Genomic DNA, 129,639 nt, shown 5'->3' with positions numbered 1-129,639 from the left:
TTAAAACATTCCATTGCGTTTCCTTAGGTTTATTTATTATTTTACATAAACATTTTTGTGAACTGAGGACGTATATTAATGAAGCTTCCTTGTATTAAATATTCAGCCACTTCATTAAACTCAATAAATGTTTATTTCTGAAATGCTTTTTTTAATGACAATTGTTTTACGGAAATGTTTCGTTTTTGTTACATTGGCTAAACTATAATTAATTTTTCTCAGAAATACTGAGATGGACGAAGTTCTAGATGCCATATTTCCAGGTCTTGGAGAAGAGACCAAAATTAAGATTTTGGAACGATTTGAAACACTGGGTGTAAAACAACAGTCAGACTTGCAGTATATTCTGGAAGATGATGTCAAAGATATTATGAAGCCAATTGAGACACGCAAATTCCTAATTGTTTGTAAAGGTAGAAAGACAACACCGCTTATCTTTTGTACTCTCAAGTTTAAATCTATTTTCTATCTTTAACATTAATATCATTTATTATAGCTCAAACTGAAACACTTGATGCTCCAGTTGTGCCTGATAAACCTACTGGCTGTACTCCGAGACACAATACCAACTCGTCTGGCGATAATGAACCTCTAATGAACATGACATCAGCTACTAATTTTGGCTTTTCACCGACCAATTTTATGGCCTATCACCTTGATACTTCCACCCTTCCAGCTGAGGTGGAAGATGCCTTGCTAGAAAATAAAAGACTAACACCACCACAGAGGATTGAACTTGTTCGACGAGTGGTTGCAGATTCTTTCAAATTAAGCACATGGCCACGAAAAGCGGATATGGATATTCTGGCCAGGAAAATTGTTCTTCAGTATCCAAATAGCTTACAAGACAAGATTGGAAGTGAGATAGTTGGAAACGGCTACTCGTCTCTTTTGAACCAGTTGGTGGCCAAAGTTGATAATGTAGTAAGAAACCAGCCCATCAGAGTGCGTAAACCCAAGAAGCCCAAAAACATTACTGGCCCGGAAAATACTGATAACTCAACCTCAGAAAATGTCGATAATCTAGACGCAGCTAATAACCAGAAACCAAAAGCAGCTAGAGTTCTGATTCAGGATAGCTATGGTTGTGTTAAATTTTCACCGTCAGTGACTCCAAGGCAGCATTTAGAAATGCAAGGCAAAGCAATCCAACTAAAGAGACTTTTTAGGGAAGACCGTTTTGACACAGAAACCATGAATTTATTTCTTGAAACATACAATTTACAAAGACTCTTGATAAATGAAGGGAAAATGACCGTGTTGGAAATTCAAGTGGAATTTCCCCTGTTGTTTAATGAGAAAGGCTTCTTGGCTCATGCTGAAGAATTAATGGGTTTTAATATGAAAGAAAAAATGGTTTCAAGTTTGGAAGATGAATCCCCAAGAATCTACTGTTTCTTCAAAAAACAAGCCAAGAAATCTCGTTTTTTGGAAGAAGCGTTGGATGAGATTTCTTCTATAGAAGATTCAAAACCTGCCGAGGTTCAAGCCTTATTTTTCATGCTCGCCGACTATTTCCACGAGAAGCTAGAGTATTTTTTTCAATTAAAACCTGTAAGTTGTTACAATTGTTTTTGGAGGTTTGAGAGAAAACTAAATTATATTTATCGATAAAAATGACAGACACGATTTCTAGTCTAGAAGAATCTAAAACACTTCCTTCAACCCCAGTTATCGTAGCTTTTGGTTTGTATTATCTATTTATGGTCGTTTTATCTCTATGGTCTTGAACTTTTAATGCTATTTTATTTGAATTATTAATAGGGACTTCGAGATTTCTTGAAGCTGAATTCGTGATCGCAATTGATGGAAAGGTGGTCATCAAAGATATCAGTAACTTCGTGTCAGCGGTTACAATTTGGTTTGCTTCTTTTTATGTTTTGAACATACAATACCCAGATAATTGTATGCTGACGCTGGAATACATTCAAAGGTATAGCGACTGCTGTGCGTTTATTTATTTGCTATTTAGTATTTAAATTAAATTACCTTTAAATGTTCAAAGATGTCTAATGAAAATAAATCCGTCAACTGGCAGTAAGGGAAAGAGGCGTGGCATGAATAGAAGAGTTCTGGGTCTTGTTAACAAAATAGCTATGCAAACATCTGATGTTTCAGGCTAGTTGGTCAGCTTCAAACTTATTGTTGTTATTTTTTTTTGGTCTTATTATTTTACTTTAATTTGAAATAGTTCAAATTTTTGAAGATATATAGCAAAATACTGCTTTTTTTGTTTCAAAATTTCATTGCAAAAATAAATCAGTTTTGAAGCTAAATTTCTAATGTTGATTGTTTAATATGGGTACAACAGTAACGTTTCTGTTAAACTAACTATACTATACTTGCACATATATCAGGTTTTTAATTGCAAGCTTTACGTGAAAAATAACGTCGTTGTTTTTTACCGTCATTTTATTTGAAAATAATAGTAGAAATCAGGTACAATTTACTGTTGACACCACAGTAACGTTTCTGTTAAACTAACTATACTATACTTGCACATATATCAGGTTTTTAATTGCAAGCTTTACGTGAAAAATAACGTCGTTGTTTTTTACCGTCATTTTATTTGAAAATAATAGTAGCAATCAGGTACAATTTACTGTTGACACCACAGTAACGTTTCTGTTAAACTAACTATACTATACTTGCACATATATCAGGTTTTTAATTGCAAGCTTTACGTGAAAAATTACGTCGTTGTTTTTTACCGTCATTTTATTTGAAAATAATAGTAGCAATCAGGTACAATTTACTGTTGACACCACAGTAACGTTTCTGTTAAACTAACTATACTATACTTGCACATATATCAGGTTTTTAATTGCAAGCTTTACGTGAAAAATAACGTCGTTGTTTTTTACCGTCATTTTATTTGAAAATAATAGTAGCAATCAGGTACAATTTACTGTTGACACCACAGTAACGTTTCTGTTAAACTAACTATACTATACTTGCACATATATCACGTTTTTAATTGTAAGTTTCACGTTAAAATTAATGTTGATGTTAACGGTAAAAAAAACCTGTAATCTAACGGTAACTTTCCTGGTAATTTTCTGCCAGTAAAATTACCGTAATTTCAACAGTTATTTTTTACAGTGTAGAAATCTCGAATGCGCGATTAGTGTTCCCTTTAAGAATATCGAAAAACAATTTCTCTTTCCCAACCTTTTGAAATCAATTGACGCTTATGAAACTTATTGTGAAGGTTTTGGGACACAAAAACCCAAACTGAGTATAAATACTTCAAAAATTTCAGCCAATCTATTTTTATGAACAAATGTTTGACTTTCTTGGTCAAATAAATGCCAAACATCAAGAACTCAAAGCCTTCTTAGTATTTTCTTTTTCCTCTCTTTCAGAGAGTTGTATTTGATATTCCAAGTAATCATAGAGGCCATCTCGAATAGAAGTACAGACTGTTAAAGAAGTCTTTGCGCGTTGCGTTTTTCGCACATATTTTACTATATTTCAAAAACTATTAGAGCTAGCGCTCTGGAATAAAGTGCGTTATAAAAGTTTTGCATCCCTCTTTCATATTTTACCCGTTCCACAGTTGTCCTTTGCATAGTTATACCGGAAACCGGAAATGTCAAAATTATCAACTTTGAAAATATTGGATTCTCGAGGATATAAATGCGATTTTCGGATTCCTTGGGGTCGATTCATATTGGAAAAGTTTTCACCAAATTCAATTCGGATGAATAGGTCACGAGTAATCAGCCTTTATTCAAAATCTGGGAAACTTGGTTAGATTGGCGATAATTCATAATCGAGTATCGAACCTTTGTCGTAATAATGCTTGTTAGATGTTATGGCACTTTATGCGTATATATATGATTGGTCTTGTTGTGCGCAATACTTTCAAACAAATCAGACGTTCATTAAAGGGATGGTGAAGTGGAAAATAAAATAATTTTTCATTGACTTTTCCATAAGACAGTGAAACAACCAAGAAATAACACCGAACGATTTTTAAACTACGATTAGTTTGAAATTTCATGAATAATTTTAAATAAGGACCTCCGACCAATCGCGTAGCGCCCTACCTTTTTATCAACAATTTTCTTTCGGCACGCTCCGTGTAGAATAAATTTATCGCGAGATTTGAAAATATTTGCGCGATGTGACAATTGTGGCGCGAGACATGGAGCGTGCCACGAGAGTTTTGTTAACAAAAAGGCACGGCGTTACGCGATTAGTCGGATTTCCTTATTTAAAACTATTCTTAAAATCTTACCCTAATTTGAATATTAAAATCAATGGGAGGTATTTATGAATTTTTCATTGTGCAGACTGGTCTTATAATTAGTAGAATAATCCATAAAAAAAACACTTCGATTTCCACTTCCCGCTCCCATTAAAAGAAAACTCGCGTCTTTGGAAGAGGAGAAGCGGTTTAAAAATATTGTTATTTGGGCCATGATATCATAATATTTAGAATTCACATTAATTACGTTTGGGTCTTCAGCCCGATTCATTGCAGCCTAGTGAAAATCTCATTCATGATTGGATATGCGCTTCACGAGATCCCTTCAAATAGACATATTCGACTATTCCATAAAAGAAACAACTTCAGAGGAGATGGCTTCTATGCTAGGAACGTTCGCTACGCGATTGAGCTTCGCTAAACGGAGCCTGGGGTTGTCCATAGCCTCCCGCGTTTAGCGCAAATGTGAGGCCATTGAAAGAATTTTATTTTAGAAGCAGAAATAGGGAGCAGAGTAATCTGGGCGCGCGTCAAAGTCCCGGACCCACTTCCTCGGGACGGTGGGATATGAAAGAAAAGGCTGGTCATAGCGACAAAAGTAAAAAGGAATTACTTATTTTTCGCCGTCCCAGTAAGCAACGTCATAAAAAACTATTTTAAATGAGCCAATCTGAAATTTTAAATTTTTTATTACGTGTTGGAAGGAGGGGCTCTATACTGGGCTATGAGTCGGACTGAATTAAACGCAAAACCGTTCTCTATTCCTACCTCTAAAATTAAATCTATCTCTGTTGAGGCTTAATAATAAAGCCGACCGCAACCAAAGCATGGGTAAATGCATATTTCACAACTGACGTTCAAATGGAAAAGCCTAAAAATTAAATGAAAAAAAAGAATGCCGGAAAGAATTATCACAACCGAAAATAACAGCTAACAGCTAAAACGAACCCGAAGTTGAAGTTGGTCTCTCTGCGCTGCTGGTCTGCTACTCCTTTCGTTTATTTTCTATGGCAAAATTAATAGCTTTGGGAGGTATTGGGATATTAGGCCATTTTGTGTTTTAAGACTTTTATTGTGTAGGAAAGAAAACGACCCTGTTTAACGAAACTTTGGATTATTTTTAATATTTAGTTAAAAGTTGAAATTTATTTATAAAATTTGGACGAAAATTGTAATAAAAAGACTTTCTTTGAGTTTCAAATTGAAGAATGTTCATGTGCTTTATTGAACTATTTTTACAAAAAAGACGGTCACTTTCAGTTTCAATTGTTGTTTCATACTTTATTGGACATCCCCTAGCCGTTAAAGGAAGGATGAAGAGGAAAATAAAGTGAATTTTTTGATCGATTTTTCTTATTGTAAGAGCATTATTTGCACAGTGAAACATTCAGGAAATACAGTCTCCGAATGATTTTAAAATTCAAATTAGGTTCAGATTTTAAAGATAATTTGAAATAAGCACCACTGACTAATAGCTTAACGCCCTGCCTTCCTGTTAACAAAATTTCCGTTGCACGCTCTATATCTCGAGCCACGATAGTCACATCGCGAGCAACTTTTATTAAATCTCGCGATAAATTTCATTCGGCATGAAGCGTGCACGATAATTTTGTCAATAGGAAGGCAGTGCGTTACGCGATGGGTCGGAGGTCATTATTTCAAATTATCCATAAAATCTGAACCTAATTGGAATTTCAAAATCATTCGGAGATATTTTTCTGGATGTTTCACTATGCAGAATGGTCTTATAATTAGTAGAAGAGTCGATAAAAAATTATTTGACTTTAATTTCACACTCCCATTAAACACATTCTCAATCGTATTCTAAAAGACAGACATAAACTCTAATGAAATTAGGAGGTAAAGCATTGTAATATAAAAAATAGAGATCCGCCCTGTTCGCTGGTATTTTTTTTCTCCGTATGAGTAACCAGCCCTCGTCGTGACCGGTATTAATATTAATAACCTGATAATTATTCTTGTCTAACTTAAAACATTGTTTTAGTGTATGGTTTCAGGCTCAGCAGGACAATTGCCCAGCCCATACGTCCCGACTCGTTGCAAGATTTCTGGAGAACGAAGGAATTGAAGCTTTGGATTGACCCGCTCTCTCGCCCGACTTGAACCCGATTTAGCGTTTACGCCTGTCATTTAAGAAAAGATTAAAAATGTGTTTAAGGGCTAAGGGAGGTTAAGTAAAATACAATTGAAACTGAAAGTGACAGTCTTGTTTGTAATAAATTGATCAAGAACGCAGACGGTATTTCCTGGATGTTTCACTATGCAAAATGGTCTTAAAATTAGAAGAAAAATCGATAAAAAAAATCACTTTATTTTCCTCTTCATCCTCCCTTTAAGGGCTAGGGTATGTCCAATAAAATATCAAGCAACAATTCAAGCTGAAAGTGACTGTCTTGTTTGTATAAAATAGTTCAATAAAGCACACGAGCATTCTTCAATTTGAAACTCGAAGGACGTCTTGTTATTTGAAAATTTTCCTCCAAATTTTATAAATATTTTTCAACTTTTAACTAGTTATCAATAATGATATTAATAGTTATCCAAAATTTCTTTAAAAAGGAGAGTTTTCTTTCCTACACCATAAAAGTCTTAAAACACAAAATGGCCTAATATCCCAATACCTCCCAAAGTTAGTATTTTTGCCATAGAAAATAAACGAAAGGAGTAGCAGACCAGCAGCGCAGAGAGACCAACTTCAAGTGTTTACCGTTCGGGTTCGTTTTAGCGGTTATCTGTTATTGTCAGTTGTGATCATTGTTACCGGCATTAATTTTTTTTCATTTAATTGTTAGACTTTTCCATCGGTAGCTTTGAACGTTAGTTGTGAGATACGCCTTTGCCCATGCTTTGGTTGCGATCGGCTTTATTATTAAGCCTCAATAGAGATAGATTTAATTTTAGAAGTAGGATTGGAAAACGGTTAGTGTTTAATTCAGTCCGACTCATAGCCCAGTATAGAGCTCTCCCTCTAACGAGTGATGAAAAGTTTAAATTTTCTGATTGCTCACTTAAACTACGTTTTGCTGACGTTGCTGACGGGATCGGCGAAAAATACGTTATTCCTTTTTACCTTTGTTGCTTTGACACGCCTCTTCTATCATACCCTTCCTTTCCGTGGAATTCTCTCCCCACTTCTAAAATAAAATTCTTTCAATGGCCTCACATTTGCGCTAAACGCGGGAGGCTATGGACAACCCCAGGCTCCGTTTAGTGAAGGTCAATCGCGTAGCGAACGTTCCTAGCATAGAAGCCATCTCCTCTGAAGTTGTTTCTTTTATGGAATAGTCGAATATGTCTATTTGAAGGGATCTCGTGAAGCGCATATCCAATCATGAATATGATTTTCACTATAGTCTGTCAAACGAAAGAAGAGCCCTGAGAAATTTGTCCAAATTGGTGTCGCCACCATCGACCCCATAGTACTTTATCGACTTGTTTTGTTTTGTCAATAGTCGTCTGTAATATATTCTGCTATAAACAGATAGGCTTAATCGCAATAGAACCAATAAATTTTGCTATATATATTTAATATGTTTATGTTTCATGATTTTTTACGATCATCGAGTATTAAAGAATAAAAAACAAAATTAACGACAAGACACCAGTTTTATCTTTGTTGAACTAGCATTGCAATATATTTTAATGACATAAGTTAAAGTACTTGTCCATAAGTAGTTCAGCATCAAAGCGTCTTCAGTCCACGTCTTCATCAGAGTCTTCTTGCATATTAATTTTAAGAGGTTCAATTGTGGTTTCGATGATGGGATCTTTTTCCCAATACTCGTGCATTATATTCTCGACGTGCTCTATTGCCTTACGCCAATTCTCTGGTGTCACACGTTCAATGACCCTCAATGTTGCATCTTTGACCGTCGAGAGTTTGAAACCAGAATTCTGCTTCGCTACGTCGTTCTTCACTTGTGCCCATATTAGTTCAATCGGGTTAAACTGGCAATGGTACGGTGTAATCCTCACTACCGTGTGACCTCTACTTTTAGCAACCCCGTCAATTTCGTACTTCAGGGTACTGGACTTGTGACGCTTTATTATTTCATAAAGTTCACGTCGAGAATATAATGCATGAGTATTGGGAAAAAGATTCCATCATCGAAACCACAATTGAACCTCTTAAAATTAATATGCAAGAAGACAGCGAAGACTCTGATGAAGACGTGGACTGAAGACGCTTTGATGCTGAACTACTTAGACTTGTGGTTATGGACAAGTACTTTAACTTATGTCATTAAAATATATTGCAAAGCTAGTTCAACAAAGATAAAACTGGTGTCTTGTCGTTAATTTTGTTTTATATTCTTTAATACTCGATGATCGTAAAAAATCATGAAACATAAACATATTAAATATATATAGCAAAATTTATTGGTTCTATTGCGATTAAGCCTATCTGTTTATAGCAGACTATATTACAGACGACTATTGACAAAACAAAACAAGCTGATAAAGTACTATGGGGTCGATGGTGGCGACACCAATTTGGACAAATTTCTCAGGGCTCTTCTTTCGTTTGACAGACTATAGGCTGCAATGAATCGGGCTGAAGACCCAAACGTAATTAATGTGAATTCTAAATATTATGATATCATGGCCCAAATAACAATATTTTTAAACCGCTTCTCCTCTTCCAAAGACGCGAGTTTTCTTTTAATGGGAGCGGGAAGTGGAAATCGAAGTGTTTTTTTATGGATTATACTACTAATTATAAGACCAGTCTGCACAATGAAAAATTCATAAATACCTCCCATTGATTTTAATATTCAAATTAGGCTAAGATTTTAAGAATAGTTTTAAATAAGGAAATCCGACCAATCGCGTAACGCCGTGCCTTTTTGTTAACAAAACTTTCGTGGCACGCTCCATGTCTGGCGCCACAATTGTCACATCGCGCCAATATTTTCAAATCTCGCGATAAATTTATTCTACACGGAGCGTGCCGAAAGAAAATTGTTGATAAAAAGGTAGGGCGCTACGCGATTGGTCGGAGGTCCTTATTTAAAATTATTCATGAAATTTCAAACTAATCGTAGTTTAAAAATCGTTCGGTGTTATTTCTTGGTTGTTTCACTGTCTTATGGAAAAGTCAATGAAAAATTATTTTATTTTCCACTTCACCATCCCTTTAATGAACGTCTGATTTGTTTGAAAGTATTGCGCACAACAAGACCAATCATATATATACGCATAAAGTGCCATAACATCTAACAAGCATTATTACGACAAAGGTTCGATACTCGATTATGAATTATCGCCAATCTAACCAAGTTTGCCAGATTTTGAATAAAGGCTGATTACTCGTGACCTATTCATCCGAATTGAATTTGGTGAAAACTTTTCCCATATGAATCGACCCCAAGGAATCCGAAAATCGCATTTATATATCCTCGAGAATCCAATATTTTCAAAGTTGATAATTTTGACATTTCCGGTTTCCGGTATAACTATGCAAAGGACAACTGTGGAACGGGTAAAATATGAAAGAGGGATGCAAAACTTTTATAACGCACTTTATTCCAGAGCGCTAGCTCTAATAGTTTTTGAAATATAGTAAAATATGTGCGAAAAACGCAACGCGCAAAGACTTCTTTAACAGCCTGTACTCTATTATTATAATTATTGAAAAATCCACTGGATTTTTCAACGTGGTTTAAACCGGTTTAATCCAGGTGGATAAAACCGGACTGGATACCAGCGTGCCAACCCTGATTCTGCAGAAAAGTTAAGCTCCTTCTTCTGCCCATGGCTCGCTGGCTGGACCGTCAACCATTGCCCTTGGCCTTCTAATTGGCTACGTCTACCGATGACGTTCCTTGCCTTGGCTCAGTGATTGGAAGTTCAACCGGCAAAAATAAGCCTTTGAATTCAGTTCAGTTTGAGTTTCAAGTTGAACCAAATTTCGGTGTAAGGTCAGTGTACAGTGTAAATTTGTCGCCAAAGGTCAGTGTTGCAACCTTTCACCCGAAACGTTTAAGCTATTAACGCCACCTATCGTATGAACTGAATAGTAATTTCGTGCCGTCTGCTCTTTTTTAATTTTAAATGACGTCATCGTATTTGAGACAGCCGCTTGTTAAGGTAACATCGTTTAATGTTGAGTAAGTTATATATTTTCACGTAAATAATGTGCTTGACATATTTGTATAAAAATTAAAAACCAATTTTAATTGCTGAATTAAGTATTAAACGTCAAATCTTTCCCTGTTTCCATGTTTTTACTTTGATAACATCAAACCACAACTACCTAAGCGTAATGAAGGCATAACGTGAAGGGCACACAGATTTTTGTGTCAGTAGTTTTATTGGTATTGTGAAACAGTAATTTTTTCATTCCTGTGTAGTTTAACTTCAACTTTTGAAGTTGTAATTACATGTATAATTGAATGTTCTAACATTGGTAAGATTTATTTGTAGTTATTGTATTGAATTATACATAGTAATGAAACATGTTTAAAAAACTGAAAAAGGCGCCGCATTACCTCTATAAGTTGAAGGTTGGACCCTTGTTGGTCATCAGTGACTTAGGTAACACGCCCAAGTGAGGACAAAGATGTGATAACATATCACAAAGCAGGTAAATGATGTCCACCGCCAACAGAGAACCCTTTCCCGAGGTGACAATGAAAGTCATTCCTCAACAATATTCCACTTGTTAAAGAAGAACGTGAAGCTCTGCGTATTGCAAATTTGGTAAGTTCTCGTAATGTATTAACCATGTTATTAGCATTATTTTTTGTTGCAGGTGGGTGCAAGCTTCTTGAATAGCCTTCCTCCAGTTTTTGCTGAAGATTCCTCAAAGAGCCTTCTGCTTTCCATGAACATGGTGCTCATCCAATTGCCACTGAAGAACACAGAAATGGTCATAAGAATGGTTTCTATTCGACGTAGGGTATAATAGTCCACCTTCTGAAAATTTCATTTGGACATTTTTTTGAGACAGAGGGTTGCTGCAAAGTCAGTTAACCATTAAGAGTTACTAAGGTGTCCTTTTAATTTTATTCTTCACTTCAACATTTCATAGTTCTTTTTTCCATCATTCCTTGCTATTGTTTCTGCATGCATGGCCTTCCTTTATTGTTTCATTTATAAATTGGCTTAACTTTCTTATAGCTTAGTCGCTGCCTAGTAAGAAAAGCAAGAAACGCTCATAGCTTCCGCTAATGCATGTTTGCGTCTGTTTGGCAAATAATGACTGAAAATGAAAGGGCTAGGAATGAATAAGAAAAGCTAAGGTTTGAAAATAAAAGGTTTAGACTGGAAACCGAGAGTATTCAAGCCAACATCATGACCGAAGTGAAAAATTGCAGCCTGAAAATAATGACTAGTTTTGTTTTTTGAAGACATGCTCAAGCGAAGCATGTTCTACTTTACTGTAGATAATATTATAAATGCCATGATAGGTTGTTTGAATAACGTCTCCCTGTATTTCGATTATTTTCAATGCTCAATTTGGCATGCACTTTCTTCATGATGGCATGAACTCTCTCTGATTATTGTATTCTCCTTTGTGATTTTATAGTACTCATTGTAGATATTCTATTAATTCATTTTCAGCTAAGTTTCTTTAATTTCCAATTTGACACGTACTTTCATTCTCTCATTATAAATAGTTATTTTTTCGCGTTTAATCCATTTAATATTTTAATTTATTACACGCGATATTTGCGTGTATTTTATGATTTATTTCTCGCATACGTGTTAGCTTACTGTTAACTTATATTGTAATTTAGTAGAAGCTTCATTTAATAAGCCAATTAAATTTATTGCATGGGTTATATGCACGCATTGAATAATTTATTAGATAGACTTCATAACATTTTTTAAATTATTTGGAGTTTTGTTATCATTGACTGTTATTAAAAGAGGTTGTGAGCCTGTGTGGATAGCGCTTGTCATCCTCATAGAGCTAAGTGGAGCCGGGGAGGGGTTTAATAAAAGAAGAAAAAGTCTGTTACCGCCTTTAATGCTTTAAAACCGTTAATGGCATGTTTTTAATCTGTTCACATTATGATTATGAGGATGATGTCTAGCCTTTACTCAAGATGACATTATTTATAACCAGCATGCCAGCACCCAATCAATCCCGATACGCTCTCAAACCCAAAAATTCAGCAATTTATTTTCCACGTGTATTAAACTTTACATATTTCTGACTGTCAAGAGTTCATTGCTCTTTTCTGTTGCATGATTGCAATTTACATCCTCCGAAGTCTTCATGACCACATACCTATTTTAAATATAACTTAACTATTCTATTGTCAGAGCCAATAGTGGCTTAGACTGATGAAGACCCTCGGGTCGAAAGCTTTCCGCTTGTTATATTTATTAGAAACATTTTACTTCTAATAAAGTATTAAATCATTACCATGAGTTTTTCTTCGCAAAATTAGTCTTTCTCTATTCTATTGTCATTCATTAGACCTACTTCAGATTTACCATATTCATATTTAGAGAAACAAAGGGGTGATTATACCAATTGCTGCATACTGAAATGCTTACTTTTCAAGTAACTGTTCATTGGGAAGGTGTAAATATGGTTACTGGTTATGTTTTATAAGTTATGTCGATTTGCAGTTGTAAAGCGCTAAGCGGGTGATCCGCGACTTCCAGTGTTAGTTGCGAGGCGCAAATGACTTGACACTCAGTGTCTGGATAAGCTTGTTCGTCAGCAGTTGGAAGATATACCTCGTCTGAGAGAGGAAAGGATAAATATTGATTAAAGGTTAAGGGTGTATCTAGCTCATCAACACACCATTCCACGAGAATATGAAAAGTGCGAAATTGTTAGTGCCACAAGAGCATGAATGAATCATGGAGTTGCTCTTGCGATTTTGGTCATGCTAAGTGCTCAAATAAGGCTTTAACCATTCAGTTACCACGGGCGATCAGCCCTCTCTCCTTTTTACTGCAGTGACTTCTATACTGCGATTGACAGTTGCCACACAATCTGAACAAGTAATAAATCATAAAAGAAATAAATTAAATGGTGTGTTTTTATTTAAATCGGATTTTTAAGGGGGAAAATTAAAGAGTTTAGTTGAATACTTCATAAATTAATTAATCCTTCATAAATTACACTCACCACTTTACTCGACACGTTGATCAACGTCGGGAGGTTGATTAAAGGGTTGAAATGCCGTCTGCTGTAAAGTGCGTTCAGCACATAGTGTTACCGAAGCAACCATTAAAACCGGTGTTTAACCGGTAACTCATTTGTCAGTTTTTGAAAAAACATTTTGAATTTGGTGTATAATTTGATAGTTTACATCTGAGTCTGCGCGGAATTGCACCAATCACTGAGCCAAGGCATGTAACGTCATCGGTAGACGTAGCCAATTAAAAGACCAAGGGCAATGGTTGACGGTCCAACCAGCGAGCCAAGGGCAGAAGGAGGAGCTTAACTTTTCTGCAGAATACGGCCGCTACGGCCGTTTGTTCACGTGACCATGTCGTCTACTTTAAAAATACCTTTTGTACTCCAACGGTGAATCCTGAGATGTTTTATATTCTTATTACGAATAAAACAAGAGGATAAAAAAGGTCTGTCCTCTCGTAATTTTTTAAGCTTTTATCGTGATTACTATATACAACAGTAACAAGGAGTATAAACCCATTTAGGGAAACATTATTTTTTTTTCCGAAACAATCTCGCTTTTGTTTATTCTCTCTAGACTTCGCTAAAAACGTATTACTCCTACGTAAAATATTAATAGACAGGCAAGGATTCATACCATTAAAGAAGGAGCGCAATATTATGCATATTTTCATTTCATATACAAAGAAAAGAAATTATTGTTAGCGATTTCCACTGACTGCTCCAAAGAGTGCTATCAGGGTTAGGATGACGTAACTGCCCTCAGCGAGATTAGGAGAGTATAGTTTCGTCAGTAGAACACAATCGAGAGGTCCGAGCGCGCTCTGAATAATCAAAATTGGCGCCGGAGACGAAATTGTAAAAAAGTGTGTATATCTTGACGCAAATGGGCTGAAACCAATTAATAGAATTAACATTTCAATTAATTTACAAAAAATCTATTTTGAGTAATGATTGACAACGCCTCTGATATAATTATTGGTTTTAGGACGAGGCGTATTATCATTAAAGTAATAAACCTCGTATTCTTCATCTTCAGAACTTTTGAGAAGATGATTCCAGAAATGCATAAGCATAAGCGAGTGCCTGTCTTCTATGAGATACCGCGTGGTCCGCCATTTTAATTTTATTACGTCATACTCGAGCACCGTCGCTCCATCAAATTTTTCGGAGCACGAAAGAGCAATTCTCGGGCAGTTTTTGAGGTCAGGGGAAAACGCGATTCTGGGCGAGTGTTGCACTCGTGTTCCCAGTGGCGGACGAAAACGCGCCGAGAGTGCACTTAGAGTGCTCTAATGCAGTCAGTGGAAATCGCTATATGTTTCTGAGATGAGCTTCCCATTTTGTTGTTGTTTTGAGAAATATATCGCAATGCACGGGCCTTGATAGATATAGGAGGAAATGAATGAAATATATCACAATGCACTGGCCTTGGTAGATATAGGAGGCAATGATTTAATCTCTCTCTTTGCACGAGAGGTTTATCTTTAATATGTAAATAAATATAATTATTTTTAATTTTTTTAATCTTCAATTATTAACATTAATAATAGTTAAATCGTTTAAAATAAAGTTATACCTATTATCATCTCAAACTTTGCTAATATTGACGTTTAAAGTGAAGGGTACCCCTCTTGCCCGCTTTCCTCAGATTTTGGGGTATACGATTCGTTTCCATTATAATAGTAATAAGAGGTCTACTACTACAAAGTTATTTACCTAGATATGGAATTATTTCTCTTTTTTGAAGTAAATATTTACGAAATATTGAAGCAGTATTCCAAGCATAGAGAATATACAGTAAAGCTGACGACATTTTACATCCAATAAAAATAAATCTTGGACACATGGAAATCAGTCAATGGCAAAAAGAACAGGAAATGAAGTCTACGCTTCACCTGTTTACCCTATATTCTGATAGCTACATTCACAACTGGTTAGCAGTGTAAACACTACCGTCTCGTCTCACCTCAACAATATTCTTAGTTTGCCAACATGAGTGTTAACGTTAAATAATGCCAAAGCTAAATTGTAGCTAGACGCACTGATAGTCAATGCGCACCATAAAGAGAATAAAAACTCTGTAGCTTAGCCCTACTAATCTAACTGCCACCATGATCTTTTCTTCTATTATAAAATCTTACCCTGATTATTTAAGAGTGTATTTAACTTTCGGCTCACTCTGAACCGTTGATGTCTCTTCATTTCAGACACGAAAATCAAAACCCAAAGTTTACTTCACCTCAGGCCTCAATTATATTATATACTCTATATTTCACTAAGCTTATTGCAAGTAATACTAGATATACCCGCCGGAGTCTAGATCTTAGCTTTCTTCATGAAATTACTAAACGAAGGATTATTCTATATACAGATGTAGTATAGCTTAAGTAATATATAAACAGCCATTTCAAATAATAATATTAAAAAAAATCTTTGGAATATCAAAATGAAACAGAGCTTTAAAGCTACAAAAGTACTAAATGCATCATAATTACGAAAAATATTTCATCATATTCACTTTATATTAAGGATAAAGGGAATGTTATGGTTCTGTAGGATTTCTTTACACATCAAAACAAAACGAACTTCTAACGCAGCGCACTGCGGCAGCAGCGGCACTAGTGTAATAACGGACGGACACACACAGACAATAACATAGACTGCTTTTTAACTCTTTCCGTATTAATTTTGAATTGAGAAACAAGATTATCTTAAATATTAAAATAAATATAATTAATATTTAATATTTTCTTCGTTAGTTATTCGCCTTATTGAACGTTACATCGTTTTAAAAAAGAACAATTAAACATTCTTGAGAGACTTGACTAATATTGGCGTTTGAAATGAAGCATACGCCGGTTGCTTCGCTTTACTCAAATAGGTAGTATATAAGGGTGTCGAACTACAGCTAAAAGCAAGAACAACCGCAATTGCGAAAACCTATCGTGGACAACCCACCCTAGGGAGGCCGGACGTTTCTCGTAACCCTGGCCGATCGCCGCGTATGTCTTAACCTTAAGGATGATGATGGAGTAGAAGCCAGGTGTGCAGACTGGTGTCCATGTGGGATGGACAAAAACAATGACCAGAAGATGGTGGTGTGTAGAAACCAGTGTGTACAGACTGGTGTCCACGTGGGATGGACAAAGACTAGAAGATGGTGGAGATTAGAAGCCAGTGTTTACAGACTGGTGTTCCATGTGGGATGGATAAAGACCAGAAGATGGTGGTGTGTAGAAGCCAGTGTGTAGAGACTGGTGTCCATGTGGGATGGACAAAGAGCAGATGAAGGTGGATTATAGAAGTCAGTAAGATGGACAAATGGCCTGAGGATAGTGGTGTTAGATAGGCAATGGATAATAGCCATTGTAAGTGGAATACAATTTTCCAAATTTCCGGGAACTGTAAATGCGGTCCGGAATTTGGGAAAACGTTTGCTTCGATTTGAAAACTGCGAACGCGGTCCCCTGGGGTGTAAGTCAATAACAACAGACTGACACACAGACAGATACGTCGAAATTAGAACCTCTCCGTGACATACGTCACTCGGAGAGGTAAAAGGTGTGACGGAGCGTGAACGACAGATAAATATTCTACAATATCATTTATTTAAATTTTTAAAACTCAAATAAAACACCCCTTCTTTGTAATATACTACAGGGTTGTCCCAGATTATTCTAATTATAACAAGTTGGGAAAACCAAAATATTACCTCTCCGTGTCGAGAAGATTATATAAACTTAAGTATCCAATGAAAACGTCGACCATTTTGCCCTCATCCTCTCCCGCGCTTTGCGATTCCGCATTTCATCCTTACTCTCAACATTATCTTCCTCCATTTTACATACAAAAATCAAATACTCACAAAAAGAAGCGGCAAAAACCTGCTGGCTCTTTACAACCACTTAATTTGACTTAATATCCAATTACCAACAACAATAATATACCGGTAGTTTAATTGACAACCTACTAGCATCGAAATTCTCATTAAGAATGGCTCCCGCGGATAAAAAAGGGCAATTTTCAACTAGGTGGGCGTTATCTCATTAGATTTGAAAAATATCATTTGTTTTTTTTACCAATGCCTAACCGTTTGGATTTTTTAAAGCAATCTTAGCACCAAAAAATATTTTTTGATACAAAATAAATGTTTTATATTCTTATTAAGAATAAAACAAGAGGATAAAAAAGGTCTGTCCTCTCGTAATTTTTTAAGCTTTTATCATGATTACTCTATACAACAGTAACAAGGAGTATAAACCCATTAGTGGAAACAGTATTTTTTTTCCGAAACAATCTCCCTTATGTTTATCCTCTCTAGACTTCGCTAAAAACGTATTACTCCTACGTAAAATATTAATAGACAGGCAAGGATTCATACCATTATCCATATTTTCATTTCATATACAGAGATAAGAAATTATTATGTTTCTGAGAGGAGCTTCCCATTTTGGTTGTTGTTTTGAAAAATATATCGCAATGCACGGGCCTTGATAGATATAGGAGGCAATGAATGAAATATATCACAATGCACGCGCCTTGATAGATATAGGAGGCGATTATTGAAATAAATCACAATGCACGGGCCTTGGTAGATATAGGTGGCAATGAAGGAAATATATCGCATGCACGGGCCTTGGTAGATATAGGAGGCAATGATAATCTCTCTCTTTGCACGAGAGGTTTATCTTTAATATTTAAATAAATATAATTATTTTTAATTATTTTAATCTCTAATAATTAACATTAATAATAGTTAAATCGTTTAAAATACAGTTATACCTATTATCATCTCAAACTTTGCTAATATTGATGTTTAAAGTGAAGGGTACCTCTCTTGCCCGCTTTCTCAAATTTTGGGGTATATATACGATTCGTTTCCATTATAATAGTAAGGAAAAAGCGCAATTGCGAAAACCTTTGGTGGCGATCCCACCTTAGGGAGGCTAGACGTTTCTCGTAACCCTAGCTGATCGCCGCGTATATCCTAAAACCGAACGATGATAATGGAGTAGAAGCCAATGATACAGATTGGTGTCTATGTGGTATAGACGGAAGACCAGTGGATGGTGGTGTTAGAAGCCAGTGTAGTGCAGACTGGTGGCAATGTGGGATTGACAAAGACCAGAAGATGGTGGTGATTAGAAGCCAGTAAAAACAGACTGGTGTCCGTGTGGGATGGACAAAGACCAGAAGATGGTGGTGATTAGAAGCCAGTAAGAACAGACTGGTGTCCGTGTGGGATGGACAAAGACCAGAAGTTGGTGGTGTGAGAACTCAAGTAGAAAGCCATTTCCGTGACTGTGAAAGCAGTTCGGAAATGGCGAACACGTTTGCTCCGATACGCAAACTGCGAACGCGGTCACGTGGGTGTAACAACGGACAGACAGACAGACAGACACACAGACAGACAGACAGACAGACAGACACGGCCGTTACAGAACCTCTCCTGGACTACGTCACACGGAGAGGTAAAAAGTCCCTGACCGTTTAAAATAATATTATTTTTTCCCGATTTATAGGATTACATAGTCAAATGTGATCTCGATAAAAGAGCAAAATTTTGATAAATTTGATTCTTAACTATACGAAAACTTGGACATAGTCAAAAACATAAAATATTATAGGACCTTTCATGAAATTATAGGATAATATAGGACAGGTTCAAAAATATAGGATTGTTTTTTAGTAATTTTCGGACCGCTGGGCTCCCTGACTGACGTTTGTCACAATTTTAAAATCCGCTAACTTTACTATTATTTTCAGGCACTGCATCTAGTTGAGTAAATACAAAACTGTAGCAGCATTAATTGTCAATAGAGGACACGTGTTGTCCTTAACACTCCATTGATTTAGAGTCCCCCTCCTTTAGAAGGAAATTATTAAAATAGACAAGGAAGGCTTCGTAAAACTTTAAGACAGGGCTTTAAATACGAACGAGGCTGAGAGAATTAATCAGGCCATCAAGATCTGGCGGTGTTTTCTTTGAAACAAAAGCACCTAAGAGCTATAGTCCTTCCGTTCTAATAATTATATTAAAGACTCGAGATTCAATTAAGATCACGTTCCAAAAGTGACTGCATTTAAAGAACGCGTTCCAAAACATCTTCAACTAATAGGTCACGTGTCTTTAATATAATATTTACTTTATTTGCAGATAATACCATAGATAAATTTAATTGATGTTTCGCGTTTCAATTTCGATCAGTCGAAGTGTTTCTGCCCGTACAAAAATTTTAAGCTGTAATTCATCTACATACGCGCTTTTTTATCGCTACCACGCTGTAATATGTATACATTAAGGCTACATTTTCTTCAGCTCGAAAAACGCGAAAATTTCACAACAATTCCAGAACTGCAAATTGTCTGCCGTTTCCACATTTTCTGTTTATTAACTGTTAATTGTCTGTACTGGCAGAAATATGCAGCGCGATTCTGCAAACGCGATGCAAAAGTAGAAATAACAGCTGCTAGTTTAAAACTGTAATTTGACCACAGTTATAGACATGTTACAGATCTGCAAAAGTGATGGAAAAGTAGAAATCCAGCTGCCAATTTAAAACTGCAATTTGACTATATTTATTGACCTAATACAGGAATGCAAAAGTGATGAGAAAGTAGAAATACCAGCTGCTAGTTTAAAACTGCAACTTGACCACATTTATAGACATATTACAGACCTGCAAATGTGACGGAAAAGTAGAAATCCAGCTGCAATTTAAAACTGTAATTAGACCATATTTATAGACATGTTACAGGTCTGCAAAACTTATGGAAAAGTAGAAATACCAAATGCTAGTTTAAAACTGTAATTTGACTATATTTATAGACATGTTACAAGTCTGAAAAAGTGATGCAAAAGTAGAATTCCAGCTGCCAATTTAAAAATGTAATTTGACAATTTTTATAGACATGTTAAAGGTCTGCAAAAGTATCTGAAACGCGCCTGCAATGATCCTGAAAAGTATCTGAAAAGCACCTGCAATTTTCCTACAAAGTAAATGAGAAGCGCCTGCAATTATCCTGAAAAGTATCTGAAATGCGACTGCAATAATAATAAAAACTATCTGAAACGCGCCAGTAATGAACCTGAAGTGTATCTGAAACGCGCCTGCAATTTCAATTATCCTACAAAGTATATGAAAAGCGCCTGCAATTTCAATTATCCTACAAAGTATATGAAAAGCGCCTGCAATTATCCTACAAAGTATCTGAAACGCGCCTGCAATTATCCTACAAAGTATCTGAAACGCGCCTGCAATGATCCTGAAAAGTATCTGAAACACGCCTGCAATTTTCCTACAAAGTATCTCAAACGAGCCAGTAATGATCCTGAAGTGTATCTGAAACGCGCCGGCAATTGCAATTATCCTACAAAGTATATGAAAAGCGCCTGCAATTATCCTACAAAGTATCTGAAACGCGCCTGCAATGATCCTGAAAAGTATCTGAAACGCGCCTGCAATTTTCCTACAAAGTATCTGAAACTCGCCTGCAATGATCCTGAAAAGTATCTGAAACGCGCCTGTAATTATCCTAAAAAGTATCTGAAACGCGCCTGCAATTTTCCTACAAAGTATATGAAAAGCGCCTGCAACTATCCTAAAAATTATCTAAAAAGCACCTGCAATTATCCTACAATGTATCTAAACGCGCCCGTAATTAGTGTACAAAGTATCTGAAACGCGCCTGCAATGATCCTGAAAAGTATCTGATACGCGCCTGCAATGATCCAAAAAAGTATCTGAAACGCGCCTGCAATTTTACTACAAAGTATATGAAAAGCGCCTGCAACTATCCTAAAAATTATCTAAAAAGCACCTGCAATTATCCTACAATGTATCTGAAACGCGCCCGTAATTATTGTACAAAGTATCTGAAACGCGCCTGCAATGATCCTGAAAAGTATCTGATACGCGCCTGCAATGATCCTAAAAAGTATCTGAAAAGCACCTGCAATTTTCCTACAAAGTAAATGAAAAGCGCCTGCAATTATCCTGAAAAGTATCTGAAATGCGACTGCAATAATAATAAAAACTATCTGAAACGCGCCAGTAATGAACCTGAAGTGTATCTGAAACGCGCCTGCAATTTCAATTATCCTACAAAGTATATGAAAAGCGCCTGCAATTATCCTACAAAGTATCTGAAACGCGCCTGCAATATTCCTACAAAGTATCTGAAACGCGCCAGTAATGATCCTGAAGTGTATATGAAACGCGCCGGCAATTGCAATTATCCTACAAAGTATATGAAAAGCGCCTGCAATTATCCTACAAAGTATCTGAAACGCGCCTGCAATGATCCTGAAAAGTATCTGAAACGCGCCTGCAATTTTCCTACAAAGTATCTGAAACGCGCCTGCAATGATCCTGAAAAGTATCTGAAACGCACCTGTAATTATCCTAAAAAGTATCTGAAACGCGCCTGCAATTTTCCTACAAAGTATATGAAAAGCGCCTGCAACTATCCTAAAAATTATCTAAAAAGCACCTGCAATTATCCTACAATGTATCTGAAACGCGCCCGTAATTATTGTACAAAGTATCTGAAACGCGCCTGCAATGATCCTGAAAAGTATCTGATACGCGCCTGCAATGATCCTAAAAAGTATCTGAAAAGCACCTGCAATATTCCTACAAAGTAAATGAAAAGTGCCTGCAATTATCCTACAAAGTATCTGAAACGCGCCTGCAATATTCCTACAAAGTATCTGAAACGCGCCAGTAATGATCCTGAAGTGTATCTGAAACGCGCCGGCAATTGCAATTATCCTACAAAGTATATGAAAAGCGCCTGCAATTATCCTACAAAGTATCTGAAACGCGCCTGCAATTATCCTACAAAGTATCTGAAACGCGCCTGCAATTTTCCTACAAAGTATCTGAAACGCGCCTGCAATGATCCTGAAAAGTATCTGAAACGCACCTGTAATTATCCTAAAAAGTATCTGAAACGCGCCTGCAATTTTCCTACAAAGTATATGAAAAGCGCCTGCAACTATCCTAAAAATTATCTAAAAAGCACCTGCAATTATCCTACAATGTATCTAAACGCGACCGTAATTAGTGTACAAAGTATCTGAAACGCGCCTGCAATGATCCTGAAAAGTATCTGATACGCGCCTGCAATGATCCAAAAAAGTATCTGAAACGCGCCTGCAATTTTACTACAAAGTATATGAAAAGCGCCTGCAACTATCCTAAAAATTATCTAAAAAGCACCTGCAATTATCTTACAATGTATCTGAAACGCGCCCGTAATTATTGTACAAAGTATCTGAAACGCGCCTGCAATGATCCTGGAAAGTATCTGATACGCGCCTGCAATGATCCAAAAAAGTATCTGAAACGCGCCTGCAATTTTCCTAGAAATTATCTGAAACGCACCTGCAATGATCCTACAAAGTATCTGAAACGCGCCTGCAATGATCCTACAAAGTATCTGAAACGCGCCTGCAATGATCCCGAAAAGTATATGAAACGCGCCTGTAATGGTCCTGAAAATTATATGAAACGCGCCTGTAATGGTCCTGAAAATTATATGAAACGCGCCTGCAATTATCCTACAAATTTTCTGAAACGCGCCTGCAATTATCCTACAAATTTTCTGAAACGCGCCTGTGATGTTCCTGAAAAGTATATGAAACGCGCCTGCAATTATCCAAAAAAGTATCCGAAACACGCCTGCAATTATCCTACAAACTTAGCAATTTCCGACTGTAACATGCATACAAAATATCTGGAAGGTACCTGTATTGAGCCTACAAACATCCATATTTCTTATGGGAGTTACTATTTCCCCTCTTTTTTCTTATAAGGTAGCTCTTTTATGACTCTAGAGTAGCTAAATTTTGTATACTACTGTACTGAGTTTTCCAACGGAAGATATTTTTTCTGCTAAACGTATAAAATGTTCTGCATTGCTCTCTGGAATGCATCTTAGTTTTGTCTGAAGTTGAACCTTTTTCAGGTTTGTTCCAGTATTATTCCAGAACATTCCAGTTTAATTGCAATATATTGCAGATTCGAAAAAAATCTACTTAACAGCAAAATGCAACCGTAAATTTTTGTAGGGGTGAATTTATACGTGTTAAGTCCTTTGAAAATTAAACTTCTGAAAACCTTCTTCTTTCTAGAGCGCTATGAAGTTCCTAGACACGTTTTCGGTCTATTACTCTTGGGTTTTTTCAAATAACTTTAATTATTAACGTTTTCCATCTATTCTACAGGGCCGGTAGGCCCTTGTAGATATGACTTGATACTCTTTTGTAACGTTAAAGCAAAATTCACATGCTTTTACCAATTTTCCTATGGAGATTAACATGGGGTTTTTCGTGATATTTAGCCACCTCTAACTGAAAAACTAGAGCGAAGTTACTTTTCGGAATACTCTTAATTTAACAATTATGTATTCAAGATGTGCTATCGGCTAGTTTAATTTAAATCAATTAACTCTAAGTATGTTAATTTTAGTTAATTCTGAAATTACGTCAAAAAATTACTTTTGGGTCAGACTGTCTAGCAGTAGACGCTGACAAATTACTTTACTATTTCATCCGAGCTTGAGCACCTTTATATGTATTTTCTAATTAACTGTAGCACCCTTAATAAGAAATAAGTCGTTATCAGGTCGAATTTTCGTCTAGAAAAGTAATTCAGGTAAATAATTACAGTTAACAGAGGTTTTTATATCATTTAAAGTAAGTTTTTGAACGTTCTTTACGGCCAAGGCTTCAGTTGTATTTTAGTTTGTCTATGTAATATAGTATTTATTATAGTCTTTCGCCTTTCAAGATAAAAAAGCTCATTTCCAGCTCTGTATTCCAAAAATACGCAGTCTGCTTCGTTTCCTGCTACAAACAAATATATGAGGTATACGGGGTTTCATTATTTGTTAATCTCACTAAAATGCTACTAATTGTGAAGGTGTGTGATATAATTCCTGAAACTAAACCAATGTAGAGGACTAAATTATTCGTTAAAACAATTTTGATCCTATTGAATCAGTCATACTGTGATGTTACGTTATCATTTTATAAACTATTTGTTACCAACAGTGGATTGTTTAATTCATAAGTAACAGTGGTGCTGGTTAATCCAGAAGGACAGTGTCGTTATACAATTTAATTAGTCAAATAATTTTTATGTTTACATCACAGATTCTCTCAACGTAACCACGTTAGAAACGGAGGGTTACGTTGTTTGCTATTTCCACAGTCCACATTGCTGTTTGTTTATTGGTTTAAATTGCTATGAATTGTAAAGGTATTTGATTTAATTACTGATATTAAAGCTAAACTATAGAATAACATCATTCATTAACATATTGTATAGATAACCTTTACCTTACCACAAACCTAGCACAGGATATGATAAAAATTGAACGCAATGTGTTGGAAATAATCAAAAACTCCTCTAAACATTAGAATTAAGTTGAATTAATTGTTGAAAGTCATTTTATAAGCTTAATGAGCACTGACGACAAGTTAATGTCAACGTAATTAAGTGTAATTAACGTGAAATTAAACCCCGAATGTACATTTTTTTTGGATGAAAACTCAGAGAACTCTTAAATGATGTCCTTGATTAAGATTGTATCTTACCAAGCCGTTGGTAAAGCCCATTGTTTTCTCTTTCACACTTAAGCTAATTTAAATTATCTCCAAAGTACCTTAATAGGCGCGAAATTCAAAAGTTTAGGGTAAAATAAGAATCGAAAACTCCACTAAAAATTGCAATTAAGGTGAAGTATACATTTAAACTCATTTTATAGCCTAAATGTACACTGCCAAAACACAATCCTACGTTAATTTTAACTCAATTAAATATAATTAACGTGAAATTAAACCAAAATATACATTTTGGATAAAAGCTCAAATAACTTTTAAATAAAGTCTTTAAACTACCCGAAAGTTTAGGGTACCATAATGATGAATATATGGCAAAAATATTAAGCTGCACTAAACATTGCAATTAGGGTAAAAAATTCAAATAAATTTTAAGCTTAAGCCACTCTCACGAACCACGCTCAAATTAAGATTAAAACATCACAAATTTTTCGTACAGCCACAGTAGTTTCCTGTTTCACTTTCAAATTAATCTAAATGATCATTAAAATACATCAAAAGCGCATACATTAAAATTTTAGGGTAATTGCAATTTAAGTTAATATTTTATTGAAACTTTTATTATAAACTAAATCCACACAAGATAAACAAGATAAGCCGTTAAATTAAAATCAATCAAGTATAATTAATGTGAAAGATTCGTGTTTTGGGTAAATTCATGGATACCTTATAATTAAACTAACAAATCTTTCACCCAGCCTCCATTTTCCTGTTTAATTCTTACGATTAATTAAATTGTCATTTAAAAACAAGCTCAATTTATAAGCTAAATCAATACTGCCAAACCACAATGCTTCATTAATTTCAACTCAATTAAGTATAATTAGGGTGAATTTAAACATAATATATACATATTTTGGATAAAAACTCGAATAACTTTTAAATGAACTACTTAATTAATATTAAAACTGTATAGCTGTTGATAAAGCCCCATATTTCTATTTCACACTTAAGTTAATTTCAATTATCTTCAAAGTACATTAATAGGCAGATTAGGCTCGAAATTCAAAAGTTTATAGTAAAATAAGAATCAAAAATTCCACTAAAAATGCTATTAAGATGAATTATTTATTGACATTCATTTTAGAGCCTAATCAAGATAAACCTTTAAATTAAGCTTAATCAAGCTATACCTTTAAATTAAACTTAATCAAGATATACCTTTTAAATTAAACTTAATCAAGATATACCTTTAAATTAAACTTAATCAAGATATGCCTTTAAATTAAACTTAATCAAGATATGCCTTTAAATTGAACTTAATCAAGATATACCTTTAAATTAAGCTTAATCAAGCTATACCTTTAAATTAAACTTAATCAAGATATACCTTTTAAATTAAACTTAATCAAGATATACCTTTAAATTGAACTTAATCAAGATATACCTTTAAATTGAACTTAATCAAGATATACCTTTAAATTAAACTTAATCAAGATATACCTTTTAAATTATACTTAATCAAGATATACCTTTAAATTAAACTTAATCAAGATATACCTTTAAATTAAACTTAATCAAGATATACCTTTAAATTGAACTTAATCAAGATATACCTTTAAATTGAACTTATTCAAAATATACCTTTAAATTGAACTTAATCAAGATATACCTTTAAATTAAACTTAATCAAGATATACCTTTAAATTGAACTTAATCAAGATATACCTTTAAATTGAACTTAATCAAGATATACCTTTAAATTAAACTTAATCAAGATATAAATTTAAATTGAACTTAATCAAGATATACCTTTAAATTAAACTTAATCAAGATATACCTTTTAAATTATACTTAATCAAGATATACCTTTAAATTGAACTTAATCAAGATATACCTTTAAATTAAACTTAATCAAGATATACCTTTAAATTAAACTTAATCAAGATATACCTTTAAATTAAACTTAATCAAGATATACCTTTAAATTGAACTTAATCAAGATATACCTTTAAATTGAACTTAATCAAGATATACCTTTAAATTAAACTTAATCAAGATATACCTTTAAATTAAACTTAATCAAGATATACCTTTAAATTAAACTTAATCAAGATATACCTTTAAATTGAACTTAATCAAGATATACCTTTAAATTAAACTTAATCAAGATATACCTTTAAATTAAAATTAATCAAGATATACCTTTTAAATTATACTTAATCAAGATATACCTTTAAATTAAATTTAATCAAGATATACCTTTTAAATTAAACTTAATCAAGATATACCTTTTAAATTATACTTAATCAAGATATACCTTTAAATTGAACTTAATCAAGATATACCTTTAAATTGAACTTAATCAAGATATACCTTTAAATTGAACTTAATCAAGATATACCTTTAAATTAAACTTAATCAAGATATACCTTTAAATTAAACTTAATCAAGATATACCTTTAAATTGAACCTTATCAAGATATACCTTTAAATTGAACTTAATCAAGATATACCTTTAAATTAAACTTAATCAAGATATACCTTTAAATTAAACTTAATCAAGATATACCTTTAAATTGAACTTAATCAAGATATACCTTTAAATTGAACTTAATCAAGATATACCTTTTAAATTAAACTTAATCAAGATATAAATTTAAATTCAACTTAATCAAGATATACCTTTAAATTAAACTTAATCAAGATATACCTTTTAAATTATACTTAATCAAGATATACCTTTAAATTAAACTTAATCAAGATATACCTTTAAATTAAACTTAATCAAGATATACCTTTAAATTAAACTTAATCAAGATATACCTTTAAATTGAACTTAATCAAGATATACCTTTAAATTAAACTTAATCAAGATATACCTTTAAATTAAAATTAATCAAGATATACCTTTTAAATTAAACTTAATCAAGATATACCTTTTAAATTATACTTAATCAAGATATACCTTTAAATTGAACTTAATCAAGATATACCTTTAAATTGAACTTAATCAAGATATACCTTTAAATTGAACTTAATCAAGATATACCTTTAAATTAAACTTAATCAAGATATACCTTTAAATTAAACTTAATCAAGATATACCTTTAAATTAAACTTAATCAAGATATACCTTTTAAATTATACTTAATCAAGATATACCTTTAAATTAAATTTAATCAAGATATACCTTTTAAATTAAACTTAATCAAGATATACCTTTTAAATTATACTTAATCAAGATATACCTTTAAATTAAACTTAATCAAGATATACCATTTAAATTATACTTAATCAAGATATACCTTTTAAATTATACTTAATCAAGATATACCTTTAAATTAAACTTAATCAAGATATACCTTTTAAATTATACTTAATCAAGATATACCTTTAAATTAAACTTAATCAAGATATACCTTTAAATTAAACTTAATCAAGATATACCTTTAAATTGAACTTATTCAAAATATACCTTTAAATTGAACTTAATCAAGATATACCTTTAAATTAAACTTAATCAAGATATACCTTTAAATTGAACTTAATCAAGATATACCTTTAAATTGAACTTAATCAAGATATACCTTTAAATTAAACTTAATCAAGATATACCTTTAAATTGAACTTAATCAATATATACCTTTAAATTGAACTTAATCAAGATATACCTTTAAATTGAACTTAATCAAGATATACCTTTAAATTAAACTTAATCAAGATATACCTTTAAATTGAACTTAATCAAGATATACCTTTAAATTGAACTTAATCAAGATATACCTTTAAATTGAACTTAATCAAGATATACCTTTAAATTGAACTTAATCAAGATATACCTTTAAATTGAACTTTATCAAGATATACCTTTAAATTGAACTTTATCAAGATATACCTTTAAATTGAACTTAATCAAGATATACCTTTAAATTGAACTTAATCAAGATATACCTTTAAATTGAACTTATTCAAGATATACCTTTAAATTGAACTTAATCAAGATATACCTTTAAATTGAACTTAATCAAGATATACCTTTAAATTGAACTTAATCAAGATATACCTTTAAATTGAACTAAAGCAAGATATACCTTTAAATTGAACTTAATCAAGATATACCTTTAAATTGAACTTAATCAAGATATACCTTTAAATTGAACTTAATCAAGATATACCTTTAAATTGAACTTAATCAAGATATACCTTTAAATTGAACTTAATCAAGATATACCTTTAAATTGAACTTAATCAAGATATACCTTTAAATTGAACTTAATCAAGATATACCTTTAAATTGAACTTAATCAAGATATACCTTTAAATTGAACTTAATCAAGATATACCTTTAAATTGAACTTAATCAAGATATACCTTTAAATTGAACTTAATCAAGATATACCTTTAAATTTAACTTAATCAAGATATACCTTTAAATTAAAATTAATCAAGATATACCTTTAAATTGAACTTAATCAAGATATACCTTTAAATTAAACTTAATCAAGATATACCTTTAAATTGAACTTAATCAAGATATACCTTTAAATTAAACTTAATCAAGATATACCTTTAAATTGAACTTAATCAAGATATACCTTTAAATTGAACTTAATCAAGATATACCTTTAAATTAAACTTAATCAAGATATACCTTTAAATTGAACTTAATCAATATATACCTTTAAATTGAACTTAATCAAGATATACCTTTAAATTGAACTTAATCAAGATATACCTTTAAATTAAACTTAATCAAGATATACCTTTAAATTGAACTTAATCAAGATATACCTTTAAATTGAACTTAATCAAGATATACCTTTAAATTGAACTTAATCAAGATATACCTTTAAATTGAACTTAATCAAGATATACCTTTAAATTGAACTTTATCAAGATATACCTTTAAATTGAACTTTATCAAGATATACCTTTAAATTGAACTTAATCAAGATATACCTTTAAATTGAACTTAATCAAGATATACCTTTAAATTGAACTTATTCAAGATATACCTTTAAATTGAACTTAATCAAGATATACCTTTAAATTAAACTTAATCAAGATATACCTTTAAATTGAACTTAATCAAGATATACCTTTAAATTGAACTTAATCAAGATATACCTTTAAATTGAACTTAATCAAGATATACCTTTAAATTGAACTTAATCAAGATATACCTTTAAATTGAACTTAATCAAGATATACCTTTAAATTGAACTTAATCAAGATATACCTTTAAATTGAACTTAATCAAGATATACCTTTAAATTAAACTTAATCAAGATATACCTTTAAATTAAGCTTAATCAAGATATACCTTTAAATTAAACTTAATCAAGATATACCTTTAAATTAAGCTTAATCAAGATATACCTTTAAATTAAACTTAATCAAGATATACCTTTAAATTGAACTTAATCAAGATATACCTTTAAATTGAACTTAATCAAGATATACCTTTAAATTGAACTTAATCAAGATATACCTTTAAATTGAACTTAATCAAGATATACCTTTAAATTGAACTTAATCAAGATATACCTTTAAATTAAACTTAATCAAGATATACCTTTAAATTCAACTTAATCAAGATATACCTTTTAAATTAAACTTAATCAAGATATACCTTTAAATTAAACTTAATCAAGATATACCTTTAAATTAAGCTTAATCAAGATATACCTTTAAATTGAACTTAATCAAGATATACCTTTAAATTGAACTTAATCAAGATATACCTTTAAATTGAACTTAATCAAGATATACCTTTAAATTGAACTTAATCAAGATATACCTTTAAATTGAACTTAATCAAGATATACCTTTAAATTGAACTTAATCAAGATATACCTTTAAATTGAACTTAATCAAGATATACCTTTAAATTGAACTTAATCAAGATATACCTTTAAATTGAACTTAATCAAGATATACCTTTAAATTGAACTTAATCAAGATATACCTTTAAATTGAACTTAATCAAGATATACCTTTAAATTGAACTTAATCAAGATATACCTTTAAATTGAACTTAATCAAGATATACCTTTAAATTGAACTTAATCAAGATATACCTTTAAATTAAACTTAATCAAGATATACCTTTTAAATTATACTTAATCAAGATATACCTTTAAATTGAACTTAATCAAGATATACCTTTAAATTAAACTTAATCAAGATATACCTTTAAATTAAACTTAATCAAGATATACCTTTAAATTAAACTTAATCAAGATATACCTTTAAATTGAACTTAATCAAGATATACCTTTAAATTAAACTTAATCAAGATATACCTTTAAATTAAAATTAATCAAGATATACCTTTTAAATTAAACTTAATCAAGATATACCTTTTAAATTATAATTAATCAAGATATACCTTTAAATTGAACTTAATCAAGATATACCTTTAAATTGAACTTAATCAAGATATACCTTTAAATTGAACTTAATCAAGATATACCTTTAAATTAAACTTAATCAAGATATACCTTTAAATTAAACTTAATCAAGATATACCTTTTAAATTAAAATTAATCAAGATATACCTTTAAATTAAACTTAATCAAGATATACCTTTAAATTAAACTTAATCAAGATATACCTTTAAATTAAACTTAATCAAGATATACCTTTAAATTGAACTTAATCAAGATATACCTTTTAAATTAAACTTAATCAAGATATACCTTTAAATTAAACTTAATCAAGATATACCTTTAAATTAAGCTTAATCAAGATATACCTTTAAATTGAACTTAATCAAGATATACCTTTAAATTGAACTTAATCAAGATATACCTTTAAATTGAACTTAATCAAGATATACCTTTAAATTGAACTTAATCAAGATATACCTTTAAATTGAACTTAATCAAGATATACCTTTAAATTGAACTTAATCAAGATATACCTTTAAATTGAACTTAATCAAGATATACCTTTAAATTAAACTTAATCAAGATATACCTTTAAATTAAGCTTAATCAAGATATACCTTTAAATTAAACTTAATCAAGATATACCTTTAAATTAAGCTTAATCAAGATATACCTTTAAATTAAACTTAATCAAGATATACCTTTAAATTGAACTTAATCAAGATATACCTTTAAATTGAACTTAATCAAGATATACCTTTAAATTGAACTTAATCAAGATATACCTTTAAATTGAACTTAATCAAGATATACCTTTAAATTGAACTTAATCAAGATATACCTTTAAATTAAACTTAATCAAGATATACCTTTAAATTGAACTTAATCAAGATATACCTTTAAATTAAACTTAATCAAGATATACCTTTTAAATTATACTTAATCAAGATATACCTTTAAATTATACTTAATCAAGATATACCTTTAAATTAAACTTAATCAAGATATACCTTTAAATTGAACTTAATCAAGATATACCTTTAAAATGAACTTAATCAAGATATACCTTTAAATTAAACTTAATCAAGATATACCTTTAAATTAAACTTAATCAAGATATACCTTTTAAATTATACTTAATCAAGATATACCTTTAAATTAAATTTAATCAAGATATACCTTTTAAATTAAACTTAATCAAGATATACCTTTTAAATTATACTTAATCAAGATATACCTTTAAATTAAACTTAATCAAGATATACCATTTAAATTATACTTAATCAAGATATACCTTTTAAATTATACTTAATCAAGATATACCTTTAAATTAAACTTAATCAAGATATACCTTTTAAATTATACTTAATCAAGATATACCTTTAAATTAAACTTAATCAAGATATACCTTTAAATTAAACTTAATCAAGATATACCTTTAAATTAAACTTAATCAAGATATACCTTTAAATTGAACTTATTCAAAATATACCTTTAAATTGAACTTAATCAAGATATACCTTTAAATTAAACTTAATCAAGATATACCTTTAAATTGAACTTAATCAAGATATACCTTTAAATTGAACTTAATCAAGATATACCTTTAAATTAAACTTAATCAAGATATACCTTTAAATTGAACTTAATCAATATATACCTTTAAATTGAACTTAATCAAGATATACCTTTAAATTGAACTTAATCAAGATATACCTTTAAATTAAACTTAATCAAGATATACCTTTAAATTGAACTTAATCAAGATATACCTTTAAATTGAACTTAATCAAGATATACCTTTAAATTGAACTTAATCAAGATATACCTTTAAATTGAACTTAATCAAGATATACCTTTAAATTGAACTTTATCAAGATATACCTTTAAATTGAACTTTATCAAGATATACCTTTAAATTGAACTTAATCAAGATATACCTTTAAATTGAACTTAATCAAGATATACCTTTAAATTGAACTTATTCAAGATATACCTTTAAATTGAACTTAATCAAGATATACCTTTAAATTGAACTTAATCAAGATATACCTTTAAATTGAACTTAATCAAGATATACCTTTAAATTGAACTAAAGCAAGATATACCTTTAAATTGAACTTAATCAAGATATACCTTTAAATTGAACTTAATCAAGATATACCTTTAAATTGAACTTAATCAAGATATACCTTTAAATTGAACTTAATCAAGATATACCTTTAAATTGAACTTAATCAAGATATACCTTTAAATTGAACTTAATCAAGATATACCTTTAAATTGAACTTAATCAAGATATACCTTTAAATTGAACTTAATCAAGATATACCTTTAAATTGAACTTAATCAAGATATACCTTTAAATTGAACTTAATCAAGATATACCTTTAAATTGAACTTAATCAAGATATACCTTTAAATTTAACTTAATCAAGATATACCTTTAAATTAAAATTAATCAAGATATACCTTTAAATTGAACTTAATCAAGATATACCTTTAAATTAAACTTAATCAAGATATACCTTTAAATTGAACTTAATCAAGATATACCTTTAAATTAAACTTAATCAAGATATACCTTTAAATTGAACTTAATCAAGATATACCTTTAAATTGAACTTAATCAAGATATACCTTTAAATTAAACTTAATCAAGATATACCTTTAAATTGAACTTAATCAATATATACCTTTAAATTGAACTTAATCAAGATATACCTTTAAATTGAACTTAATCAAGATATACCTTTAAATTAAACTTAATCAAGATATACCTTTAAATTGAACTTAATCAAGATATACCTTTAAATTGAACTTAATCAAGATATACCTTTAAATTGAACTTAATCAAGATATACCTTTAAATTGAACTTAATCAAGATATACCTTTAAATTGAACTTTATCAAGATATACCTTTAAATTGAACTTTATCAAGATATACCTTTAAATTGAACTTAATCAAGATATACCTTTAAATTGAACTTAATCAAGATATACCTTTAAATTGAACTTATTCAAGATATACCTTTAAATTGAACTTAATCAAGATATACCTTTAAATTGAACTTAATCAAGATATACCTTTAAATTGAACTTAATCAAGATATACCTTTAAATTGAACTAAAGCAAGATATACCTTTAAATTGAACTTAATCAAGATATACCTTTAAATTGAACTTAATCAAGATATACCTTTAAATTGAACTTAATCAAGATATACCTTTAAATTGAACTTAATCAAGATATACCTTTAAATTGAACTTAATCAAGATATACCTTTAAATTGAACTTAATCAAGATATACCTTTAAATTGAACTTAATCAAGATATACCTTTAAATTGAACTTAATCAAGATATACCTTTAAATTGAACTTAATCAAGATATACCTTTAAATTGAACTTAATCAAGATATACCTTTAAATTGAACTTAATCAAGATATACCTTTAAATTTAACTTAATCAAGATATACCTTTAAATTAAAATTAATCAAGATATACCTTTAAATTGAACTTAATCAAGATATACCTTTAAATTAAACTTAATCAAGATATACCTTTAAATTGAACTTAATCAAGATATACCTTTAAATTGAACTTAATCAAGATATACCTTTAAATTAAACTTAATCAAGATATACCTTTAAATTAAAATTAATCAAGATATACCTTTTAAATTATACTTAATCAAGATATACCTTTAAATTAAATTTAATCAAGATATACCTTTTAAATTAAACTTAATCAAGATATACCTTTTAAATTATACTTAATCAAGATATACCTTTAAATTGAACTTAATCAAGATATACCTTTAAATTGAACTTAATCAAGATATACCTTTAAATTGAACTTAACCAAGATATACCTTTAAATTAAACTTAATCAAGATATACCTTTAAATTAAACTTAATCAAGATATACCTTTAAATTGAACCTTATCAAGATATACCTTTAAATTGAACTTAATCAAGATATACCTTTAAATTAAACTTAATCAAGATATACCTTTAAATTAAACTTAATCAAGATATACCTTTAAATTGAACTTAATCAAGATATACCTTTAAATTGAACTTAATCAAGATATACCTTTTAAATTAAACTTAATCAAGATATAAATTTAAATTCAACTTAATCAAGATATACCTTTAAATTAAACTTAATCAAGATATACCTTTTAAATTATACTTAATCAAGATATACCTTTAAATTGAACTTAATCAAGATATACCTTTAAATTAAACTTAATCAAGATATACCTTTAAATTAAACTTAATCAAGATATACCTTTAAATTAAACTTAATCAAGATATACCTTTAAATTGAACTTAATCAAGATATACCTTTAAATTAAACTTAATCAAGATATACCTTTAAATTAAAATTAATCAAGATATACCTTTTAAATTATACTTAATCAAGATATACCTTTAAATTAAATTTAATCAAGATATACCTTTTAAATTAAACTTAATCAAGATATACCTTTTAAATTATACTTAATCAAGATATACCTTTAAATTGAACTTAATCAAGATATACCTTTAAATTGAACTTAATCAAGATATACCTTTAAATTGAACTTAATCAAGATATACCTTTAAATTAAACTTAATCAAGATATACCTTTAAATTAAACTTAATCAAGATATACCTTTTAAATTAAAATTAATCAAGATATACCTTTAAATTAAACTTAATCAAGATATACCTTTAAATTAAACTTAATCAAGATATACCTTTAAATTAAACTTAATCAAGATATACCTTTAAATTGAACTTAATCAAGATATACCTTTTAAATTAAACTTAATCAAGATATACCTTTAAATTAAACTTAATCAAGATATACCTTTAAATTAAGCTTAATCAAGATATACCTTTAAATTGAACTTAATCAAGATATACCTTTAAATTGAACTTAATCAAGATATACCTTTAAATTGAACTTAATCAAGATATACCTTTAAATTGAACTTAATCAAGATATACCTTTAAATTGAACTTAATCAAGATATACCTTTAAATTGAACTTAATCAAGATATACCTTTAAATTGAACTTAATCAAGATATACCTTTAAATTAAACTTAATCAAGATATACCTTTAAATTAAGCTTAATCAAGATATACCTTTAAATTAAACTTAATCAAGATATACCTTTAAATTAAGCTTAATCAAGATATACCTTTAAATTAAACTTAATCAAGATATACCTTTAAATTGAACTTAATCAAGATATACCTTTAAATTGAACTTAATCAAGATATACCTTTAAATTGAACTTAATCAAGATATACCTTTAAATTGAACTTAATCAAGATATACCTTTAAATTGAACTTAATCAAGATATACCTTTAAATTGAACTTAATCAAGATATACCTTTAAATTGAACTTAATCAAGATATACCTTTAAATTGAACTTAATCAAGATATACCTTTAAATTGAACTTAATCAAGATATACCTTTAAATTGAACTTAATCAAGATATACCTTTAAATTTAACTTAATCAAGATATACCTTTAAATTAAAATTAATCAAGATATACCTTTAAATTGAACTTAATCAAGATATACCTTTAAATTAAACTTAATCAAGATATACCTTTAAATTGAACTTAATCAAGATATACCTTTAAATTGAACTTAATCAAGATATACCTTTAAATTGAACTTAATCAAGATATACCTTTAAATTAAACTTAATCAAGATATACCTTTAAATTAAAATTAATCAAGATATACCTTTTAAATTATACTTAATCAAGATATACCTTTAAATTAAATTTAATCAAGATATACCTTTTAAATTAAACTTAATCAAGATATACCTTTTAAATTATACTTAATCAAGATATACCTTTAAATTGAACTTAATCAAGATATACCTTTAAATTGAACTTAATCAAGATATACCTTTAAATTGAACTTAACCAAGATATACCTTTAAATTAAACTTAATCAAGATATACCTTTAAATTAAACTTAATCAAGATATACCTTTAAATTGAACCTTATCAAGATATACCTTTAAATTGAACTTAATCAAGATATACCTTTAAATTAAACTTAATCAAGATATACCTTTAAATTAAACTTAATCAAGATATACCTTTAAATTGAACTTAATCAAGATATACCTTTAAATTGAACTTAATCAAGATATACCTTTCAAATTAAACTTAATCAAGATATAAATTTAAATTCAACTTAATCAAGATATACCTTTAAATTAAACTTAATCAAGATATACCTTTTAAATTATACTTAATCAAGATATACCTTTAAATTGAACTTAATCAAGATATACCTTTAAATTAAACTTAATCAAGATATACCTTTAAATTAAACTTAATCAAGATATACCTTTAAATTAAACTTAATCAAGATATACCTTTAAATTGAACTTAATCAAGGTATACCTTTAAATTAAACTTAATCAAGATATACCTTTAAATTAAAATTAATCAAGATATACCTTTTAAATTATACTTAATCAAGATATACCTTTAAATTAAATTTAATCAAGATATACCTTTTAAATTAAACTTAATCAAGATATACCTTTTAAATTATACTTAATCAAGATATACCTTTAAATTGAACTTAATCAAGATATACCTTTAAATTGAACTTAATCAAGATATACCTTTAAATTGAACTTAATCAAGATATACCTTTAAATTAAACTTAATCAAGATATACCTTTAAATTAAACTTAATCAAGATATACCTTTAAATTAAACTTAATCAAGATATACCTTTTAAATTAAAATTAATCAAGATATACCTTTAAATTAAACTTAATCAAGATATACCTTTAAATTAAACTTAATCAAGATATACCTTTAAATTAAACTTAATCAAGATATACCTTTAAATTGAACTTAATCAAGATATACCTTTTAAATTAAACTTAATCAAGATATACCTTTAAATTAAACTTAATCAAGATATACCTTTAAATTAAGCTTAATCAAGATATACCTTTAAATTGAACTTAATCAAGATATACCTTTAAATTGAACTTAATCAAGATATACCTTTAAATTGAACTTAATCAAGATATACCTTTAAATTGAACTTAATCAAGATATACCTTTAAATTGAACTTAATCAAGATATACCTTTAAATTGAACTTAATCAAGATATACCTTTAAATTGAACTTAATCAAGATATACCTTTAAATTAAACTTAATCAAGATATACCTTTAAATTAAGCTTAATCAAGATATACCTTTAAATTAAACTTAATCAAGATATACCTTTAAATTAAGCTTAATCAAGATATACCTTTAAATTAAACTTAATCAAGATATACCTTTAAATTGAACTTAATCAAGATATACCTTTAAATTGAACTTAATCAAGATATACCTTTAAATTGAACTTAATCAAGATATACCTTTAAATTGAACTTAATCAAGATATACCTTTAAATTGAACTTAATCAAGATATACCTTTAAATTAAACTTAATCAAGATATACCTTTAAATTGAACTTAATCAAGATATACCTTTAAATTAAACTTAATCAAGATATACCTTTTAAATTATACTTAATCAAGATATACCTTTTAAATTATACTTAATCAAGATATACCTTTTAAATTATACTTAATCAAGATATACCTTTAAATTATACTTAATCAAGATATACCTTTAAATTAAACTTAATCAAGATATACCTTTAAATTGAACTTAATCAAGATATACCTTTAAAATGAACTTAATCAAGATATACCTTTAAATTAAACTTAATCAAGATATACCTTTAAATTAAACTTAATCAAGATATACCTTTTAAATTATACTTAATCAAGATATACCTTTAAATTAAATTTAATCAAGATATACCTTTTAAATTAAACTTAATCAAGATATACCTTTTAAATTATACTTAATCAAGATATACCTTTAAATTAAACTTAATAAAGATATACCATTTAAATTATACTTAATCAAGATATACCTTTTAAATTATACTTAATCAAGATATACCTTTAAATTAAACTTAATCAAGATATACCTTTTAAATTATACTTAATCAAGATATACCTTTAAATTAAACTTAATCAAGATATACCTTTAAATTAAACTTAATCAAGATATACCTTTAAATTAAACTTAATCAAGATATACCTTTAAATTGAACTTATTCAAAATATACCTTTAAATTGAACTTAATCAAGATATACCTTTAAATTAAACTTAATCAAGATATACCTTTAAATTGAACTTAATCAAGATATACCTTTAAATTGAACTTAATCAAGATATACCTTTAAATTAAACTTAATCAAGATATACCTTTAAATTGAACTTAATCAAGATATACCTTTAAATTGAACTTAATCAAGATATACCTTTAAATTGAACTTAATCAAGATATACCTTTAAATTGAACTTAATCAAGATATACCTTTAAATTGAACTTAATCAAGATATACCTTTAAATTGAACTTAATCAAGATATACCTTTAAATTGAACTTAATCAAGATATACCTTTAAATTGAACTTAATCAAGATATACCTTTAAATTGAACTTAATCAAGATATACCTTTAAATTGAACTTAATCAAGATATACCTTTAAATTGAACTTAATCAAGATATACCTTTAAATTGAACTTAATCAAGATATACCTTTAAATTGAACTTAATCAAGATATACCTTTAAATTGAACTTAATCAAGATATACCTTTAAATTGAACTTAATCAAGATATACCTTTAAATTGAACTTAATCAAGATATACCTTTAAATTAAACAATCAAGATATACCTTTAAATTAAACAATCAAGATATACCTTTAAATTAAACAATCAAGATATACCTTTAAATTAAACAATCAAGATATGCCTTTAAATTAAACAATCAAGATATGCCTTTAAATTTAACTTAATCAGGATAAACCTTTAAATTAAACTTAATCGAGATAAACCTAAAAACTAAACTTAATCGAGATAAACCTAAAAACTAAACTTAATCGAGATAAACCTAAAAACTAAACTTAATCGAGATAAACCTAAAAACTAAACTTAATCGAGATAAACCTAAAAACTAAACTTAATCGAGATAAACCTAAAAACTAAACTTAATCGAGATAAACCTAAAAACTAAACTTAATCGAGATAAACCTAAAAACTAAACTTAATCGAGATAAACCTAAAAACTAAACTTAATCGAGATAAACCTTTAAACTTAAATAAAATTAAGGTGAAATTATCCCAAAACACCACTTTTTTGGTTAAATTCATGGATACCTTATTTAATTAAAATTAAAGGTATAGTCCCATTGGACCGAAACCGCTTTTTGGTTTTTTATGGAGAATATATTTAAATTTCCAGCCCAATGGCGGGTTTCTGCTCAATGGGAATTTATTTGAAAGAATTAGTTAATTTAATGTCTGTGAGGATTTCGAATCACCGCAGCAGCATGGTAGAATATCAGGCTTTTAATTCAGAGGCTCGGGTTCAAACCCAGAGAAGGAAATTGTAAGTTTGGTTAGGTTTGGTTAGGTTAGGTGAGGTTATTATCCTATTAATTACTTGCCACCTTTTCCTAAATATTCTCCTAATAGTTAGCTGCCACCTTTTCCAAAACATTCTCCTACTAATTAGCTGCCACCTTTTCCAAAATATTCTCCTAATAGTTAGCTGCCACCTTTTCCAAAACATTCTCCTACTAATTAGCTGCCACCTTTTCCAAAATATTCTCCTAATAGTTAGCTGCCACCTTTTCCTAATCATTCTCCTACTAATTAGCTGCCACCTTTTTCTAAATATTCTCCTAATAGTTAGCTGCCACCTTTTCCAAAATATTCTCCTAATAGTTAGCTGCCACCTTTTCCAAAATATTCTCGTAATAGTTAGCTGCCACCTTTTCCAAAATATTCTCCTAATAGTTAGCTGCCACCTTTTCCTAAACATTCTCCTACTAATTAGCTGCCACCTTTTCCTAAACATTCTCCTACTAATTAGCTGCCACCTTTTCCTAAACATTCTCCTACTAATTAGCTGCCACCTTTTCCAAAATATTCTCCTAATAGTTAGCTGCCACCTTTTCCAAAATATTCTCCTAATAGTTAGCTGCCAGCTTTTCCTAAACATTCTCCTACTAATTAGCTACCAGCTTTTCCTAAACATTCTCCTACTAATTAGCTGCCAGCTTTTCCTAAACATTCTCCTACTAATTAGCTGCCACCTTTTCCAAAATATTCTCCTAATAGTTAGGTGCCACCTTTTCCAAAACAATGCAATTCTCTCCATTATCAATCACTCTCAAAATTAAATTTTGCATTTCAAACATCAATATATATATATATACAACGAAAACTGTAGGGTAAAAAAATTCCTTAAAAAAGGTGAAAACGTTTGCTTTTTAAATTTTAATATATATTTTCCCAAAACCGCACATTTGGGCTGTTTTCGGTTGAATGGGAAACGCGTTCGGTCGAATGGGACACAAGGAAATTAAAACTTCACTTATCTTTCACCCAGTCTCAATTTTCCTTTTTAATCTTTACAATTAAATGAGTACTCAAGTCCATATTTACACCCATTTCAAGTCCATATTTACACCCATTTCAAGTCCATATTTACACCCATTTCAAGTCCATATTAACACCCATTTCAAGTCCATATTTACACCCATTTCAAATCCATATTTACCCCCATTTCAAATCCATATTTACCCCCATTTCAAGTCCATATTTACCCCCATTTCAAGTCCATATTTACCCCCATTTCAAGTCCATATTTACCCCCATTTCAAGTCCATATTTACCCCCATTTCAAGTCTATATTTAGCCCATTTCAAGTCCATATTTAGCCCCATTTCAAGTCCATATTTACCCCCATTTCAAATCCATATTTACCCCCATTTCAAGTCCATATTTACCCCCATTTCAAGTCCATATTTACCCCCATTTCAAGTCCATATTTACCCCCATTTCAAGTCTATATTTAGCCCATTTCAAGTCCATATTTAGCCCCATTTCAAGTCCATATTTACCCCATTTCAAGTCCATATTTACCCATATTTCATGTCCCAAATTAAAACCCCTATTAATCTCATATCAAACCCCTGTTCACCCCATTTCAGGACCATACGCCTGATTTACAGGAATATTTATAGTCTTGTTCAGTGGGACTTCACTACCTTTCCTATTGTGTATGTACACGTTGAAGGCTTTCTTATTATATCAATCCTGAATGAACACGATTATAAGTTAATGCCGTTAAAATTATCCAAATGAACTCTTTTGGGCAACAACTAATGGAGTCAGATTGGATTTAATAATGAGCATGTTTTACTTTTTAAAACATCACTTAAAAACCTTTCTGAGTTTTGTATGCACAATTTTTTAAAAATACATGCTTTCAATTATTGCTTATTGGAAAATATTTCATGGCATAAAAATTTTATTTTTATTTTACAAACCGAGATTAATATTAGGTCATTACTAAACAACGCGGGCCTTTTCCAAAAAATCGTTTATTTTTCAAGGTCCTTCAACTAAAAACGTTGAAAATATTGCTTGTTTTATAGGTCGGGTAAGGTAAGGCATATGTTAGTTAGGTTACGTTTCATTGAGACACAAATTTCAAGCATTGTGCCTCTTATTTATCCTATAAATGCTGTAAATTTAATAAAAAAAAGTTCAATAATAACAAACGTTTTATCGTTGACAGCGTTTAAAAATAAAAATATTTGCTTTTAATAATATGTAATAATATAGGCACTATATTACGTTAGAAAATTATTTTTGGGAACTCATGCTATGTTCAAACTTCGTTTAAGTTCGTTACAGTGTTACGTAATTTGACTTAAAAATTAAAATAAGCGAATCGCTTTATAACGGTGCATTTCTGCGACTTAAAAATATTTCATTCTTCTAAACAATAAATTTTGCTTAATGTTTTACAAAATAGATGGGATTTTTGCTCATTTTACATAACCACTCAATCTTTATAAGTTAATCAGATGTTAACGGGCGTAGATAGAATTATAAATTAAGCCAAGATGTTTGTCCCATTAGACCAAATCCAAAACCGCCAAATTGCGGTAGTCTTCAGCCGAATGGGAATTCGGTCGTAAGGCAGGTAAGCGGTTAATTACCATAGTACAATTAACTTGAAATGGGTCAATAGGGCCTTAAAACGGGGGAAATAGGGTCTTTAAATGGGTAAACAGGGACTTGAAATAGTGTATTAACGGGTTTGTTTTACACCATAAACGTGGTGCTAAATATGGAAAAAATTAATATTTAACAACTATTTCACAGTTTTTCACTTCACTTGGTTTAATAAAAGCGTACTTTTTCCCTACTTTTAACACCATTAAATTAATTAATATTAGAAGTTCAACAGATTGCCTAAAAAAGATGTTACAAACCACTGTAAATGGTGCATAAATGCCTAATATTTCCTCAATACTTGCAAATAATATTAGAAAATGGCGTGAATTGATCATAAAAAAGGGGTTAAAGTACACCCTAAATGATGTCTTTTTTGCCACAGGAAAAAACAGCATAAATGGCGTTTGAATGCACCGTTATATTTTAGAGTGCAATGGTATGACTGTAAAGCAAACATAATTATTCAAAATTTAATTACATTAAGACTGAAGTGACAGATATTATAAAAAAACGTCTTGGTTTGGACCAAGGCCGAAAAAACAAACGATATGTGTGAGGTTTATCAATTGACTGAAGTTTCAGATATTGAAATTTTTTTCTAGTTATTTCTATCCACTCAATCCTTAATCAATATTTAATTCAATCAACTGATTTTACTGTTAATCGATCTAGTCCCTCTAAATTAATTGAAAAAATTACATATCTACGCTTTTTCAAGAACAATTACATTTTCCGAAAACATTTTATTATGAAATTAATTATTTTGAAGGGATTTCGTGTCGATCCACACTAACTTGCTAGCACCTTGACGGACAAAGTTTTAATTGTTGCTGGCTTGACAAATTTTCAAGTTTGCACCAAAAGAAGTTTAAATCTGTTTTAAGTTGTTGATAAGACTGTCGTTTACAGTGAATGTCGTCTACTTAAGACAAAGCAACAAAGTTTATCCTGTGTGGTAAAGGGTAAAGATCACATAAACAGAAATACTTCTCAGTACCACTACCAATGACTTGTTATATTCATTTCCCGCGGAAATAATATGGTTAAACACATCATTTATTACTAGTTATGCCAAGAAGGTCACATTTAACTCCGAAACCCCTTCCCTTCCTCTATTTTCCCAATATATGGCGTTTTATAATAACCAGTGTTTCCAGTGTATGGGTCATCTGAACCGTCGCAACACACCCAGCCAATAGATCGAAACCTTTTCACATTAGTAAACGGTACATGACACTCCGGACTGGCCCACCAACCTTATTAACCCAACACTATAAAACATTCGTGTACATGAATGATTATGGTTATGGCTTAACACTCGCTAGCGCCCGAACGACCGATCACTCAGTGTAATCGGTGTGCATTTGTAAGTGAGTGGACCATTTTGGAAATTACATACAGAGAAACTAAAACACAGGTGTGACCCCGCCATTGGGGGGTTTTCTCTCATTCTCTCGCTCGCTTAGAAACACCGCTATAGGCAGTGCTAGTTGACTAGCCTCCTGCCCGTAGTGAACTTTGGCACCGTCTGGCGATGACCCTTGGTGCGAGGGAGAATACACCCCAATGGTGGCCTCGCCACTGTGCTTTCCGAAATGATCTTTACGCTTGCTAAAATGATTACGCGTAATATGAAACCGGTGTAAAAGTAGCGCCAACAATGTAGAAAGGGGTGGTGACGTTTCAAATGAAGACTGAGTTATGACCAAGAAATTCTAAAGTACGGAAATGGAAGTTCCAGTGCAATTTTACCTTCATAGAGGCGACAATAGAAATGTAGCATTTCGATATACGAAATTAAATGTATAAATTCGCGCAACACCCTGGTTTGGCATCTATTAAATATTTACATTTTCCATTGGAGTTATACCAAAGTTCGCTTGCTCTTTTTAGACATCCAGTAAAACATTTCAAATATTCAATACTGATCCCTCAACAAGTACTCCCTTCAAAATAATTAATTTCATAATAAAATGTTTTCGGAAAATGTAATTGTTCTTGAAAAAGCGTAGATATGTAATTTTTTCAATTAATTTAGAGGGACTAGATCGATTAACAGTAAAATCTGTTGATTGAATTAAATATTGATTAAGGATTGAGTGGATAGAAATAACTAGAAAAAAATTTCAATATCTGAAACTTCAGTCAATTGATAAACCTCACACATATCGTTTGTTTTTTCGGCCTTGGTCCAAACCAAGACGTTTTTTTATAATTTTAGTAAAAGATCTTTTATGGTTCCTTAAAACGCATAAATACAATGTTTGGAAAAGTTTTTTATAGTACGAAGCAAGGGCTTGTAGCGTAATGGATAACGCGTCTGCCTTCGAAGCAGAAGATTCCTTGTTCGAGTCCTAGCAAGCTCGGATTTAACATTTAAAGATAATTATTAGAGCATATTGGAAGGAAAATTTATAATATTGCAATGCTTCAATAGCATCTAGATAAACAACTAGCGGGCTTGTGGCGCAATGGACAACGCGTCTGCCTACGGAGCAGAAGATTCAAGGTTCGAGTCCTGGCAATCTCGGTTTTAAAATTCAAAGATGATTATTAGAGTGTAACGGAAGGAAAATTTATAATATTGCAATGCTTCAATAGCATTTTGATCAACTTCTAACGGGCTTGAGGCGCAATGGATAACGCGTCTGCCTACGGAGCAGAAGATTCAAGGTTCGAGTCCTGGCAAGCTCGGTCTTTATTTCAGTGAGAGATCTTTTATGCGTCATAAAAAATGCATAAATCCAATGTTTGGAAAGTTTTTTATAGTACGACCAAGGGCTTCTAGCGTAATGGATAACGCGTCTGCCTTCGAAGCAGAAGATTCCAGGTTTGAGTCCTGGCAAACTCGGTCTTTATTTTAGTAAAAGATCTTTTATGGTTCCTTAAAACGCATAAATACAATGTTTGGAAAAGTTTTTTATAGTACGTAACAAGGGCTTGTAGCGTAACGGATAACGCGTCTGCCTTCGAAGCAGAAGATTCCACGTTCGAGTCCTGGCAAGCTCGGATTTAACATTTAAAGATGATTATTAGAGTATATTGGAAGGAAAATTTATAATATTGCAATGCTTCAATAGCATCTAGGTAAACAACTAACGGGCTTGTGGCGCAATGGATAACGCGTCTGCCTACGGAGCAGAAGATTCAAGGTTCGAGTCCTGGCAAGCTCGGTTTTAACATTCAAAGATGATTATTAGAGTGTAACGGAAGGAAAATTTATAATATTGCAATGCTTCAATAGCATTTTTATCAACTTCTAACGGGCTTGAGGCGCAATGGATAACGCGTCTGTCTACGGAGCAGAAGATTCAAGGTTCGAGTCCTGGCAAGCTCGGTCTTTATTTCAGTAAAAGATCTTTTATTCGTCATAAAAAATGCATAAATACAATGTTTGGAAAGTTTTTTATAGTACGAAGCAAGGGCTTCTAGCGTAATGGATAACGCGTCTGCCTTCGAAGCAGAAGATTCTAGGTTCGTGTCGTGGCAAGCTTGGTGTTTATTTTAGTAAAAGATCTTCTATGCGTCCTTAAAACGCATAAATACAATGTTTGGAAAAGTTTTTTATAGTACGAAGCAAAGGCTTGTAGCGTAATGGATAACGCGTCTGCCTTCGAAGCAGAAGATTCCACGTTCGAGTCCTGGCAAGCTCAGATTTAACATTTAAAGATGATTATTAGAGTATATTGGAAGGAAAATTTATAATATTGCAATTCTTCAATAGCATTTTGATCAACCTCTAACGGGCTTGTGGCGCAATCGATAACGCGTCCGCCTACGGAGCAGAAGACTCCAGGTTCGAGTCCCGGCAACCTCGGATTTAGCATTCAAAGATTATTATTAGAGTGTAACGGAAGGAAAATTTATAATATTGCAATGCTTCAATAGCATTTTGATCAACCTCTAACGGGCTTGAGGCGCAATGGATAACGCGTCTGCCTACGGAGCAGAAGATTCCAGGTTTGAGTCCTGGCAAACTCGGTCTTTATTTTAGTAAAAGATTTTTTATGGTTCCTTAAAACGCATAAATACAATGTTTGGAAAAGTTTTTTATAGTACGAAGCAAGGGCTTGTAGCGTAATGGATAACGCGTCTGCCTTCGAAGCAGAAGATTCCACGTTCGAGTCCTGGCAAGCTCGGATTTAACATTTAAAGATGAGTATTAGAGTATATTGGAAGGAAAATTTATAATATTGCAATGCTTCAATAGCATCTAGATAAACAACTAACGGGCTTGTGGCGCAATGGATAACGCGTCTGCCTACGGAGCAGAAGACTCCAGGTTCGAGTCATGGCAAGCTCGGATTTAACCTTTAAAGATGATTATTAGAGTGTAACGGAAGGAAAATTTATAATATTTCAATGCTTCAATAGCATTTTTATCAACTTCTAACGGGCTTGAGGCGCAATGGATAACGCGTCTGCCTAGGGAGCAGAAGATTCAAGGTTCGAGTCCTGGCAAGCTCGGTCTTTATTTCAGTAAAAGATCTTTTATGCGTCATAAAAAATGCATAAATACAATGTTTGGAAAGTTTTTTATAGTACGAAGCAAGGGCTTCTAGCGTAATGGATAACGCGTCTGCCTTCGAAGCAGAAGATTCCAGGTTCGTGTCGTGGCAAGCTCGATGTTTAATTTAGTAAAAGATCTTTTATGCGTCCTTAAAACTCATAAATACAATGTTTGGAAAAGTTTTTTATAGTACGAAGCAAAGGCTTGTAGCGTAATGGATAACGCGTCTGCTTTCGAAGCAGAAGATTCCACGTTCGAGTCCTGGCAAGCTCGGATTTAACATTCAAAGATGATTATTAGAGTATAACGGAAGGAAAATTTATAATATTGCAATGCTTCAATAGCATTTTGATCAACCTCTCACGGGCTTGAAGCGCAATGGATAACGCGTCTGTCTACGGAGCAGAAGATTCAAGGTTCGAGTCCTGGCAAGCTCGGTCTTTATTTCAGTAAAAGATCTTTTATGCGTCATAAAAAATGCATAAATACAATGTTTGGAAAGTTTTTTATAGTACGAAGCAAGGGCTTCTAGCGTAATGGATAACGCGTCTGCCTTCGAAGCAGAAGATTCTAGGTTCGTGTCGTGGCAAGCTTGGTGTTTATTTTAGTAAAAGATCTTCTATGCGTCCTTAAAACGCATAAATACAATGTTTGGAAAAGTTTTTTATAGTACGAAGCAAAGGCTTGTAGCGTAATGGATAACGCGTCTGCCTTCGAAGCAGAAGATTCCACGTTCGAGTCCTGGCAAGCTCAGATTTAACATTTAAAGATGATTATTAGAGTATATTGGAAGGAAAATTTATAATATTGCAATTCTTCAATAGCATTTTGATCAACCTCTAACGGGCTTGTGGCGCAATCGATAACGCGTCCGCCTACGGAGCAGAAGACTCCAGGTTCGAGTCCCGGCAACCTCGGATTTAGCATTTAAAGATTATTATTAGAGTGTAACGGAAGGAAAATTTATAATATTGCAATGCTTCAATAGCATCTAGATAAACAACTAACGGGCTGTGGCGCAATGGATAACGCGGCTGCCTACGGAGCAGAAGACTCCAGGTTCGAATCCTGACAAGCTCGGTTTTAACATTCAAAGATGATTATTAGAGTATAACGGAAGGAAAATTTATAATATTGCAATGCTTCAATAGCATTTTGATCAACCTCTCACGGGCTTGAAGCGCAATGGATAACGCGTCTGCCTACGGAGCAGAAGATTCCAGGTTTGAGTCCTGGCAAGCTTGGTGTTTATTTTAGTAAAAAGATCTTTTATGCGTCCTTAAAACGCATAAATACAATGTTTGGAAAAGTTTTTTATAGTACGAAGCAAGGGCTTGTAGCGTAATGGATAACGCGTCTGCCTTCGAAGCAGAAGATTCCACGTTCGAGTCCTGGCAAGCTCGGATTTAACATTTAAAGATGAGTATTAGAGTATATTGGAAGGAAAATTTATAATATTGCAATGCTTCAATAGCATCTAGATAAACAACTAACGGGCTTGTGGCGCAATGGATAACGCGTCTGCCTACGGAGCAGAAGACTCCAGGTTCGAGTCATGGCAAGCTCGGATTTAACCTTTAAAGATGATTATTAGAGTGTAACGGAAGGAAAATTTATAATATTTCAATGCTTCAATAGCATTTTTATCAACTTCTAACGGGCTTGAGGCGCAATGGATAACGCGTCTGCCTAGGGAGCAGAAGATTCAAGGTTCGAGTCCTGGCAAGCTCGGTCTTTATTTCAGTAAAAGATCTTTTATGCGTCATAAAAAATGCATAAATCCAATGTTTGGAAAGTTTTTTATAGTACGACCAAGGGCTTCTAGCGTAATGGATAACGCGTCTGCCTTCGAAGCAGAAGATTCCAGGTTTGAGTCCTGGCAAACTCGGTCTTTATTTTAGTAAAAGATCTTTTATGGTTCCTTAAAACGCATAAATACAATGTTTGGAAAAGTTTTTTATAGTACGTAGCAAGGGCTTGTAGCGTAACGGATAACGCGTCTGCCTTCGAAGCAGAAGATTCCACGTTCGAGTCCTGGCAAGCTCGGATTTAACATTTAAAGATGATTATTAGAGTATATTGGAAGGAAAATTTATAATATTGCAATGCTTCAATAGCATCTAGGTAAACAACTAACGGGCTTGTGGCGCAATGGATAACGCGTCTGCCTACGGAGCAGAAGATTCAAGGTTCGAGTCCTGGCAAGCTCGGTTTTAACATTCAAAGATGATTATTAGAGTGTAACGGAAGGAAAATTTATAATATTGCAATGCTTCAATAGCATTTTGATCAACTTCTAACGGGCTTGAGCCGCAATGGATAACGCGTCTGCCTACGGAGCAGAAGATTCAAGGTTCGAGTCCTGGCAAGCTCGTTGTTTATTTTAGTAAAAGATCTTTTATGCGTTTTAAAAACGCATAAATACAATGTTTGGAAAAGTTTTTTATAGTAGGAAGCAAGGGCTTCTAGCGTAATGGATAACGCGTCTGCCTTCGAAGCAGAAGATTCCACGTTCGAGTCCTAGCAAGCTCGGATTTAACATTTAAAGATGATTAATAGAGTATATTGGAAGGAAAATTTATAATATTGCAATGCTTCAATAGCATTTTGATCAACCTCTAACGGGCTTGTGGCGCAATGGATAACGCGTCTGCCTACGGAGCAGAAGACTCCAGGTTCGAGTCATGGCAAGCTCGGATTTAACATTTAAAGATGATTATAACAGTGTAATGGAAGGAAAATTTATAATATTGCAATGCTTCAATAGCATTTTGATCAACCTCTAACGGGCTTGAGGCGCAATGGATAACGCGTCTGCCTACGGAGCAGATGATTCAAGGTTCGAGTCCTGGCAAGCTCGGTGTTTAATTTAGTAAAAGATCTTTTATGCGTCCTAAAAACGCATAAATACAATTTTTGGAAAAGTTTTTTATAGTACGAAGCAAGGGCATGTAGCGTAATGGATAACGCGTCTGCCTTCGAAGCAGAAGATTCCACGTTCGAGTCCTAGCAAGCTCGGGTTTAACATTTTAAGATTATTATTAGAGTATATTGGAAGGAAAATTTATAATATTGCAATGCTTCAATAGCATCTAGATAAACATTTAACGGACTTGTGGCGCAATGGATAACGCGTCTGCCTTCGAAGCAGAAGATTCCAGGTTCGAGTCCTAGCAAGCTCGTTGTTTATTTTAGTAAAAGATCTTTTATGCGTCCTAAAAATGCATAAATACAATGTTTGGAAAAGTTTTTTGTAGTACGAAGCAAGGGCTTGTAGCGTAATGGATAAAGCGTCTGCCTTCGAAGTAGAAGACTCCAGGCTCGAGTCCTGGCAAGCTCGGATTTAACATTTAAAGATGATTATTACAGTATAACGGAAGGAGAATTTGTAATATTGCAATGCTTCCATAGCATTTTGATCAACCTCTAACGGGCTTGAGGCGCAATGGATAACGCGTCTGCCTACGGAGCAGAAGATTCCAGGTTTGAGTCCTGTCAAGCTCGGTGTTTATTTTAGTAAAAGATCTTTTATGCGTCCTTAAAACGCATAAATACAATGTTTGGAAAAGTTTTTTGTAGTACGTAGCAAGGGCTTGTAGCGTAATGGATAACGCGTCTGCCTTCGAAGCAGAAGATTCCAGGTTCGAGTCCTGGCAAGCTCGGATTTAACATTTAAAGATGATTATTAGAGTATAGCGGAAGGAAAATTTATAATATTGTAATGCTTCAATAGCATCTAGATAAATCACTAACAGGCTTGTGGCGCAATGGATAACGCGTCTGCCAACGGAGCAGAAGATTCCAGGTTCGAGTCCTGGCAAGCTCGGTTTTAACATTCAAAGATGATTATTAGAGTATAGCGGAAGGAAAATTTATAATATTGTAATGCTTCAATAGCATCTAGATAAACAACTAACGGGCTTGTAGCGTAATGGATAACGCGTCTGCCTTCGAAGCAGAAAATTCCACGTTCGAGTCCTGGAAAGCTCGGATTTAACATTTAAAGATGATTATCAGAGTATATTGGAAGGAAAATTTATAATATTGCAATGCTTCAATAGCATCTAGATAAACATCTAACGGACTTGTGGCGCAATGGATAACGCGTCTGCCTTCGAAGCAGAAGATTCCAGGTTCGAGTCCTGTCAAGCTCGGTGTTTATTTTAGTAAAAGATCTTTTATGCGTCCTTAAAACGCATAAATACAATGTTTGGAAAAGTTTTTTGTAGTACGTAGCAAGGGCTTGTAGCGTAATGGATAACGCGTCTGCCTTCGAAGCAGAAGATTCCAGGTTCGAGTCCTGGCAAGCTCGGATTTAACATTTAAAGATGATTATTAGAGTATAGCGGAAGGAAAATTTATAATATTGTAATGCTTCAATAGCATCTAGATAAATCACTAACAGGCTTGTGGCGCAATGGATAACGCGTCTGCCAACGGAGCAGAAGATTCCAGGTTCGAGTCCTGGCAAGCTCGGTTTTAACATTCAAAGATGATTATTAGAGTATAGCGGAAGGAAAATTTATAATATTGTAATGCTTCAATAGCATCTAGATAAACAACTAACGGGCTTGTAGCGTAATGGATAACGCGTCTGCCTTCGAAGCAGAAAATTCCACGTTCGAGTCCTGGAAAGCTCGGATTTAACATTTAAAGATGATTATCAGAGTATATTGGAAGGAAAATTTATAATATTGCAATGCTTCAATAGCATTTTGATCAACCTCTAACGGGCTTGTGGCGCAATGGATAACGCGTCTGCCTACGGAGCAGAAGATTCCAGGTTCGAGTCCTGGCAAGCTCGGTTTTAACATTCAAAGATGATTATTAGAGTATAGCGGAAGGAAAATTTATAATATTGTAATGCTTCAATAGCATCTAGATAAACAACTAACGGGCTTGTAGCGTAATGGATAACGCGTCTGCCTTCGAAGCAGAAAATTCCACGTTCGAGTCCTGGAAAGCTCGGATTTAACATTTAAAGATGATTATCAGAGTATATTGGAAGGAAAATTTATAATATTGCAATGCTTCAATAGCATTTTGATCAACCTCTAACGGGCTTGTGGCGCAATGGATAACGCGTCTGCCTACGGAGCAGAAGATTCCAGGTTCGAGTCCTGGCAAGCTCGGTTTTAACATTCAAAGATGATTATTAGAGTATAGCGGAAGGAAAATTTATAATATTGTAATGCTTCAATAGCATCTACATAAACAACTAACGGGCTTGTGGCGCAATGGATAACGCGTCTGCCTACGGAGCAGAAGATTTAAGGTTCGATTCCTGGCAAGCTCGGTTTTAACATTCAAAGATGATTATTAGAGTGTAACGGAAGGAAAATTTATAATATTGCAATGCTTCAATAGCATTTTGATCAACCTCTAACGGGCTGGTGGCGCAATGGATAACGCGTCTGCCTACGGAGCAGAAGATTCCAGGTTCGAGTCCTGGCAAGGTCGGTTTTAACATTCAAAGATGATTATTAGAGTATAACGGAAGGAAAATTTATAATATTGCAATGCTTCAATAGCATTTTGATCAACCTCTAACGGGCTTGAGGCGCAATGGATAACGCGTCTGCCTACGGAGCAGAAGATTCCAGGTTTGAGTCCTGGCAAGCTCGGTGTTAATTTTAGTAAAACATCTTTTATGCGTCATAAAAAATGCATAAATCCAATGTTTGGAAAGTTTTTTATAGTACGACCAAGGGCTTCTAGCGTAATGGATAACGCGTCTGCCTTCGAAGCAGAAGATTCCACGTTCGAGTCCTAGCAAGCTCGGATTTAACATTTTAAGATTATTATTAGAGTATATTGGAAGGAAAACTTATAAAATTGCAATGCTTCAATAGCATCTAGATAAACAATTAACGGGCTTGTGGCGCAATGGATAACGCGTCTGCCTACGGAGCAGAAGATTCAAGGTTCGAGTCCTGGCAATCTCGGTTTTAACATTCAAAGATGATTATTAGAGTGTAACGGAAGGAAAATTTATAATATTGCAATGCTTCAATAGCATTTTGATCAACTTCTAACGGGCTTGAGGCGCAATGGATAACGCGTCTGCCTACGGATCAGAAGATTCAAGGTTCGAGTCCTGGCAAGCTCGGTCTTTATTTCAGTAAAAGATCTTTTATGCGTCATAAAAAATGCATAAATCCAATGTTTGGAAAGTTTTTTATAGTACGACCAAGGGCTTCTAGCGTAATGGATAACGCGTCTGCCTTCGAAGCAGAAGATTCCAGGTTTGAGTCCTGGCAAGCTCGGTCTTTATTTTAGTAAAAGATCTTTTATGGTTCCTTAAAACGCATAAATACAATGTTTGGAAAAGTTTTTTATAGTACATAGCAAGGGCTTGTAGCGTAACGGATAACGCGTCTGCCTTGGAAGCAGAAGATTCCACGTTCGAGTCCTGGCAAGCTCGGATTTAACATTTAAAGATGATTAGTAGAGTATATTGGAAGGAAAATTTATAATATTGCAATGCTTCAATAGCATCTAGGTAAACAACTAACGGGCTTGTGGCGCAATGGATAACGCGTCTGCCTACGGAGCAGAAGATTCAAGGTTCGAGTCCTGGCAAGCTCGGTTTTAACATTCAAAGATGATTATTAGAGTGTAACGGAAGGAAAATTTATAATATTGCAATGCTTCAATAGCATTTTGATCAACTTCTAACGGGCTTGAGCCGCAATGGATAACGCGTCTGCCTACGGAGCAGAAGATTCAAGGTTCGAGTCCTGGCAAGCTCGTTGTTTATTTTAGTAAAAGATATTTATGCGTCCTAAAAACGCATAAATACAATGTTTGGAAAAGTTTTTTATAGTACGAAGCAAGGGCTTGTAGCGTAATGGATAACGCGTCTGCCTTCGAAGCAGAAGATTCCACGTTCGAGTCCTAGCAAGCTCGGGTTTAACATTTTAAGATTATTATTAGAGTATATTGGAAGGAAAACTTATAAAATTGTAATGCTTCAATAGCATCTAGATAAACAATTAACGGGCTTGTGGCGCAATGGATAACGCGTCTGCCAACGGAGCAGAAGATTCCAGGTTCGAGTCCTGGCAAGCTCGGTTTTAACATTCAAAGATGATTATTAGAGTACAACGGAAGGAAAATTTATAATATTGCAATGCTTCAATAGCATTTTGATCAACCTCTAACGGGCTTGAGGCGCAATGGACAACGCGTCTGCCTACGGAGCAGATGATTCAAGGTTCGAGTCCTGGCAAGCTCGGTCTTTATTCAGTAAAAGATCATTTATGTGTCATAAAAAAATGCATAAATCCAATGTTTGGAAAGTTTTTTATAGTACGAAGCAAGGGCTTCTAGCGTAATGGATAACGCGTCTGCCTTCGAAGCAGAAGATTCCAGGTTCGAGTCCTGGCAAGCTCGTTGTTTATTTTAGTGAAAGATCTTTTATGCGTCCTAAAAACGCATAAATACAATGTTTGGAAAAGTTTTTTATAGAACGAAGCAAGGGCTTGTAGCGTAATGGATAACGCGTCTGCCTTCGAAGCAGAAGATTCCACGTTCGAGTCCTAGCAAGCTCGGATTTAACATTTAAAGACGATTAATAGAGTATATTGGAAGGAAAATTTATAATATTGCAATGCTTCAATAGCATTTTGATCAACCTCTAACGGGCTTGTGGCGCAATGGATAACGCGTCTGCCTACGGAGCAGAAGACTCCAGGTTCGAGTCATGGCAAGCTCGGATTTAACATTTAAAGATGATTATAACAGTGTAATGGAAGGAAAATTTATAATATTGCAATGCTTCAATAGCATTTTGATCAACCTCTAACGGGCTTGAGGCGCAATGGATAACGCGTCTGCCTACGGAGCAGATGATTCAAGGTTCGAGTCCTGGCAAGCTCGGTGTTTAATTTAGTAAAAGATCTTTTATGCGTCCTAAAAACGCATAAATACAATGTTTGGAAAAGTTTTTTATAGTACGAAGCAAGGGCTTGTAGCGTAATGGATAACGCGTCTGCCTTCGAAGCAGAAGATTCCACGTTCGAGTCCTAGCAAGCTCGGGTTTAACATTTTAAGATTATTATTAGAGTATATTGGAAGGAAAATTTATAATATTGCAATGCTTCAATAGCATCTAGATAAACATCTAACGGACTTGTGGCGCAATGGATAACGCGTCTGCCTTCGAAGCAGAAGATTCCAGGTTCAAGTCCTGGCAAGCTCGTTGTTTATTTTAGTAAAAGATCTTTTATGCGTCCTAAAAATGCATAAATACAATGTTTGGAAAAGTTTTTTGTAGTACGAAGCAAGGGCTTGTAGCGTAATGGATAAAGCGTCTGCCTTCGAAGTAGAAGACTCCAGGCTCGAGTCCTGGCAAGCTCGGATTTAACATTTAAAGATGATTATTACAGTATAACGGAAGGAAAATTTGTAATATTGCAATGCTTCCATAGCATTTTGATCAACCTCTAACGGGCTTGAGGCGCAATGGATAACGCGTCTGCCTACGGAGCAGAAGATTCCAGGTTTGAGTCCTGTCAAGCTCGGTGTTTATTTTAGTAAAAGATCTTTTATGCGTCCTTAAAACGCATAAATACAATGTTTGGAAAAGTTTTTTGTAGTACGTAGCAAAAGCTTGTAGCGTAATGGATAACGCGTCTGCCTTCGAAGCAGAAGATTCCAGGTTCGAGTCCTGGCAAGCACGGATTTAACATTTAAAGATGATTATTAGAGTATAGCGGAAGGAAAATTTATAATATTGTAATGCTTCAATAGCATCTAGATAAATCACTAACAGGCTTGTGGCGCAATGGATAACGCGTCTGCCAACGGAGCAGAAGATTCCAGGTTCGAGTCCTGGCAAGCTCGGTTTTAACATTCAAAGATGATTATTAGAGTATAGCGGAAGGAAAATTTATAATATTGTAATGCTTCAATAGCATCTAGATAAACAACTAACGGGCTTGTAGCGTAATGGATAACGCGTCTGCCTTCGAAGCAGAAAATTCCACGTTCGAGTCCTGGAAAGCTCGGATTTAACATTTAAAGATGATTATCAGAGTATATTGGAAGGAAAATTTATAATATTGCAATGCTTCAATAGCATTTTGATCAACCTCTAACGGGCTTGTGGCGCAATGGATAACGCGTCTGCCTACGGAGCAGAAGATTCCAGGTTCGAGTCCTGGCAAGCTCGGTTTTAACATTCAAAGATGATTATTAGAGTATAGCGGAAGGAAAATTTATAATATTGTAATGCTTCAATAGCATCTAGATAAACAACTAACGGGCTTGTAGCGTAATGGATAACGCGTCTGCCTTCGAAGCAGAAGATTCCACGTTCGAGTCCTGGCAAGCTCGGATTTAACATTTAAAGATGATTATTAGAGTATATTAGAAGGAAAATTTATAATATTGCAATGCTTCAATAGCATCTACATAAACAACTAACGGGCTTGTGGCGCAATGGATAACGCGTCTGCCTACGGAGCAGAAGATTTAAGGTTCGATTCCTGGCAAGCTCGGTTTTAACATTCAAAGATGATTATTAGAGTGTAACGGAAGGAAAATTTATAATATTGCAATGCTTCAATAGCATTTTGATCAACCTCTAACGGGCTGGTGGCGCAATGGATAACGCGTCTGCCTACGGAGCAGAAGATTCCAGGTTCGAGTCCTGGCAAGGTCGGTTTTAACATTCAAAGATGATTATTAGAGTATAACGGAAGGAAAATTTATAATATTGCAATGCTTCAATAGCATTTTGATCAACCTCTAACGGGCTTGAGGCGCAATGGATAACGCGTCTGCCTACGGAGCAGAAGATTCCAGGTTTGAGTCCTGGCAAGCTCGGTGTTAATTTTAGTAAAACATCTTTTATGCGTCATAAAAAATGCATAAATCCAATGTTTGGAAAGTTTTTTATAGTACGACCAAGGGCTTCTAGCGTAATGGATAACGCGTCTGCCTTCGAAGCAGAAGATTCCACGTTCGAGTCCTAGCAAGCTCGGATTTAACATTTTAAGATTATTATTAGAGTATATTGGAAGGAAAACTTATAAAATTGCAATGCTTCAATAGCATCTAGATAAACAATTAACGGGCTTGTGGCGCAATGGATAACGCGTCTGCCTACGGAGCAGAAGATTCAAGGTTCGAGTCCTGGCAATCTCGGTTTTAACATTCAAAGATGATTATTAGAGTGTAACGGAAGGAAAATTTATAATATTGCAATGCTTCAATAGCATTTTGATCAACTTCTAACGGGCTTGAGGCGCAATGGATAACGCGTCTGCCTACGGATCAGAAGATTCAAGGTTCGAGTCCTGGCAAGCTCGGTCTTTATTTCAGTAAAAGATCTTTTATGCGTCATAAAAAATGCATAAATCCAATGTTTGGAAAGTTTTTTATAGTACGACCAAGGGCTTCTAGCGTAATGGATAACGCGTCTGCCTTCGAAGCAGAAGATTCCAGGTTTGAGTCCTGGCAAACTCGGATTTAACATTTAAAGATGATTATTAGAGTATATTGGAAGGAAAATTTATAATATTGCAATGCTTCAATAGCATCTAGGTAAACAACTAACGGGCTTGTGGCGCAATGGATAACGCGTCTGCCTACGGAGCAGAAGATTCAAGGTTCGAGTCCTGGCAAGCTCGGTTTTAACATTCAAAGATGATTATTAGAGTGTAACGGAAGGAAAATTTATAATATTGCAATGCTTCAATAGCATTTTGATCAACTTCTAACGGGCTTGAGCCGCAATGGATAACGCGTCTGCCTACGGAGCAGAAGATTCAAGGTTCGAGTCCTGGCAAGCTCGTTGTTTATTTTAGTAAAAGATCTTTTATGCGTCCTAAAAACGCATAAATACAATGTTTGGAAAAGTTTTTTATAGTACGAAGCAAGGGCTTGTAGCGTAATGGATAACGCGTCTGCCTTCGAAGCAGAAGATTCCACGTTCGAGTCCTAGCAAGCTCGGGTTTAACATTTTAAGATTATTATTAGAGTATATTGGAAGGAAAACTTATAAAATTGTAATGCTTCAATAGCATCTAGATAAACAATTAACGGGCTTGTGGCGCAATGGATAACGCGTCTGCCAACGGAGCAGAAGATTCCAGGTTCGAGTCCTGGCAAGCTCGGTTTTAACATTCAAAGATGATTATTAGAGTACAACGGAAGGAAAATTTATAATATTGCAATGCTTCAATAGCATTTTGATCAACCTCTAACGGGCTTGAGGCGCAATGGACAACGCGTCTGCCTACGGAGCAGATGATTCAAGGTTCGAGTCCTGGCAAACTCGGTCTTTATTCAGTAAAAGATCATTTATGTGTCATAAAAAAATGCATAAATCCAATGTTTGGAAAGTTTTTTATAGTACGAAGCAAGGGCTTCTAGCGTAATGGATAACGCGTCTGCCTTCGAAGCAGAAGATTCCAGGTTCGAGTCCTGGCAAGCTCGTTGTTTATTTTAGTGAAAGATCTTTTATGCGTCCTAAAAACGCATAAATACAATGTTTGGAAAAGTTTTTTATAGTACGAAGCAAGGGCTTGTAGCGTAATGGATAACGCGTCTGCCTTCGAAGCAGAAGATTCCACGTTCGAGTCCTAGCAAGCTCGGGTTTAACATTTTAAGATTATTATTAGAGTATATTGGAAGGAAAATTTATAATATTGCAATGCTTCAATAGCATCTAGATAAACATCTAACGGACTTGTGGCGCAATGGATAACGCGTCTGCCTTCGAAGCAGAAGATTCCAGGTTCGAGTCCTGGCAAGCTCGTTGTTTATTTTAGTAAAAGATCTTTTATGCGTCCTAAAAATGCATAAATACAATGTTTGGAAAAGTTTTTTGTAGTACGAAGCAAGGGCTTGTAGCGTAATGGATAAAGCGTCTGCCTTCGAAGTAGAAGACTCCAGGCTCGAGTCCTGGCAAGCTCGGATTTAACATTTAAAGATGATTATTACAGTATAACGGAAGGAAAATTTGTAATATTGCAATGCTTCCATAGCATTTTGATCAACCTCTAACGGGCTTGAGGCGCAATGGATAACGCGTCTGCCTACGGAGCAGAAGATTCCAGGTTTGAGTCCTGTCAAGCTCGGTGTTTATTTTAGTAAAAGATCTTTTACGCGTCCTTAAAAGGCATAAATACAATGTTTGGAAAAGTTTTTTGTAGTACGTAGCAAGGGCTTGTAGCGTAATGGATAACGCGTCTGCCTTCGAAGCAGAAGATTCCAGGTTCGAGTCCTGGCAAGCTCGGATTTAACTTTTAAAGATGATTATTAGAGTATAGCGGAAGGAAAATTTATAATATTGTAATGCTTCAATAGCATCTAGATAAATCACTAACAGGCTTGTGGCGCAATGGATAACGCGTCTGCCAACGGAGCAGAAGATTCCAGGTTCGAGTCCTGGCAAGCTCGGTTTTAACATTCAAAGATGATTATTAGAGTATAGCGGAAGGAAAATTTATAATATTGTAATGCTTCAATAGCATCTAGATAAACAACTAACGGGCTTGTAGCGTAATGGATAACGCGTCTGCCTTCGAAGCAGAAAATTCCACGTTCGAGTCCTGGAAAGCTCGGATTTAACATTTAAAGATGATTATCAGAGTATATTGGAAGGAAAATTTATAATATTGCAATGCTTCAATAGCATTTTGATCAACCTCTAACGGGCTTGTGGCGCAATGGATAACGCGTCTGCCTACGGAGCAGAAGACTCCAGGTTCGAGTCCCGGCAAGCTCGGATTTAACATTTAAAGATGATTATTAGAGTTTAACGGAAGGAAAATTTATAATATTGCAATGCTTCAATAGCATTTTGATCAACCTCTAACGGGCTTGAGGCGCAATGGATAACGCGTCTGCCTACGAAGCAGAAGACTCCAGGTTCGAGTCCTGGCAAGCTCGGATTTAACATTTAAAGAATATTATTAGAGTGTAACGGAAGGAAAATTTATAATATTGCAATGCTTCAATAGCATCTAGATAAACATCTAACGGACTTGTGGCGCAATGGATAACGCGTCTGCCTTCGAAGCAGAAGATTCCAGGTTCGAGTCCTGGCAAGCTCGTTGTTTATTTTAGTAAAAGATCTTTTATGCGTCCTAAAAATGCATAAATACAATGTTTGGAAAAGTTTTTTGTAGTACGAAGCAAGGGCTTGTAGCGTAATGGATAAAGCGTCTGCCTTCGAAGTAGAAGACTCCAGGCTCGAGTCCTGGCAAGCTCGGATTTAACATTTAAAGATGATTATTACAGTATAACGGAAGGAAAATTTGTAATATTGCAATGCTTCCATAGCATTTTGATCAACCTCTAACGGGCTTGAGGCGCAATGGATAACGCGTCTGCCTACGGAGCAGAAGATTCCAGGTTTGAGTCCTGTCAAGCTCGGTGTTTATTTTAGTAAAAGATCTTTTATGCGTCCTTAAAACGCATAAATACAATGTTTGGAAAAGTTTTTTGTAGTACGTAGCAAGGGCTTGTAGCGTAATGGATAACGCGTCTGCCTTCGAAGCAGAAAATTCCACGTTCGAGTCCTGGAAAGCTCGGATTTAACATTTAAAGATGATTATCAGAGTATATTGGAAGGAAAATTTATAATATTGCAATGCTTCAATAGCATTTTGATCAACCTCTAACGGGCTTGTGGCGCAATGGATAACGCGTCTGCCTACGGAGCAGAAGACTCCAGGTTCGAGTCCCGGCAAGCTCGGATTTAACATTTAAAGATGATTATTAGAGTTTAACGGAAGGAAAATTTATAATATTGCAATGCTTCAATAGCATTTTGATCAACCTCTAACGGGCTTGAGGCGCAATGGATAACGCGTCTGCCTACGAAGCAGAAGACTCCAGGTTCGAGTCCTGGCAAGCTCGGATTTAACATTTAAAGAATATTAATAGAGTGTAACGGAAGGAAAATTTATAATATTGCAATGCTTCAATAGCATCTAGATAAACATCTAACGGACTTGTGGCGCAATGGATAACGCGTCTGCCTTCGAAGCAGAAGATTCCAGGTTCGAGTCCTGGCAAGCTCGTTGTTTATTTTAGTAAAAGATCTTTTATGCGTCCTAAAAATGCATAAATACAATGTTTGGAAAAGTTTTTTGTAGTACGAAGCAAGGGCTTGTAGCGTAATGGATAAAGCGTCTGCCTTCGAAGTAGAAGACTCCAGGCTCGAGTCCTGGCAAGCTCGGATTTAACATTTAAAGATGATTATTACAGTATAACGGAAGGGAAATTTGTAATATTGCAATGCTTCCATAGCATTTTGATCAACCTCTAACGGGCTTGAGGCGCAATGGATAACGCGTCTGCCTACGGAGCAGAAGATTCCAGGTTTGAGTCCTGTCAAGCTCGGTGTTTATTTTAGTAAAAGATCTTTTATGCGTCCTTAAAACGCATAAATACAATGTTTGGAAAAGTTTTTTGTAGTACGTAGCAAGGGCTTGTAGCGTAATGGATAACGCGTCTGCCTTCGAAGCAGAAGATTCCAGGTTCGAGTCCTGGCAAGCTCGGATTTAACATTTAAAGATGATTATTAGAGTATAGCGGAAGGAAAATTTATAATATTGTAATGCTTCAATAGCATCTAGATAAATCACTAACGGGCTTGTGGCGCAATGGATAACGCGTCTGCCAACGGAGCAGAAGATTCCAGGTTCGAGTCCTGGCAAGCTCGGTTTTAACATTCAAAGATGATTATTAGAGTATAGCGGAAGGAAAATTTATAATATTGTAATGCTTCAATAGCATCTAGATAAACAACTAACGGGCTTGTAGCGTAATGGATAACGCGTCTGCCTTCGAAGCAGAAAATTCCACGTTCGAGTCCTGGAAAGCTCGGATTTAACATTTAAAGATGATTATTAGGGTATATTGGAAGGAAAATTTATAATATTGCAATGCTTCAATAGCATTTTGATCAACCTCTAACGGGCTTGTGGCGCAATGGATAACGCGTCTGCCTACGGAGCAGAAGACTCCAGGTTCGAGTCCCGGCAAGCTCGGATTTAACATTTAAAGATGATTATTAGAGTTTAACGGAAGGAAAATTTATAATATTGCAATGCTTCAATAGCATTTTGATCAACCTCTAACGGGCTTGAGGCGCAATGGATAACGCGTCTGCCTACGAAGCAGAAGACTCCAGGTTCGAGTCCTGGCAGGCTCGGATTTAACATTTAAAGAATATTATTAGAGTGTAACGGAAGGAAAATTTATAATATTGCAATGCTTCAATAGCATCTAGATAAACATCTAACGGACTTGTGGCGCAATGGATAACGCGTCTGCCTTCGAAGCAGAAGATTCCAGGTTCGAGTCCTGGCAAGCTCGTTGTTTATTTTAGTAAAAGATCTTTTATGCGTCCTAAAAATGCATAAATACAATGTTTGGAAAAGTTTTTTGTAGTACGAAGCAAGGGCTTGTAGCGTAATGGATAAAGCTTCTGCCTTCGAAGTAGAAGACTCCAGGCTCGAGTCCTGGCAAGCTCGGATTTAACATTTAAAGATGATTATTACAGTATAACGGAAGGAAAATTTGTAATATTGCAATGCTTCCATAGCATTTTGATCAACCTCTAACGGGCTTGAGGCGCAATGGATAACGCGTCTGCCTACGGAGCAGAAGATTCCAGGTTTGAGTCCTGTCAAGCTCGGTGTTTATTTTAGTAAAAGATCTTTTATGCGTCCTTAAAACGCATAAATACAATGTTTGGAAAAGTTTTTTGTAGTACGTAGCAAGGGCTTGTAGCGTAATGGATAACGCGTCTGCCTTCGAAGCAGAAGATTCCAGGTTCGAGTCCTGGCAATCTCGGATTTAACATTTAAAGATGATTATTAGAGTATAGCGGAAGGAAAATTTATAATATTGTAATGCTTCAATAGCATCTAGATAAATCACTTACGGGCTTGTGGCGCAATGGATAACGCGTCTGCCAACGGAGCAGAAGATTCCAGGTCCGAGTCCTGGCAAGCTCGGTTTTAACATTCAAAGATGATTATTAGAGTATAGCGGAAGGAAAATTTATAATATTGTAATGCTTCAATAGCATCTAGATAAACAACTAACGGGCTTGTAGCGTAATGGATAACGCGTCTGCCTTCGAAGCAGAAAATTCCAGGTTCGAGTCCTGGCAAGCTCGGATTTAACATTTAAAGATGATTATTAGAGTATAGCGGAAGGAAAATTTATAATATTGTAATGCTTCAATAGCATCTAGATAAATCACTTACGGGCTTGTGGCGCAATGGATAACGCGTCTGCCTTCGAAGCAGAAGATTCCAGGTTCGAGTCCTGGCAAGCTCGTTGTTTATTTTAGTAAAAGATCTTTTATGCGTCCTAAAAATGCATAAATACAATGTTTGGAAAAGTTTTTTGTAGTACGAAGCAAGGGCTTGTAGCGTAATGGATAAAGCTTCTGCCTTCGAAGTAGAAGACTCCAGGCTCGAGTCCTGGCAAGCTCGGATTTAACATTTAAAGATGATTATTACAGTATAACGGAAGGAAAATTTGTAATATTGCAATGCTTCCATAGCATTTTGATCAACCTCTAACGGGCTTGAGGCGCAATGGATAACGCGTCTGCCTACGGAGCAGAAGATTCCAGGTTTGAGTCCTGTCAAGCTCGGTGTTTATTTTAGTAAAAGATCTTTTATGCGTCCTTAAAACGCATAAATACAATGTTTGGAAAAGTTTTTTGTAGTACGTAGCAAGGGCTTGTAGCGTAATGGATAACGCGTCTTCCTTCGAAGCAGAAGATTCCAGGTTCGAGTCCTGGCAAGCTCGGATTTAACATTTAAAGATGATTATTAGAGTATAGCGGAAGGAAAATTTATAATATTGTAATGCTTCAATAGCATCTAGATAAATCACTTACGGGCTTGTGGCGCAATGGATAACGCGTCTGCCAACGGAGCAGAAGATTCCAGGTCCGAGTCCTGGCAAGCTCGGTTTTAACATTCAAAGATGATTATTAGAGTATAGCGGAAGGAAAATTTATAATATTGTAATGCTTCAATAGCATCTAGATAAACAACTAACGGGCTTGTAGCGTAATGGATAACGCGTCTGCCTTCGAAGCAGAAAATTCCAGGTTCGAGTCCTGGCAAGCTCGGATTTAACATTTAAAGATGATTATTAGAGTATAGCGGAAGGAAAATTTATAATATTGTAATGCTTCAATAGCATCTAGATAAATCACTTACGGGCTTGTGGCGCAATGGATAACGCGTCTGCCAACGGAGCAGAAGATTCCAGGTCCGAGTCCTGGCAAGCTCGGTTTTAACATTCAAAGATGATTATTAGAGTATAGCGGAAGGAAAATTTATAATATTGTAATGCTTCAATAGCATCTAGATAAACAACTAACGGGCTTGTAGCGTAATGGATAACGCGTCTGCCTTCGAAGCAGAAAATTCCACGTTCGAGTCCTGGAAAGCTCGGATTTAACATTTAAAGATGATTATTAGGGTATATTGGAAGGAAAATTTATAATATTGCAATGCTTCAATAGCATTTTGATCAACCTCTAACGGGCTTGTGGCGCAATGGATAACGCGTCTGCCTACGGAGCAGAAGACTCCAGGTTCGAGTCCCGGCAAGCTCGGATTTAACATTTAAAGATGATTATTAGAGTTTAACGGAAGGAAAATTTATAATATTGCAATGCTTCAATAGCATTTTGATCAACCTCTAACGGGCTTGAGGCGCAATGGATAACGCGTCTGCCTACGAAGCAGAAGACTCCAGGTTCGAGTCCTGGCAAGCTCGGATTTAACATTTAAAGAATATTATTAGAGTGTAACGGAAGGAAAATTTATAATATTGCAATGCTTCAATAGCATCTAGATAAACATCTAACGGACTTGAGGCGCAATGGATAACGCGTCAGCCTACGGAGCAGAAGATTCCAGGTTTGAGTCCTGTCAAGCTCGGTGTTTATTTTAGTAAAAGATCTTTTATGCGTCCTTAAAACGCATAAATACAATGTTTGGAAAAGTTTTTTGTAGTACTTAGCAAGGGCTTGTAGCGTAATGGATAACGCGTCTGCCTTCGAAGCAGAAGATTCCAGGTTCGAGTCCTGGCAAGCTCGGATTTAACATTTAAAGATGATTATTAGAGTATAGCGGAAGGAAAATTTATAATATTGTAATGCTTCAATAGCATCTAGATAAATCACTTACGGGCTTGTGGCGCAATGGATAACGCGTCTGCCAACGGAGCAGAAGATTCCAGGTCCGAGTCCTGGCAAGCTCGGTTTTAACATTCAAAGATGATTATTAGAGTATAGCGGAAGGAAAATTTATAATATTGTAATGCTTCAATAGCATCTAGATAAACAACTAACGGGCTTGTAGCGTAATGGATAACGCGTCTGCCTTCGAAGCAGAAAATTCCACGTTCGAGTCCTGGAAAGCTCGGATTTAACATTTAAAGATGATTATTAGAGTATATTGGAAGGAAAATTTATAATATTGCAATGCTTCAATAGCATTTTGATCAACCTCTAACGGGCTTGTGGCGCAATGGATAACGCGTCTGCCTACGGAGCAGAAGACTCCAGGTTCGAGACCCGGCAAGCTCGGATTTAACATTTAAAGATGATTATTAGAGTTTAACGGAAGGAAAATTTATAATATTGCAATGCTTCAATAGCATTTTGATCAACCTCTAACGGGCTTGAGGCGCAATGGATAACGCGTCTGCCTACGAAGCAGAAGACTCCAGGTTCGAGTCCTGGCAAGCTCGGATTTAACATTTAAAGAATATTATTAGAGTGTAACGGAAGGAAAATTTATAATATTGCAATGCTTCAATAGCATTTTGATCAACTTCTAACGGGCTTGAGGCGCAATGGATAACGCGTCTGCCTACGGAGCAGACGATTCAAGGTTCGAGTCCTTGCAAGCTCGGTCTTTATTTCAGTAAAAGATCTTTTATGCGTCATAAAAAAATGCATAAATACAATGTTTCGAAAGTTTTTTATTGTACGAAGCAAGGGCTTCTAGCGTGATGGATATCGCGTCTGCCTTAGAAGTAGTAGATTCCAGGTTCGAGTCCTGGCAAGCTCGGTTTTAACATTCAAAGATGATTATTAGAGTATAGCGGAAGGAAAATTTATAATATTGTAATGCTTCAATAGCATCTAGATAAACAACTAACGGGCTTGTAGCGTAATGGATAACGCGTCTGCCTTCGAAGCAGAAAATTCCACGTTCGAGTCCTGGAAAGCTCGGATTTAACATTTAAAGATGATTATTAGGGTATATTGGAAGGAAAATTTATAATATTGCAATGCTTCAATAGCATTTTGATCAACCTCTAACGGGCTTGTGGCGCAATGGATAACGCGTCTGCCTACGGAGCAGAAGACTCCAGGTTCGAGTCCCGGCAAGCTCGGATTTAACATTTAAAGATGATTATTAGAGTTTAACGGAAGGAAAATTTATAATATTGCAATGCTTCAATAGCATTTTGATCAACCTCTAACGGGCTTGAGGCGCAATGGATAACGCGTCTGCCTACGAAGCAGAAGACTCCAGGTTCGAGTCCTGGCAAGCTCGGATTTAACATTTAAAGAATATTATTAGAGTGTAACGGAAGGAAAATTTATAATATTGCAATGCTTCAATAGCATCTAGATAAACATCTAACGGACTTGTGGCGCAATGGATAACGCGTCTGCCTTCGAAGCAGAAGATTCCAGGTTCGAGTCCTGGCAAGCTCGTTGTTTATTTTAGTAAAAGATCTTTTATGCGTCCTAAAAATGCATAAATACAATGTTTGGAAAAGTTTTTTGTAGTACGAAGCAAGGGCTTGTAGCGTAATGGATAAAGCTTCTGCCTTCGAAGTAGAAGACTCCAGGCTCGAGTCCTGGCAAGCTCGGATTTAACATTTAAAGATGATTATTACAGTATAACGGAAGGAAAATTTGTAATATTGCAATGCTTCCATAGCATTTTGATCAACCTCTAACGGGCTTGAGGCGCAATGGATAACGCGTCTGCCTACGGAGCAGAAGATTCCAGGTTTGAGTCCTGTCAAGCTCGGTGTTTATTTTAGTAAAAGATCTTTTATGCGTCCTTAAAACGCATAAATACAATGTTTGGAAAAGTTTTTTGTAGTACGTAGCAAGGGCTTGTAGCGTAATGGATAACGCGTCTGCCTTCGAAGCAGAAGATTCCAGGTTCGAGTCCTGGCAAGCTCGGATTTAACATTTAAAGATGATTATTAGAGTATAGCGGAAGGAAAATTTATAATATTGTAATGCTTCAATAGCATCTAGATAAATCACTTACGGGCTTGTGGCGCAATGGATAACGCGTCTGCCAACGGAGCAGAAGATTCCAGGTCCGAGTCCTGGCAAGCTCGGTTTTAACATTCAAAGATGATTATTAGAGTATAGCGGAAGGAAAATTTATAATATTGTAATGCTTCAATAGCATCTAGATAAACAACTAACGGGCTTGTAGCGTAATGGATAACGCGTCTGCCTTCGAAGCAGAAAATTCCACGTTCGAGTCCTGGAAAGCTCGGATTTAACATTTAAAGATGATTATTAGAGTATATTGGAAGGAAAATTTATAATATTGCAATGCTTCAATAGCATTTTGATCAACCTCTAACGGGCTTGTGGCGCAATGGATAACGCGTCTGCCTACGGAGCAGAAGACTCCAGGTTCGAGTCCCGGCAAGCTCGGATTTAACATTTAAAGATGATTATTAGAGTTTAACGGAAGGAAAATTTATAATATTGCAATGCTTCAATAGCATTTTGATCAACCTCTAACGGGCTTGAGGCGCAATGGATAACGCGTCTGCCTACGAAGCAGAAGACTCCAGGTTCGAGTCCTGGCAAGCTCGGATTTAACATTTAAAGAATATTATTAGAGTGTAACGGAAGGAAAATTTATAATATTGCAATGCTTCAATAGCATCTAGATAAACATCTAACGGACTTGTGGCGCAATGGATAACGCGTCTGCCTTCGAAGCAGAAGATTCCAGGTTCGAGTCCTGGCAAGCTCGTTGTTTATTTTAGTAAAAGATCTTTTATGCGTCCTAAAAATGCATAAATACAATGTTTGGAAAAGTTTTTTGTAGTACGAAGCAAGGGCTTGTAGCGTAATGGATAAAGCGTCTACTTTCGAAGTAGAAGACTCCAGGCTCGAGTCCTGGCAAGCTCGGATTTAACATTTAAAGATGATTATTACAGTATAACGGAAGGAAAATTTGTAATATTGCAATGCTTCCATAGCATTTTGATCAACCTCTAACGGGCTTGAGGCGCAATGGATAACGCGTCAGCCTACGGAGCAGAAGATTCCAGGTTTGAGTCCTGTCAAGCTCGGTGTTTATTTTAGTAAAATATCTTTTATGCGTCCTTAAAACGCATAAATACAATGTTTGGAAAAGTTTTTTGTAGTACTTAGCAAGGGCTTGTAGCGTAATGGATAACGCGTCTGCCTTCGAAGCAGAAGATTCCAGGTTCGAGTCCTGGCAAGCTCGGATTTAACATTTAAAGATGATTATTAGAGTATAGCGGAAGGAAAATTTATAATATTGTAATGCTTCAATAGCATCTAGATAAATCACTTACGGGCTTGTGGCGCAATGGATAACGCGTCTGCCAACGGAGCAGAAGATTCCAGGTCCGAGTCCTGGCAAGCTCGGTTTTAACATTCAAAGATGATTATTAGAGTATAGCGGAAGGAAAATTTATAATATTGTAATGCTTCAATAGCATCTAGATAAACAACTAACGGGCTTGTAGCGTAATGGATAACGCGTCTGCCTTCGAAGCAGAAAATTCCACGTTCGAGTCCTGGAAAGCTCGGATTTAACATTTAAAGATGATTATTAGAGTATATTGGAAGGAAAATTTATAATATTGCAATGCTTCAATAGCATTTTGATCAACCTCTAACGGGCTTGTGGCGCAATGGATAACGCGTCTGCCTACGGAGCAGAAGACTCCAGGTTCGAGACCCGGCAAGCTCGGATTTAACATTTAAAGATGATTATTAGAGTTTAACGGAAGGAAAATTTATAATATTGCAATGCTTCAATAGCATTTTGATCAACCTCTAACGGGCTTGAGGCGCAATGGATAACGCGTCTGCCTACGAAGCAGAAGACTCCAGGTTCGAGTCCTGGCAAGCTCGGATTTAACATTTAAAGAATATTATTAGAGTGTAACGGAAGGAAAATTTATAATATTGCAATGCTTCAATAGCATCTAGATAAACATCTAACGGACTTGTGGCGCAATGGATAACGCGTCTGCCTTCGAAGCAGAAGATTCCAGGTTCGAGTCCTGGCAAGCTCGTTATTTATTTTAGTAAAAGATCTTTTATGCGTCCTAAAAATGCATAAATACAATGTTTGGAAAAGTTTTTTGTAGTACGAAGCAAGGGCTTGTAGCGTAATGGATAAAGCGTCTACTTTCGAAGTAGAAGACTCCAGGCTCGAGTCCTGGCAAGCTCGGATTTAACATTTAAAGATGATTATTACAGTATAACGGAAGGAAAATTTGTAATATTGCAATGCTTCCATAGCATTTTGATCAACCTCTAACGGGCTTGAGGCGCAATGGATAGCGCGTCAGCCTACGGAGCAGAAGATTCCAGGTTTGAGTCCTGTCAAGCTCGGTGTTTATTTTAGTAAAAGATCTTTTATGCGTCCTTAAAACGCATAAATACAATGTTTGGAAAAGTTTTTTGTAGTACTTAGCAAGGGCTTGTAGCGTAATGGATAACGCGTCTGCCTTCGAAGCAGAAGATTCCAGGTTCGAGTCCTGGCAAGCTCGGATTTAACATTTAAAGATGATTATTAGAGTATAGCGGAAGGAAAATTTATAATATTGTAATGCTTCAATAGCATCTAGATAAATCACTTACGGGCTTGTGGCGCAATGGATAACGCGTCTGCCAACGGAGCAGAAGATTCCAGGTCCGAGTCCTGGCAAGCTCGGTTTTAACATTCAAAGATGATTATTAGAGTATAGCGGAAGGAAAATTTATAATATTGTAATGCTTCAATAGCATCTAGATAAACAACTAACGGGCTTGTAGCGTAATGGATAACGCGTCTGCCTTCGAAGCAGAAAATTCCACGTTCGAGTCCTGGAAAGCTCGGATTTAACATTTAAAGATGATTATTAGAGTATATTGGAAGGAAAATTTATAATATTGCAATGCTTCAATAGCATTTTGATCAACCTCTAACGGGCTTGTGGCGCAATGGATAACGCGTCTGCCTACGGAGCAGAAGACTCCAGGTTCGAGACCCGGCAAGCTCGGATTTAACATTTAAAGATGATTATTAGAGTTTAACGGAAGGAAAATTTATAATATTGCAATGCTTCAATAGCATTTTGATCAACCTCTAACGGGCTTGAGGCGCAATGGATAACGCGTCTGCCTACGAAGCAGAAGACTCCAGGTTCGAGTCCTGGCAAGCTCGGATTTAACATTTAAAGAATATTATTAGAGTGTAACGGAAGGAAAATTTATAATATTGCAATGCTTCAATAGCATTTTGATCAACTTCTAACGGGCTTGAGGCGCAATGGATAACGCGTCTGCCTACGGAGCAGACGATTCAAGGTTCGAGTCCTTGCAAGCTCGGTCTTTATTTCAGTAAAAGATCTTTTATGCGTCATAAAAAAATGCATAAATACAATGTTTCGAAAGTTTTTTATTGTACGAAGCAAGGGCTTCTAGCGTGATGGATATCGCGTCTGCCTTAGAAGCAGTAGATTCCAGGTTCGAGTCCTGGCAAGCTCGTTGTTTATTTTAGTAAAAGATCTTTTATGCGTCCTAAAAACGCATAAATACAATGTTTGGAAAAGTTTTTTATAGTACGAAGCAAGGGCTTGTAGCGTAATGGATAACGCGTCTGCCTTCGAAGCAGAAGATTCCACGTTCGAGTCCTGACAAGCTCGGATTTAACATTTAAAGATGATTATTAGAGTATATTGGAAGGAAAATTTATAATATTGCAATGCTTCAATAGCATCTAGATAAACAACTAACGGGCTTGTGGCGCAATGGATAACGCGTCTGCCTACGGAGCAGAAGATTCCAGGTTCGAGTCCTGGTAAGCTCGGTTTTAACATTCAAAGATGATTATTAGAGTGTAACGGAAGGAAAATTTATAATATTGCAATGCTTCAATAGCATTTTGATCAACCTCTAACGGGCTTGATGCTTAATGGATAACGCGTCTGCCTACGGAGCAGAAGATTCCAGGTTTGAGTCCTGGCAAGCTCGGTGTTTATTTTAGTAAAAGATCATTTATGCGTCCTTAAAACGCATAAATACAATGTTTGGAAAAGTTTTTTATAGTACGTAGCAAGGGCTTGTAGCGTAATGGATAACGCGTCTGCCTTCGAAGCAGAAGATTCCACGTTCGAGTCCTGGCAAGCTCGGATTTAACATTTAAAGATGATTGTTAGAGTATATTGGAAGGAAAATCTATAATATTGCAATGCTTCAATAGCACCTAGATAAACAACTAACGGGCTTGTGGCGCAATGGATAACGCGTCTGCCTACGGAGCAGACGATTCAAGGTTCGAGTCCTGGCAAGCTCGGTCTTTATTTCAGTAAAAGATCTTTTATGCGTCATAAAAAAATGCATAAATACAATGTTTCTAAAGTTTTTTATTGTACGAATCAAGGGCTTCTAGCGTAATGGATATCACGTCTGCCTTAGAAGCAGTAGATTCCAGGTTCGAGTCCTGGCAAGCTCGTTGTTTATTTTAGTAAAAGATCTTTTATGCGTCCTCAAAACGCATAAATACAACGTTTGGAAAAGTTTTTTATAGTACGAAGCAAGGGCTTGTAGCATAATGGATAACGCGTCTGCCTTCGAAGCAGAAGATTCCAGGTTCGAGTCCTGGCAAGCTCGGATTTAACATTTAAAGATGATTATTAGAGTATAGCGGAAGGAAAATTTATAATATTGTAATGCTTCAATAGCATCTAGATAAATCACTTACGGGCTTGTGGCGCAATGGATAACGCGTCTGCCAACGGAGCAGAAGATTCCAGGTCCGAGTCCTGGCAAGCTCGGTTTTAACATTCAAAGATGATTATTAGAGTATAGCGGAAGGAAAATTTATAATATTGTAATGCTTCAATAGCATCTAGATAAACAACTAACGGGCTTGTAGCGTAATGGATAACGCGTCTGCCTTCGAAGCAGAAAATTCCACGTTCGAGTCCTGGAAAGCTCGGATTTAACATTTAAAGATGATTATTAGAGTATATTGGAAGGAAAATTTATAATATTGCAATGCTTCAATAGCATTTTGATCAACCTCTAACGGGCTTGTGGCGCAATGGATAACGCGTCTGCCTACGGAGCAGAAGACTCCAGGTTCGAGTCCCGGCAAGCTCGGATTTAACATTTAAAGATGATTATTAGAGTTTAACGGAAGGAAAATTTATAATATTGCAATGCTTCAATAGCATTTTGATCAACCTCTAACGGGCTTGAGGCGCAATGGATAACGCGTCTGCCTACGGAGCAGACGATTCAAGGTTCGAGTCCTGGCAAGCTCGGTCTTTATTTCAGTAAAAGATCTTTTATGCGTCATAAAAAATGCATAAATACAATGTTTCGAAAGTTTTTTATTGTACGAAGCAAGGGCTTCTAGCGTAATGGATATCGCGTCTGCCTTAGAAGCAGTAGATTCCAGGTTCGAGTCCTGGCAAGCTCGTTGTTTATTTTAGTAAAAGATCTTTTATGCGTCCTCAAAACGCATAAATACAATGTTTGGAAAAGTTTTTCATAGTACGAAGCAAGGGCTTGTAGCATAATGGATAACGCGTCTGCCTTCGAAGCAGAAGATTCCACGTTCGAGTCCTGACAAGCTCGGATTTAACATTTAAAGATGATTATTAGAGTATATTGGAAGGAAAATTTATAATATTGCAATGCTTCAGTAGCATTTTGATCGACCTCTAACGGGCTTGTGGCGCAATGGATAACGCGTCTGCCTACGGAGCAGAAGATTCAAGGTTCGAGTCCTGGCAAGCTCGATGTTTAATTTAGTAAAAGATCTTTTATGCGTCCTTAAAACGCATAAAGACAATGTTTGGAAAAGTTTTTTTATAGTACGAAGCAAGGGCTTGTAGCGTAATGGATAACGCGTCTGCCTTCGAGTTAGAAGATTCCACGTTCGAGTCCTGGCAAGCTCGGATTTAACATTTAAAGATGATTATTAGAGTATATTGGAAGGAAAATTTATAATATTGCAATGCTTCAGTAGCATTTTGATCAACCTCTAACGGGCTTGTGGCGCAATGGATAACGCGTCTGCCTACGGAGCAGAAGATTCAAGGTTCGAGTCCTGGCAAGCTCGATGTTTAATTTAGTAAAAGATCTTTTATGCGTCCTTAAAACGCATAAATACAATGTTTGGAAAAGTTTTTTTATAGTACGAAGCAAGGGCTTGTAGCGTAATGGATAACGCGTCTGCCTTCGAATTAGAAGATTCCACGTTCGAGTCCTGGCAAGCTCGGATTTAACATTTAAAGATGATTATTAGAGTATATTGGAAGGAAAATTTATAATATTGCAATGCTTCAATAGCATTTTGATCAACCTCTAACGGGCTTGTGGCGCAATGGATAACGCGTCTGCTTACGGAGCAGAAGACTCCAGGTTCGAGTCATGGCAAGCTCGGATTTAACATTTAAAGATGATTATTACAGTGTAACGGAAGGAAAATTTAAAATATTGGAATGCTTCAATAGCATTTTGATCAACTTCTAACGGGCTTGAGGCGCAATGGATAACGCGTCTGCCTACGGAGCAGAAGATTCAAGGTTCGAGTCCTGGCAAGCTCGGTCTTTATTCAGTAAAAGATCTTTTATGTGTCATAAAAAAATGCATAAATACAATGTTTGGAAAGTTTTTATAGTAAGAACCAAGGGCTTCTAGCGTAATGGATAACGCGTCTGCCTTCGAAGCAGAAGATTCCAGGTTCGAGTCCTGGCAAGCTCGTATTTTATTTTAGTAAAAGATCTTTTATGCGTCCTAAAAATGCATAAATACAATGTTTGGAAAAGTTTTTTGTAGCACGAAGCAAGGGCTTCTAGCGTAATGGATAACGCGTCTGCCTTCGAAGCAGAAGATTCCAGGTTCGAGTCCTGGCAAGCTCGTATTTTATTTTAGTAAAAGATCTTTTATGCGTCCTAAAAATGCATAAATACAATGTTTGGAAAAGTTTTTTGTAGCACGAAGCAAGGGCTTGTAGCGTAATGGATAACGCGTCTGCCTACGGAGCAGAAGATTCCAGGTTTGAGTCCTGGCAAGCTCGGTGTTTATTTTAGTAAAAGATCTTTTATGCGTCCTTAAAACGCATAAATACAATGTTTGGAAAAGTTTTTTATAGTACGTAATGGATAACGCGTCTGCCTTCGAAGCAGAAGATTCCACGTTCGAGTCCTGGCAAGCTCGGATTTAACATTTAAAGATGATTGTTAGAGTATATTGGAAGGAAAATCTATAATATTGCAATGCTTCAATAGCATCTAGATAAACAACTAACGGGCTTGTGGCGCAATGGATAACGCGTCTGCCTACGGAGCAGAAGATTCCAGGTTCGAGTCCTGGTAAGCTCGGTTTTAACATTCAAAGATGATTATTAGAGTGTAACGGAAGGAAAATTTATAATATTGCAATGCTTCAATAGCATTTTGATCAACCTCTAACGGGCTTGTGGCGCAATGGATAACGCGTCTGCCTACGGAGCAGACGATTCAAGGTTCGAGTCCTGGCAAGCTCGGTCTTTATTTCAGTAAAAGATCTTTTATGCGTCATAAAAAAAATGCATAAATACAATGTTTCGAAAGTTTTTTATTGTACGAAGCAAGGGCTTCTAGCGTAATGGATATCGCGTCTGCCTTAGAAGCAGTAGATTCCAGGTTCGAGTCCTGGCAAGCTCGTTGTTTATTTTAGTAAAAGATCTTTTATGCGTCCTCAAAACGCATAAATACAATGTTTGGAAAAGTTTTTCATAGTACGAAGCAAGGGCTTGTAGCATAATGGATAACGCGTCTGCCTTCGAAGCAGAAGATTCCACGTTCGAGTCCTGACAAGCTCGGATTTAACATTTAAAGATGATTATTAGAGTATATTGGAAGGAAAATTTATAATATTGCAATGCTTCAGTAGCATTTTGATCGACCTCTAACGGGCTTGTGGCGCAATGGATAACGCGTCTGCCTACGGAGCAGAAGATTCAAGGTTCGAGTCCTGGCAAGCTCGATGTTTAATTTAGTAAAAGATCTTTTATGCGTCCTTAAAACGCATAAATACAATGTTTGGAAAAGTTTTTTTGTAGTACGAAGCAAGGGCTTGTAGCGTAATGGATAACGCGTCTGCCTTCGAATTAGAAGATTCCACGTTCGAGTCCTGGCAAGCTCGGATTTAACATTTAAAGATGATTATTAGAGTATATTGGAAGGAAAATTTATAATATTGCAATGCTTCAGTAGCATTTTGATCAACCTCTAACGGGCTTGTGGCGCAATGGATAACGCGTCTGCCTACGGAGCAGAAGATTCAAGGTTCGAGTCCTGGCAAGCTCGATGTTTAATTTAGTAAAAGATCTTTTATGCGTCCTTAAAACGCATAAATACAATGTTTGGAAAAGTTTTTTTATAGTACGAAGCAAGGGCTTGTAGCGTAATGGATAACGCGTCTGCCTTCGAAGCAGAAGATTCCACGTTCGAGTCCTGGCAAGCTCGGATTTAACATTTAAAGATGATTGTTAGAGTATATTGGAAGGAAAATCTATAATATTGCAATGCTTCAATAGCATCTAGATAAACAACTAACGGGCTTGTGGCGCAATGGATAACGCGTCTGCCTACGGAGCAGAAGATTCCAGGTTCGAGTCCTGGTAAGCTCGGTTTTAACATTCAAAGATGATTATTAGAGTGTAACGGAAGGAAAATTTATAATATTGCAATGCTTCAATAGCATTTTGATCAACCTCTAACGGGCTTGTGGCGCAATGGATAACGCGTCTGCCTACGGAGCAGACGATTCAAGGTTCGAGTCCTGGCAAGCTCGGTCCTTATTTCAGTAAAAGATCTTTTATGCGTCATAAAAAAAATGCATAAATACATTGTTTCGAAAGTTTTTTATTGTACGAAGCAAGGGCTTCTAGCGTAATGGATATCGCGTCTGCCTTAGAAGCAGTAGATTCCAGGTTCGAGTCCTGGCAAGCTCGTTGTTTATTTTAGTAAAAGATCTTTTATGCGTCCTCAAAACGCATAAATACAATGTTTGGAAAAGTTTTTCATAGTACGAAGCAAGGGCTTGTAGCATAATGGATAACGCGTCTGCCTTCGAAGCAGAAGATTCCACGTTCGAGTCCTGACAAGCTCGGATTTAACATTTAAAGATGATTATTAGAGTATATTGGAAGGAAAATTTATAATATTGCAATGCTTCAGTAGCATTTTGATCGACCTCTAACGGGCTTGTGGCGCAATGGATAACGCGTCTGCCTACGGAGCAGAAGATTCAAGGTTCGAGTCCTGGCAAGCTCGATGTTTAATTTAGTAAAAGATCTTTTATGCGTCCTTAAAACGCATAAATACAATGTTTGGAAAAGTTTTTTTGTAGTACGAAGCAAGGGCTTGTAGCGTAATGGATAACGCGTCTGCCTTCGAATTAGAAGATTCCACGTTCGAGTCCTGGCAAGCTCGGATTTAACATTTAAAGATGATTATTAGAGTATATTGGAAGGAAAATTTATAATATTGCAATGCTTCAGTAGCATTTTGATCAACCTCTAACGGGCTTGTGGCGCAATGGATAACGCGTCTGCCTACGGAGCAGAAGATTCAAGGTTCGAGTCCTGGCAAGCTCGATGTTTAATTTAGTAAAAGATCTTTTATGCGTCCTTAAAACGCATAAATACAATGTTTGGAAAAGTTTTTTTATAGTACGAAGCAAGGGCTTGTAGCGTAATGGATAACGCGTCTGCCTTCGAATTAGAAGATTCCACGTTCGAGTCCTGGCAAGCTCGGATTTAACATTTAAAGATGATTATTAGAGTATATTGGAAGGAAAATTTATAATATTGCAATGCTTCAATAGCATTTTGATCAACCTCTAACGGGCTTGTGGCGCAATGGATAACGCGTCTGCTTACGGAGCAGAAGACTCCAGGTTCGAGTCATGGCAAGCTCGGATTTAACATTTAAAGATGATTATTACAGTGTAACGGAAGGAAAATTTAAAATATTGGAATGCTTCAATAGCATTTTGATCAACTTCTAACGGGCTTGAGGCGCAATGGATAACGCGTCTGCCTACGGAGCAGAAGATTCAAGGTTCGAGTCCTGGCAAGCTCGGTTTTTATTCAGTAAAAGATCTTTTATGTGTCATAAAAAAATGCATAAATACAATGTTTGGAAAGTTTTTATAGTAAGAACCAAGGGCTTCTAGCGTAATGGATAACGCGTCTGCCTTCGAAGCAGAAGATTCCAGGTTCGAGTCCTGGCAAGCTCGTAATTTATTTTAGTAAAAGATCTTTTATGCGTCCTAAAAATGCATAAATACAATGTTTGGAAAAGTTTTTTATAGTACGTAGCAAGGGCTTGTAGCGTAATGGATAACGCGTCTGCCTTCGAAGCAGAAGATTCCAGGTTCGAGTCCTGGCAAGCTCGTTGTTTATTTTAGTAAAAGATAATTTATGCGTCCTAAAAACGCATAAATACAACGTTTGGAAAAGTTTTTTATAGTACGAAGCTAGGGCTTGTAGCGTAATGGATAACGCGTCTGCCTTCGAAGCAGAAGATTCCAGGTTCGAGTCCTGGCAAGCTCGATGTTTAATTTAGTAAAAGATCTTTTATGCGTCCTTAAAACGCATAAATACAATGTTTGGAAAAGTTTTTTTATAGTACGAAGCAAGGGCTTGTAGCGTAATGGATAACGCGTCTGCCTTCGAATTAGAAGATTCCACGTTCGAGTCCTGGCAAGCTCGGATTTAACATTTAAAGATGATTATTAGAGTATATTGGAAGGAAAATTTATAATATTGCAATGCTTCAATAGCATTTTGATCAACCTCTAACGGGCTTGTGGCGCAATGGATAACGCGTCTGCTTACGGAGCAGAAGACTCCAGGTTCGAGTCATGGCAAGCTCGGATTTAACATTTAAAGATGATTATTACAGTGTAACGGAAGGAAAATTTAAAATATTGGAATGCTTCAATAGCATTTTGATCAACTTCTAACGGGCTTGAGGCGCAATGGATAACGCGTCTCCCTACGGAGCAGAAGATTCAAGGTTCGAGTCCTGGCAAGCTCGGTCTTTATTCAGTAAAAGATCTTTTATGTGTCATAAAAAAATGCATAAATACAATGTTTGGAAAGTTTTTATAGTAAGAACCAAGGGCTTCTAGCGTAATGGATAACGCGTCTGCCTTCGAAGCAGAAGATTCCAGGTTCGAGTCCTGGCAAGCTCGTATTTTATTTTAGTAAAAGATCTTTTATGCGTCCTAAAAATGCATAAATACAATGTTTGGAAACGTTTTTTGTAGCACGAAGCAAGGGCTTGTAGCGTAATGGATAACGCGTCTGCCTACGGAGCAGAAGATTCCAGGTTTGAGTCCTGGCAAGCTCGGTGTTTATTTTAGTAAAAGATCTTTTATGCGTCCTTAAAACGCATAAATACAATGTTTGGAAAAGTTTTTTATAGTACGAAGCAAGGGCTTCTAGCGTAATGGATATCGCGTCTGCCTTGGAAGCAGTAGATTCCAGGTTCGAGTACTGGCAAGCTCGTTGTTTATTTTAGTAAAAGATCTTTTATGCGTCCTAAAAACGCATAAATACAATGTTTGGAAAAGTTTTTCATAGTACGAAGCAAGGGCTTGTAGCATAATGGATAACGCGTCTGCCTTCGAAGCAGAAGATTCCACGTTCGAGTCCTGACAAGCTCGGATTTAACATTTAAAGATGATTATTAGAGTATATTGGAAGGAAAATTTATAATATTGCAATGCTTCAGTAGCATTTTGATCAACCTCTAACGGGCTTGTGGCGCAATGGATAACGCGTCTGCCTACGGAGCAGAAGATTCAAGGTTCGAGTCCTGGCAAGCTCGATGTTTAATTTAGTAAAAGATCTTTTATGCGTCCTCAAAACGCATAAATACAATGTTTGGAAAAGTTTTTTATAGTACGAAGCAAGGGCTTGTAGCGTAATGGATGACGCGTCTGCCTTCGAATTAGAAGATTCCACGTTCGAGTCCTGGCAAGCTCGGATTTAACATTTAAAGATGATTATTAGAGTATATTGGAAGGAAAATTTATAATATTGCAATGCTTCAATAGCATTTTGATCAACCTCTAACGGGCTTGTGGCGCAATGGATAACGCGTCTGCTTACGGAGCAGAAGACTCCAGGTTCGAGTCATGGCAAGCTCGGATTTAACATTTAAAGATGATTATTACAGTGTAACGGAAGGAAAATTTAAAATATTGGAATGCTTCAATAGCATTTTGATCAACATCTAACGGGCTTGAGGCGCAATGGATAACGCGTCTGCCTACGGAGCAGAAGATTCAAGGTTCGAGTCCTGGCAAGCTCGGTCTTTATTTCAGTAAAAGATCTTTTATGCGTCATAAAAAAAATGCATAAATACAGTGTTTGGAAAGTTTTTTATAGTACGAAGCAAGGGCTTCTAGCGTAATGGATAACGCGTCTGCCTTCGAAGCAGAAGATTCCAGGTTCGAGTCCTGGCAAGCTCGTTGTTTATTTTAGTAAAAGATAATTTATGCGTCCTAAAAACGCATAAATACAACGTTTGGAAAAGTTTTTTATAGTACGAAGCTAGGGCTTGTAGCGTAATGGATAACGCGTCTGCCTTCGAAGCAGAAGATTCCAGGTTCGAGTCCTGGCAAGCTCGATGTTTAATTTAGTAAAAGATCTTTTATGCGTCCTTAAAACGCATAAATACAATGTTTGGAAAAGTTTTTTTATAGTACGAAGCAAGGGCTTGTAGCGTAATGGATAACGCGTCTGCCTTCGAATTAGAAGATTCCACGTTCGAGTCCTGGCAAGCTCGGATTTAACATTTAAAGATGATTATTAGAGTATATTGGAAGGAAAATTTATAATATTGCAATGCTTCAATAGCATTTTGATCAACCTCTAACGGGCTTGTGGCGCAATGGATAACGCGTCTGCTTACGGAGCAGAAGACTCCAGGTTCGAGTCATGGCAAGCTCGGATTTAACATTTAAAGATGATTATTACAGTGTAACGGAAGGAAAATTTAAAATATTGGAATGCTTCAATAGCATTTTGATCAACTTCTAACGGGCTTGAGGCGCAATGGATAACGCGTCTCCCTACGGAGCAGAAGATTCAAGGTTCGAGTCCTGGCAAGCTCGGTCTTTATTCAGTAAAAGATCTTTTATGTGTCATAAAAAAATGCATAAATACAATGTTTGGAAAGTTTTTATAGTAAGAACCAAGGGCTTCTAGCGTAATGGATAACGCGTCTGCCTTCGAAGCAGAAGATTCCAGGTTCGAGTCCTGGCAAGCTCGTATTTTATTTTAGTAAAAGATCTTTTATGCGTCCTAAAAATGCATAAATACAATGTTTGGAAACGTTTTTTGTAGCACGAAGCAAGGGCTTGTAGCGTAATGGATAACGCGTCTGCCTACGGAGCAGAAGATTCCAGGTTTGAGTCCTGGCAAGCTCGGTGTTTATTTTAGTAAAAGATCTTTTATGCGTCCTTAAAACGCATAAATACAATGTTTGGAAAAGTTTTTTATAGTACGAAGCAAGGGCTTCTAGCGTAATGGATATCGCGTCTGCCTTGGAAGTAGTAGATTCCAGGTTCGAGTACTGGCAAGCTCGTTGTTTATTTTAGTAAAAGATCTTTTATGCGTCCTAAAAACGCATAAATACAATGTTTGGAAAAGTTTTTTATAGTACGAAGCAAGGGCTTGTAGCGTAATGGATAACGCGTCTGCCTTCGAAGCAGAAGATTCCACGTTCGAGTCCTGACAAGCTCGGATTTAACATTTAAAGATGTTTATTAGAGTATATTGGAAGGAAAATTTATAATATTGCAATGCTTCAATAGCATCTAGATAAACAACTAACGGGCTTGTGGCGCAATGGATAACGCGTCTACCTACGGAGCAGAAGATTCCAGGTTCGAGTCCTGGTAAGCTCGGTTTTAACATTCAAAGATGATTATTAGACTGTAACGGAAGGAAAATTTATAATATTGCAATGCTTCAATAGCATTTTGATCAACCTCTAACGGGCATGTGGCGCAATGGATAACGCGTCTGCCTACGGAGCAGACGATTCAAGGTTCGAGTCCTGGCAAGCTCGGTCTTTATTTCAGTAAAAGATCTTTTATGCGTCATAAAAAAATGCATAAATACAATGTTTCGAAAGTTTTTTATTGTACGAAGCAAGGGCTTCTAGCGTAATGGATATCGCGTCTGCCTTAGAAGCAGTAGATTCCAGGTTCGAGTCCTGGCAAGCTCGTTGTTTATTTTAGTAAAAGATCTTTTATGCGTCCTCAAAACGCATAAATACAATGTTTGGAAAAGTTTTTCATAGTACGAAGCAAGGGCTTGTAGCATAATGGATAACGCGTCTGCCTTCGAAGCAGAAGATTCCACGTTCGAGTCCTGACAAGCTCGGATTTAATATTTAAAGATGATTATTAGAGTATATTGGAAGGAAAATTTATAATATTGCAATGCTTCAGTAGCATTTTGATCAATCTCTAACGGGCTTGTGGCGCAATGGATAACGCGTCTGCCTACGGAGCAGAAGATTCAAGGTTCGAGTCCTGGCAAGCTCGGTGTTTAATTTAGTAAAGGATCTTTTATGCGTCCTTAAAACGCATAAATACAATGTTTGGAAAAGTTTTTTTATAGTACGAAGCAAGGGCTTGTAGCGTAATGGATAACGCGTCTGCCTTCGAATTAGAAGATTCCACGTTCGAGTCCTGGCAAGCTCGGATTTAACATTTAAAGATGATTATTAGAGTATATTGGAAGGAAAATTTATAATATTGCAATGCTTCAATAGCATCTAGATAAGCAACTAACGGGCTTGTGGCGCAATGGATAACGCGTCTGCCTACGGAGCAGAAGATTCCAGGTTCGAGTGCTGGTAAGCTCGGTTTTAACATTCAAAGATGATTATTAGAGTGTAACGGAAGGAAAATTTATAATATTGCAATGCTTCAATAGCATTTTGATCAACCTCTAACGGGCTTGTGGCGCAATGGATAACGCGTCTGCCTACGGAGCAGACGATTCAAGGTTCGAGTCCTGGCAAGCTCGGACTTTATTTCAGTAAAAGATCTTTTATGCGTCATAAAAAAATGCATAAATACAATGTTTCGAAAGTTTTTTATTGTACGAAGCAAGGGCTTCTAGCGTAATGGATATCGCGTCTGCTTTAGAAACAGTAGATTCCAGGTTCGAGTCCTGGCAAGCTCGTTGTTTATTTTAGTAAAAGATCTTTTATGCGTCCTCAAAACGCATAAATACAATGTTTGGAAAAGTTTTTTATAGTACGAAGCAAGGGCTTGTAGCGTAATAGATAACGCGTGTGCCTTCGAAGCTGAAGATTCCACGTTCGAGTCCTGACAAGCTCGGATTTAACATTTAAAGATGATTATTAGAGTATATTGGAAGGAAAATTTATAATATTGCAATGCTTCAATAGCATCTAGATAAACAGCTAACGGGCTTGTGGCGCAATGGATAACGCGTCTGCCTACGGAGCAGAAGATTCCAGGTTCGAGTCCTGGTAAGCTAGGTTTTAACATTCAAAGATGATTATTAGAGTGTAACGGAAGGAAAATTTATAATATTGCAATGCTCCAATAGCATTTTGATCAACCTCTAACGGGCTTGTGGCGCAATGGATAACGCGTCTGCCTACGGAGCAGAAGATTCCAGGTTCGAGTCCTGGCAAGCTCGATGTTTAATTTAGTAAAAGATCTTTTATGCGTCCTTAAAACGCATAAATACAATGTTTGGAAAAGTTTTTTTATAGTACGAAGCAAGGGCTTGTAGCGTAATGGATAACGCGTCTGCCTTCGAATTAGAAGATTCCACGTTCGAGTCCTGGCAAGCTCGGATTTAACATTTAAAGATGATTATTAGAGTATATTGGAAGGAAAATTTATAATATTGCAATGCTTCAATAGCATTTTGATCAACCTCTAACGGGCTTGTGGCGCAATGGATAACGCGTCTGCTTACGGAGCAGAAGACTCCAGGTTCGAGTCATGGCAAGCTCGGATTTAACATTTAAAGATGATTATTACAGTGTAACGGAAGGAAAATTTAAAATATTGGAATGCTTCAATAGCATTTTGATCAACTTCTAACGGGCTTGAGGCGCAATGGATAACGCGTCTCCCTACGGAGCAGAAGATTCAAGGTTCGAGTCCTGGCAAGCTCGGTCTTTATTCAGTAAAAGATCTTTTATGTGTCATAAAAAAATGCATAAATACAATGTTTGGAAAGTTTTTATAGTAAGAACCAAGGGCTTCTAGCGGAATGGATAACGCGTCTGCCTTCGAAGCAGAAGATTCCAGGTTCGAGTCCTGGCAAGCTCGTATTTTATTTTAGTAAAAGATCTTTTATGCGTCCTAAAAATGCATAAATACAATGTTTGGAAACGTTTTTTGTAGCACGAAGCAAGGGCTTGTAGCGTAATGGATAACGCGTCTGCCTACGGAGCAGAAGATTCCAGGTTTGAGTCCTGGCAAGCTCGGTGTTTATTTTAGTAAAAGATCTTTTATGCGTCCTTAAAACGCATAAATACAATGTTTGGAAAAGTTTTTTATAGTACGAAGCAAGGGCTTCTAGCGTAATGGATATCGCGTCTGCCTTAGAAGCAGTAGATTCCAGGTTCGAGTACTGGCAAGCTCGTTGTTTATTTTAGTAAAAGATCTTTTATGCGTCCTAAAAATGCATAAATACAATGTTTGGAAAAGTTTTTTGTAGCACGAAGCAAGGGCTTGTAGCGTAATGGATAACGCGTCTGCCTACGGAGCAGAAGATTCCAGGTTTGAGTCCTGGCAAGCTCGGATTTAACATTTAAAGATGATTGTTAGAGTATATTGGAAGGAAAATTTATAATATTGCAATGCTCCAATAGCACCTAGATAAACAACTAACGGGCTTGTGGCGCAATGGATAACGCGTCTGCCTACGGAGCAGAAGATTCAAGACTCGAGTCCTGGCAAGCTCGATGTTTAATTTAGTAAAAGATCTTTGATGCGTCCTTAAAACGCATAAATACAATGTTTGGAAAAGTTTTTTTATAGTACGAAGCAAGGGCTTGTAGCGTAATGGGTAACGCGTCTGCCTTCGAAGCAGAAGATTCCACGTTCGAGTCCTGGCAAGCTCGGATTTAACATTTAAAGATGATTATTAGAGTATATTGGAAGGAAAATTTATAATATTGCAATGCTTCAATAGCATTTTGATCAACCTCTAACGGGCTTGTGGCGCAATGGATAACGCGTCTGCCTACGGAGCAGAAGACTCCAGGTTCGAGTCATGGCAAGCTCGGATTTAACATTTAAAGATGATCATTACAGTGTAACGGAAGGAAAATTTAAAATATTGGAATGCTTCACTAGCATTTTGATCAACTTCTAACGGGCTTGAGGCGCAATGGATAACGCGTCTGCCTGCGGAGCAGAAGATGCAAGGTTCGAGTCCTGACAAGCTCGGTCTTTATTCAGTAAAAGATCTTTTATGTGTCATAAAAAAATGCATAAATACAATGTTTGGAAAGTTTTTATATTACGAAGCAAGGGCTTCTAGCGTAATGGATAACGCGTCTGCCTTCGAAGCAGAAGATTCCAGGTTCGAGTCCTGGCAAGCTCGTTTTTTATTTTAGTAAAAGATCTTTTATGCGTCCTAAAAATGCATAAATACAATGTTTGGAAAAGCTTTTTGTAGCACGAAGCAAGGGCTTGTAGCGTAATGGATAACGCGTCTGCCTTCGAAGCAGAAGATTCCACGTTCGAGTCCTGGCAAGCTCGGATTTAACATTTAAAGATGATTATTAGAGTATAACGGAAGGAAAATTTATAATATTGCAATGCTTCAATAGCATCTAGATAAACAACTAACGGGCTTGTAGCGCAATGGATGACGCGTCTGCCAACGGAGCAGAAGATTCCAGGTTCGAGTCCTGGCAAGCTCGGTTTTAACATTCAAAGATGATTATTAGAGTATAACGGAAGGAAAATTTATAATATTGCAATGCTTCAATAGCATTTTGATCAACCTCCAACGGGCTTGAGGCGCAATGGATAACGCGTCTGCCTACGGAGCAGAAGATTCCAGGTTTGAGTACTGGCAAGCTCGGTGTTTATTTTAGTAAAAGATCTTTTATGCGTCCTTAAAACGCATAAATACATTGTTTGGAAAAGTTTTTTATAGTACGTAGCAAGGGCTTGTAGCGTAATGGATAACGCGTCTGCCTTCGAAGCAGAAGATTCCACGTTCGAGTCCTGGCAAGCTCGGATTTAACATTAAAAGATGATTATTAGAGTATATTGGAAGGAAAATTTATAATATTGCAATGCTTCAATAGCATTTTGATCAACCTCTAACGGGCTTGTGGCGCAATCGATAACGCGTCTGCCTACGGAGCAGAAGACTCGAGGATCGAGTCCCGTCAAGCTCGGATTTAACATTTAAAGATGATTATTAGAGTGTAACGGAAGGAAAATTTATAATATTGCAATGCTTCAAAAGCATTTTGATCAACTTCTAACGGGCTTGAAGCGCAATGGATAACGCGTCTGCCTACGGAGCAGAAGATTCCAGGTTTGAGTCCTGGCAAGCTCGGTGTTTATTTTAGTAAAAGAACTTTTATGCGTCCTTAAAAGGCATAAATACAATGTTTGGAAAGTTTTTTATAGTACGAAGCAAGGGCTTCTAGCGTAATGGATAACGCGTCTGCCTTCGAAGCAGAAGATTCCAGGTTCGAGTCCTGGCAAGCTCGTATTTTATTTTAGTAAAAGATCTTCTATGCGTCCTAAAAATGCATAAATACAATGTTTGGAAACGTTTTTTGTAGCACGAAGCAAGGGCTTGTAGCGTAATGGATAACGCGTCTGCCTACGGAGCAGAAGATTCCAGGTTTGAGTCCTGGCAAGCTCGGTGTTTATTTTAGTAAAAGATCTTTTATGCGTCCTTAAAACGCATAAATACAATGTTTGGAAAAGTTTTTTATAGTACGAAGCAAGGGCTTCTAGCGTAATGGATATCGCGTCTGCCTTAGAAGCAGTAGATTCCAGGTTCGAGTACTGGCAAGCTCGTTGTTTATTTTAGTAAAAGATCTTTTATGCGTCCTAAAAACGCATAAATACAATGTTTGGAAAGGTTTTTTATAGTACGAAGCAAGGGCTTGTAGCGTAATGGATAACGCGTCTGCCTTCGAAGCAGAAGATTCCACGTTCGAGTCCTGACAAGCTCGGATTTAACATTTAAAGATGTTTATTAGAGTATATTGGAAGGAAAATTTATAATATTGCAATGCTTCAATAGCATCTAGATAAACAACTAACGGGCTTGTGGCGCAATGGATAACGCGTCTGCCTACGGAGCAGAAGATTCCAGGTTCGAGTCCTGGTAAGCTCGGTTTTAACATTCAAAGATGATTATTAGACTGTAACGGAAGGAAAATTTATAATATTGCAATGCTTCAATAGCATTTTGATCAACCTCTAACGGGCATGTGGCGCAATGGATAACGCGTCTGCCTACGGAGCAGACGATTCAAGGTTCGAGTCCTGGCAAGCTCGGTCTTTATTTGAGTAAAAGATCTTTTATGCGTCATAAAAAAATGCATAAATACAATGTTTCGAAAGTTTTTTGTTGTACGAAGCAAGGGCTTCTAGCGTAATGGATATCGCGTCTGCCTTAGAAGCAGTAGATTCCAGGTTCGAGTCCTGGCAAGCTCGTTGTTTATTTTAGTAAAAGATCTTTTATGCGTCCTCAAAACGCATAAATACAATGTTTGGAAAAGTTTTTCATAGTACGAAGCAAGGGCTTGTAGCATATTGGATAACGCGTCTGCCTTCGAAGCAGAAGATTCCACGTTCGAGTCCTGACAAGCTCGGATTTAACATTTAAAGATGATTATTAGAGTATATTGGAAGGAAAATTTATAATATTGCAATGCTTCAATAGCATTTTGATCAACCTCTAACGGGCTTGTGGCGCAATGGATAACGCGTCTGCCTACGGAGCAGAAGATTCAAGGTTCGAGTCCTGGCAAGCTCGGTGTTTAATTTAGTAGAAGATCTTTTATGCGTCCTTAAAACGCATAAATACAATGTTTGGAAAAGTTTTTTTATAGTACGAAGCAAGGGCTTGTAGCGTAATGGATAACGCGTCTGCCTTCGAATTAGAAGATTCCACGTTCGAGTCCTGGCAAGCTCGGATTTAACATTTAAAGATGATTATTAGAGTATATTGGAAGGAAAATTTATAATATTGCAATGCTTCAATAGCATTTTGATCAACCTCTAACGGGCTTGTGGCGCAATGGATAACGCGTCTGCTTACGGAGCAGAAGACTCCAGGTTCGAGTCATGGCAAGCTCGGATTTAACATTTAAAGATGATTATTACAGTGTAACGGAAGGAAAATTTAAAATATTGGAATGCTTCAATAGCATTTTGATCAACTTCTAACGGGCTTGAGGCGCAATGGATAACGCGTCTGCCTACGGAGCAGAAGATTCAAGGTTCGAGTCCTGGCAAGCTCGGTCTTTATTCAGTAAAAGATCTTTTATGTGTCATAAAAAATGCATAAATACAATGTTTGGAAAGTTTTTATAGTACGAACCAAGGGCTTCTAGCGTAATGGATAACGCGTCTGCCTTCGAAGCAGAAGATTCCAGGTTCGAGTCCTGGCAAGCTCGTATTTTATTTTAGTAAAAGATCTTTTATGCGTCCTAAAAATGCATAAATACAATGTTTGGAAAAGTTTTTTGTAGCACGAAGCAAGGGCTTGTAGCGTAATGGATAACGCGTCTGCCTACGGAGCAGAAGATTCCAGGTTTGAGTCCTGGCAAGCTCGGTGTTTATTTTAGTAAAAGATCTTTTATGCGTCCTTAAAACGCATAAATACAATGTTTGGAAAAGTTTTTTATAGTACGAAGCAAGGGCTTCTAGCGTAATGGATATCGCGTCTGCCTTAGAAGCAGTAGATTCCAGGTTCGAGTACTGGCAAGCTCGTTGTTTATTTTAGTAAAAGATCTTTTATGCGTCCTAAAAACGCATAAATACAATGTTTGGAAAAGTTTTTTATAGTACGAAGCAAGGGCTTCTAGCGTAATGGATATCGCGTCTGCCTTAGAAGCAGTAGATTCCAGGTTCGAGTCCTGGCAAGCTCGATGTTTATTTTAGTATAAGATCTTTTATGCGTCCTTAAAACGCATAAATACAATGTTTGGAAAAGTTTTTTATAGTACGAAGCAAGGGCTTGTAGCGTAATGGATAACGCGTCTGCCTTCGAAGCAGAAGTTTCCACGTTCGAGTCCTGGCAAGCTTGGATTTAACATTTAAAGATGATTATAAGGGTGTAACGGAAGGAAAATTTATAATATTGCAATCCTTCAATAGCATTTTGATCAACTTCTAACGGGCTTGAGGCGCAATGGATAACGCGTCTGCCTACGGAGCAGAAGATTCAAGGTTCGAGTCCTGGCAAGCTCGGTCTTTATTTCAGTAAAAGATCTTTTATGCGTCATAAAAAAATGCATAAATACAGTGTTTGGAAAGTTTTTTATAGTACGAAGCAAGGGCTTCTAGCGTAATGGATAACGCGTCTGCCTTCGAAGCAGAAGATTCCAGGTTCGAGTCCTGGCAAGCTCGTTGTTTATTTTAGTAAAAGATAATTTATGCGTCCTAAAAACGCATAAATACAACGTTTGGAAAAGTTTTTTATAGTACGAAGCTAGGGCTTGTAGCGTAATGGATAACGCGTCTGCCTTCGAAGCAGAAGATTCCAGGTTCGAGTCCTGACAAGCTCGATGTTTAATTTAGTAAAAGATCTTTTATGCGTCCTTAAAACGCATAAATACAATGTTTGGAAAAGTTTTTTTATAGTACGAAGCAAGGGCTTGTAGCGTAATGGATAACGCGTCTGCCTTCGAATTAGAAGATTCCACGTTCGAGTCCTGGCAAGCTCGGATTTAACATTTAAAGATAATTATTAGAGTATATTGGAAGGAAAATTTATAATATTGCAATGCTTCAATAGCATTTTGATCAACCTCTAACGGGCTTGTGGCGCAATGGATAACGCGTCTGCTTACGGAGCAGAAGACTCCAGGTTCGAGTCATGGCAAGCTCGGATTTAACATTTAAAGATGATTATTACAGTGTAACGGAAGGAAAATTTAAAATATTGGAATGCTTCAATAGCATTTTGATCAACTTCTAACGGGCTTGAGGCGCAATGGATAACGCGTCTCCCTACGGAGCAGAAGATTCAAGGTTCGAGTCCTGGCAAGCTCGGTCTTTATTCAGTAAAAGATCTTTTATGTGTCATAAAAAAATGCATAAATACAATGTTTGGAAAGTTTTCATAGTAAGAACCAAGGGCTTCTAGCGTAATGGATAACGCGTCTGCCTTCGAAGCAGAAGATTCCAGGTTCGAGTCCTGGCAAGCTCGTATTTTATTTTAGTAAAAGATCTTTTATGCGTCCTAAAAATGCATAAATACAATGTTTGGAAACGTTTTTTGTAGCACGAAGCAAGGGCTTGTAGCGTAATGGATAACGCGTCTGCCTACGGAGCAGAAGATTCCAGGTTTGAGTCCTGGCAAGCTCGGTGTTTATTTTAGTAAAAGATCTTTTATGCGTCCTTAAAACGCATAAATACAATGTTTGGAAAAGTTTTTTATAGTACGAAGCAAGGGCTTCTAGCGTAATGGATATCGCGTCTGCCTTAGAAGCAGTAGATTCCAGGTTCGAGTACTGGCAAGCTCGTTGTTTATTTTAGTAAAAGATCTTTTATGCGTCCTAAAAACGCATAAATACAATGTTTGGAAAAGTTTTTTATAGTACGAAGCAAGGGCTTCTAGCGTAATGGATATCGCGTCTGCCTTAGAAGCAGTAGATTCCAGGTTCGAGTCCTGGCAAGCTCGATGTTTATTTTAGTATAAGATCTTTTATGCGTCCTTAAAACGCATAAATACAATGTTTGGAAAAGTTTTTTATAGTACGAAGCAAGGGCTTGTAGCGTAATGGATAACGCGTCTGCCTTCGAAGCAGAAGTTTCCACGTTCGAGTCCTGGCAAGCTTGGATTTAACATTTAAAGATGATTATAAGGGTGTAACGGAAGGAAAATTTATAATATTGCAATCCTTCAATAGCATTTTGATCAACTTCTAACGGGCTTGAGGCGCAATGGATAACGCGTCTGCCTACGGAGCAGAAGATTCAAGGTTCGAGTCCTGGCAAGCTCGGTCTTTATTTCAGTAAAAGATCTTTTATGCGTCATAAAAAAATGCATAAATACAGTGTTTGGAAAGTTTTTTATAGTACGAAGCAAGGGCTTCTAGCGTAATGGATAACGCGTCTGCCTTCGAAGCAGAAGATTCCAGGTTCGAGTCCTGGCAAGCTCGTTGTTTATTTTAGTAAAAGATAATTTATGCGTCCTAAAAACGCATAAATACAACGTTTGGAAAAGTTTTTTATAGTACGAAGCTAGGGCTTGTAGCGTAATGGATAACGCGTCTGCCTTCGAAGCAGAAGATTCCAGGTTCGAGTCCTGACAAGCTCGATGTTTAATTTAGTAAAAGATCTTTTATGCGTCCTTAAAACGCATAAATACAATGTTTGGAAAAGTTTTTTTATAGTACGAAGCAAGGGCTTGTAGCGTAATGGATAACGCGTCTGCCTTCGAATTAGAAGATTCCACGTTCGAGTCCTGGCAAGCTCGGATTTAACATTTAAAGATAATTATTAGAGTATATTGGAAGGAAAATTTATAATATTGCAATGCTTCAATAGCATTTTGATCAACCTCTAACGGGCTTGTGGCGCAATGGATAACGCGTCTGCTTACGGAGCAGAAGACTCCAGGTTCGAGTCATGGCAAGCTCGGATTTAACATTTAAAGATGATTATTACAGTGTAACGGAAGGAAAATTTAAAATATTGGAATGCTTCAATAGCATTTTGATCAACTTCTAACGGGCTTGAGGCGCAATGGATAACGCGTCTCCCTACGGAGCAGAAGATTCAAGGTTCGAGTCCTGGCAAGCTCGGTCTTTATTCAGTAAAAGATCTTTTATGTGTCATAAAAAAATGCATAAATACAATGTTTGGAAAGTTTTTATAGTAAGAACCAAGGGCTTCTAGCGTAATGGATAACGCGTCTGCCTTCGAAGCAGAAGATTCCAGGTTCGAGTCCTGGCAAGCTCGTATTTTATTTTAGTAAAAGATCTTTTATGCGTCCTAAAAATGCATAAATACAATGTTTGGAAACGTTTTTTGTAGCACGAAGCAAGGGCTTGTAGCGTAATGGATAACGCGTCTGCCTACGGAGCAGAAGATTCCAGGTTTGAGTCCTGGCAAGCTCGGTGTTTATTTTAGTAAAAGATCTTTTATGCGTCCTTAAAACGCATAAATACAATGTTTGGAAAAGTTTTTTATAGTACGAAGCAAGGGCTTCTAGCGTAATGGATATCGCGTCTGCCTTAGAAGCAGTAGATTCCAGGTTCGAGTACTGGCAAGCTCGTTGTTTATTTTAGTAAAAGATCTTTTATGCGTCCTAAAAACGCATAAATACAATGTTTGGAAAGGTTTTTTATAGTACGAAGCAAGGGCTTGTAGCGTAATGGATAACGCGTCTGCCTTCGAAGCAGAAGATTCCACGTTCGAGTCCTGACAAGCTCGGATTTAACATTTAAAGATGTTTATTAGAGTATATTGGAAGGAAAATTTATAATATTGCAATGCTTCAATAGCATCTAGATAAACAACTAACGGGCTTGTGGCGCAATGGATAACGCGTCTGCCTACGGAGCAGAAGATTCCAGGTTCGAGTCCTGGTAAGCTCGGTTTTAACATTCAAAGATGATTATTAGACTGTAACGGAAGGAAAATTTATAATATTGCAATGCTTCAATAGCATTTTGATCAACCTCTAACGGGCATGTGGCGCAATGGATAACGCGTCTGCCTACGGAGCAGACGATTCAAGGTTCGAGTCCTGGCAAGCTCGGTCTTTATTTGAGTAAAAGATCTTTTATGCGTCATAAAAAAATGCATAAATACAATGTTTCGAAAGTTTTTTGTTGTACGAAGCAAGGGCTTCTAGCGTAATGGATATCGCGTCTGCCTTAGAAGCAGTAGATTCCAGGTTCGAGTCCTGGCAAGCTCGTTGTTTATTTTAGTAAAAGATCTTTTATGCGTCCTCAAAACGCATAAATACAATGTTTGGAAAAGTTTTTCATAGTACGAAGCAAGGGCTTGTAGCATATTGGATAACACGTCTGCCTTCGAAGCAGAAGATTCCACGTTCGAGTCCTGACAAGCTCGGATTTAACATTTAAAGATGATTATTAGAGTATATTGGAAGGAAAATTTATAATATTGCAATGCTTCAGTAGCATTTTGATCAACCTCTAACGGGCTTGTGGCGCAATGGATAACGCGTCTGCCTACGGAGCAGAAGATTCAAGGTTCGAGTCCTGGCAAGCTCGGTGTTTAATTTAGTAGAAGATCTTTTATGCGTCCTTAAAACGCATAAATACAATGTTTGGAAAAGTTTTTTTATAGTACGAAGCAAGGGCTTGTAGCGTAATGGATAACGCGTCTGCCTTCGAATTAGAAGATTCCACGTTCGAGTCCTGGCAAGCTCGGATTTAACATTTAAAGATGATTATTAGAGTATATTGGAAGGAAAATTTATAATATTGCAATGCTTCAATAGCATTTTGATCAACCTCTAACGGGCTTGTGGCGCAATGGATAACGCGTCTGCTTACGGAGCAGAAGACTCCAGGTTCGAGTCATGGCAAGCTCGGATTTAACATTTAAAGATGATTATTACAGTGTAACGGAAGGAAAATTTAAAATATTGGAATGCTTCAATAGCATTTTGATCAACTTCTAACGGGCTTGAGGCGCAATGGATAACGCGTCTGCCTACGGAGCAGAAGATTCAAGGTTCGAGTCCTGGCAAGCTCGGTCTTTATTCAGTAAAAGATCTTTTATGTGTCATAAAAAATGCATAAATACAATGTTTGGAAAGTTTTTATAGTACGAACCAAGGGCTTCTAGCGTAATGGATAACGCGTCTGCCTTCGAAGCAGAAGATTCCAGGTTCGAGTCCTGGCAAGCTCGTATTTTATTTTAGTAAAAGATCTTTTATGCGTCCTAAAAATGCATAAATACAATGTTTGGAAAAGTTTTTTGTAGCACGAAGCAAGGGCTTGTAGCGTAATGGATAACGCGTCTGCCTACGGAGCAGAAGATTCCAGGTTTGAGTCCTGGCAAGCTCGGTGTTTATTTTAGTAAAAGATCTTTTATGCGTCCTTAAAACGCATAAATACAATGTTTGGAAAAGTTTTTTATAGTACGTAGCTAGGGCTTGTAGCGTAATGGATAACGCGTCTGCCTTCGAAGCAGAAGATTCCACGTTCGAGTCCTGGCAAGCTCGGATTTAACATTTAAAGATGATTGTTAGAGTATATTGGAAGGAAAATTTATAATATTGCAATGCTTCAATAGCACCTAGATAAACAACTAACGGGCTTGTGGCGCAATGGATAACGCGTCTGCCTACGGAGCAGAAGATTCAAGACTCGAGTCCTGGCAAGCTCGATGTTTAATTTAGTAAAAGATCTTTGATGCGTCCTTAAAACGCATAAATACAATGTTTGGAAAAGTTTTTTTATAGTACGAAGCAAGGGCTTGTAGCGTAATGGATAACGCGTCTGCCTTCGAAGCAGAAGATTCCAGGTTAGAGTCCTGGCAAGCTCGTTTTTTATTTTAGTAAAAGATCTTTTATGCGTCCTTAAAACGCATAAATACAATGTTTGGAAAAGTTTTTTATAGTACGAAGCAAGGGCTTACGGCGCAATGGATAACGCGTCTGCCTACGGAGCAGAAGACTCCAGGTTCGAGTCATGGCAAGCTCGGATTTAACATTTAAAGATGATCATTACAGTGTAACGGAAGGAAAATTTAAAATATTGGAATGCTTCACTAGCATTTTGATCAACTTCTAACGGGCTTGAGGCGCAATGGATAACGCGTCTGCCTACGGAGTAGAAGATGCAAGGTTCGAGTTCTGGCAAGCTCGGTCTTTATTCAGTAAAAGATCTTTTATGTGTCATAAAAAAATGCATAAATACAATGTTTGGAAAGTTTTTATATTACGAAGCAAGGGCTTCTAGCGTAATGGATAACGCGTCTGCCTTCGAAGCAGAAGATTCCAGGTTCGAGTCCTGGCAAGCTCGTTTTTTATTTTAGTAAAAGATCTTTTATGCGTCCTAAAAATGCATAAATACAATGTTTGGAAAAGCTTTTTGTAGCACGAAGCAAGGGCTTGTAGCGTAATGGATAACGCGTCTGCCTTCGAAGCAGAAGATTCCACGTTCGAGTCCTGGCAAGCTCGGATTTAACATTTAAAGATGATTATTAGAGTATAACGGAAGGAAAATTTATAATATTGCAATGCTTCAATAGCATCTAGATAAACAACTAACGGGCTTGTAGCGCAATGGATGACGCGTCTGCCAACGGAGCAGAAGATTCCAGGTTCGAGTCCTGGCAAGCTCGGTTTTAACATTCAAAGATGATTATTAGAGTATAACGGAAGGAAAATTTATAATATTGCAATGCTTCAATAGCATTTTGATCAACCTCTAACGGGCTTGAGGCGCAATGGATAACGCGTCTGCCTACGGAGCAGAAGATTCCAGGTTTGAGTACTGGCAAGCTCGGTGTTTATTTTAGTAAAAGATCTTTTATGCGTCCTTAAAACGCATAAATACATTGTTTGGAAAAGTTTTTTATAGTACGTAGCAAGGGCTTGTAGCGTAATGGATAACGCGTCTGCCTTCGAAGCAGAAGATTCCACGTTCGAGTCCTGGCAAGCTCGGATTTAACATTAAAAGACGATTATTAGAGTATATTGGAAGGAAAATTTATAATATTGCAATGCTTCAATAGCATTTTGATCAACCTCTAACGGGCTTGTGGCGCAATCGATAACGCGTCTGCCTACGGAGCAGAAGACTCGAGGATCGATTCCCGTCAAGCTCGGATTTAACATTTAAAGATGATTATTAGAGTGTAACGGAAGGAAAATTTATAATATTGCAATGCTTCAAAAGCATTTTGATCAACTTCTAACGGGCTTGAAGCGCAATGGATAACGCGTCTGCCTACGGAGCAGAAGATTCCAGGTTTGAGTCCTTGCAAGCTCGGTGTTTATTTTAGTAAAAGAACTTTTATGCGTCCTTAAAAGGCATAAATACAATGTTTGGAAAGTTTTTTATAGTACGAAGCAAGGGCTTCTAGCGTAATGGATAACGCTTCTGCCATCGAAACAGAAGATTCCAGGTTTAAGTCCTGGCAAGCTCGATGTTTAATTTAGTAAAAGATCTTTTATGCGTCCTTAAAACGCATAAATACAATGTTTGGAAAAGTTTTTTATTGTACGAAGCAAGGGCTTGTAGCGTAATGGATAACGCGTCTGCCTTCGAAGCAGAAGATTCCGCGTTCGAGTCCTGGCAAGATCGGATTTAACATTTAAAGATGATTATTAGAGTATATTGGAAGGAAAATTTATAATATTGCAATGCTTCAATAGCATCTAGATAAACAACTAACGGGCTTGTGGCGCAATGGATAACGCGTCTGTCTACGAAGCAGAAGATTCCAGGTTCGAGTCCTGGCAAGCTCGGTTTTAACATTCAAAGATGATTATTAGAGTGTAACGGAAGGAAAATTTATAATTTTGCAATGCTTCAATAGCATTTTGATCAACTTCTAACGGGCTTGAGGCGCAATGGATAACGCGTCTGCCTCCGGAGCAGAAGATTCAAGGTTTGAGTCCTGGCAAGCTCGGTCTTTATTTCAGTAAAAGATCTTTTATGCGTCATAAAAAAATGCATAAATACAATGTTTCGAAAGTTTTTTTATTGTACGAAGCAAGGGCTTCTAGCGTAATGGATATCGCGTCTGCCTTAGAAGCAGTAGATTCCAGGTTCGAGTCCTGGCAAGCTCGTTGTTTATTTTAGTAAAAGATCTTTTATGCGTCCTAAAAACGCATAAATACAATGTTTGGAAAGTTTTTTATAGTACGAAGGAAGGGCTTCAAGCGTAATGGATAACGCGTCTGCCTTCGAAGCAGAAGATTCCAGGTTCGAGACTGGCAAGCTCGATGTTTAATTTAGTAAAAGATCTTTTATGCGTCCTTAAAACGCATAAATACAATGTTTGGAAAAGTTTTTTATAGTACGAAGCAAGGGCTTGTGGCGCAATGGATAACGCGTCTGCCTACGGAGCAGAAGACTCCAGGTTCGAGTCATGGCAAGCTCGGATTTAACCTTTAAAGATGATTATTAGAGTGTAACGGAAGGAGAATTTTTAATATTGCAATGCTGCAATAGCATTTTGATCAACTTCTAACGGGCTTGAGGCGCAATGGATAACGCGTCTGCCTACGGAGCAGAAGATTCCAGGTTCGAGTCCTGGCTGGCTCGGTCTTTATTTCAGTAAAATATCTTTTATGCGTCATAAAAAAATGCATAAATACAATGTTTGGAAAGTTTTTTATAGTACGAAGCAAAGGCTTCTAGCGTAATGGATATCGCGTCTGCCTTAGAAGCGGTAGATTCCAGGTTCGAGTACTGGCAAGCTCGTTGTTTATTTTAGTAAAAGATCTTTTATGCGTCCTAAAAACGCATAAATACAATGTTTGGAAAAGTTTTTTATAGTACGAAGCAAGGGCTTGTAGCGTAATGGATAACGCGTCTGCTTTCGAAGCAGAAGATTACACGTTCGAGTCCTGGCAAGCTCGGATTTAACATTTAAAGATGATTATTAGAGTATATTGGAAGGAAAATTTATAATATTGCAATGCTTCAATAGCATCTAGATAAACAACTAACGGGCTTGCGGCGCAATGGATAACGCGTCTGCCTTCGAAGCAGAAGATTCCACGTTCGAGTCCTGGCAAGCTCGGTTTTAACATTCAAAGATGATTATTAGAGTGTAACGGAAGGAAAATTTATAATATTGCAATGCTTCAATAGCATTTTGATCAACCTCTAGCGGGCTTGAGGCTTAATGGATAACGCGTCTGCCTACGGAGCAGAAGATTCCAGGTTTGAGTCCTGGCAAGCTCGGTGTTTATTTTAGTAAAAGATCTTTTATGCGTCCTTAAAACGCATAAATACAATGTTTGGAAAAGTTTTTTATAGTACGTAGCAAGGGCTTGTAGCGTAATGGATAACGCGTGTGCCTTCGAAGCAGAAGATTCCACGTTCGAGTCCTGGTAAGCTCGGATTTAACATTTAAAGATGATTGTTAGAGTATATTGGAAGGAAAATTTATAATACTGCAATGCTTCAATAGCACCTAGATAAACAACTAACGGGCTTGTGGCGCAATGGATAACGCGTCTACCTACGGAGCAGAAGACTCCAGGTTCGAGTCCTGGAGAGCTCGGTCTTTATTTCAGTAAAAGATCTTTTATGCGTCATAAAAAATGCATAAATACAATGTTTGGAAAGTTTTTTTAGTACGAAGCAAGGGCTTCTAGCGTAATGGATAACGCGTCTGCCTTCGAAGCAGAAGATTCCAGGTTCGAGTCCCGGCAAGCTCGGACTTAACATTTAAAGATGATTATTAGAGTGTAACGGAAGGTAAATTTATAATATTGCAATGCTTCAATAACATTTTGATCAACTTCTAACGGGCTTGAGGCGCAATGGATAACGCGTCTGCCTACGGAGCAGAAGATTCAAGGTTCGAGTCCTGGCAGGCTCGGTCTTTATTTCAGTAAAATATCTTTTATGCGTCATAAAAAAATGCATAAATACAATGTTTGGAAAGTTTTTTATAGTACGAAGCAAAGGCTTCTAGCGTAATGGATATCGCGTCTGCCTTAGAAGCGGTAGATTCCAGGTTCGAGTACTGGCAAGCTCGTTGTTTATTTTAGTAAAAGATCTTTTATGCGTCCTAAAAACGCATAAATACAATGTTTGGAAAAGTTTTTTATAGTACGAAGCAAGGGCTTGTAGCGTAATGGATAACGCGTCTGCTTTCGAAGCAGAAGATTACACGTTCGAGTCCTGGCAAGCTCGGATTTAACATTTAAAGATGATTATTAGAGTATATTGGAAGGAAAATTTATAATATTGCAATGCTTCAATAGCATCTAGATAAACAACTAACGGGCTTGCGGCGCAATGGATAACGCGTCTGCCTTCGAAGCAGAAGATTCCACGTTCGAGTCCTGGCAAGCTCGGTTTTAACATTCAAAGATGATTATTAGAGTGTAACGGAAGGAAAATTTATAATATTGCAATGCTTCAATAGCATTTTGATCAACCTCTAGCGGGCTTGAGGCTTAATGGATAACGCGTCTGCCTACGGAGCAGAAGATTCCAGGTTTGAGTCCTGGCAAGCTCGGTGTTTATTTTAGTAAAAGATCTTTTATGCGTCCTTAAAACGCATAAATACAATGTTTGGAAAAGTTTTTTATAGTACGTAGCAAGGGCTTGTAGCGTAATGGATAACGCGTGTGCCTTCGAAGCAGAAGATTCCACGTTCGAGTCCTGGTAAGCTCGGATTTAACATTTAAAGATGATTGTTAGAGTATATTGGAAGGAAAATTTATAATACTGCAATGCTTCAATAGCACCTAGATAAACAACTAACGGGCTTGTGGCGCAATGGATAACGCGTCTACCTACGGAGCAGAAGACTCCAGGTTCGAGTCCTGGAGAGCTCGGTCTTTATTTCAGTAAAAGATCTTTTATGCGTCATAAAAAATGCATAAATACAATGTTTGGAAAGTTTTTTTAGTACGAAGCAAGGGCTTCTAGCGTAATGGATAACGCGTCTGCCTTCGAAGCAGAAGATTCCAGGTTCGAGTCCCGGCAAGCTCGGACTTAACATTTAAAGATGATTATTAGAGTGTAACGGAAGGTAAATTTATAATATTGCAATGCTTCAATAACATTTTGATCAACTTCTAACGGGCTTGAGGCGCAATGGATAACGCGTCTGCCTACGGAGCAGAAGATTCAAGGTTCGAGTCCTGGCAGGCTCGGTCTTTATTTCAGTAAAATATCTTTTATGCGTCATAAAAAAATGCATAAATACAATGTTTGGAAAGTTTTTTATAGTACGAAGCAAGGGCTTCTAGCGTAATAGATATCGCGTCTGCCTTAGAAGCGGTAGATTCCAGGTTCGAGTACTGGCAAGCTCGTTGTTTATTTTAGTAAAAGATCTTTTATGCGTCCTAAAAACGCATAAATACAATGTTCGGAAAAGTTTTTTGTAGTACGAAGCAAGGGCTTGTAGCGTAATGGATAACGCGTCTGCTTTCGAAGCAGAAGATTACACGTTCGAGTCCTGGCAAGCTCGGATTTAACATTTAAAGATGATTATTAGAGTATATTGGAAGGAAAATTTATAATATTGCAATGCTTCAATAGCATCTAGATAAGCAACTAACGGGCTTGCGGCGCAATGGATAACGCGTCTGCCTACGAAGCAGAAGATTCCAGGTTCGAGTCCTGGCGAGCTCGGTTTTAACATTCAAAGATGATTATTAGAGTGTAACGGAAGGAAAATTTATAGTATTGCAATGCTTCAATAGCACCTAGATAAACAACTAACGGGCTTGTGGCGCAATGGATAACGCGTCTACCTACGGAGCAGAAGACTCCAGGTTCGAGTCCTGGAGAGCTCGGTCTTTATTTCAGTAAAAGATCTTTTATGCGTCATAAAAAATGCATAAATACAATGTTTGGAAAGTTTTTTTAGTACGAAGCAAGGGCTTCTAGCGTAATGGATAACGCGTCTGCCTTCGAAGCAGAAGATTCCAGGTTCGAGTCCCGGCAAGCTCGGACTGAACATTTAAAGATGATTATTAGAGTGTAACGGAAGGTAAATTTATAATATTGCAATGCTTCAATAATATTTTGATCAACCTCTAACTGGCGTGAAGCGCAATGGATAACGCGTCTGCCTACGGAGCAGAAGATTCCAGGTTTGAGTCCTGGTAAGCTCGGTCTTTATTTTAGTAAAAGATCTTTTATGGTTCCTTAAAAGGCATAAATACAATGTTTGGAAAAGTTTTTTATAGTACGAAGCAAGGGCTTGTAGCGTAATGGATAACGCGTCTGCCTTCGAAGCAGAAGATTCCACGTTCGAGTCCTGGCAAGCTCGGATTTAACATTTAAAGATGATTATTAGAGTATATTGGAAGGAAAATTTATAATATTGCAGGGCTTCAATGGCATTTTGATCAACCTCTAACGGGCTTGAAGCGCAATGGATAACGCGTCTGCCTACGGAGCAGAAGACTCCAGGTTCGAGTCATGGCAAGCTCGGATTTAACATTTAAAGATGATTATTAGAGTGTAACGGAAGGAAAATTTATAATATTGCAATGCTTCAATAGCATTTTGATCAACCTCTAACTGGCTTGAAGCGCAATGGATAACGCGTCTGCCTACGGAGCAGAAGATTCCAGGTTTAAGTCCTGGTAAGCTCGGTCTTTATTTTAGTAAAAGATCTTTTATGGTTCCTTAAAAGGCATAAATACAATGTTTGGAAAAGTTTTTTATAGTACGAAGAGAGGGCTTGTAGCGTAATGGATAACGCGTCTGCCTTCGAAGCAGAAGATTCCACGTTCGAGTCCTGGCAAGCTCGGATTTAACATTTAAAGATGATTATTAGAGTATATTGGAAGGAAAATTTATAATATTGCAATGCTTCAATAGCATCTAGATAAACAACTAACGGGCTTGTGGCGCAATGGATAACACGGCTGCCTACCGAGCAGAAGATTCCAGGTTCGAATCCTAGCAAGCTCGGTTTTAACATTCAAAGATGATTATTAGAGTATAACGGAAGGAAAATTTATAATATTGCAATGCTTCAATAGCATTTTGATCAACCTCTCACGGGCTTGAGGCGCAATGGATAACGCGTCTGCCTACGGAGCAGAAGATTCAAGGTTTGAGTCCTGGCAAGCTCGGTGTTTATTTTAGTGAAGTTAAGGTGACAGCTACCAGAGAGTACGATGTTAAAAGAGATCAGGTTATTGGTCCCCATAACCAGTTACAAGTAATAATGGCACGTGGCCATTTCTCAGGTTGGTAGCAACCTATATATTTAGGGTTTGATCAAAAAATGACAAAATCGATTCTAACGTCAGCAATTATGGAACTAAATAAAATAGGATTTACAGTAGTTGCCTGTGTTAACGATATGGGTGGTGGAAATCAGGGTCTGTGGAGGGAATTGGGAGTCAGTATTAATAGAACATGGTTTCATAACCCAGCCAAACAAGGAGAATATATATACTGTTTCGCTGATATTCCTCATCTTTTAAAATTAGTTCGAAATTGGTTTATCCTTATTGACAAGAAAATAATTAAAAAAAAACCCGTGGAGGAAATTTTAAAAAAAGATGAAGGGGAACTCAAAACTTGTTCTTAATTAACAAAATGGCATTTAGAATGCATAAACACTCAACGACAAAATGTTCGACTGGCAGCGGAACTTATGTCCCATAGTGTTGCCATGGCTGTTAAGAGGTCAGGATTAAGTGAAACCACGGCTGAATTTATTCAAAGAGTAAATCAATGGTTCGACGTAATGAACAGTTATATCAAATTTGATTCGTCAAATCCTAAATGCGGTTATGGGGTTCATATGGAAGAACAAGATGAGATTCTTGATAAAATGACACATCTAGTGAAAAATATGAAATGCATAAAAAACCCAATCCAATGAAACCTAGCCCAACAGTTGAAGTTTATCAATCGCTTCAAGTTTTTAAAAAGGGAATAATTATAAGCAACACGTCCTTAAGAGATCTTTGGCATGATCTTAATAACAAATATGGCATTACGTATTTTAACCAATAGGGTAAACCAAGATTGTTTAGAGAAAACTTTTCCTAGCTTAGAACAAGAGGGGGGCTGGACGACCACCCAACACCCCTTAATGCTTTGTTTCGTATAAGAATGATAATTCCAGGTAAAAACCCACACTGTTAGAAAAAAAGGTGTTTCATGGGTGTTCGGAAATACCTTGAGGTGTTTATAAACTCTTTTTTGAGTGTTTTTTAACTGAGATGGTGTTTCCTCCGAAAAATGGTGCTAGTTGACTCTTTTAAGGTATTTTTAAGGAAATGGTGATTCACAGGCACGTAGACACACCTTTAGGTGTTAATTGACCCTTAGTTAATATTTTTTAAACGGAAATAGTGTTATTAATATAAACCTGTTCGAATGGTCCGAATAAACACTTTTGGGCTTTACTTTACACATTTTTAGCTGATATGGTGTTTTTAAAGTGAAAGGTTATTGATATGAGCTTAGAGGGAAATAATCTACTAATTCTACCTGCATAGTGAAGCATCCTAAAAATATCCCAAAGATTTTAAAAATCAAAATTATTTTATATTTCTTAGAACTAGCTTATTCTAATATTAGAGGGAATTTATACTTATTTTGATTTTTCAATCATTGCAAAATAATTCTCGAAGAGTTAAATATGCTGGAATGTCTTGGAATTAGAGTAGTTCGTAAAAAATCACTTGAATTTCCCCTTGATACAGGTTTTTATCTCTCAGAGTGACGATGACGTCACGGAGAGAAATTACACTGGACGTATCTGTGTGTCTGAGATGAAACAAAGCTTTATAGCTACACAACTACTAAAAGAATCGTAATGCCGAAAAATATTTAAAATATTTCCATTTAATATTCTGCAAAAAGGAAATGTTATCGTTTTGTAAGAGATCTTATCATCCTACTCGCTTTATATTAACTTTGATATGGGTGTTGTGTCTCGATTCAGATGCAATCTTCATTACTCGTTCAATATATACTCTCGATTTTGTCATTCGAAAGAAAGAAGTTTATCTTAAACAGGAGTCTTAAATAATTAAATAAATATAAGTGATATGAATTATTTTAATTTTCAGTATTTTTCGATAATTATAGTTAGGTCGGTTTAAGAAACTTAATTCCTAAAACAATTTTAAACATAGCTATCTATAAAGTTATACTTCTAGGAAACACCTATATCAGAACTTTTGTAAATTTTGGGTATATAAGGTGATTGATTCACACTAAGAGATAAGAAATGCGCAATTGCGTGAACCTTTGGTGGAAGCTCTGCCATTAGGAGGCTAGACGTTTCTCATGTCTCACGTGTGGCGTATGTGGTGTACACGAAAGAGTAGTGCATGGTGTTGTTGTTAGAAACCATTAAATACCGGTTAGCATTGGGTGAAACAATTGGTTGTTAGACAGCAGATGAAGGTGTAACGGATAGTTAATGATTAACGTTAAATAAGATGGATATAGCAACGAAGTAACATTTTCCGAATTTCTTTATACTGCGAACGCGTTCCGGAAATTACGAACACGTTTGCTTCGATTTGCCAACTGCGAACGCGGTGACAGACAGACCCACAGACACGTCCAGTCACTCGGAGAGAGGTAAAAATTCTACTTCATTAGTCTATCGCCACACTTGTTTTTCTAATGGTATATACCACATACACGCTAATCTGTGCTTATTGTCTTCTGACAACACCATCATATAGTCTTCTGTGTATAACACATACACGCCAAAATGAAACATTGGCTTCTACTCCATTATCATCGTTGGGATTAAGATGTACGCGGCGAGCGGTTAGGGTTACGAGATAAATCTAGCTTCCCAATGGCAGGGCTTTGACCAAAGGTTGACGCAATAGCGCTTATTCCTACTATTTGTGAATCAATCGCCTTATATACCCTAAATTTCCAAAAATTGTGTAAACGGTTTACGCTAGAAGTCAAACTTCAACAATAGCTATGTTTAAAATCATTTTAAAAATAACGTTCTTAAAACCACTTAACTAGAATTAAGGTAAAATACTGACGATTAAAAAAATTAATATCATTTATATTTATTTAAATATTTAAGATAATTTTCTTTCTTCGGAACGACACAAGTGAAAGTTGATATAGAACGAGTAATGAAGATTGCATCTGAGTCGAAACACTACACGCATATCAAAGTTAATATAAAGCGAGTAGGATAAAATTATCTCTTACAAAACCATAACATTTTCTTATTGTAGAATATTAAATGAAAATATGTTAAGTATGATTCGGCATTACGATTCTTTAAGTAGTTTTGTAGCTATAAAGTTCTGTTTCATTTCAAAATTCCAAGAAGATCTTTTATATTAATATATCAAACTTGGTGTTAACTTTTTAATTCAGCTTTACTACATTTATATACAATGTAAACTTGAAATTTAACTTTCCTAGTTTCACTAAATCTTACTTCGAAATGTTAGGGTAGGCGTTGTTCGGATTGATTCCTTGAATTCGTGGGTCTTTGAGGAGGTCTTGACGGTTCACAGTGAGCCGAAAATTAAATACACATTTGAATGATGTAAATCAGGTCCTTAAATAGAACTATTGAGGATATACAGTAAAGGTTAAAGTAACCATTTCACACGCATATCAATTCTTACACGGTTGAATAAGGCTTACAGCAGAAAAACGTTTACCCTTAATCCACTGGATTTGAGCAGCAGATTTTGAGCAGCTATTTTGATAGACTAATCTATGGTAACTCATGTGTTTTGAAAAAAATAATTTCAAAAAACACCTTTTACAGAGTTTACAGACACCTTTCTGGTATAATTATAATCCTCTATTAAGAATGATGGTTTAAACCTAACAAGAATTAAAAAGCACCAACGTCAATGGAATTTAAAAACACCAAATTAGTCTCAAAAAGACCTTTTTTTGAAGGGTTTATTAACACTTTTTCTGGTATTAATATACACCTCTATTCAAAGTGATTAAAACACCTCACAGGATATAAAAAGCACCTTCAGATAAGGTATTATTTCGCACCGTTTTGAAAGGTGCGTATTGACATCCTCTCGAATGGTGCTTTTAAACACCAATAGGGGTGCTGCTGGGGATGCATTAGGAAACACCTCTAAAGGTGTCAAACAGTTCCATTTTTTTAACAGTGCAGGGGCTGTGCAGCGCAATACAAATACTGTTTCTCAAATTACTGATGAGTTTCATTGATGATGTTATGTTTCAATCTAATATTATACCCGAGGACATTGAAATCAACGATTATATAGAAGACATTTTTAGTGCAAACACAGAAATAACTAATGCTATGAATATTTTATCTGTAAGAACGCAAACCCAGTCCCCAATTAAAAAAAGCCCCAAATTTCTATGCTAGAGTGGTAAACAAGATACGAATTCATTAATTAGCAAAGCGTTTCTTTCACCAAACAAAAATGTGCATTTTGGGATAAAAAATGAAACGGTTTTCACGGATTATGAAGAGTCTGGAATGGAGTACCTCGCTAGCTGGGTGGCAAACAAATACTACATAAAATACACTGATATCAGCCTTAAAAGTCAGTCAGGGCATTTGATGAATCACTGTTATAGCGTACCATCTTGGGTGTCAGGTTTAAATTATGGTGGTATCAGGGTTGGCAACTACTTATCCAGTCCGGTTTAAACCACCTGGTTTAATCCGGATTAATCCACTTAAAAAAATCCACCTAAAATATCCGGCTTAATTATGAATGGGGAAAAATCTATTTTGTGCCGTAAAAATAATTAAAATACAACCAGAAACAAAAAATATATGAAGCGATAACTAAAGATTACTTATTATAAATGATAAAAAAAATAGTTATGTTAGCAAATACTGTCCAGTTACAGTTTACAATATTTTACCAGTATTACTCGAACTTAAAGCATAGCGTGGTTCCAGTGGATTCCCTACAAGTTGACTTTCCTTACGAACTCCAGTTTTGGCTTGGGCGCGGCGAGGTGACAGCGCCCAGAGTAGGTACGGCGATTGAACGCGAGTGCGGAGGTGTAGTTGTAGGTGTAGTCGGTGGTGGTGGCGTTTGCGGACGTGGTTGATAAATAATGGGCAGAGTGGGAGGAGTCGGGGAAACGGACGCCTTCGGTGACGACGATGACGGTGCCGGGTTTGTGGGTCGAACGGAAAGCTGATGGGCGGGTCGTAACGCAATGCGATTGCGGCGATACACGGTGCCCTTGGCTTTCACGAGATACGATCTGGGTGCGACTTGTTTCTCGACGATGCCCATAATCCAAGGGGAATGGATGTCCTTGGGCGTGACTTTGACCCAGACCTGGTCGTTGTCGCGAAGTTCGCACAAAGGCTTGGCATGTTGATCGTAGGTCTGTTTTGTGCGACTTCGTTTGTTTGTAAGAGTGGCATTGACGTGCGGAACGACATGAGGGTTAAGTAGTTTCGGTGGGGTTGGTAAGATGGAACGCGTGCGGCGTGCCATGAGGCGTTGTGTTGGGCTAGTGTTTACGGAATCCGTCGGGGTGTTTCTCCAATCCAGCAGAGCAAGGTAAAAATCTTCCTTGGTACTCTGTAGTTTCTTTAACAGTGTGTTAGCGATTTTTACAGCGGATTCCGCTTTTCCGTTGCCCTGTGAGTGATATGGCGAAGACGTTCTGTGTGTGAAACCCCATAGATCCGAGAATTCGCGGAATTCGAAGCTATTAAATGGGGGGCCGTTGTCGGTAATGACTGTCTCGGGAATACCATATCGTGCAAAATGCTTCTTACACGCAAGGATAATCGCGGCGGCGGTAGTGTTGTGGAGTTGTTCGATCTCCCAAAAATCCGAATAATAGTCTACGAAAATAAGATATTTTTGGTGATGTGCTTCGATGGTGAAGAGATCCATAGCAATCTTTTGCCATGGTAAGTCCGGCAGAGAAACGGTAATCAGGGGTTCACGTTGTTGTGAGCTGTGATACGTGTTACACGCATGACAGGTGGATACTGCTGCTTGTATGTCCTTCGTTATTCCAGGCCAAAAGACGGAATCCCTTGCCTTTCGCAGGCAGGCCTGTATTCCCAGGTGGCTGGAATGTAGTTGGGAGATAACTTCGTCCCGAAGAGCAGTAGGTATGAGAACGCGGTAGCCTTTGTAGAGGTAACCCTGGTCGAACGTAAGCTCATCGCGAAATGTCCAGAACGGACGAATCGAGAGAGGTACCTTCGAGATTCCGTCTGGCCATCCCTGTCGGATAGCGGTACGAAGGTCGACGCACACGGAATCGACGGCGGTGGCCTCCCGAATGCGGCGGAGTAGAGGTTGCCGAATGCGAAGGTAGTCCGAGTGATCAATACCGGCGAGTAAGGTCGTCGAATAGACGTTGTGTTCGCGATACGGGTCAGTGTCCGGTAGGGGGTTGATACTTGATATACGGGACAGACAATCCGCTATATACATTTGAGAGCCTTTTTTGTAACGCACCGTGAGAGCATAATATTGTAATTTAAGCATCATGCATTGCAAACGTTTTGGCGCTGATAGAAGGGGTTTGTTCCAAATTGTTTCCAACGGTTTGTGGTCCGACTCCACAATGATGTTATCGCGACCACCCAGATATTGGTGGAATCGGGTACAACCAAAAACAATTGCCAAGCACTCCTTCTCGATCTGCGCGTATCGGCGTTCGGTGGGAGTGAGAGCACGAGAAGCGAAAGCGACGGGTTGGCCCTCTTGAAGGAGCGTGGCGCCTAAACCCATATCACTAGCGTCACACTGAAGGGTGACTGGGAGGCGAACATCATAAAAGCGTAACACCGGGACGCAGGTTACGAGGGTTTTGATGGAGTCAAAAACACGTTGGTGCTCAGGGGTCCAAGACCTAGGAACATCCTGATGGACGAGCTGGCGCAGAGGCTCAAGACAGTGGGAAAGCTTCGGTAAGAATTTAGCCAGATTAGTCGTGAAGCCGATGAAGCTTTGTAACTGCTGTACAGTTTGTGGGGCGGACATGTTCTTAACGGCATGGATTTTCCGCGGGTCTGGTGAGACACCCGAGGATGAGAGAACATGACCGATATAAGGCACCGAGGGCAAAAGCAGACGGAGTTTATTTTTGTTAATCTTCATATTGAGTTTGCGGGCGCGTTCAAGGACAGCAATTAGTTTTTTGTCATGATCCATGATGGCGGATTCTAAAGTATCCCCGCATCCAAAAATAATAGTGTCATCAGCAATAACAGCCACTCTTTCTAAACCCTCTAACACCTCCGCTTGGCGGCGCTGATACTCCTCGGGAGCAGTAGAAATGCCGAAAGGCATACGTAGCCAACGGAAACGTCCGAAAGGGGTCCAGAACGTAGTTAAGAAGCTACTTTCGAGATCTAGCTTGACTTGCCAGAACCCATCTTTCGCGTCGAGAACCGTAAAAACTTTAGCGTTGCTGAGTGTTGGAAGTATATCCTCGATCGTCGGGAGTGGATAACGGGCAATTTGTAATGCTCGGTTAAGATCTTTCGGATCTAAACAAATGCGTAAATCATCCGGCGTGATCGGAGGCGGCTGTGCGTTGGAGATAGTCTGTTCGTCAGGAGTTTTCCTTGGTTTTCTAACGAGAACCATACTCGAAATCCATTTTGTAGGTTCCGTCACCTTTGCTATGACGCCTAATTTCTCTATCTCGGCCAGTTTGCGTTGGAGAGGGTCACGTAACGCAACGGGTACATTTCGCGGTCGATGCTGTACTGGTTCCACTGATTTGTCTAGGACGAGATGACATTCTCCCGGCAAGCATCCCAAACCGTCAAAAACGTCGTGATAATCGGACAAGAGTTTGGCTTTGGTTAGAGGACTAGGAAGGGATGTGGGTGATTCCGTAACTGCGTGTACCGCTGAGCAGGGCACATGCATAGTCATCAAACCAAGGGCTTCGCAGGTGGCACCTGAAAGCAGCGAGGGTTTCGTGCCTGGGACGATAAGAAACTCAAGATCGTACGTGCACTGTTTATACAGGCAATGCAAAGTTGCGATACCGGTGGAGGTTATGGTAGATCCATCCTAACAGCTGAGAACCGTTGTCTCTGGGCGGAAAGTGGCGCTATTAGCGGGTAACGCGGCGAAATCAGTCTCTCTGAGACAGTTGCAGGTAGAGCCGTTATCGAGTTGACAGCGTAAGTCAGTAACGGCGCTGTCGCCCTGTACTTGTAGGGTAACAAACCATTGCTTGCCCCGAGAAGAACGGGCCTGGTGAGTTTCTTCAAGGGCGTAAATTTCGTCAGTTTCATCGTCAGACCCTGCCGCAGCAGGTTCTAACTGATGGGAAAAACCCTGTTTCCGACGGCCACGGGAATGACTAGATTTATTTCGAGGTGGAGGCCGTGTGGTAGCGACGGGATCTCGACCCTGGCGGCAGACGGTGGAATAATTGTTTTTCATGCCACATTTTCGACAAGTCTTACCCAGAGCTGGGCACGAGTGTCTATCGCGAGCGTGAATCGTGTTGCAATAATTGCAAGGGCGTGCGAGCAACGCGACGGGCGGTTTAGAGGCCGATTTGCGAGGGTGTTCACGATTATGGCGGTCCAAACGATGAACTTCAACGTGATCGGGTTTAGTCTCCGAAAATTGGCGTTCCGCCAGTTCATTTGCGCGACATATATCGACAGCAGAGGCTAACGTAAGAGTGCGTTCCTTTCTTAGCTGGGCGCGAGTGGTGAGATTCTTATTTCCAACCACGAGGCGATCGCGTATAAGTTCCTCCTGAAAGGTTTTATATTCACATGTATCGGAAAGGCGGCGTAAACGGTTCACAAACTGATCGATAGTCTCATTGTGTTCTTGGACCGCGGAGTTGAAGATCATGCGATCATAGATAACATGTGTGAGAGGCGTGAAATAGAGTTCAATAGCGTCCAGAATATCTGTAGCACTGGCGCACTGTTCTGCCGTTAGAGGCAAGTCTTGAAACAGTTTAAAACAATCTTCCCCCATAATAGCGAGGAGGGTAGCCGCACGAACGGGCGCACCCTTAGCAGCCAAACCTCTAGCAATTTCATAGTTGGTCCACTGGGCGCGAAACAATTTCCATTGCGCGGCCGAATCACCCAACGATAGCGAGACCGGGTGCGGCGGCGGGATCGAGGAGGCCATAATACCGCGTCAAGGAGCGATACACGAAAAAAAAAACACGAGGCAGCCGAGGCTTAGGGCAGAAGCGCGAGGCGGCGACGGCTAGAGAACGGAGAGAGTCAAGGTGCAACGAGGGAACCGAGGCTTAAGCGCGAGAGGGAAGCGAGGCAATAAAAACAGCTAAACCCACTTCTGACACCATGTTTTGATATGTTTCTTACTTTAAGATATATAAGAAGGTAGCGACGTAATGTCTATTATTAATAACCTTTATTAATAATAGAAAGTTAAAATACAAAGTTATAATACAAGTTTACGTTTAAGAGTGGGATACATGGTTTAGCTATTCTTTATTCTACTGTGATCTAGTAGCGACTGGCGAGAGATATATGTATACTTTATGGGTAAAGAGTGTTGCTCGGGTTGGGCTCAGTTCAGTTCAGTATGATATTTTAACACCACCCACTAGCCTTTGCCAATACAAACCCGGAGTTTAGAAGGAAAGTCCCCTTGTAAGGGATCCACTGGAGCCGCGCTAGTGTTAGGCTCGTGCACTCAGGAAAGAAATAGATTTCATGAAAACCTTTTAGCAGTTAAACTAGAAGACGATTTTGTATTGGAACCGGGGCTATGGGTTGGGGAGTGCCCCAAAGCTCAAAAAAGAGCTAAACAGAAGTACTTTGCCTTAAAAAAAACTTAAAATGACCCGTTTTTTATAAAATCCGGATAAATCCAATAAAATCCGGTTTAATCCAATAAAAACCACTGGTCTGGATTTTATTCAAATTATCCGGATTTTTGCCAACCCTGGGTGGTATCGTTGTACCTTCTTTAAGTTTTTTGAATAACTCTAGAAAATTTGAAAACCATTTCGTAACATATCACATTCATGCCGCATCAACCAAAAATATCTGCAGTATTTTAAGAAGTGAAAAGGGCGTTGTTAACAATTTGACAGAGTATTTAACTCCTTTATTCCCAGAATATCCCAGAGAGATCATTTTATCATATATTAAAATGCGAACCCTTATTAGAATGAAATATCTCAATAATAAAACTAATCAAGATGCCCAAGAGAGAAAAATAGAAAAGAAAATTAAAAAGTTAAGCAAATAAAAATGATTATAAAATGTTAACTATAAGAGTGAAAAAATTAATACTTACGCAGCGGCCATAATATGGAGTTATTAAGATTGTATTACTGTTTTTATGAAATGGCAATGCCATGTATTGCTGATGGAATAAATTAAAACAATTATTCACATAGACTCAAATATTTCTTTCATATCAGTATAGTAATTTTTAATAGAAACAATTCAATCCTAGGTCGAGTTGTTATTTTATTTCAGAATTTAATCATATTCTTATTTACTTTCGAAAAGAAGAGATTAGCAATAAAATTAATAATTCTATTTAAATTCTTCCTCTGGGGTAGTGTACTGGTAAAAAATTCACGAGTAAAAAGATACCCGTAAAATTGACAGACAAAATTCCATGAATTCCATTATAGTATAAGACTCCCTTTTGTGGTTTCTAGCTAATCCTAGACATTCAGTGACGTCATTCACATATACAAACGCGCGGCGCACCATTTTCGAAAGAAACGCCAAATCTCTAGAGGAATAATCCCCCGTTGATTTCTAGCCTATTCCATTGGCACGCGAAAAATTGACCCCGTGTAAATGAGATGTGCCGCATTCCTAAGAAAAATGAAGTCGAATGTCCGACCTCTTGTTCAAATTTTCAAAACAACATTCTGTTAACGTTGTTTTCGGGTTAAATAATGAGGCTTCATTGAAGTTAATTAAATAGTTTAATGGTTAAAGTAAAATAAAGTAATAGTCGTTACATTGTGTCGTCGCCGTTTCCTACCTTTCGTACCAACGTCTCGGGAAAAAGTATGTTATCTCTATCTCGGTAAAGCTCGCCTAACCTCTATAGTGTAGCTATCTCGTGTTACCTGGGGTACTCGCGTCATCTAGGGGAAAATATGGAGGTGGCTATGGGCGCCGTTAACATTGGGCTATCCTGAAAAATTAGCCTCCTGACTAACGTAGGGGGGGACGTTGTTACGAGAAATCGGTAGTAATATGGTTACAAATGGGCCTAAATGGTCAACGTGTAAGGTGTCCATGGGCTTCCCTATTTTGTCGATTGGGTGTAGAAGGCCTGGTTTCTTTCCTCCTGGAGTCTTGTGGTAAAGGCACTCCAGACAGGACGTGATATACCTTCAGACGTATCGTTTCATTCGTGGAAACCAAATTCTTTCTTGTAGTTTCGCATACGTCTTGTCAAGGCCAGAGTGACCGAAGTCGTCGTGGTTTCGTTTCACTATTTGCCAACGGGCCTTGTCTGGTACCACCCAGCGCAGAGTTGCAGTTGCAGTATCGTCGTGGTACGCGAGTCGGTAGAGTCGCCCGTCTTTCATGGTGAAGTCCTTTTGGGTCTGAATTTCGTTTTTCGTTAGGTTTGTTTTCTTCGTGACCTGACGAATAAGTTCCTGTATCTTCTGATCTTGTTTCTTGGCTGTTACTAACCAGTCTTCAACCGTGAGTGAAATGTGGCAAATTCGAAGTCCGCTAACTATGTCGACTTCTTCGGGTTCGCCAAATGGGGCGCGGCTAAGTGCGTCGACGTGCATCATGGACGTACCAGGGCGGTGAATGATATCGTAATGAAAGTCTTCAAGTTTCAAACACCATCGTCCTATTCGTGGAACGATATTTTTCTTGGCAAATGTGTTCCTGACAGCGTTGCAATCTGTTATAATCGTGAAGTGTCTTCCAAACAAGTACACTCGAAACTTCTCTATCGCCCAACAGATTGCGAGGGTCTCCAGCTCGTAGGAGTGATATCTGGCTTCGTCTGGGGTAGTCCCGCGGCTTGCATAATAGACAGGGTGCGTTCTACCGTCTTGCCCCTTCTGCATTAGGACTGCTCCCAGTCCCAATTGGCTCGCGTCAGTATGCCGTTCCGTTTCCGCCTTGGGGTCGTAAAGTGCCAGAATTGGTCTTTCAATCAGTCGTGATTTTAACGTGTCGAATGCTCCTATCTGTTCCGTATCCCAGACCCACGTGGCGTCCTTCCTTAATAATTGATTCAGTGGTCCGGCGATTCGAGCGAAGTTTTTGATAAACTTCCGAAAATATCCAGCTAATCCCAGAAACCGTCGTAATTCGTGGACGTTTCTTGGCGTTGGGAACTTCTGAACGCATACGATTTTGGTCAGTCCGGGTTTCACCCCATCGCAGCTGACTTCCGAACCAAGATAATCGATCTTGTCCATTAAAAAGTGGCATTTCTTTCGATTGAGCGTCAGTTTTGCTTTTCGGAGTACGTCGAATACTTGGCGCAAATGACTAAGGCTTTCTGGCACCGTGCTCGCTGGTACCAGGACGTCATCCATATAGGACATCGCTATAGTGTATCGTAGTTTTCCCAAAATCGTATTGATCATCCGCTGAAATACTGCGGGACCGTTAGTGAGGCCGAATGGCATTACCTCGAATTGGTAGTGGCCATCTGGTGTCACAAATGCAGTTTTCTCCTTTGATGAAGGGTCTAGAGGGATCTGGTAGTATCCTGACGCTAAGTCTAAACTTGAGAAGAATTTGTTTCCTTGCAAGCGCTCCATTTGATCTTCTATTCGTGGAAGCGGGTAAGCGTCGCGCTTGGTGATTCGGTTCAGAGCCCGGTAATCTATACATAGACGTTCGTCCCCATTTTTCTTTTTAACGATTAAAATTGGGCTCGCGTAAGGGGACTCTGATTCCGTGATGATTCCCATCTGAACGAGCTCCTTCATTTGCTCGGCTACCTTTTCTCTTTCCGAATGGGAAAGGCGATATGGGCGAAAAGTGACTGGCTTCGTATTCTCCAGCTCGATTTTCATCGTTGCCCGATCCGTTCGTCCTAAATTAGCCATCCCGTCAGAGAAAATGTCTCGGTATTCGTTGATGAGTTCGATTAGTAGTTTCTTCTCTTCGTTCGTAACGCTGGGTCTAATGGTTAGTTCTTGTTCTACGATTGGCGTTAATATTCGTTTTTCCGTCAGCATGACGCTCAGGGCTAGTTTCCTGGTTCACGGGTAGTTGAGCGGTTTTCAAAAGAGCGTTTTGGAATAAAGCGGTTCCTAAAACAGCGGTTTCCAAAACCACGTAGAAGCAAAACCGCGGTTGCTGTTTCCGCGTTTCTCAATACAGCGCTATTTCACAAAACAGCGGTTGCTGTTTCCGCCAAACTGTGATTGATAGGGAGGGAAATATCTATTATATTAAGTATATAGGACAAAGAACAATATTATGCAAAAAAGGAGTAATGTTATATCGGAAGTAAATATAAAATATAATTTTTTGGAAAAGGCATACACACTGAGAAACTAACGTCAAAGAAACAATAGTTTTCACCATGTTTTTGATTGTTTATTGCTGTTATCCAGAAAAACCTCTAACAAGCCTTAATATATACAGGTAGTCGCTGTTTTTCGAAATTACATTACCTTAATTTTAAATATACAGCAAAACATTGTTTTTTTATGGCTCTTAGGGCAACGCATTTGCTGCCAAGATCTAAATATGATCTTACTTCGTGTCCGTTAAGGAAAGCATCTTGGAAATACTTTTCGTTAGCATCATCGCTAGTCTTTGAAGTCCACGTGACCGATTGTTTTCGTCTCGGTTTTGCGATAGTCCTTCGATTCGTGGCCAGTTTTGTTGCATTTCTCGCAACGTTGTCTACGCTGGGGCTTCGGACAATCTCTGGAGACATGTCCATATTCTCTACAATTGAAGCATAGAATCTCGCCTTTGTCGTTGCGATCTGGCTTCCTCCTGAATTTCATTCGTTCGAGTTCTTTCTCGTTTGCGTAGCCGTGCGTTGGCTTCGGGTTCAGGCTCGATTGTTGGAAGTTGCGGGGTCTGAAATCCCTTTTATCCTTGTCAAATCGTTCAGACTTACTTCTGTCCTTATTTTCTTGAGCAAGGGTTAACCTTTCTTCCATCGTCTTAATGCATTTCAGCAGTTCTTGTGGCGTGTTATAATCTCGATTGCTGAGGGATGTGATCAAACGGTCGTCGTTAAGGCCCGTGATGATATAATCTATCATGTCGTCTTCTTGTAGCCCGCTTAGTCTAGCCTTGGATACTTTATCGTGGTAGTAGTCTTCGATGGTTTCGTTGGGCTGTTTCATTCTCCTCTCCATTTCACGGTGAAGAGACTGATTGCCTCTCACGACGGGAAACCATTCCCTTAGCAAGTCCTTCCATTCGTCCCAGGTATGGTTTACTGTGGCCAAGCCTTCATACCATGGCCGTCCCTTGCAATTTCGGTATTGCATGGTTTATCTTCATCGTTTCATTCCAGTTGTACGCGTCACCCGTGTCGTCGACTTTATTGATCCAGGATTCGACGGTTTGATGCGGAGATTTGACTGGATCGAAGTCGGGGATTAATTTGCTCCCATCGTTGTAATGGTGGTGTTGTACTGGATTTGCCGCAGGCACGTTTCGAGGATTATTGGCTTGAAGAGCTTCCAATTGTAACTGATGAGCGTTCATAAGTTGCGTTTGTTGGGCGAGGTGCGCTTCCGACATGGCAGAAATTGATAGTTGTACCGCCGCCTCAACTGCCCTCTGTACAGAGTCTGAGAAGTCGTTTATGGAAATGAAACCCACAGGAGCAATCTGCTCACTCTCAGCTCCCGTTCGCGGCATGCTGTTATCTCGTGTCTCGTGAGGATGCAAAAACGTGGTTCCTCGCGATTCGCCTTCGTGTATTTCCGCCAAAGGTTCGTCTTGGCTGTTGATTTCGCTTGCGATGTCTTGATTATCGTTTTCGTTGGAAAAGTCCCAAGTTACGTTTAGAAAATTTCGTTCGTTGAAATTATCTGGATGATTTTCTGTTACGCTGTCGTAGGATGAGTCAGAGTCGTTATCGCAGACTTTGTTTCTCTTTTCCTCCGTATCGTTGGAATAATATAGATTCTCGTCGTTTTCCTGAATCGCTTCTTTATCTACGTCGTCCAGGGTGTTACCGATTTCGTTGGTCACTTCGTCTAAGGTATCGTCAGTCTGCAGATTAGCTTCCCGAAAACGTTGGGGCTTCTGTGACTTTCCTTTGTTAGTTTCCCGGCTTATTGGTAATTCAGATGGATTTTTGCCTTTCAGTCGTCTACTTCGTCGTGTTGAATCTTCGTTATATTTGTTTCCTTTCGCGGAGGTTATCATCGGCGTCGGTGTCGTTGTTGGTTCATAGGAAAACTTCCGTTGTTTTCTCAAACGGTTGTCTATAGATGGCTAGTATCGGCAACGAGTTCGTTAGGCTTAGCGGAACAAGCCTCGTGCGTGTTAGGGCCGGTGCCGTTCTCGATCTCGCGTGGGGTACGGGTTAGGCTTAGCGAAAAAAAGCCTCGCGCGGCGTTAGGGCCATTAAAGTTCGTAGTTTTCGCGTATTTTACGGGTCTATCCCACTTCTGAAATGTTAACGTTGTTTTCGGGTTAAATAATGAGGCTTCATTGAAGTTAACTAAATAGTTTAATGGTTAAAGTAAAATAAAGTAATAGTCGTTACATTGTGTCGTCGCCGTTTCCTACCTCTCGAACCAACGTCTCGGGAAAAAGTATGTTATCTCTATCTCGGTAAAGCTCGCCTAACCTCTATCGTGTGTAGCTATCTCGTGTTACCTGGGGTACTCGCGCCATCTAGGGGAAAATATGGAGGTGGCTATGGGCGCCGTTAACAAGTCCAACATATATGCTTATTTAATTTTAAAAATGATAAAGTTATGGAACTCCGCCTTGGTAAAAGAAATGATTCAAACAGGAAAACTAGAGCGACAACTGGCTATCTACAACGGCGATTTAGAAGATGGAATACCGTTTATTACGGTGATTATTGACTTTGGCTGGTTGCAACGAAGCCTCGGACACAGATATTCGGCAAAATGTGGCGTAGCTTGCGTAATTGGCGCCAAAGCGAAAAAACTATTATTTATCGGGGTAAGAAACAAGTATTTTTGCGTTTGCTCCATGTACAAAGAAATTCCAAACCCACCCCATCACAAGTGCTTTTAAAATTATGAGGGTTCGTCTCCCGCTATGAAATCTGATATTTTGATTGAAGGTTTTCAAAAGAGCAAAGAAATTCACGGCGTGGAATACAGAACAATTATTGGCGACGGTGATTCTTCAGTGCACAAGAAATTGAAAGAGTCCGGTTCTTACGGCGCAAAGATAAAGAAAAGTGAATGCGCGAATTACGTTGTAAGAAATTATCAATCCAAGTTATAAAATTTGGCGAAATCAACTAAAGAGCTTTCTCAAGTTAGAATAGTGAATATGGGGAAGAGTGTAAGAGGCGATATTGCTAATGTGGCGAAAGAAATGAAAAAAGAAATATTTGGGAACAAAATCAGTAAAGAAAAAAACTTGGATCTCGCTACAACTTTTAAAAAATCACGGACCAGCTAAGAATGCACGCGAGAAATGTTCATTGTCACGTGTTTGGGCGCTACACATGGTGTAGGGCTTACTATTGCAAAAATGTTGGAAAAGACAACTCGAAGCATTTATCCAAAGCCTTAGACATGAATTTGTTAGAAGCGTCCCAACGGGTTCAAGATCTGGCTTCCTCTCTTCTGGACAACGGAACAAACCACTGGGCCGAGAATGACATGGCCGTCGGTGGGAAAGAGATTTGTTTCAACAGAAGGGGGTCTTATTTTACCAGGTGTACGGCGGCTGCCTTGCAATTCCATTTAGGAAGAGAGAGGTATGTTAAAACAGTCAGAGCTATAAATAATGCAAACAAACAATTAGAAATCACGCCTTCAGAATTGAAAAACAAGAAGTTTAAGAATAGGTCACTAGCGAAAGAAATGGATGAAATGAAAGAATCAGTGAAAAATAGCAATGTCGACCCGAAGAATTATGGTTCACATTCAGAGAAGCCAGACAAGGATACGGAAAATATGGAAAGAAGAAGAATTGAAATTTTGAAGGGAATTGTCAGTGACCCCGGAGGAATGAAATGTCATAGAAAGAAGTACAGTAGACGAGGGTGCATGTGACGAATGGAAAATGCAAAGATCAAAGCGCCTTACCCCCTCAAATTTCGGAAAGGTTGCTAAGAGAAAGCCAGATACTGGTTACGGTACGCTATTGCAACAATTAGTTCATCCGAAGACATTTTCAAGCTATAAATAAATGAATAAATGCTTGCCTTATTTGGATATCCTTTTAAGAGAAAATTCTTATTTACAAAAGGGTCCGATTAAATTAATTTCAAATATTGTTAAGTAATTAAATTATAGATCCATTTAAAAAGATTCGATTAGTCGCGGTGTCTAAAAATATTTTGAGATTATGTTTAAAAACATTTATATTTGATGTTTTTATAATTGTTGGCGGTAGTTTATTCCACATGTGAACCCCTGTTGTTTGGTACTTTTAGTTCTGTAACGGGACGAAAAAGGTTCCACCGCAAAATTCGTCGATTCAACACGGGTGTTATGGGATTGATTTGTGGCGGGGAACCAATCACTGACGTACTTGGGGGCAGTTTTGTTTTTAGTCTTGAACATGAATATTAGAAGGTTCATTAGGTAAAATTTATTTAGGTCCATTAGCTCGGCACCTTTTCTAGCTTGGGAGGCGGACGAGTGTTTTGACATTTTCATAATTATATTCGCACAGCTATTTTGGGCCACATAGAGCTTATTTTCATAATTAATTTCGCATAGCTATTTTGGGCCACATAGAGCTTAGTTAACGCTGTAGGGGACACATTGTGGTAGAAAATATTTCCGTATTCGAAGATTGGTTTAAACAGTGAGTTATATAGCACCTTGAGGGTTTTATAGGTAAGGTGAGGTTGCAGTGGCCTTAGAATCCATAAGCGTGAGTCCACTTTCCTTCTCACGAAATCAATCTGGTTTTTCCATGATAAGGTTTCATCAATCCAGATACCAAGATATTCAAAAGTGGTTACACGCAACATTGAACCTGAGCATAATGACTCTATGTTTGCTGAAGCCTTTTGCTAAGCGTAGTTGCGGTTGAATAACATGAATTTAGTTTTTTCTTCATTTAGAATAAGCCTTAAGCTCAACATTTTGCTTTCGAGGCTAACAATATCTAGCTCCATGTTTTTGATTAATGTAGATAGGTCTTGGTGTATATATATATATATATATATATATATATATATATATATATATATATATATATATATATATATATATATATATATATATATATATATATATATATATATATATATATATATATATATATATATATATATATATATATATATATGTATATATATATATATATATGTATATATATATATATATATGTATATATATATATATATATATGTATATATATATATATATATGTATATATATGTATATATATATATGTATATATATGTATATATATATATGTATATATATGTATATATATATATGTATATATATATATATATATATATGTATATATATGTATATATATATATGTATATATATGTATATATATATGTATATATATATATATATATATATATATATATATATATATGTATATATATATATATATATATATATATATATATATGAGAGCCGTGTCATCGGCATACTCATTTGCAGGTGAAAACTTCAGGGATTTATGTAGGTCTGAGGTGTAGACGTTAAATAGTAGCGGACCTAGGACGCTGCCCCGCGGAACACCGCTTTTTATCTCTTTTACTTGCAGGAAACGAATTGGTTACGATGTGATAGGTAAGATTTGAACCAGTCAAGGGCTTTCTCTGCAACTCCTGCATTATTTAGGGCCCTAATTAGTGTGTTATGCTGGACAGTGTCAAACGCTTTAGATAAATCGATGAAGACAACTATGATATAAGATCCTTCGTTAAGGCCATCCAAAATGGACTCATAGAGATTAAACATGCAAGTTGTAGTGGAATACCCGTTTCGGAAGCCCGATTGAAGCTCATAGAGGATCTTGTTCTCATTGAAGAATGAGTAGGAAAATTTGTATACAATTTTTTTCGCACAGACTGAAAATGGCGGGCAGGATCGAAATTGGCCGATACTTTTCTGGCTTCAGGGAACTCCCTGATTTATGAATAGGTATGACTTTCGCAGTTTTCCATTGATAGGGGAAGATACCGGAAGCAAGAGATAGGTTAATTATCCTAGTAAGGAATTTACAGACCACAGCTGAAGTGGCTTTTAGTAAAGCTGGGGAAAGTCCGTCTAAGACAGTAGCTTTGTTTGGATTTATTTCTTTTAGTATCGTGAAAACCTCTTTCTCGGATATTTGTTCGAATTTAGTTAGTATCTGCCTTGGAATATTGTCAGGAGGGTATTTATGTTGTTGTAGGTTGTATTTTGGAGCAGAGATTGTGCACAGTTAATATAGTGTTCGTTGAGTATATTGGCTATATCTCTAGGGTCATCTTATATTGACCCTGTAATATTTAGGGTTGTTATGCCTAATTCTTTTTTGGAAGATTTTATATATGGCTTGAGAGTTTTCCAAATATCACCCTTAGAGTTCTTGGAAACGTTTATGCTATCCTCAAAGAATGTAGATTTTTCCAATTGGATTAGGTTAGTCACGTTATTGCGTTGTTTTCTAAATCTTATCTGCCATTGTTAATTGATGTTCTGGTTTTTGTTTTAAGTTTGTCTCTTAAATGCATTTGCCTCTTTAATAGGGAGTGATCCAAGGAGTTTTAACTCTCGTGACATATTTTTGCATGGTTGGAGCGTGAATATCCAATAGAGCTTTAATTGTTGAGTTTAGTATATTCACTCCTTCGTCGGGCGTCCTCATCCTATATAATTCCTGATCTAAGGTGGATTGGATACTTTTCACAAAGGTAGTGGTATTCAGCTTAGAGTAGTCTCGTATATTTTTGATTGTCTTAGGAAGTTTTATTGAACGTTTTTCCCGAGTTATAGTGATTATGTCGTGATCAGAGATGCCAGTAGGAATGAGACTTATTTTAGTTATCCTGTTAGGAAAATTTGTATATACATGATCAATAAGCGTTGCACTTTCCAGAGTGATCCTCGTTGGAGCCTTTATAATCTGTTTTAAATCTTGTAAGGTATTTCCTAGTAGTTTAGTTTTAGTGGAGTGTGGGTTTAACAATAAATCACAGTTAGTGTTGCCGAGTAGAATAATTTCAGTGTTGGGTTTAGCTGAGATCGCATCAATTTGTAAACGTAAGTCCTTTATGGAGTTATCAATATTGTAGAGTGGGGGTATGTACAGCATGCCGATATAAAGGGCAGCAGAATTTTTATAGTTAACTGTAAACCATAAGATTTCCAAGGATGAGTTTCCATTTTTCAATATATGAGTGGATACAGTTATTAGAAGACCAAGCCTTGCATAAACACAAATCCCTCCACCTTTTCTATGCAGTCTGTCTATTCGCCATAGCTTGAATCCATTATTTTCAAGAATGAGTTCGGGCATGTCAGGAGTCAACCAGGTCTCGGCTAAACCAAGTATGTCTAGGTTTTGGTCTTCAAGTAGTGTTTCAATATCAGGGATTTTTGATCTCAGGCTTCTAACATTTAAGTAACCTATAGTTAAGCCTTTGTGCCCTTGACCGTTATATCCCTCCTCTTCACGAAGTCAAACCTCGTCCGCCTGCGGGTTAGGTTTCCCTCTATATCTTCTTATCATCATGGGACAAGGCCAGTTTTCTGATTGTCTACCATTGGGTCGAATCCCATTGGATCGAATGTCTCGTTCGACCGAATCCCATTAGACCGAATACCGCAATTTGGGCGGTTTTCCAATCATGAATTTTCCTTTCAATCCTATTTTTCTATTGATTTTCCTATTAAACTTCTTGTTATTGCAGAAAATACTAAACCAAACGTAACCTAATATAACAGTAATGTTTTGGAAAAGGCATATTTTTGGAGAAGTCAATGAAGCTAAATTTCAATATTTTGGAAAAAGCGTAACATTGTTAAATGATTTATAAATTATTACTAACCTAATTTAACCAAACCTAACCTAACATAGAAGTAATGTTTTGGAAAAGGCATATTATTTGAGAAGTCAATGAAGCTAAACATCAATATTTTGGAAAAGGCGTAACATTGTTAAATGAATTATAAAATATTACTAACCTAACCTAACCTAACCAAACCAAACCTAACCTAACATAACAGTAATGTTTTGGAAAAGGCATATTATTTGAGAAGTCAATGAAGCTAAATTTCAATATTTTGGAAAAGGCGTAACATTGTTAAATGATTTATAAAATATTACTAACCTAACCTAACCAAACCTAACCAAACCTAACCTAACCTAACCTAACCAAACCTAACCAAACCTAACCAAACCTAACCTAACCAAACCTAACCTAACCTAACCTAACCAAACCAAACCAAACCAAACCAAACCTAACCTAACCTAACCTAACCAAACCTAACCTAACCTGACCTAACCTAACCTAAACTAACCTAACCTAACCTAACCTGACCAAACCAAACCAAACCAAACCTAACCTAACCTAACCTAACCAAACCTAACCTAACCTGACCTAACCTAACCTAAACTAACCTAACCTAACCTAACCTGACCAAACCTAACCTAACCTAACCTATCCTTACCTAAAAATAAAATTGATTTTCTTATTAAACTTCTTGATACTGCAGCAAATAATATGTGTTCACCAATAACATTCTTCAATAAATTTCAGAAAATAACTTCCATTTTTGGAAATTGTCTAACCCTAACCTAACCATACCTAACGTAATCTAACCTTACCATTAAGAGATCTCCCTCCCAAGTACTGACGGCGCTCGATGCTGCTTAACTTCTTCGATCATCCAAATCACTTTATCCATTGCGCTACTGGAGCCCGGCAACTCAAGGAAAACGCTATGATTTTATATGTGTAAACCCATCCTATTCAGTCGAAAGCTCTTCCATTTAAATATTCCCATTCAGTAGAAAATCGCTCTTTGGGCTATAAATTGTTTTAAATTTGGCTACAATTTTAGAAATTTGAATTCGATCCAACGGGATTCTATCCAATAGGATATTACCCAGTTTTCTCTGTTTAGCATAGAGTTGTCATATTTTTTATATATTGCATTCGATTATGAAATCAGAGGACCAGTAATCGCCATGATTATGGGGCGTTACTGTGGGCTTGTCGACATTCATTTCTTGCAGGTGTATAATTTTATCTTTTATGGAGACACTTTGGTCGCATTGTGATAGTAAGAAAGTTGATTGTGGCGACATCGACCATTGCAATAACAATGGGTCATCATTTGTTCCCCATACCTTGATTTGGTCCGCCCCTTTACTTCTGTTCTCAGTTAAATAAATACTGGAAACCCCAGTCGGCCATAGGTGGGGATCCAGAACTGATTTTAGAGCTGAAAGGGTGGGAAATAAGTAGCATTTGGTCGTGGCTGTTGATTGTTTGGATTTATACGTCAGTCTTATTCCTGTTGTATCAATTTTATTAGTTGCAAGGTGATCCGAACTGCATTTTTCGTTTGAGTCAAGGCTACAATTTCCAATGAGAAAATCGTGGTGGTTTTTTGAGCTCTTTAGAGTGCAGTTTGCCAGTCTCTCCGGCGGTATGATCCCGGCTAGACTTTTTGTCACCCGATCTTGGGAAGCTCCTGTAATGCTTTTACCGTTTCTAGGGACATTTCCTTTCTTGGGTTTAAAGAGTTTAAATGTTTCATTCTTTGAGTCTCCCATCCGAGTGGAATTGTTTAGTAAAACGTCCGTGTATGGTTTCTTCTGAAACAGAACATTTTTTTCAGGTCTCGAGGTTGTTGCTTGTACATGGTGTTGGATACCAGGGTAAACATGTGGGACACCGCCGAATATTGGCCGGTCTGAGTTTGGTAGGTTGCGCTTTATCTTGTCCTCTAACATTGTCCACTTTGGAGCCCGGGTACCCAAGAAAATTAGACTTTGGGGGGGAGGGAGTCGGGAGTCCGAGGGGCTCCCGATGAAATTATCGCTATTTACAAGTCTGCAGGATAGGGATGGAAGTTGGCCGCTTACTGCTGGTGAAATGGACTTTATGTTGTTGCTAAGTATATTTTGAGTGCTATCTTGCGTAGATTCAGCTTGTTCTTTCATTTGATTTACGATCTTCATTACTTCAAGTTCGCCAGCATCAGCGACATGATTATGACTTCCGGAAATGATATATAAAGGACATGTTCCATAAGTACGACACTTGCTATAGTTACTGAGAGCTAGTTTGAGAACGACACTAGAACTGACTGCGCGGTTCCTACTTAGTCTGTACTGAGCCTTTTACAGCGCCTCACCGGGCTACGTTTCACTAACGTCACTTCATGACAACGCCTATTTAAAATTTCTAACTTTGTTAATTTTAATAAGAACTGCTACTTCATCGAATTTAAAAAAAATACGTTCATTAACAATTAAAAATGATTGCTTTCGGAGCTTTCGAACCACGGTCCTTCCTCAGCCAAGTTTTAAATCTAAATTTACATAGTAAGTTGCACGCCTAAACGCATGATAATTTTTAACTATGCTCTGGCAACATCTTGAACAATATATTTGTCAAATCTTAAATAAACAACTGCAAAATGTGTATAAGTTATATAGTTTGCATGCAAAATTGTGGGAACGATATTTTCGATTTTTCAATCCATTTTTTTTAAAAATTGCAAAATTCAAGCCTTACCCTATAACTAAAGCCAACCCGACAAACTGTCAGAAGTTCAGAACCGAACACGAACACGGACTTAGGGTCCTAAGGATCTGTTTCACGCTACTTTTGAGCGATAGTGAATTACAATCAGATATAATAAAATTATATATATGCATCATAGTATTTGTACTCATATGCACTAGGAAATGTTTCCGTGGAGCTTTTACTCATGGCCCATTTTAGCGAATAGGCTGAGAAAACCGCAGGAGTAGCACGGTCGTCTTTTTCTACTGGAAGTGGAAACGGTGTTGAAGGCATAGTTGGGCACTATCATATCATTTGATAGTTTTACCACTTGATACGATAGAAAACTAATCCTGCCCCAATAAAAGTATCAATTTTGATAGTTATTTTCAAGAAAAATTTGATTTAAAATGATCGATTGAGTTTGATATCTTAGAAAGTGCACTCAAAGTTGATATGATTCATTGATTCGTTGAAATCTTCTAGAAAAAAATATCGATTTTCAACGTGATCTGGCTACTAACCCCATCTTTTAGAAATAATAAAAAATGATGGGCATTATTCCTTGAGAAATATATTGATTTTTGAGTGATTTTATTTGGCGACATCTTTTTTTCTGATTTCATTTAAAAAAAATTATGAACTAATCTTTGATAGGCAATTTTGAAAAATAAATCGTTACTTGAATGATATCGAATGGCGACATCTGTTTTCTGATTTCATTTAATAAAATTATGAACTAATCTTTGATAGGCAATTTTGATAGTTATGAAAATTTCTAGAAAAATAAATCGCTACTTGAATAATATCGAAAGGCGACATCTGTTTTCAGATTTCACTTTTAAAAAATTATGAACTAATCTTTGATAGGCAATTTTGATAGTTATGAAAATTTCTAGAAAAATAAATTGTTACTTGTATGATATCGAAGTTTTTAATATATAAGTACTTTAGAAAGCGAAGGTTTATTCAATGCCGACTCAATTTATAAATTGAGTGGGATTAGGGGTGGGCTTCGTATGTCTGTCTATGCTCTACACACAGTGTATATGAAGTGATTTTTGCAGTTAGCTAAAGGAAAGATAAACAACAGTCTCTCTCAGAGTCTCGGCAGTCTTGTTTAGGTCTGGTCTATAGGGAAAGGCAGCCTGCTGCCTTTGACTGTATTAGCATGGATAAAGAAAAGAATGCGCGTGAGGAAATTTAAATGAAGAGTTGATGGATATTATTAGCTGTAATTTTTATCAAATTTAAATGATAATTAACTTAATTGGAAGCAAAATAAATATGGCCAATTGCTGGGTGTTTTGCGATCTCAAATTTCAAAACACCGCCACAAGTATAGACGGAGTAGCAAGAATATACAATCAGTTTGAGCGAGAATGTGCATCTGAATCGCCCTCTTTGTGTCGTTACCGAGGGGACCGTCAGACTCATTACGAGCCAGAGCGTACGAGATTTGAAATCACAATCGATTTTGATGATTTCAATGATTTAAGACTGATTTGGAGCCAATTTGAATGCTTTGAGGGAGATTTTAACGATTTTACGATGATTTTGGTGGATTTATGTGATTTGAATGATTTGATAGTGATTCTAGTGATTTGGCATTTATTTGATAGTGATTTTAGTGATTTGGCATTTATTTCATAGTGATTTTAATGATTTGATTGATTTGATGATTTCATGATTGACAAAGGTATTTGACTGCTTTGTATAGTGATTTGACTGCTTTGTATAGTGATTTGACTGCTTTGTATAGTGATTTGACTGCTTTGTATAGTGATTTGACTGCTTTGGATAGTGATTTGACTGCTTTGTATAGTGATTTGACTGCTTTGTATAGTGATTTGACTGCTTTGTATAGTGATTTGACTGCTTTGTATAGTGATTTGACTGCTTTGTATAGTGATTTGACTGCTTTGGATAGTGATTTGACTGCTTTGTATAGTGATTTGACTGCTTTGGATAGTGATTTGACTGCTTTGTATAGTGATTTCACTGATGTTTATAATGGTTTGAATGATTTACTAGTGATTTCACTAATTTTTGCCGCGATTTGAACGATTTGATTGATTTCATAGCGATTTTAGTGATTTTCTAGATTTGGGTAGTGATTGATGTGATTTGAATGATTTGAAAACCTTGGTGTATGAGATTTGAAATAGTGACGGCCCCCTCGGTCGCAATACTCTGAATCGGACAGTCAAACTTCGCTACGGTTGACTCTCAGTGGTATGACTTGTTTCATCGAAGGTTTCCCGCCGATCTATTTTCGACCTCAGCCTTTTCAACATTGCTTATCCCTCCGCGTTAAGTTAGTCCCGTTACCGCTGTCTACCCCCCTCTCTTAGTGACCGCTCTTCAATACAGATGTACAACGTCAACTCAACTTAAAAGAGAATACATTAGTCGCTCTTATTCCTCCCTGCACTTGCTGGCGCTCTCTGCTTAGCCGCGTCCTAAAAAACTAGAGATGAAAAATTCCAATCTAACCATTTTTTCCTTCATCCCGCGGTAGTGGCAGCGCTGTGAGTTACTAGCCTTAACCTTCTATGCAAATAAAAACGGGTGCCATTACTCGAAACGAAATGCATAATTTGTTCTTAAAAATTATTTTAATTATTTTTAATCGCAATTTTTTTAAGTGTTACTGTTAGTTATGAAGTGCAGCGTAGGATATGGTTGATTTAGATACATTTTGAGCGTTAGAAGATCAGATACGGAGGGTTTTAATAATTCAGATTAAATGTATTGTTTTTATTAATTAAGATAATTTCGATGGGAAAATTAAAAATAACTGAAAATTGAAATTGGGAAAAATTCTCTTTCATAATGAATAAGGTGGGGAAAAACATGGTCGTACGGTTCTGAAACCATTTTTTTCCGATTCTTCAGCTTAAAATTAATAAGGAAATATATTTTCGTTGTTGATATACCTTAATTAGACGCCTTAATTATGGAAAAAAACCAATTTTAAAAACTCCATAACTGAAGCCTTGCAGACCCATCAAAACTCCATGGACGAGAGACGCGGTTGAAATCCGAGATGAAAGAGAATTTTTCCCAATTTCAATTTTCAGTTATTTTTAATTTTCCCATCGAAATTATCTTAATTAATAAAAACAATACATTTAATCTGAATTATTAAAACCTCCTGATTCCGATGGTGCTAATCGTGGCTCTCTACGACTAACCGTTAGTTAACTACGCAATTAAACGTGTCGAAACGCAGCCCGTTTTTTCTGTTTACCTTCTTTCCAACGGCTTTTTGCCTTTCTAATTTAAATTAATTGAACTAGCACGAACCTCTCTCTAGGCCTTAGTATCAAATACGTGTAGTAGGCTGTAGGCAATGGCAATTTCACATGTATTTGAAACTAATACACCGCGTTCGCTGTGGAGGCACATTAATAGAGAATCGCTAGTATTTGTTTGTCTTTTATAAACACGAAAATCTGTCACATCACATAACCAAGCAAGGATTTAACTTAGACTATACAATTTTTTAAGGAAAAGGGGTACCACATTAAACGAAAGTGATGTGACTTATATCTCTAATGAAACAAAGTTAAAAGGTAAATGGTACTAAATAATGCTAATTCTACTCTTGGAAACGATACTCAAGGAGAAATATTATTTTTTATGGACCGATAATATCGGCC

At 36.3% G+C, this 129,639-nt stretch overlaps 140 non-coding genes across 140 annotated transcripts; all 140 read left to right on the top strand.

Annotated features, from left to right (window-relative positions):
- The first annotated feature begins 46,401 nt into the window (after positions 1-46,401).
- Positions 46,402-46,474, top strand: TRNAR-UCG (transfer RNA arginine (anticodon UCG)). The gene has a single exon. It is a non-coding gene; the product is annotated as a tRNA-Arg (tRNA).
- A 91-nt stretch (positions 46,475-46,565) lies between these two features.
- On the top strand, positions 46,566-46,638 carry TRNAR-ACG (transfer RNA arginine (anticodon ACG)). Its single transcript has one exon. It is a non-coding gene; the product is annotated as a tRNA-Arg (tRNA).
- Positions 46,639-47,531: 893 nt separating this feature from the next.
- On the top strand, positions 47,532-47,604 carry TRNAR-UCG (transfer RNA arginine (anticodon UCG)). Its single transcript has one exon. It is a non-coding gene; the product is annotated as a tRNA-Arg (tRNA).
- Positions 47,605-47,695: 91 nt separating this feature from the next.
- Positions 47,696-47,768, top strand: TRNAR-ACG (transfer RNA arginine (anticodon ACG)). Its single transcript has one exon. It is a non-coding gene; the product is annotated as a tRNA-Arg (tRNA).
- Positions 47,769-49,305: 1,537 nt separating this feature from the next.
- TRNAR-UCG (transfer RNA arginine (anticodon UCG)) lies at positions 49,306-49,378 on the top strand. The gene has a single exon. It is a non-coding gene; the product is annotated as a tRNA-Arg (tRNA).
- A 91-nt stretch (positions 49,379-49,469) lies between these two features.
- TRNAR-ACG (transfer RNA arginine (anticodon ACG)) lies at positions 49,470-49,542 on the top strand. Its single transcript has one exon. It is a non-coding gene; the product is annotated as a tRNA-Arg (tRNA).
- A 406-nt stretch (positions 49,543-49,948) lies between these two features.
- TRNAR-UCG (transfer RNA arginine (anticodon UCG)) lies at positions 49,949-50,021 on the top strand. Its single transcript has one exon. It is a non-coding gene; the product is annotated as a tRNA-Arg (tRNA).
- Positions 50,022-50,112: 91 nt separating this feature from the next.
- On the top strand, positions 50,113-50,185 carry TRNAR-ACG (transfer RNA arginine (anticodon ACG)). Its single transcript has one exon. It is a non-coding gene; the product is annotated as a tRNA-Arg (tRNA).
- A 413-nt stretch (positions 50,186-50,598) lies between these two features.
- Positions 50,599-50,671, top strand: TRNAR-ACG (transfer RNA arginine (anticodon ACG)). The gene has a single exon. It is a non-coding gene; the product is annotated as a tRNA-Arg (tRNA).
- An 893-nt stretch (positions 50,672-51,564) lies between these two features.
- On the top strand, positions 51,565-51,637 carry TRNAR-UCG (transfer RNA arginine (anticodon UCG)). Its single transcript has one exon. It is a non-coding gene; the product is annotated as a tRNA-Arg (tRNA).
- Positions 51,638-52,214: 577 nt separating this feature from the next.
- Positions 52,215-52,287, top strand: TRNAR-UCG (transfer RNA arginine (anticodon UCG)). The gene has a single exon. It is a non-coding gene; the product is annotated as a tRNA-Arg (tRNA).
- A 419-nt stretch (positions 52,288-52,706) lies between these two features.
- Positions 52,707-52,779, top strand: TRNAR-ACG (transfer RNA arginine (anticodon ACG)). The gene has a single exon. It is a non-coding gene; the product is annotated as a tRNA-Arg (tRNA).
- A 255-nt stretch (positions 52,780-53,034) lies between these two features.
- On the top strand, positions 53,035-53,107 carry TRNAR-ACG (transfer RNA arginine (anticodon ACG)). The gene has a single exon. It is a non-coding gene; the product is annotated as a tRNA-Arg (tRNA).
- Positions 53,108-54,490: 1,383 nt separating this feature from the next.
- Positions 54,491-54,563, top strand: TRNAR-ACG (transfer RNA arginine (anticodon ACG)). The gene has a single exon. It is a non-coding gene; the product is annotated as a tRNA-Arg (tRNA).
- A 412-nt stretch (positions 54,564-54,975) lies between these two features.
- On the top strand, positions 54,976-55,048 carry TRNAR-ACG (transfer RNA arginine (anticodon ACG)). Its single transcript has one exon. It is a non-coding gene; the product is annotated as a tRNA-Arg (tRNA).
- A 249-nt stretch (positions 55,049-55,297) lies between these two features.
- Positions 55,298-55,370, top strand: TRNAR-UCG (transfer RNA arginine (anticodon UCG)). Its single transcript has one exon. It is a non-coding gene; the product is annotated as a tRNA-Arg (tRNA).
- Positions 55,371-55,619: 249 nt separating this feature from the next.
- On the top strand, positions 55,620-55,692 carry TRNAR-ACG (transfer RNA arginine (anticodon ACG)). The gene has a single exon. It is a non-coding gene; the product is annotated as a tRNA-Arg (tRNA).
- A 413-nt stretch (positions 55,693-56,105) lies between these two features.
- On the top strand, positions 56,106-56,178 carry TRNAR-UCG (transfer RNA arginine (anticodon UCG)). The gene has a single exon. It is a non-coding gene; the product is annotated as a tRNA-Arg (tRNA).
- A 407-nt stretch (positions 56,179-56,585) lies between these two features.
- TRNAR-UCG (transfer RNA arginine (anticodon UCG)) lies at positions 56,586-56,658 on the top strand. The gene has a single exon. It is a non-coding gene; the product is annotated as a tRNA-Arg (tRNA).
- A 419-nt stretch (positions 56,659-57,077) lies between these two features.
- TRNAR-ACG (transfer RNA arginine (anticodon ACG)) lies at positions 57,078-57,150 on the top strand. The gene has a single exon. It is a non-coding gene; the product is annotated as a tRNA-Arg (tRNA).
- Positions 57,151-57,241: 91 nt separating this feature from the next.
- TRNAR-UCG (transfer RNA arginine (anticodon UCG)) lies at positions 57,242-57,314 on the top strand. The gene has a single exon. It is a non-coding gene; the product is annotated as a tRNA-Arg (tRNA).
- A 1,225-nt stretch (positions 57,315-58,539) lies between these two features.
- Positions 58,540-58,612, top strand: TRNAR-ACG (transfer RNA arginine (anticodon ACG)). The gene has a single exon. It is a non-coding gene; the product is annotated as a tRNA-Arg (tRNA).
- Positions 58,613-59,025: 413 nt separating this feature from the next.
- Positions 59,026-59,098, top strand: TRNAR-ACG (transfer RNA arginine (anticodon ACG)). The gene has a single exon. It is a non-coding gene; the product is annotated as a tRNA-Arg (tRNA).
- A 249-nt stretch (positions 59,099-59,347) lies between these two features.
- Positions 59,348-59,420, top strand: TRNAR-UCG (transfer RNA arginine (anticodon UCG)). Its single transcript has one exon. It is a non-coding gene; the product is annotated as a tRNA-Arg (tRNA).
- A 249-nt stretch (positions 59,421-59,669) lies between these two features.
- Positions 59,670-59,742, top strand: TRNAR-UCG (transfer RNA arginine (anticodon UCG)). The gene has a single exon. It is a non-coding gene; the product is annotated as a tRNA-Arg (tRNA).
- A 407-nt stretch (positions 59,743-60,149) lies between these two features.
- Positions 60,150-60,222, top strand: TRNAR-UCG (transfer RNA arginine (anticodon UCG)). Its single transcript has one exon. It is a non-coding gene; the product is annotated as a tRNA-Arg (tRNA).
- Positions 60,223-60,641: 419 nt separating this feature from the next.
- TRNAR-ACG (transfer RNA arginine (anticodon ACG)) lies at positions 60,642-60,714 on the top strand. The gene has a single exon. It is a non-coding gene; the product is annotated as a tRNA-Arg (tRNA).
- A 91-nt stretch (positions 60,715-60,805) lies between these two features.
- Positions 60,806-60,878, top strand: TRNAR-ACG (transfer RNA arginine (anticodon ACG)). Its single transcript has one exon. It is a non-coding gene; the product is annotated as a tRNA-Arg (tRNA).
- Positions 60,879-60,969: 91 nt separating this feature from the next.
- TRNAR-UCG (transfer RNA arginine (anticodon UCG)) lies at positions 60,970-61,042 on the top strand. Its single transcript has one exon. It is a non-coding gene; the product is annotated as a tRNA-Arg (tRNA).
- A 571-nt stretch (positions 61,043-61,613) lies between these two features.
- On the top strand, positions 61,614-61,686 carry TRNAR-ACG (transfer RNA arginine (anticodon ACG)). The gene has a single exon. It is a non-coding gene; the product is annotated as a tRNA-Arg (tRNA).
- Positions 61,687-61,777: 91 nt separating this feature from the next.
- Positions 61,778-61,850, top strand: TRNAR-ACG (transfer RNA arginine (anticodon ACG)). Its single transcript has one exon. It is a non-coding gene; the product is annotated as a tRNA-Arg (tRNA).
- A 91-nt stretch (positions 61,851-61,941) lies between these two features.
- Positions 61,942-62,014, top strand: TRNAR-UCG (transfer RNA arginine (anticodon UCG)). Its single transcript has one exon. It is a non-coding gene; the product is annotated as a tRNA-Arg (tRNA).
- A 407-nt stretch (positions 62,015-62,421) lies between these two features.
- On the top strand, positions 62,422-62,494 carry TRNAR-UCG (transfer RNA arginine (anticodon UCG)). Its single transcript has one exon. It is a non-coding gene; the product is annotated as a tRNA-Arg (tRNA).
- A 91-nt stretch (positions 62,495-62,585) lies between these two features.
- TRNAR-ACG (transfer RNA arginine (anticodon ACG)) lies at positions 62,586-62,658 on the top strand. The gene has a single exon. It is a non-coding gene; the product is annotated as a tRNA-Arg (tRNA).
- A 255-nt stretch (positions 62,659-62,913) lies between these two features.
- On the top strand, positions 62,914-62,986 carry TRNAR-ACG (transfer RNA arginine (anticodon ACG)). Its single transcript has one exon. It is a non-coding gene; the product is annotated as a tRNA-Arg (tRNA).
- Positions 62,987-63,077: 91 nt separating this feature from the next.
- On the top strand, positions 63,078-63,150 carry TRNAR-ACG (transfer RNA arginine (anticodon ACG)). Its single transcript has one exon. It is a non-coding gene; the product is annotated as a tRNA-Arg (tRNA).
- A 91-nt stretch (positions 63,151-63,241) lies between these two features.
- Positions 63,242-63,314, top strand: TRNAR-UCG (transfer RNA arginine (anticodon UCG)). The gene has a single exon. It is a non-coding gene; the product is annotated as a tRNA-Arg (tRNA).
- Positions 63,315-63,721: 407 nt separating this feature from the next.
- On the top strand, positions 63,722-63,794 carry TRNAR-UCG (transfer RNA arginine (anticodon UCG)). Its single transcript has one exon. It is a non-coding gene; the product is annotated as a tRNA-Arg (tRNA).
- Positions 63,795-64,049: 255 nt separating this feature from the next.
- Positions 64,050-64,122, top strand: TRNAR-UCG (transfer RNA arginine (anticodon UCG)). The gene has a single exon. It is a non-coding gene; the product is annotated as a tRNA-Arg (tRNA).
- A 91-nt stretch (positions 64,123-64,213) lies between these two features.
- Positions 64,214-64,286, top strand: TRNAR-UCG (transfer RNA arginine (anticodon UCG)). The gene has a single exon. It is a non-coding gene; the product is annotated as a tRNA-Arg (tRNA).
- A 407-nt stretch (positions 64,287-64,693) lies between these two features.
- On the top strand, positions 64,694-64,766 carry TRNAR-UCG (transfer RNA arginine (anticodon UCG)). The gene has a single exon. It is a non-coding gene; the product is annotated as a tRNA-Arg (tRNA).
- Positions 64,767-65,021: 255 nt separating this feature from the next.
- TRNAR-UCG (transfer RNA arginine (anticodon UCG)) lies at positions 65,022-65,094 on the top strand. The gene has a single exon. It is a non-coding gene; the product is annotated as a tRNA-Arg (tRNA).
- Positions 65,095-65,513: 419 nt separating this feature from the next.
- On the top strand, positions 65,514-65,586 carry TRNAR-ACG (transfer RNA arginine (anticodon ACG)). The gene has a single exon. It is a non-coding gene; the product is annotated as a tRNA-Arg (tRNA).
- A 91-nt stretch (positions 65,587-65,677) lies between these two features.
- TRNAR-ACG (transfer RNA arginine (anticodon ACG)) lies at positions 65,678-65,750 on the top strand. Its single transcript has one exon. It is a non-coding gene; the product is annotated as a tRNA-Arg (tRNA).
- A 249-nt stretch (positions 65,751-65,999) lies between these two features.
- On the top strand, positions 66,000-66,072 carry TRNAR-UCG (transfer RNA arginine (anticodon UCG)). Its single transcript has one exon. It is a non-coding gene; the product is annotated as a tRNA-Arg (tRNA).
- A 419-nt stretch (positions 66,073-66,491) lies between these two features.
- TRNAR-ACG (transfer RNA arginine (anticodon ACG)) lies at positions 66,492-66,564 on the top strand. Its single transcript has one exon. It is a non-coding gene; the product is annotated as a tRNA-Arg (tRNA).
- Positions 66,565-66,655: 91 nt separating this feature from the next.
- Positions 66,656-66,728, top strand: TRNAR-ACG (transfer RNA arginine (anticodon ACG)). The gene has a single exon. It is a non-coding gene; the product is annotated as a tRNA-Arg (tRNA).
- Positions 66,729-67,306: 578 nt separating this feature from the next.
- Positions 67,307-67,379, top strand: TRNAR-ACG (transfer RNA arginine (anticodon ACG)). Its single transcript has one exon. It is a non-coding gene; the product is annotated as a tRNA-Arg (tRNA).
- A 91-nt stretch (positions 67,380-67,470) lies between these two features.
- On the top strand, positions 67,471-67,543 carry TRNAR-ACG (transfer RNA arginine (anticodon ACG)). The gene has a single exon. It is a non-coding gene; the product is annotated as a tRNA-Arg (tRNA).
- A 91-nt stretch (positions 67,544-67,634) lies between these two features.
- TRNAR-UCG (transfer RNA arginine (anticodon UCG)) lies at positions 67,635-67,707 on the top strand. Its single transcript has one exon. It is a non-coding gene; the product is annotated as a tRNA-Arg (tRNA).
- A 407-nt stretch (positions 67,708-68,114) lies between these two features.
- Positions 68,115-68,187, top strand: TRNAR-UCG (transfer RNA arginine (anticodon UCG)). Its single transcript has one exon. It is a non-coding gene; the product is annotated as a tRNA-Arg (tRNA).
- Positions 68,188-68,606: 419 nt separating this feature from the next.
- Positions 68,607-68,679, top strand: TRNAR-ACG (transfer RNA arginine (anticodon ACG)). Its single transcript has one exon. It is a non-coding gene; the product is annotated as a tRNA-Arg (tRNA).
- Positions 68,680-68,770: 91 nt separating this feature from the next.
- TRNAR-ACG (transfer RNA arginine (anticodon ACG)) lies at positions 68,771-68,843 on the top strand. The gene has a single exon. It is a non-coding gene; the product is annotated as a tRNA-Arg (tRNA).
- Positions 68,844-68,934: 91 nt separating this feature from the next.
- Positions 68,935-69,007, top strand: TRNAR-UCG (transfer RNA arginine (anticodon UCG)). The gene has a single exon. It is a non-coding gene; the product is annotated as a tRNA-Arg (tRNA).
- A 407-nt stretch (positions 69,008-69,414) lies between these two features.
- TRNAR-UCG (transfer RNA arginine (anticodon UCG)) lies at positions 69,415-69,487 on the top strand. The gene has a single exon. It is a non-coding gene; the product is annotated as a tRNA-Arg (tRNA).
- Positions 69,488-69,906: 419 nt separating this feature from the next.
- On the top strand, positions 69,907-69,979 carry TRNAR-ACG (transfer RNA arginine (anticodon ACG)). Its single transcript has one exon. It is a non-coding gene; the product is annotated as a tRNA-Arg (tRNA).
- A 91-nt stretch (positions 69,980-70,070) lies between these two features.
- Positions 70,071-70,143, top strand: TRNAR-ACG (transfer RNA arginine (anticodon ACG)). Its single transcript has one exon. It is a non-coding gene; the product is annotated as a tRNA-Arg (tRNA).
- A 91-nt stretch (positions 70,144-70,234) lies between these two features.
- TRNAR-UCG (transfer RNA arginine (anticodon UCG)) lies at positions 70,235-70,307 on the top strand. Its single transcript has one exon. It is a non-coding gene; the product is annotated as a tRNA-Arg (tRNA).
- Positions 70,308-70,714: 407 nt separating this feature from the next.
- Positions 70,715-70,787, top strand: TRNAR-UCG (transfer RNA arginine (anticodon UCG)). Its single transcript has one exon. It is a non-coding gene; the product is annotated as a tRNA-Arg (tRNA).
- A 419-nt stretch (positions 70,788-71,206) lies between these two features.
- TRNAR-ACG (transfer RNA arginine (anticodon ACG)) lies at positions 71,207-71,279 on the top strand. Its single transcript has one exon. It is a non-coding gene; the product is annotated as a tRNA-Arg (tRNA).
- Positions 71,280-71,370: 91 nt separating this feature from the next.
- Positions 71,371-71,443, top strand: TRNAR-ACG (transfer RNA arginine (anticodon ACG)). The gene has a single exon. It is a non-coding gene; the product is annotated as a tRNA-Arg (tRNA).
- Positions 71,444-72,015: 572 nt separating this feature from the next.
- On the top strand, positions 72,016-72,088 carry TRNAR-ACG (transfer RNA arginine (anticodon ACG)). Its single transcript has one exon. It is a non-coding gene; the product is annotated as a tRNA-Arg (tRNA).
- Positions 72,089-72,337: 249 nt separating this feature from the next.
- Positions 72,338-72,410, top strand: TRNAR-UCG (transfer RNA arginine (anticodon UCG)). Its single transcript has one exon. It is a non-coding gene; the product is annotated as a tRNA-Arg (tRNA).
- Positions 72,411-72,501: 91 nt separating this feature from the next.
- On the top strand, positions 72,502-72,574 carry TRNAR-ACG (transfer RNA arginine (anticodon ACG)). Its single transcript has one exon. It is a non-coding gene; the product is annotated as a tRNA-Arg (tRNA).
- Positions 72,575-72,818: 244 nt separating this feature from the next.
- On the top strand, positions 72,819-72,891 carry TRNAR-UCG (transfer RNA arginine (anticodon UCG)). Its single transcript has one exon. It is a non-coding gene; the product is annotated as a tRNA-Arg (tRNA).
- Positions 72,892-73,310: 419 nt separating this feature from the next.
- TRNAR-ACG (transfer RNA arginine (anticodon ACG)) lies at positions 73,311-73,383 on the top strand. Its single transcript has one exon. It is a non-coding gene; the product is annotated as a tRNA-Arg (tRNA).
- A 571-nt stretch (positions 73,384-73,954) lies between these two features.
- TRNAR-ACG (transfer RNA arginine (anticodon ACG)) lies at positions 73,955-74,027 on the top strand. The gene has a single exon. It is a non-coding gene; the product is annotated as a tRNA-Arg (tRNA).
- Positions 74,028-74,277: 250 nt separating this feature from the next.
- On the top strand, positions 74,278-74,350 carry TRNAR-ACG (transfer RNA arginine (anticodon ACG)). The gene has a single exon. It is a non-coding gene; the product is annotated as a tRNA-Arg (tRNA).
- A 250-nt stretch (positions 74,351-74,600) lies between these two features.
- TRNAR-ACG (transfer RNA arginine (anticodon ACG)) lies at positions 74,601-74,673 on the top strand. Its single transcript has one exon. It is a non-coding gene; the product is annotated as a tRNA-Arg (tRNA).
- Positions 74,674-74,921: 248 nt separating this feature from the next.
- On the top strand, positions 74,922-74,994 carry TRNAR-UCG (transfer RNA arginine (anticodon UCG)). The gene has a single exon. It is a non-coding gene; the product is annotated as a tRNA-Arg (tRNA).
- Positions 74,995-75,079: 85 nt separating this feature from the next.
- Positions 75,080-75,152, top strand: TRNAR-UCG (transfer RNA arginine (anticodon UCG)). The gene has a single exon. It is a non-coding gene; the product is annotated as a tRNA-Arg (tRNA).
- An 85-nt stretch (positions 75,153-75,237) lies between these two features.
- Positions 75,238-75,310, top strand: TRNAR-ACG (transfer RNA arginine (anticodon ACG)). Its single transcript has one exon. It is a non-coding gene; the product is annotated as a tRNA-Arg (tRNA).
- A 231-nt stretch (positions 75,311-75,541) lies between these two features.
- On the top strand, positions 75,542-75,614 carry TRNAR-ACG (transfer RNA arginine (anticodon ACG)). Its single transcript has one exon. It is a non-coding gene; the product is annotated as a tRNA-Arg (tRNA).
- A 91-nt stretch (positions 75,615-75,705) lies between these two features.
- On the top strand, positions 75,706-75,778 carry TRNAR-ACG (transfer RNA arginine (anticodon ACG)). Its single transcript has one exon. It is a non-coding gene; the product is annotated as a tRNA-Arg (tRNA).
- Positions 75,779-76,187: 409 nt separating this feature from the next.
- Positions 76,188-76,260, top strand: TRNAR-ACG (transfer RNA arginine (anticodon ACG)). The gene has a single exon. It is a non-coding gene; the product is annotated as a tRNA-Arg (tRNA).
- Positions 76,261-76,510: 250 nt separating this feature from the next.
- On the top strand, positions 76,511-76,583 carry TRNAR-ACG (transfer RNA arginine (anticodon ACG)). Its single transcript has one exon. It is a non-coding gene; the product is annotated as a tRNA-Arg (tRNA).
- An 86-nt stretch (positions 76,584-76,669) lies between these two features.
- On the top strand, positions 76,670-76,742 carry TRNAR-UCG (transfer RNA arginine (anticodon UCG)). Its single transcript has one exon. It is a non-coding gene; the product is annotated as a tRNA-Arg (tRNA).
- Positions 76,743-76,833: 91 nt separating this feature from the next.
- Positions 76,834-76,906, top strand: TRNAR-ACG (transfer RNA arginine (anticodon ACG)). Its single transcript has one exon. It is a non-coding gene; the product is annotated as a tRNA-Arg (tRNA).
- A 91-nt stretch (positions 76,907-76,997) lies between these two features.
- TRNAR-ACG (transfer RNA arginine (anticodon ACG)) lies at positions 76,998-77,070 on the top strand. Its single transcript has one exon. It is a non-coding gene; the product is annotated as a tRNA-Arg (tRNA).
- A 409-nt stretch (positions 77,071-77,479) lies between these two features.
- On the top strand, positions 77,480-77,552 carry TRNAR-ACG (transfer RNA arginine (anticodon ACG)). Its single transcript has one exon. It is a non-coding gene; the product is annotated as a tRNA-Arg (tRNA).
- A 250-nt stretch (positions 77,553-77,802) lies between these two features.
- On the top strand, positions 77,803-77,875 carry TRNAR-ACG (transfer RNA arginine (anticodon ACG)). The gene has a single exon. It is a non-coding gene; the product is annotated as a tRNA-Arg (tRNA).
- Positions 77,876-78,125: 250 nt separating this feature from the next.
- Positions 78,126-78,198, top strand: TRNAR-ACG (transfer RNA arginine (anticodon ACG)). The gene has a single exon. It is a non-coding gene; the product is annotated as a tRNA-Arg (tRNA).
- A 248-nt stretch (positions 78,199-78,446) lies between these two features.
- Positions 78,447-78,519, top strand: TRNAR-UCG (transfer RNA arginine (anticodon UCG)). Its single transcript has one exon. It is a non-coding gene; the product is annotated as a tRNA-Arg (tRNA).
- Positions 78,520-78,604: 85 nt separating this feature from the next.
- TRNAR-UCG (transfer RNA arginine (anticodon UCG)) lies at positions 78,605-78,677 on the top strand. Its single transcript has one exon. It is a non-coding gene; the product is annotated as a tRNA-Arg (tRNA).
- Positions 78,678-78,762: 85 nt separating this feature from the next.
- TRNAR-UCG (transfer RNA arginine (anticodon UCG)) lies at positions 78,763-78,835 on the top strand. Its single transcript has one exon. It is a non-coding gene; the product is annotated as a tRNA-Arg (tRNA).
- A 250-nt stretch (positions 78,836-79,085) lies between these two features.
- Positions 79,086-79,158, top strand: TRNAR-ACG (transfer RNA arginine (anticodon ACG)). The gene has a single exon. It is a non-coding gene; the product is annotated as a tRNA-Arg (tRNA).
- Positions 79,159-79,406: 248 nt separating this feature from the next.
- On the top strand, positions 79,407-79,479 carry TRNAR-UCG (transfer RNA arginine (anticodon UCG)). The gene has a single exon. It is a non-coding gene; the product is annotated as a tRNA-Arg (tRNA).
- An 85-nt stretch (positions 79,480-79,564) lies between these two features.
- TRNAR-ACG (transfer RNA arginine (anticodon ACG)) lies at positions 79,565-79,637 on the top strand. Its single transcript has one exon. It is a non-coding gene; the product is annotated as a tRNA-Arg (tRNA).
- A 407-nt stretch (positions 79,638-80,044) lies between these two features.
- TRNAR-ACG (transfer RNA arginine (anticodon ACG)) lies at positions 80,045-80,117 on the top strand. The gene has a single exon. It is a non-coding gene; the product is annotated as a tRNA-Arg (tRNA).
- Positions 80,118-80,366: 249 nt separating this feature from the next.
- On the top strand, positions 80,367-80,439 carry TRNAR-ACG (transfer RNA arginine (anticodon ACG)). The gene has a single exon. It is a non-coding gene; the product is annotated as a tRNA-Arg (tRNA).
- Positions 80,440-80,690: 251 nt separating this feature from the next.
- TRNAR-UCG (transfer RNA arginine (anticodon UCG)) lies at positions 80,691-80,763 on the top strand. The gene has a single exon. It is a non-coding gene; the product is annotated as a tRNA-Arg (tRNA).
- An 85-nt stretch (positions 80,764-80,848) lies between these two features.
- Positions 80,849-80,921, top strand: TRNAR-UCG (transfer RNA arginine (anticodon UCG)). The gene has a single exon. It is a non-coding gene; the product is annotated as a tRNA-Arg (tRNA).
- A 250-nt stretch (positions 80,922-81,171) lies between these two features.
- On the top strand, positions 81,172-81,244 carry TRNAR-ACG (transfer RNA arginine (anticodon ACG)). The gene has a single exon. It is a non-coding gene; the product is annotated as a tRNA-Arg (tRNA).
- Positions 81,245-81,492: 248 nt separating this feature from the next.
- On the top strand, positions 81,493-81,565 carry TRNAR-UCG (transfer RNA arginine (anticodon UCG)). Its single transcript has one exon. It is a non-coding gene; the product is annotated as a tRNA-Arg (tRNA).
- An 85-nt stretch (positions 81,566-81,650) lies between these two features.
- TRNAR-ACG (transfer RNA arginine (anticodon ACG)) lies at positions 81,651-81,723 on the top strand. The gene has a single exon. It is a non-coding gene; the product is annotated as a tRNA-Arg (tRNA).
- Positions 81,724-82,130: 407 nt separating this feature from the next.
- TRNAR-ACG (transfer RNA arginine (anticodon ACG)) lies at positions 82,131-82,203 on the top strand. Its single transcript has one exon. It is a non-coding gene; the product is annotated as a tRNA-Arg (tRNA).
- Positions 82,204-82,775: 572 nt separating this feature from the next.
- TRNAR-ACG (transfer RNA arginine (anticodon ACG)) lies at positions 82,776-82,848 on the top strand. The gene has a single exon. It is a non-coding gene; the product is annotated as a tRNA-Arg (tRNA).
- Positions 82,849-83,262: 414 nt separating this feature from the next.
- TRNAR-ACG (transfer RNA arginine (anticodon ACG)) lies at positions 83,263-83,335 on the top strand. Its single transcript has one exon. It is a non-coding gene; the product is annotated as a tRNA-Arg (tRNA).
- A 572-nt stretch (positions 83,336-83,907) lies between these two features.
- TRNAR-ACG (transfer RNA arginine (anticodon ACG)) lies at positions 83,908-83,980 on the top strand. Its single transcript has one exon. It is a non-coding gene; the product is annotated as a tRNA-Arg (tRNA).
- A 250-nt stretch (positions 83,981-84,230) lies between these two features.
- Positions 84,231-84,303, top strand: TRNAR-ACG (transfer RNA arginine (anticodon ACG)). Its single transcript has one exon. It is a non-coding gene; the product is annotated as a tRNA-Arg (tRNA).
- A 248-nt stretch (positions 84,304-84,551) lies between these two features.
- TRNAR-UCG (transfer RNA arginine (anticodon UCG)) lies at positions 84,552-84,624 on the top strand. Its single transcript has one exon. It is a non-coding gene; the product is annotated as a tRNA-Arg (tRNA).
- An 85-nt stretch (positions 84,625-84,709) lies between these two features.
- TRNAR-ACG (transfer RNA arginine (anticodon ACG)) lies at positions 84,710-84,782 on the top strand. The gene has a single exon. It is a non-coding gene; the product is annotated as a tRNA-Arg (tRNA).
- A 243-nt stretch (positions 84,783-85,025) lies between these two features.
- TRNAR-ACG (transfer RNA arginine (anticodon ACG)) lies at positions 85,026-85,098 on the top strand. Its single transcript has one exon. It is a non-coding gene; the product is annotated as a tRNA-Arg (tRNA).
- Positions 85,099-85,348: 250 nt separating this feature from the next.
- On the top strand, positions 85,349-85,421 carry TRNAR-UCG (transfer RNA arginine (anticodon UCG)). The gene has a single exon. It is a non-coding gene; the product is annotated as a tRNA-Arg (tRNA).
- A 91-nt stretch (positions 85,422-85,512) lies between these two features.
- On the top strand, positions 85,513-85,585 carry TRNAR-ACG (transfer RNA arginine (anticodon ACG)). Its single transcript has one exon. It is a non-coding gene; the product is annotated as a tRNA-Arg (tRNA).
- Positions 85,586-85,833: 248 nt separating this feature from the next.
- Positions 85,834-85,906, top strand: TRNAR-UCG (transfer RNA arginine (anticodon UCG)). The gene has a single exon. It is a non-coding gene; the product is annotated as a tRNA-Arg (tRNA).
- Positions 85,907-85,991: 85 nt separating this feature from the next.
- TRNAR-UCG (transfer RNA arginine (anticodon UCG)) lies at positions 85,992-86,064 on the top strand. Its single transcript has one exon. It is a non-coding gene; the product is annotated as a tRNA-Arg (tRNA).
- A 413-nt stretch (positions 86,065-86,477) lies between these two features.
- TRNAR-UCG (transfer RNA arginine (anticodon UCG)) lies at positions 86,478-86,550 on the top strand. Its single transcript has one exon. It is a non-coding gene; the product is annotated as a tRNA-Arg (tRNA).
- Positions 86,551-86,962: 412 nt separating this feature from the next.
- On the top strand, positions 86,963-87,035 carry TRNAR-UCG (transfer RNA arginine (anticodon UCG)). The gene has a single exon. It is a non-coding gene; the product is annotated as a tRNA-Arg (tRNA).
- Positions 87,036-87,120: 85 nt separating this feature from the next.
- On the top strand, positions 87,121-87,193 carry TRNAR-ACG (transfer RNA arginine (anticodon ACG)). The gene has a single exon. It is a non-coding gene; the product is annotated as a tRNA-Arg (tRNA).
- A 407-nt stretch (positions 87,194-87,600) lies between these two features.
- TRNAR-ACG (transfer RNA arginine (anticodon ACG)) lies at positions 87,601-87,673 on the top strand. Its single transcript has one exon. It is a non-coding gene; the product is annotated as a tRNA-Arg (tRNA).
- Positions 87,674-88,245: 572 nt separating this feature from the next.
- On the top strand, positions 88,246-88,318 carry TRNAR-ACG (transfer RNA arginine (anticodon ACG)). Its single transcript has one exon. It is a non-coding gene; the product is annotated as a tRNA-Arg (tRNA).
- A 250-nt stretch (positions 88,319-88,568) lies between these two features.
- TRNAR-ACG (transfer RNA arginine (anticodon ACG)) lies at positions 88,569-88,641 on the top strand. The gene has a single exon. It is a non-coding gene; the product is annotated as a tRNA-Arg (tRNA).
- Positions 88,642-88,888: 247 nt separating this feature from the next.
- On the top strand, positions 88,889-88,961 carry TRNAR-UCG (transfer RNA arginine (anticodon UCG)). Its single transcript has one exon. It is a non-coding gene; the product is annotated as a tRNA-Arg (tRNA).
- An 85-nt stretch (positions 88,962-89,046) lies between these two features.
- TRNAR-ACG (transfer RNA arginine (anticodon ACG)) lies at positions 89,047-89,119 on the top strand. The gene has a single exon. It is a non-coding gene; the product is annotated as a tRNA-Arg (tRNA).
- A 724-nt stretch (positions 89,120-89,843) lies between these two features.
- On the top strand, positions 89,844-89,916 carry TRNAR-UCG (transfer RNA arginine (anticodon UCG)). The gene has a single exon. It is a non-coding gene; the product is annotated as a tRNA-Arg (tRNA).
- Positions 89,917-90,001: 85 nt separating this feature from the next.
- TRNAR-UCG (transfer RNA arginine (anticodon UCG)) lies at positions 90,002-90,074 on the top strand. The gene has a single exon. It is a non-coding gene; the product is annotated as a tRNA-Arg (tRNA).
- A 250-nt stretch (positions 90,075-90,324) lies between these two features.
- On the top strand, positions 90,325-90,397 carry TRNAR-ACG (transfer RNA arginine (anticodon ACG)). The gene has a single exon. It is a non-coding gene; the product is annotated as a tRNA-Arg (tRNA).
- Positions 90,398-90,645: 248 nt separating this feature from the next.
- On the top strand, positions 90,646-90,718 carry TRNAR-UCG (transfer RNA arginine (anticodon UCG)). Its single transcript has one exon. It is a non-coding gene; the product is annotated as a tRNA-Arg (tRNA).
- Positions 90,719-90,803: 85 nt separating this feature from the next.
- TRNAR-ACG (transfer RNA arginine (anticodon ACG)) lies at positions 90,804-90,876 on the top strand. Its single transcript has one exon. It is a non-coding gene; the product is annotated as a tRNA-Arg (tRNA).
- Positions 90,877-91,600: 724 nt separating this feature from the next.
- On the top strand, positions 91,601-91,673 carry TRNAR-UCG (transfer RNA arginine (anticodon UCG)). Its single transcript has one exon. It is a non-coding gene; the product is annotated as a tRNA-Arg (tRNA).
- Positions 91,674-91,758: 85 nt separating this feature from the next.
- On the top strand, positions 91,759-91,831 carry TRNAR-UCG (transfer RNA arginine (anticodon UCG)). Its single transcript has one exon. It is a non-coding gene; the product is annotated as a tRNA-Arg (tRNA).
- Positions 91,832-92,081: 250 nt separating this feature from the next.
- Positions 92,082-92,154, top strand: TRNAR-ACG (transfer RNA arginine (anticodon ACG)). Its single transcript has one exon. It is a non-coding gene; the product is annotated as a tRNA-Arg (tRNA).
- Positions 92,155-92,402: 248 nt separating this feature from the next.
- Positions 92,403-92,475, top strand: TRNAR-UCG (transfer RNA arginine (anticodon UCG)). The gene has a single exon. It is a non-coding gene; the product is annotated as a tRNA-Arg (tRNA).
- Positions 92,476-92,560: 85 nt separating this feature from the next.
- TRNAR-ACG (transfer RNA arginine (anticodon ACG)) lies at positions 92,561-92,633 on the top strand. Its single transcript has one exon. It is a non-coding gene; the product is annotated as a tRNA-Arg (tRNA).
- Positions 92,634-93,040: 407 nt separating this feature from the next.
- TRNAR-ACG (transfer RNA arginine (anticodon ACG)) lies at positions 93,041-93,113 on the top strand. Its single transcript has one exon. It is a non-coding gene; the product is annotated as a tRNA-Arg (tRNA).
- Positions 93,114-93,685: 572 nt separating this feature from the next.
- On the top strand, positions 93,686-93,758 carry TRNAR-ACG (transfer RNA arginine (anticodon ACG)). Its single transcript has one exon. It is a non-coding gene; the product is annotated as a tRNA-Arg (tRNA).
- Positions 93,759-94,008: 250 nt separating this feature from the next.
- TRNAR-ACG (transfer RNA arginine (anticodon ACG)) lies at positions 94,009-94,081 on the top strand. The gene has a single exon. It is a non-coding gene; the product is annotated as a tRNA-Arg (tRNA).
- Positions 94,082-94,328: 247 nt separating this feature from the next.
- TRNAR-UCG (transfer RNA arginine (anticodon UCG)) lies at positions 94,329-94,401 on the top strand. The gene has a single exon. It is a non-coding gene; the product is annotated as a tRNA-Arg (tRNA).
- An 85-nt stretch (positions 94,402-94,486) lies between these two features.
- Positions 94,487-94,559, top strand: TRNAR-ACG (transfer RNA arginine (anticodon ACG)). Its single transcript has one exon. It is a non-coding gene; the product is annotated as a tRNA-Arg (tRNA).
- An 85-nt stretch (positions 94,560-94,644) lies between these two features.
- TRNAR-UCG (transfer RNA arginine (anticodon UCG)) lies at positions 94,645-94,717 on the top strand. Its single transcript has one exon. It is a non-coding gene; the product is annotated as a tRNA-Arg (tRNA).
- A 250-nt stretch (positions 94,718-94,967) lies between these two features.
- Positions 94,968-95,040, top strand: TRNAR-UCG (transfer RNA arginine (anticodon UCG)). The gene has a single exon. It is a non-coding gene; the product is annotated as a tRNA-Arg (tRNA).
- Positions 95,041-95,446: 406 nt separating this feature from the next.
- Positions 95,447-95,519, top strand: TRNAR-UCG (transfer RNA arginine (anticodon UCG)). Its single transcript has one exon. It is a non-coding gene; the product is annotated as a tRNA-Arg (tRNA).
- An 85-nt stretch (positions 95,520-95,604) lies between these two features.
- Positions 95,605-95,677, top strand: TRNAR-UCG (transfer RNA arginine (anticodon UCG)). The gene has a single exon. It is a non-coding gene; the product is annotated as a tRNA-Arg (tRNA).
- A 413-nt stretch (positions 95,678-96,090) lies between these two features.
- TRNAR-UCG (transfer RNA arginine (anticodon UCG)) lies at positions 96,091-96,163 on the top strand. Its single transcript has one exon. It is a non-coding gene; the product is annotated as a tRNA-Arg (tRNA).
- A 734-nt stretch (positions 96,164-96,897) lies between these two features.
- Positions 96,898-96,970, top strand: TRNAR-ACG (transfer RNA arginine (anticodon ACG)). Its single transcript has one exon. It is a non-coding gene; the product is annotated as a tRNA-Arg (tRNA).
- Positions 96,971-97,535: 565 nt separating this feature from the next.
- On the top strand, positions 97,536-97,608 carry TRNAR-ACG (transfer RNA arginine (anticodon ACG)). Its single transcript has one exon. It is a non-coding gene; the product is annotated as a tRNA-Arg (tRNA).
- A 3,148-nt stretch (positions 97,609-100,756) lies between these two features.
- Positions 100,757-100,829, top strand: TRNAR-ACG (transfer RNA arginine (anticodon ACG)). The gene has a single exon. It is a non-coding gene; the product is annotated as a tRNA-Arg (tRNA).
- A 570-nt stretch (positions 100,830-101,399) lies between these two features.
- TRNAR-UCG (transfer RNA arginine (anticodon UCG)) lies at positions 101,400-101,472 on the top strand. The gene has a single exon. It is a non-coding gene; the product is annotated as a tRNA-Arg (tRNA).
- Positions 101,473-101,885: 413 nt separating this feature from the next.
- TRNAR-UCG (transfer RNA arginine (anticodon UCG)) lies at positions 101,886-101,958 on the top strand. Its single transcript has one exon. It is a non-coding gene; the product is annotated as a tRNA-Arg (tRNA).
- Positions 101,959-129,639: the final 27,681 nt, after the last annotated feature.

The sequence above is a fragment of the Phalangium opilio genome, unplaced genomic scaffold, assembly GCF_054372755.1.
Source record: "Phalangium opilio isolate 3A_F unplaced genomic scaffold, DU_Popi_V2 ptg000043l_1, whole genome shotgun sequence".
In the NCBI taxonomy this organism is placed as follows: Eukaryota; Metazoa; Arthropoda; class Arachnida; order Opiliones; family Phalangiidae; genus Phalangium; species Phalangium opilio.
Note: the sequence above shows the minus strand (reverse complement) of the source record. Positions and strands in the feature narration are given on the sequence as shown.